The sequence below is a fragment of the Canis aureus genome, chromosome X (assembly GCF_053574225.1).
Source record: "Canis aureus isolate CA01 chromosome X, VMU_Caureus_v.1.0, whole genome shotgun sequence".
NCBI classification, from domain to species: Eukaryota; Metazoa; Chordata; class Mammalia; order Carnivora; family Canidae; genus Canis; species Canis aureus.
Genome location: NC_135649.1, coordinates 108,175,927 through 108,291,424, shown reverse-complemented (window position 1 = coordinate 108,291,424; position 115,498 = coordinate 108,175,927). Strand labels below are relative to the sequence as shown.

Here is a 115,498-nt window from a genome sequence, read left to right as displayed (position 1 = left end):
AGCATCACACTTATTATCACACTTATTATTACTTAGTTCTGATCATTCCTATTCTTATATAAGCCCCATGAGAAGGACTAAGCCTGCCTTATTTATTTTTGTGTCCCTAGGGGTTGGCACGGTGACTAGCAAAGGAAGACAACAAAAGATTTGTTGAAGCAAGTTGAAATAGAAATGGGCTTAACTCTTTATGGATATGGATAACTCTACTGCTAAATAATGAATGAGATGTCCTGGTACTCTATTTGAAATATTGATTTTTTAGTGTCACCTTGGCTGACATTGCAAGGTGCTCCCCAGTAACCATTCTCTTCATCTTTCATTGGGAACATGGCTACCCAAAATGAAGACTACATTTCCCAGTTTCCCTTGCAACTCAGTGTGGCCAATGGGGTGTTAGCAGAAATGTGTTGCAGTTTCCAAGTATCTTCCTTAAAAATGGCCAGTGTGTGCTCTTTGTTTCTAATCTTATTTTCCCTTTCTTCATCTTACTGCCAAGGCACAGGTATAATAAGTGGATCTCTAGCTACTATTTTAGATCACAAGGATGAGGGCCACACTGTAGGGTTGTAAGGAGCTTGGGTTCTTGAGGGCTTTGTGAAGGAGGGTGGCTATACCACTGCTGGGTTGCTTACTTCTTTAGTATCCCCTCCCTGTCATAAGGTTTTTATGTGAGAAAGAAATAAATTTTTACCTATTTAAGACACAGTTATTTTGGGTCTTAGCTATTTGCTACCAAATCTAATCCAAGTGATAGTTGGAAATAAGATTTTCGGATTCTACAGCTGGAAGATGGCTTGGTTGGAGCTCACCACTCTCATTTGACAGTTCATGACCAAAGTACAGGTCATAAAAGTAGAATGGAAATAAAGCCAGGTCTAAATTCCAGTTCACTTCAGATCTCTTTTTCCTACTCCATGTTGCCTAATTGATGAAACACATCTGTCAAAAATAGTTCGTAACTTCATTCCTATTTTTCCATTGACTTTAGTTATATGATTGTAAGTATTACCAGCCACAAGTAAATAATCTTTCAGGGAATTGACTTGAATATTTGGTGGAAAATGTATTATTTCTTCCACATCTACTGATCCCTTAGCTATATGTTTGAAAATCTCAGAATTTTGTCTCTGTTTATGAGGACACTAAATTAGGCTAATACAGCTGGATTATAAGATAATGTTCACAATTGGTGTAACCATATACAACATGATCTACCTTAACTTAAATATTCTTTGGACATAATTTTAGCTTGATACAAGAAAAAAAACCTAGTTATTTTACCAAGTGTTTATGCCAAGTTTATCAATAAGACATATTTTTTTATGGACTGTATAATAAAAGCTGAATAAGAATGTCCTGAAAGTTAATGTGGTTTCCAGAAGTTATTACCTTACAAAGAAGCTTAGGTATTGGGAGAAATCCTTAACTATAAAATATATTAAGAGTAATCAAGGACAGAAGCAGGGTCTTCTCTAGCTGAGGTCTGGTTCTCAGTCTTAAATAGTTCATTCTCCATTTTTTTTCTAGTATTAACCTTGAAACTATCATTGCCAGGCATTAGTCAAATATCACATATAAAATGATGTGTTTTTTTTTTCTAACTGAAGACATAATTGGTAAACTGAATAATAACATACAACTTGAAAAACAACCAAACATTGCCAAGAGATTGACTGTGGAATCTGTCTTTCTGGCATGATAAAGTTATTTTGATTCCAATAATTTAAAATTTGTGGGAATTGTATTTGTACAATCCTTTAAAAATTTTAAGTAATAGTATAATACAGAAATGTTGAGGGGAGCATATATTTATCTGCCCTAGTGAGGAGAATATTAAAGGACAGAAGTTGCACTAAGGCGTTAGTTCATAAATATTTTGAAGTCACAGTCCCTTGAGAATTTGATGGAATTGATGGGTTTATCACAAGCAAATATCTATACTCAGGGTTGCAGGCTTCATTGGGATTATCTCCCTAGCACCTTTCTTCAGGAAACCACTTTTCGATTCACTTGGTTATCCTAGGAGACCCAACGCCAGTGCAAAATGAGCTCACCCCAGCCTGCATCCCATTGGTCAGTAGGTGATCACCTGGTCCAAGTCAAGCCAATCAGAGTCTGAGCCCAAGACTTTAGAACGAAAAAGGAGAAAGATGTCTCCTTTCTGTCATCAGATACTTCAAAAAGTGAGACTTAAATCTCTGAAGTATTTGTTAATCATGTTTTTCATCACCTGGAGAAAGCCAGTTTGCAGTAAGGGAGAAGAATAAAGCCAGTAAGCAGAGAGAAGTATAATAGAGTTCATCAACTGTGTCTCTTAATCTAGTGGTTTTGAAGGTTCAGCCAATCATATTTCTGATTTTGGATTCTGTGAGAAATCTTTATCCTAACTTCCTCTTTCTTTTGGAACAAGTTTAGTTTGAGTATTTTCCACTTGCACAAAAGAGAGAGTACTACCTACAGCACAGAGATACAAGTGAAACTGTCCCTTCAATATTAGGGGATTTGCCAAGGGCTAAGAACTTCATGGTATTAGCATGAATACTCATGATCAGATGAATTTTGCTAATTAGACATCAATCATCTATTAAATTCAATATGTCTTATATTTACAAAAGTCTGTTAGCAGTTTAGATTATTGTATATATATATACATATATATTAAACAAATTTTGCTTCATTAGCAGTATCCTACAATTTATATTTTCCCCCATTTCAGACTTCTCCATCCATACTCTCAAGATTTTAAAAAAAGTTTTAAGTGCTTTCAACATTATTGTATTGATTTTCCTTTTGAATATAAAATGAGAGAAAAGAAACAACAGCATGCCACTTTATTTTCTCCTGCTCTGGGAAGCAATTGGGACCTAGCAAACCATAAAACAAAATTTATAAGAGTTCAGTTTGTGAACCAGAATGAAAATTTTATTAATTTACAGAGGGGTGTAGACTTTTCTAATGATTTGAACCACAGAGTCTTTTCTCCAAAGCACCCCCTTCATGATATACCTAGAAACCATCGTATTTATCAGAAGGTCATGCTGATGAAGATGGAATTGCAGAGAGAAGAAATCAGATGATAAGAGATATAGTATTCAGGCTTTGTTGGATCCTAATGATCTCCTCTTCTCAAAAACAGAATTGTAGTCAATTGGAAAGTTATAGATATCCTTTTCATTGCACTGACAATTATTTTTTGGCATCTGTTCTGCTAGATGGATTCTGGATATCTTCTTGAATTTTTAAAATTTTCATCAAAGACATTATCTTCTCTCTGACTTTTGACTGATTCACTATTCATGTAGTTTCTGGCTTTTGCTTCTACTTCCTGGACCAGGGGCTCTTTATTTTTGCCAGGTCCAGCAGATCTGACCAGGAGAAGATCTATAGAAAGCTGACTACTGAGAGCTTTTCCACTTTTAACCATGAGAATAAACTTGATAAAACTAAAAGAAAAATGTGGAACAACAACTTATACAAATTATAGGGTTATAGCCTGAGAATAAACTTGTAACATAATTCTGAAAGGAGAGAGTAAGCTTTTGGAGGGTGGAATAATTCTCTTTGGCTAAGTCTGCTCCCATTTCATTTACAAGAGGCCTTCCCTTTTATAAATAGGTAGATGTAATAGAGTCTCCATGATGAGAGATATTGCCTTTTATTATGTCTGTAATAGAGTAGGAGCTACACACAATATTTCATCAAAGAGAGTGTCAAAATCTAGAGGCTCTCCATATTTCCTGCTTTAAAATATTCATGCTTCCTTTCTTATGTCCTTTTGATCTCATAAATGCCATTGTATTTCCAAAAGAGAACACTTATAGGCTTTAGAAATGTACATGGGTTGTGACGTTTATAGCCAGGCTCTGACATTTAGAAAGGTTCATATTCAAAACACATCTTTCAAAATTAGCATATAAGACAGGGAAATGTAATCAGAGAAAAGTGACTATACACATACTTCAGGGTTTTACTTCAGGTATTAAGTAGGAATTGAATTGATTGAAATAAAAAATGTCTGCAGCAGGGTTCCTGTGAGTAAACCAATTTAGAAGTGGATCTTCCAGTCCCAGTCAAGCCTTCAGATGATTATAATCCCTGATGAACAGCTTGGCTGCAACCTCAAGGGAGACCAGGAGCTAGGACCTCCTGGCTAAATGATTGACAAATCCCTGACTCACAGAGATTATAAGATAATAAATGTTGATTGTGACTTTAAGTTGCTAATTTTGAGGTCATTTGTTACAAAGCAATGATAACTGATAAAGCCTATAGGATACTATGTAATCTTGCCCAAGGCTATTTTTCTGACTCTATCTTCTACCACTGTTCCTCTTATCCATTGCCTTTAACTCTAGTGATTGTTTTACTAGGTATTGACTCATTAAGCATGTCTTGGTCTCAGAGTTTGTGTTATTACTGTTGCTCCTATTTGGAATGCTATTTCCACATCTCTGTACATAATTCACTCTTTCAAATCATTCATTTGGAAATAAGAAGATGTATATTTTAAAAACAATAGTTTTTCTCTTTTCTAGCAATAAATGCCTAGAAAAGGAAATTGTAAACATCTATTCCATTCATAATACTGAAAAAAAAACCACATGAGATTTATAAAAGAAAGCTAATAAGAAAAGTTCAGAACTGCCATGAAAAGGCTTATGAACTTGAATGGAGGGCTCTAAAACAAAATCTTACCAAATAGAAAGACATTTCAAATCTTGGAGAAGGAGATAATATTTAAAAAATTGATTCTCTCCAAATTAATATATCAACTCAATTAATTCTAGTTAGAGTGCCAATAGGGGAATTTTCATATCTTAAAAAAAGCCTAATAAGATATTCTTCTTTTGTCAGGTGAAAAAAAAAATAAAGATCTGAGAAGAGTCAGGTATTTTTTCTTTTGAAATAACAGAATAGCAGGAGCAATATTTTCCAAATGAGAGAACATATAATAAGTCCTGATCAATATGGTAATATAAGAATAAACAGTTCAATGGGAAAACATGGAGTCCAGAAAAAGATTTCAACATATACAAGAATTTAGTAATGACAAATAATTGTGGGAGAGAGAGAATTATGTAAGAGAACTGAGAGTTGTAAGAGAAACAAAAGTAACGTGAGAAAGAAAAAATTGTGAGAGCGACAAAAAGCTGTGAGAGATATAAGGAATTTTGGAAAAGACAAAAAATTGTGGGAAAAACTAGAGAATCATGGGAGCCAATAGAGAAATGTGGGAAAGATAGGGATTTATGGGAATGAATGGAGGATTGAAGGAGAGAATGGGGAATTGTGGGAATGAACAGAGACCTGTGAAAGAATTGTAGGAGAGATAGAATTGTGGGAGAAAATGGAGAAATGTGAGAGCTACAGAGAACTGTGAGAGAGAATGGGGAATTGTGGGAAAAATAAGGAATTGTGTGAGAATTGTGGAGAGGGGAAGAGTTGTGGGCCACATAAGCTTTTGTGAGAGAGAATTGTGGGAGAAACCAGGGATTCATGGGAGAAAATGGAGAAATGTGGGAGAGACAGGGAATTGTTGGAGAGAATGGGGAACTGTAGGAAAGACAAAGAATTTTGGGATACATAAGTAATTGTGGGAGAATTGTGGAGAAACAAAGAATTGTGGGAGACCTAAGCAATTGTGAGACCAGCAAAGAACTGTGGTTGAAATAAAAATTCATGGAGAAAATTAAAATACATGGGAGAGAATGAGGAACTGTGGGCAAAACAAAGAATTGTGGGAAATATAAGAGATTGTGAGAAAATTATGGAGAAACAGAGTTATGGAAGCATTAGGAATTATGGGAGAACTGTGGAGACTTAAAGAATGTGAGAATCATAAGAAATTGTGGAAGCAAAGGGGAGTTGGGGGAGAGAATGGAGAATTGTGTGTGTGAGAGAATGAAGAATTTTGGGAGACACAGAAATTGTGGGAGAAACCAGAGAAGTGGGAGACATTTAGGATTGGTGGAGAGACAATGAGTTGTGGAAGAGAATGGGGAATTATAAACACAGATAATTGTGGAAGAAAAGGGGGAATTATAGTAACAACAGTTTTAAGAGACAATTTTTCTGAGAGAGAAGGAGCTATGTGAATGTGATGGGTGAATTGTAGAAGATAAAAATAATTATGGAAAAAATTGGAGAATTGAGGGAGAGAAAGGGAATTATGGGAGAAACCAGAGACTTGTTGGAGAGACAAAGAATTGTGGGAAAGACAAGGAGTTGTGGGAGAAAATGGGGGGAATTGTGAAAGACAATAGATAATTTGGGAGAGAGGGGGAATTCTGGGAGAGACAAGGGATTGTGGAAAAAGCCAGGGAAGTGTGGAAGACAGCTGAGAATTTTGGCAATGACAGAAAGCTGTAAGATAAACAGAATTGTGTGTGAGAAAAGAAGTCATGAATGAAAATGAGAATTGTGGGAAACAGTAGGAATTGTGGAAAAGACAAGGAATTGTGGGACAAACTAGAGAACTGTGGAGGAGAATGGAGAATTAGGGGAAAGACATGGACTTGTGCGATATAATGGGAAATTGTGGGAGAATCATGAAAAAATGGGATTGTGGGAGACATAGGGAATTGTGGGAGGGATTAGAAATTATAGGAGAGAATAGGAAATTGCAGGAGAAACCAGAGAAATGTGGGAGACAATTAAAAATTGTAGCAGTAACAGAAAGTTGTAAGAGAGACAGAGATATAACTGTGTGAGATATAAGGAGTTGTGTGTGAGAATTGTAGGGGAGACAAGAAATTTGTGGGAGAAATCTGAGAACTGGGGGAACAAGGAGAAAGGAATTATGAAAGAAACCAGAGAACCATGGGAAACATAAGGAATTGTCAGAGAAAGGTAACCATGGTGTAGAATGGGAAATTGTGGGAGACATAAGGAATTGTAAGAGAAACCAGGAAAGTGTGGGGGACAATTGAGAATTATGCCAAAGATGGAAAGTTCTAAGAGAGAGAGAGAGAGAGAGAGAGAGAGAGAGAGAGAGAGAATTGTGTGAGAGACACAGAATTGTGGGTGAGAATGAAAATTGTGGGAGAGGCAAGGAACTGTAGAAGAAATTAAAGAGTTAGGGGAGAGATAAGGAGTTATGGGAGAACCAGAGAACTGTGGGGGAGAAGAGGAATTGTGGGAAAAACCACAGAATTGTGATAGCAACTAAAGAATTTTGGGAGAGACGAGGAATTGAGGGAGAGAAGGGAGAATTGTAAGAGAAGGGAGAAGTGTGGAATAAAAATGGACTACTTAATACACAGGGCAGGCATAATTGACTTGCACATCTGGAAGAAAACAAGACTGGACCTTATACAGACAGATAAATTTTAGATGGATTAAATGCTTAAATGTTTAAAAAAAATGAAATAATAAGTATCCTTTGAGAAAATCGAGGAAACTACATTAGGCAGGTGTAATAGGTTAGACTTTTTAAAAAATATATTTTATTTATTTATTCATGAGAGACACACAGAGAGAGGCAGAGACACAGGTAGAGAGAGAAGCAGGCTCCATGCAGGGAGCCCAATGTGGGAGTCAATCCCAGGACCCCAGGATCACGACCCAAGCCCAAGGCAGACACTCAACCACTGAGCAACCAGGCATCCCTAGGTTAGACTTTTGTAACCAAAACTGGGCCCAGGTATATTTGACTTTATAAAATTATAAAAATCTCCATAAGTTTAATAGACAAAGAATATATTTGGAAAAACTTTAACAACAGCAGGCAGATATTATTTATTTGTTTGTTTATTTTTAAAGATTTTATTTATTTATTCATGAGAGACACAGAGAGAGAGAAAGGCAGAGGCACAGGCAAAGGGAGAAGCAGGTTCCCTGCAAGGAACCTGATGTGGGACTCCATCCCGGATCCCAGGATCATGCCCTGGGCCAAAGGCAGACACTCAACCGCTAAGCCACCCAGGTGTCCGAGACATTATATATTTAATTTTAAAAAAAGAGAACTTTTTAACTCAAGGTAAAAATGGGCAGAAGATTTAGAGAGGCAATTATTTCAAAACTCACTCTTGTAAATATTTTTCAACCTAAGTCCTCGAAGAAGAACACATTCTTATCGAACAATTCAAAAACGTTTAAAAATCTGGATCAGGAGGCCCCTGGGTGGCTCAGTTGGTGAAGTGTCGGACTCTTGGTTTCCGCTTGTGTTATGATCTCAGGCTCTGCACTCAGTGTGGAGTCTGCTTGAGATTGTTTCCCTCTCCCTCCCCCCCCCCATGCTTCTCCCCTAGCTCACGCTCTCTCACTCTAAAATACATAAATAAATAAAATCTTTAAAAAAAGAAAACTAGATCAGCTTACACTTTATATGTTTGAACAATGTTCTCTGTAGGATAGGCAATTTGAAGATAAGTATCCCCCCCCCAAAATTGTAGTTCTATGTCCTAAGCTTCCTACATTTCTATTTTATACATATAATTTTTCTGCCAAGAGAAAAAAACAGGCCAAAATGCAAATCCAGATGGTCAACAACACGTGAAAAGATGCTCTTAGCAAAGGGAAATGCAAATCACAGTAACAATAAGACATTGCCCAAGAAACAGGTACAAAATGTAAAAGGATCTGTAACTTATTGCTAGTTGGATACAGGGCAAAGGGTATTCTCATTTGTTGCTGGATAATATCTGACCTGCTACAGCTTTTTGTAAGACAATCTAGCAGCATCTATTAAAACTAAAAATCTCCAGGCCACTTGACCCAGTCATCCCTTTTCAGGATATCCAAGTCTTAGAAATTCAAAATAATTATGAACACAGACACACACACTGCTTGTAGTGACAGAAGATTATCAAAGTAAATGCCATTAGTAGGGAATAGTTAATTAAATTATGATATATCCACTGAATGGGATATTGTGCAATTAGCTAAAAAAAAAAAAGTCAGGAGAAGAATACCAGTTTACTTGGAAATTTCTAAATGATACTTCTTATTGAAAAAAGGTACAAAAAAGCACATATAGTATAATCTTATTTTTCTAAAACAATAACCCAAATAACCCCTTAACTGCATATATACAGAGGTGTGTGTGTGTGTGTGTGTGTGCGTGCATGTATGTACAAAATATGAGCTTGCAAAAAATATGTATGAATAGAGATGAAATTGCTGTCATGGATTATTTGGAAGGGGGATATATGCCAGAGAGGGAGGGAAGAACAGGAAGAGAATTTTAAAAAGATTTCACCTAAAAAATTTTTTTATATAAATAAAAAATAAAAAGATTGCACCAAAACTCCAAATGTGTATGATATAATCACATTTATGCCTTTTTGTAAAATTATATTTGTGAATAGAAATATATAAAGGAAAAATTTTTGAATGTGAATACCAGATTTTTTTTTTTAAAGTAAAGTAAGTGCTCTGGGCTCAGGGCATAATTTGAAAACATTTTTGGAAGGTGAATTCTTGCCATGAAATTCTTTTCATTTTTCTTCTTTCCTTTTCCTTTTCCACTATAAGCCAAAGGCCAGAAAAGAAGTGGTAATGCAAAAGTTTTAATTGAGTTCTGGTTATCATAAGTTTTCCCTAAAGAAAGAGAATTACATTTGCTAGTATGCCCTCAAATTTTCCATGGAGATGCCTTTTAGCAGAAAACAGTAAATTTGTATTTTGCATTTTTCTCTTTAATATATCCATGCTTGTGATAATACAAAAATATTTAAATACCTTAATCAAAGTATTTAGCATCCTGCTTGACTATCAGGTAGGGTCTTTCTTGGAAACAGAGGGCACACTCAATCCAGCTACCTGAGTAGGGTTTGACAGAGGAACAACTTACAAAAGCACGAGCAGTGGTTAGGGGAATCAGGAAGGGGTTCCAGAGTACTTACTCTGGAAGTAGTAATATTGAGAAGCTGTTACCACCTCTGGGCCTGCAGGAGCAAGGGGAAGGAGTGGCTATTGGGACCTAGCCAGCTGTGTGGAGTGGGGTCTCTGAGAGTAGCTGTGGCCTTCAACAGAGGGACACGGACAGCCTATAGATCCTGTGAAGACAGGACTGAAGGAATCAATATCTCAACCTCCTGCTCTTCCCACCCTCTGACATCTTGATGCTCCTTATTCTTCATACACAACTGGAGGCCAGAAGACAAGGCAGCCTTGATGTAGCCCAAACAAATCAGCCTCTAGGAGCACAGAAGTGGGTACAGAGGGTACAGTGCATCTGAAGGGGCAAAGATTTCATCACTCTTTTCCACAACCAGTTTCTTTAGATAACTTGATGGTTGGTAAAGATCAATCACAATATTTAATCCATGGCTTTAATTATTGCATGAACTTGGCCTTATACTAATGGAAACCCATACTTGAAAAGCTTAGCATGAAGCCATATGACACTAGCTATCATGTGACATAATTAAAGTAGTTAGATGCCACCCAAAACACAGAAGAAAAGCTCCTGAGTTTAATACCCAGAACAAATAAACTCTGATGGGAGTTGGGAAGAAGACCAGGGAATGAAAAAAATTTAAGTTTTCTCAAGGAGGAAGGAAAATCTCAGGACACAGGAGATGAGGGTCAGAAAATAAATTTCACTAATGTAACAATTTTGTCTAAAGTTGGTTATGTTCAGATGTATGTACTCTACACATAGACCAAAGATCATTTGTCCAGGAGTTAGGATATCTGGGTTTGGATCTCTGCTACCACTTAGTTCTGTCACTTTACATAAATCATTTCTCTTCTCTGAGCTTGTTTCATTTCCTGCATAAAAGGGTAGGACTAAAGATCTAAGCTTCCATTCAGTTCTACATTGTATGATGCTATTATTTCACTCAAACAGAAACAAATTTTAAGAAGTTTTAGTTTTAAGTAATCTCTACACCCATCATGGTGCTCAAACTCACAACCCCCAGATCAAGAGTTGCATGTTCCACTGACTGAGCCACCCAGATGCCCCTCAAACAGAAATCTTAAGAATGACTTGATTAAAAGCTTAAAGTTGAGTCAGAAAAATAGTTCATAGCATTTAGAACAAGAGTCTAATTAAAATGATGATTTCAAGCAACTTCTAATTTTCCCTTTAGGATACCTGACCATAGAATTCAGCAGACCACTAAGAGACAATAAACCTCCCTGTTCAAGGGATACTAAGTTCAAAGCATTATATCCACAGGGAACACTATTATTGGGCAATGACAATAGAGTACTTTAGGAAGAGACAGTAAAAAGAAGATAATCTGGTTTCAGTAGATTATAGTATAGCTGAAAACCTCTGAAGAATCTACAATAACACTTTTAAGAATGTAAAAGAAACAGAAAAAATACAAAGATGGAACTGTGGTATATCCTGGCCTCTTGTATTCCTTTCTATTTCGCAAAAGGGAGTACCTATCTCAAGGCTACCCCTGAATTATATGAATGGATATGAAAATAGTCACATTGCTGTGGTATGCCAAGAAAGTGGCAATGAAAGTTGCAGTTTGACTCTTTTTTCCTTATTTTCGTATATATCAAATGTTCTTGGAGCATTTTTATAAATTGGTTCTCTCTCACTGTCATGATTGGAGGATGAAAACACTGATAACCTATAAAGATTTTTTGATGATGGTACTTGCTACCAGAGTCTCTCTTAATTTAATTTTTAAAAAGATTTTTATTTGTTTATTTGAGAGACAGAGAGCACAAGGAAGGGGAGTGGCAGAGGGAGAAGCAGATCTTGCTGAGCAGGGAGCCCAAGGCAGGGCTCCATCCCACGACCCTGGGGTCATGACCTGAGCTGAAGGCAGACAGTTAACCAACTGAGCGACCCAGGCACCCCACAGACTCTCTTAATTTTAAAGCAACATTGGTATAGGTTTACTTGATGACTCATATTAACAATAAAAAAGAAGAGGGTTCATCAAATAGAGGAAAGGTGGAAGCAACTTATACTTTGTTAATATCTAAGTATGAATAACTTTATTTTAGAGATATAAAGCCCTGGTAGTAGGCAGTAATATCTAGAAGACTAGAAAGCCAATGTTCTATGATAATTAATCAATGTTGAGTAGAGGAAGATGTTCTATGATAGAATATGGCATAGATGGTTAGTCAGGGTTGTATGGGGAAAGGTGGAGAAAGGTTAGGGCCTGGGATGTGGCCCATCTGCCAGGGTCAGGGCAGTGGGAGTTGGGAAAAGAGGGATTGGGGTTAGCAGATAAAGTACAGCATCCACAAGGGGTGGTAAAAATCGGTTGTAATTCCAGATAAACAACACAAACTAGGAATTTAAGAGGTTCTAGGAGTTCTCATGAATAGGTTGAATGCATTGTGAAGGAACCTGAGGAGCAATGGATGAACCCATTGTTCCCGATTTCCTTCAAAATGAGAATGTGAGAACCTGGGTTCTTAAAGGCACGTCAGGGACAGGTACTTGGAGCCACCAGATAAATATAATCCATATTCCTAGAGCATCACTTTCATGTGGAGATTACAATAGAATTAGATGTAAAGTTTGTGACTTTCTATGATAAATTCTGAGACTTGAGAGAAATCCCATGCTTGTAGAGTTCAGTCAACTGTTTCGGTCCCACACTCATGTCCCCTTGACACTCATCATTCATGCACAAGCCTTTTGGTGTATCTCTGCCTGAGCTTTCTATTGGTTTGAGTAGTAGACAGCTAAATAATCCAGGAGTCTGTCCTCAGTCAATAATGAATGAAAGCTGGAATTTAAATACCCCAGCTTCCCTGACCTTGGGTGGTGTAGAAGAGTGGGGAGGAAACTTTGATCTATGTCATACTGTCTCCCAAAAGCCCCAGTGAGATTGAGCTCCATGACCACAGAGGTAAGCTGTTCATTGAAGCACCCCAGATTGATGTCCTTATCTTTTAAAAAAATATTTATTTGAGAGAGGGAGCGAGAGCCCAAGTTGGGAGAGGGGCAGAATGAGAGGAAGAGAAACAAGCAGACTCTACTGAGCAGGGAGCCGATGTGGGGCTCGATCCCAGGACCCTGAGATCATGACCTGAGCTAAAGTCAGTTACTTCACTGACTGCACCCCTGGACTTCCTTACCTTTCTGGCTCACTTCCCTCACTCTCCCGTGGTGCTTCTTGGGATTGCCACCCAAATACACCACTCAAATCTGAGTCTCCAGGTCTGCTTTTGGGGGGCAACTTGGCCAAGCCACTGCATCTGGTCTGAACCAAGCCTCCATAATCTAGGGTAGGTGGGATGATAGCGGAACTTTAAGAGTTTATATCCTCTGTCTTTAAAGTAACTTTGCTGGTTCATTAAGAAACACTGATTTAAGAGACTTAATCATATTGCAGTTCCAACTGTTAAACTAGTAGCCCTCAACCTTTTTAATTCCTCTCACTTAACTGTGAGGTACTGCATATTATCTTCAATGATTCAGATGAACTCTGACAAAAGCACTTTATTCTCTCTCTATTACCCTCCACATACAGAAGCCTAAAAAGTGGCAAAAGCCCCAAAATAACACACCAGCTCATGCTGAACCTCAGGGCCTTAGGAACAAACCATAGATTGTGGAGGAATCACCATGATTCCCCCAGAACTGGCTTCTTGCCCTCGTGTGTGATTTACCTTTTATTCAAAAGATACATATATTTAAAAAGCGCTAGTGGGTTTCTCTGTTGTTAGGAATGGTTCTTTTTCTTTGGTTCTTATTTAAAAAGGAGAATTACAAGAGAATCTCCCAGGACTCTTTATTGTTGCTTAATAAAACACGTTTAGTAGTAGTGATGTCCCTTGACTTGAGTTCAAACAACACAAAATGGTAAATGTGAATTATTCTATCATCCTTCATCCTGCTCATGCTTTATTACTTAATAATGCTGCTTTGCACAGTGTCAGCAGGCCGCTTAAGAAATGATTATAGTATCATGCTAAAGAGGTGGTACATTCAGTTGCTGTTACTTCTACAAATATTACTCCATGATCTATGCACTTAATTTTTATTTCAATCTTTTTTCATTATTTCTGTAAACAAATTTTGGTAGCAAATAAAGGAATACAATAAATAAATGAAACAATAAACAACTTGCTCTTGGGGTAAACCGAATGCTAGTAAAGGCATATTATCATTGATAATCTAACTAAAATGTTTATGGTTTACTATCATTCTTTATTAAAAAGCACAAGGGTTATTAAACTGTACCAATATAGTCTTCTTGCCCCTCGTAGGATTCCTTGAGATAAACAAGCAGGTACGTTTGAAAAAGATTTTAAATAACAGGAGCAGAATTGCTGAGAAAGATATATCCAAAGTGAATCTACTGGGATGCTGGAATTTTCTCTATTTAATTTTGTTTGCTTTTACTCGCATTTCTCTGCAAGAATGTAGAATAATAATTAAGGTACTTCTAACAAAATGAACACAATTATTGAATTGCCGTGTTATTTATGGAGAAGCCACTAGCAAGATGCGTTTATGCCTAGGGTTTACTTTTGTTCTGATTAGAAAGTAACCTCATGAAATTTATGTTATTATAAATGGATCACTCACCTCACTTTGTTTACTGAAACACTGAGTTTTTTGTGACTCTGGACCCGAAGGCAATGGTAGGGCCCTTTCCTCATTTTTCTCCAAGTTTAGAGACCTATTCCAGTTTTAAAGATATTTTATTTCCCTGCAACAATCGAGTCTCTTGGCCCTGTGCTTCCATTTTGTCCTTGGAAAAGCAATATGTATATATTATGAGGTAATTTTAGTAATACATTTATTATTTATAATCTTTAAAATATAGTTGTCTTTTCATGAGGGTTTATAGTGATTTTCTCCTGTAACTTGATCCAGGTTCTGGGATCATGCAAAATAGCTCAAATTCTCTGTATTCTGATATTACAAAAATGGCTGGTAAGACATTTGTGATAAGTAGGATGCATGTGACATTAAAATCACAGGATTATAATTGTCCTACGATGACCACTTTGATTTATTTAGAACATTTATTAAAGGCCAGACAGATGGCCACTTCTAGGTGTCAATGGAACCAAAGCTGATTTGAAATTTGAGAGAAATTTGAATGTTGCAGTGATACTGTATCCTCTCTGCAGTTAAATTGGCTTTCTTTCCTTCTTCCCACCCTGTCCTCAACATTGACTGTAAAAACAAAATTATAAAAATCTAAGAGTATTAAGAGAAAAGAAACAAAGTTCCTAGTAGGACTAGTACATTTTTATTTGTTGCCTTCTATTCTTTGCCCATAGGCATTTATATTTTTAAACATAGTAGCAATCATGTATATGCACGATATTGTATTCTGCTTTTTTATTGTCAACTCCTTTTTAAAGAGGGATCTGGAATTTTATAAGGAGATCGAGAAACAGGGCTAAGGAAGCTATGCCATTCTAGCTGGGGAAAAAAAAAAGAGGGGAAACGTGTTGATTGTGTGAGTTTCAAGCTTTTTAAAAGTGGTGTAACATTTACCTTAGATTTTCTTAACCAGAGATTTGAACCCAATCATCTTGGGTTGGAAAAGGGTATGGAATGTAATCAAACTAAAATTTGTGAATGAAAGTAGAGCAGCATTTGCTTTCTGCCAGATTGCTAATTAAATGCCATGGAAGACTTTGCGTATTTAATTTTAGTCATGTAAAGAATGTGCAATAGTTGGTAGGCAAGAGTTTTGGCCAGGAAAGAAATGACTGTATTTTTAGATCATTTTGCTACCTCTGTAAATTTATTATCCTTTGATGTAGCCAAAGTGTGGAAATGGAAAAGTTCCTCCTTTCATTTCCAGAATTAAGGTTTTGCCAGGTTAAAGGGTAAGGTACTTGAGGGTACCAGCAAAAGAATGGTTGAAATGATGTGCCATGAATTCTAGACAGAAGAGGCAAGGAGACCGAGACGGGGGAAAGCTGACAGATGAAGACAGAGTGGGAGATACGAAGGGGCTTGAGATCTCTGTAATAAGAACAGACATAATGGTAAAAATAGAGCAAGAGAACTGGAAGAGTGGAGGGTTGTGTTCAGCAGGTTTATTAAAACTGAAATAAAATCTGAAATGCAAGTGAGTTGGCCTATTTAAAAAGGTTTTGTTTGTTTGTTTGTTTTGGTTTGGTTTTCATGTTGTAAAACATTAGGCCCAGAATGGAGAACAATGCATGGGAATTGAAATCTGTTTATTAACTCATTCACACGTTAATTCAACAAATACCTGGCTAAGCCCCTCCTGTGCGCCAGGCACTATTTTAGGGGCTGGGAATACAGTAGTGAAGGAGGCAGAAAAATTTTTGATGGTTTGGAGTTTATACTCTAATGGAGGAGTCAGACACTTAAATAAATAAGATAGCAAATTGTAGTAAGATATAAATTACAGCAAGGGCATAGAGGCACAATATGGTGGTCAGAGACGTGAAGAGGGGTGATGGGAGGGGGAACATGAAAGACATGAAGGAGGAAGCCAAGCAGATATCTGGGGGAAAGACCATCTAAGCATAAGAACAGCAAGCGTGAAGGCAGGCCTGTCCCTAACACAAATGTACAGCTCAGGGCAAAAATACAGATGGGGCCCATGAACTTTATGTTCAGATGTTAAAAGTTATAAAACATATTCTTCTATCCAAACCTGAGTAATATAATTCACTACTGGCCTAGCAGGTCAGGTTTAGATTTAGTACTCTTGGACTCCTCAGGGTTTTGCAGTAGAATCTGGTGGTATAATAGGTCCCAGCCAGAGGTCAATCCCTCTTTCTCTTCCCACTCCATGATCCTCCTATCATGAGGGGTCTTGCACAGTGCGAGTGGCCACCCCTGACTGCATGTCCAAGTTCTGTCCACGCAGCCCCAAACAGCTACCCTCTGATGGCTCTTACTTTTTAAAGATTTTATTTATTTATTCATGAGACACACACACAGAGGCAGGGACATAGGCAGAGGGAGAAGCAGGCTCCCCAGAGAGACCCTGATGTGGGACTCCATCCCAGGACCCCGAGATCATGACCTGAGCCAAAGGCAGACGCTCAACCACTGAGTCACCCAGGCTACCCTGTGATGGCTCTTTGAATGAGAGATGTGTGCACTTGTGCGAGATGAACCAGGGAAGGGGCCTATGCTGGCCCTGGAAACCAGCTCTTGGCCCTTTGGGCAGTGTATTCTGGGGTTCTGTACCCAGAATGTGGTTTAGATGGGGCACAGGCTCTGGATGGGCACAGAGCCCTGACCTTACTGACTCTGCCCTGTGGGGGACGGTGTGGCTAGGGGAGGGTACAAGCAGGGTCAAGGGGCCCAGGGCAGTGGTTTTTGCCAGGACCTAAGGCTGGTACGTACCTTGGCTTGTTGTGCTTAGGGAAGAACAAGGAGGCTATTCCCTATAGACTCAGGGTTTGAACTGTGATGAAGAAGAGATAGAAAATTTTTGTTCTGTGGATGTTCTGTCAAAAGTAAAGGAAGGAAGAAGAGGAATCCTTGAAGGGAAAAGTAAGGAAGTTCTTGGCAGTTTCACTGGTGGGAACCATAGAGCCAATATGACCCTCCCATCTTACAGATAAGGAAACTGAGTTACACAGCAGTTGTGACTTGGTAGATTTTCACAGCTAAAGAATGCCAGACCAGTACCCAAACCAGGCTTTCTGATGTCCATTCTAGAATTCTCTTGACCACACCATGCAGTTACCATGCCCCTGAAAATGATCAAAGATGAAGCAAGAAAGAAGAAAATGTGATGTGCAGGCAGGAGGAAGGAAAAACTTCATAAAAACATGACAAAAATGTGGTATTTTAAGGAAGAGGTTTGCCCTTCATATGAATGATTCTTGGATTTTGGCGTATATTTTTGGTAGCAGTATGCGGTGAGTCACTAACAAAGAGCTTAAGACAGATGAGTTAACATAAATGGACCAAAATAAGCTGTGGTCTCTAGGCTGAGCAGCTGTTGGACAAACCTGCCAATATTTTATTTCCCAGAGACACTTGCAGCAGATTAAAGTGAGCAGGCGGTGAGTGCCACATTAGAAAATTGCATACCGTTCAGAGTTTCCTGTGCCTGAGCTGTGGCTCATCAGGGGAAAGGGGAACCCCCCCACCCAGCTATTTGCTAGAGCTCCACTTTGTGGAAGAGGGTAGGCAGGGCTGCAGGCCTCAGCAGGGTGACTTAGTGAAAGGATCATGCAGAGGCACGGGCATCAGAACATCCTGGGGTTTCAGCCCTGACTGTGCCACTAGCTGTATAACCAAGGGGCGGCTCTGTCAGCTTCTCTGTGGCTCTCTTTTCAACCTTCTGAAAGGGGGCCTGGATTAAATGACCTCCTAAGTACGTTCCAGTTTCAAAATGTAGAGTCCACATTCATCGAAGCACTGACCTTGTGGCAGGCACCTCGAGAAGTGCCTGACAATATGGATTTTCTCCTCCTTTCAATCTTCAACGTGGTTTCAACAGTAGACCCATTTTGCAGATTAAGAAACTGAGGCTGAAAGAGGATAAGAGACCTGCCTCGAGTCATACAGCGAGTAATGGCAGAGCCTGGACTCAAACCGGAGGCTGTCTCAGCAACCTGGCTTCTTAACCACCATTCTCCCTAAGTCGCAAGTTAGGAACACAGCGCCTTCAGATCGTTTCCCTCTCCACAGCTATGTATCTGTTTCAAATCGTTATGCTGCAATTGCACTGTGCTGGATTTTCAGGCTCTAATTGGAGCCCTTCACGGCATCTACACACTACACTGTGAGTGAATGGCATTAAAGATAGTAAATCAAATTCAGAACACACACCTCACACAGGACAGAAATAGTGTCAAGCAGGGCACAGCAGGGCCATTGATTCACAGGATCACTGGCGTCTTGAATATTTTGTATGTCTCTCCAGTGAACACTCTGTACTGCATGTTCCTGCTGATGTCACTGGGAGAGACGTCTCATGAGGAGACACCCTATTTGAAAAGCCAATTCAGTAACCTCCTCTCTCCTGATTTAATATGATACGGCCATGGCAACGGTGGTAATAGTGGCAGCTTCTTTGTTCTCTTTCATAAATTACACACAGTTTAAGCACCTTCTTGTACAGCTTCTCTGCTAGTGAAGACATTAGACATCGGAGGAGCATTCCTCTCCATTACAAAATAAAATAGGTGATTTATCTAACTTCTGCTCAAGATTGATCTCTAGTCGGTGACTGATAATCCTGTTTTTCAACTCTATAAGGATATTTATGACCAAAATCACACTTTCTGTAGTTCTTTCTCTGATGGTTACATATATAGAAATGGAGAACTAAAGCAATATCTAATAATTCCAACCGAAAAAGCACTACTGCTTATATTTATTTGGATGTCTTAAGACACAGAGACTTTAAGCTGAAAAGGGAAAGAAATAGACACTCAACCTATTGAGGACGACTTGCCTGGCCCGCAGATCTAATGGAGCCTCCTCATCTGGTGTTAAATCTCAATGTCACTTCTTTTACTATCAGATGTTTTTCTTACTTCTAAGTCAAAAGGCAAATAATAAAATGTAGTGGATTACATTAATGACCTCAGTTCTTTACCTCTTCCTAGAGCTACATCCTTTCCCATGTGACCTTGGGATTTCTTTCACTAAAAAGCCAGAGTTTATTTTCCTTCCCTTTGAGTACAAGAGCCTTGTAACTTTTAGCCAGTAGAATGTGGTGGTAGTGGTGGTGGGTCAGTTCCAAATCTAGGCTTCAAGGAACCTTGAGTGTTTTCATTTGCTTGCTCTTCTTCTGTGTCTGCCATGAGAATATGCCCTGGTTATCCTGCTGGAAAACATGATGTGAGGCACAGAGCTGAGTTTCCCCAGTCACTGCTGCCAACCTTATCTTAGATCGCTGAGCTGCAGCTGCCTGAAAGACCTGTTAGTGAGTCCAAGTGAGATCAGAAGCACTATCCAGTCTAAATTGCCAACCCCAGGTTTATGAACGAAATAAATGCTTATTGTTTAAAGACATTGAGCCTTGGGGTGTTTTGTTACCCAGCATTATGTGGCACCTGATAGCTAATACAGAAAATGAGACATCAGTTGTCAGGAAAACACCCAGGAGGTACAGAGAATCCAACTGGGATTTAACATAAATTTGAAGTCTTTCCAAATCAGTAAGGTTATGGATCCCCAAATGGTTATTCCACACACGTACTGAGTCTATTATTGGTGAGACCCCATGCTGAGTGGAATGTCCAGGGACTGGGAGCCTAAGAGAAGTGAAAGTAAATGATAAGCATGTTCTAGAGAGGCTGGCTGTGGGAATGAAGTTAGTCAAAGGGCTGATGATATTTAGGGTGGCAGAGGAGGGCCAATTCAAGGAGCTGGCGGTGGGAGCAAGGGTCAAAGAGAAAAACAATGACAACAGGATGAAGTTAAAAGCTGAGATAAAGAGAAAGGTATCGAATGTCAGTTAGGAAGGAAATACCTGTAGTAGAGGTGTCTATGTGAGATTATTTAAATAGCAAATAGGTCAAGTTAACATGAGAAAGCATAGCAATGCCTTCAGTACACCCCCATCCCAGAGCTATCCAGCTTAGCAGGTTGGGGACAGTCTTCAGCTGCCACTGTCTATCTGCTCCCCTGTATCCACAGGCTTTTTCCAGAATCGTGGAAGGTCACTTTACAGGCCAGAAGTGCTGGGAAACTATCATCGATGCCTCCCCACCCCCATGTCAGTCAGCAGCGGTCAGTGGCCAATGACTGTGGCAGTTGGTATGGAGATACCCCAGCTCTCTCGGCTTGTGGGTGGGAGAGTTTTGAAGCCTGTGTTTTACACTTTTCACATCATTTGCCCACAGAACTCAGCTCCAGTCACCTATCACGGCAGTTGGCTTACCGACGCGCTCTATGTGCTGCTTTCCTTTCCCCATCCCTTCCCCAGCTCGCTTCCCCACTCACTCCAAGGCCACTAGCCTCCCTTCTGCTTCTCTTCCTGCCCCAAAGCCCTGGCAGCTGCAGCTCTTCCTGCCTGAACTACTCCTCCCCTGACATGCGCACGACTCATTTCTTCCTGTCCTGCAGGTCTCAGGCTGACTCTCACCTCATTGAGGGCTGGCAGCAGATCTTTTTTAAATTATTTTTTATTTTTTTTATTGGAGTTCAATTTGCCAACATACAACATAACACCCAGTGCTCATCCCATCAAGTGCCCCCCTCAGTGCCTGTCACCCAGTCACCCCCAGCAGATCTAATGGAGCTTCCTCATCTGGTGTTAAATCTCAATGTCACTTTTTTTACTATCAGATATTTTTCTTACTTATTTGTTCGTTTTCATATGTTTTTGGTAAGGGTGTAAATTGGCAAAACCGTTTCAGGAAGGTCATTCAGCAGGGTGTACTAAAGCCCCCTATTGCATTCCTAGGTATGGATCTCAGGAGAATGAATGCTTCTGTCCACCAAAACGTTTATTACAGCTTTGTTCATAATAGCTCCAAACTGAAACCAAACCAAATGTCCCTCAACAGGAGGGATAAATAAATTGTGGAACAGTTCATGGAATGGTCTACAGTGGAATACTACACAACAATAAAAGGAATGAGCTTCTGCTACACATACCACATGGATGAATTTTTAAAAAAAGATTTTTATTTATTTATTCATGAGAGACACAGAGAGAGAGGCAGAGACATAGGCAGAGGGAGAAGCAAGCTCCCTATGGGGAGCCTGATGTGGGACTCGATCCCAGGACCCCAGGATCACGACCTGAGCCAAAGGCAGACGCTCAACCACTGAGCCACCCAGGCGTCCCAGGATGAATTTCATAGAAATCACGATGAACAAAAGAAGCCAGGCACAAAAGAGAATATATCATATGATTCCATTTCTATGACATTCACGAACAAGCAAAACTAACGAATCCGTGGTGGTAGGAGCTGGAACAGTGGATACCTCTGGGTGGGAGGATATTGACTGGGATGGAGCCTGATGTGCTGGAGATATTCTCTATCTTGATGTGAGTGGTAGTTATATGGGTATGTACACATGTGAAAGGTCAGTGAGGTGTGTACTTAAAGATGAGTACACATTCTATGTATGTCATACGTGAATAAAATGAAAAATAAAAAAGTGGGTTCCATGGGAGCAAGGACATTTTTTTTTTTTTTTGATTTGCACACTACTGCCTGACTCAAGATGCCATCGGGAAGTACTTCTTGACTGACCAAGTGAATAAAATGTGGATTTGCCTTTAAAAAAACAACTTTAAACTAAAAATTACGTCTTCTTTTTTAAAATTAAATTAAATTAAATTAAATTTTATTTTTTACATATTTTTTAAATTGGAGTTCAATTTGCCAACATATAGCATAACACCCAGTGCTCATCCCATCAAGTGCCCCCCTCAGTGCCCGTCACCCAGTCACGCCCCCCCCCCCCCCCCCCGCCCACCTCCCCTTCCCCCACCCCTAGTTCCTTTCCCAGGGTTAGGAGTCTCTCATGTTCTGTCTCCCTTTCTGATATTTCCCACTCATTTTTTCTCCTTTCCCCTTTATTCCCTTTCACTATTTTTTATATTCCCCAAAAGAATGAGACCATATAATGTTCGTCCTCCTCCGATTGTAAGTCAAGTCTTCTTGAATATCTATTCCACGTGCTGTAGATAGTAGAGGAATCAAAGATGAATTGGCTGAATGAGAAATATATAACTGATTATATGAAATGGCAGCATATAATAAAATGCTGTAAAAACAGATGCCAAACAAAGTATTAGCAGTGCTAGAAAGAGAGGAATTTCAATTGCAGCTTTGGGGAAATGAGATTTGATCTGGCCCGGGAAATATTTCTGCAGGTAGGGCTGAGTAGGAGAGGAAACAAAGAAGGGGGTGGGTATGAGTGGCAGGGAACAAAGACTCAGAGCCAGGAAGCCCAGGGAAATGGCGAGGCCTGAGGTGGCTGCAGTCAGAGGGGAGAGGCATGGGGGAGGGAAAGACGAACATCTGTCAAAGCTGCTTGGGGCCTGCTCAGAGAGGGCCTGGGCTACTTTGCAAGGAGTTGGGCTTTTACTCCATTCATAGGGATAAAGTTTCAAAGGTTCTAAATCAAGAGTGATGTTGAAGGGAGAATTGTTATCCTCCCTAAATTAATATTAAAAAATACATTCACTTACAGAAGAATCTGAAAAGCTAGTTTAACACAAAGGACACAAATCTGATATAATCACTGCTGCCGCTTTCACTTGGCAGCTCTGAGAGACTTCAAAAACTTGAAATATCATTCACATACCATAAGATTGACCATTTTGAAGTGTGTAGTTCAGTGGGTTTTAGTATATTCACAAGGTTGTGCCACCATAACCACTAATTCCAAAACATTTTCATCACCCCAAAAAGAAACTCCCAAACTTATCGTATCCATTCTCCCTGTTTTCCCTTTTCCCCAACCCCTGGCCACCACTTAGTCTACTTTCTGTCTCTGCGGATTTTCCTAGAGATATTTTTCTATGTGTGTATGTGTAAATATATCTTTCTTTCTTTCTTTCTTTTTCTTTTTCTTTTCTTTCTTTTCTTTTCTTTTTTTTTGCTTCTCCATTCACACAAATGGGTTTGAACATACTGCAAAGTAAGCTATGTTGTCTCTTGAACATACATCTTGACTCTTGACTCTTGAACATATCTGATTGGTTTGTAAAAAAATTCTGGGTGGCACGGCAAGGATGGATGGGAAAAAAGGCTGGGGGCACTGAGACCACTTGTCAATACCTACAGTACAGAGGGGGCTAGACATCCGGCTGGCGAGATTCAGGACTCCAACAATCTCATGGATGCTGGGGTATGCTTTCAAGATCCTCGCCTCAGGACTGGGGTGTGCTTTCAGGATCCCCACTCATTACCCCACCCAGAGGAAATGCTGGTGGCCAGTGGACCTCAGCTGAGTCTCCTGGGCCTTGCCTTCAACTGAAGAGAGCTTGTTAGCCAAACATCACACTCTTTCTCTAGGGCAGCTTATATGCAAAGATTGGTCGATGCTGGGGGTGGGGATGGTTATAAATGGCCAGACACCTTTCTCAATTTGAAAAAAATCTCTGAAGGGTCATCCCAGCTCCAGAGCTCCCTAAAAGCTGAGGTCTTTATTGTGATTGTATTGCCACCCATTTCTTCCCACTGCCCAGACCTGCTCCCTTGACTCCTCCACAGGTGCTGTTCCTACCAAACTTCCTCTACTCCTACCTCAGTCTCAGAGTCTGTTTCCCAGGAGACGGGACCTGCGGCAAACAGTGAGGATGGAAATGGAGCTGGCGTATGTCCACGTCTTTGTGGAGCAACTGAGTGGACAGACCTTGGCAATCACTTCGAGATGTGGAGCGGGAAGGGTGGGAGAGTTAAAGAGAAGGAGCAAAACAAATATTTATATATATAGTTTATACATCAAATTTATATATACATGCACACACACTGTTTATATAAATATGTAAATATATAAGACGGCCTCAGGCACTGACTCAGAGCCTACTTGGTACCAGATACAATTCTGGAAGCTGAAGGTGCAAGATGAATTATATCTGGTGCTTTTCTTCAGTGAATCCACAGTGTTTTGGGTCAGATGGAGAGTAAACAATGCATTCTAATACAATTTGTTGCACACCATGGTAAGTGGCAGGAAAAAGTGATGAGGAAACATCACGGGAATGAAGCTGCTGCCAAGGTTTGAAGCCAAGGGGTCCTGAAAGATGGTAAAGTCATCATGTGACATGCAGAATGGAGATAAAAGAGTTTGCAATTAGAAAATTTTTAAAAATATTTTATTTATTTATTTATTCATGAGAGACAGAGAGAGAGAGAGAGAGAGAGAGAGAGGCAGAGACACAGGCAGAGGGAGAAGCAGGCTCCATGCAGGGAGCCCGACATGGGACTTGATCCTGGGTCTCCAGGATCAGGCCCTGGGCTGAAGGCAGTGCTAAACCGCTGAGCCACCCGGGATGTCCCGCAATTAGAAAATTTTGAAAGAGTTAGAAATAGGGGTCTGGAACTCCTGAGAGAGGTCACTGATAGAAATCTATGTCGAGGTGGTGTCTATACAGAAATGATAGTTAATGCTTTGGGAGTAGATGAGATTGTCAAGGGAGATGATGTAAGATGGGAACCTGAGAAAGATCTGCACAGAGCTGACTCATTTCTGAACCCAGTCTGCTACTCCCTGTGCCAACACCCATGGCAGACAGAGCTAAGTTAACATACGGCCCCGAATTCTTCTTAACACATGGCTTCAGGCAGCCATTACCAATAAATCCACTTACCATTCCTAGTTTCCTCTCAAAGTCTAGGTGTGGTGACCAGGAACAATTGTGGGCCTTGGAGGAAGAGCAAGCTGCTCTGATGCTTAAGGGCTGAGAGAGCCCCTAAGAAGGCAGGAGAAGTAGAAGGGGAGTGGCTGTGGTGGGGGCCCAGAAGGAAGAAGAACGTTTCAGGAAGGAAATAAAATTTGTCATGACTGAGTAAGTTGAGGACTTGAGGAGACAACGGGATTTGAGGCCAGTGATGACCCCAAGGAGGGTGCTTTCACTAGTGGTTTGCAAGAGAAGTGAGATGAAGGAAGTTTGTGTACAGAATGGGAAGGGTTTCCAAAAGGCCTGTCTATAAATGGCCTGCCTCGGACCCCTGTGGGGAGCTGGTTGAAAAATGCATTTCTAGGACTCACTCAAGAGCCACTGCCGCTGGCTGTCCTCTGGCCTCCCAGGAGCACTTCTGTCAGGGTCATCTGTGTAGCAGAGAGAGGCTAGAAGCCACGGGTAGGTGCTCACTGTGGGACATGCTGTTGATGCAGTAGGCCTTGCCACTCAGTATACACTGTCGGTGTCACACAGAAGCATATGTGACTCTCTGCCTGAGGACTTTCTCTGGCCACTGGAGCACGCTTGCCCGCTTGCCAGAAATGCCAAACAGTGCATTTCCCAGGGAGCACCTCTCAACTGATGAAGGAAAGAAGTTGGTTGATAAATATTTCAGTTCCCTCGCCTCTCAAGGGGAGCAACTGGGGGCTTGTTTTATATGGCTTCTCAGTAGTCCTCAGTCTGACGTGCCCAGAGAGTGCTCAGTAACATACTCTGCATTTGGCTTCCTTCCTTCTGTCTCACTTCCCTACTTTTCCACTGGTATTTCAAGATCACCTTTCACCTAAACTATTAGTAGCCATTTCCTTGTCTCAGAGTCAGCTCCTGGGGAACCCCAAAGCTCACCCATCTCCTTTCTTCTTCGTGGGCACACAGAACATCTGCATATTCCAGTGGCCTTCACTGTCTGGTTAAGCCCATGTGATGAGGCTCTGACACATGGACAGAAGTGGTATATATCACCTCGGGGCCTGCGCATAAAGCTCCTGGTCAATCCGTCTCAATCTTTCCTTCCGTGGCAACTTCAGAGGCCATGCAGTTAAGATGGCAGCATCATAAGACGGAAGTGACCCGGATTCCTGAGTCATCAGTTGGAGGGAACCTACTAAGGAGAGCTGTCCCGCTTGTGCCAGACTGGGACATGAATGAATAAGAAATAGAACTTCAGTATGTTAAATCACTGAGATGTTTCTGTTACAGCAGCTAGCACGAATTACTCTGACTCACATACCTGCCTTCTCAGTCTTGCCTTACTCAATTCTCCAGAATGGCTGCTCTCCACATTTCTTTACAAATATCCATTCCCTCAGTGTGGCTGATAACATAGCTGAAAACAGCCATGTGTTAAAGGCAAGGCATACGACTATCTGGGGCACCCGAGTGGCTCAGTTGGTTGAGTGTCTGCCTTTGGCTCGGGACATGATCCCAGAGTCCTGCAGTCGAGCCCCAAGGGAGCCTGCTTCTCTCATTTCTCCTCACTTGTGCTCTCTCTCAAATAAATAAATAAAATCTTGTAAAAAGACATATAATTATCTGATTAAAGTACACTCAGTGATGAACAGTAAGAATTGAATTAGCTACCGAAGGATAGTTCTGTTTTTAAATGGATTCTTGTTTCTTAGGGTCTGCAAGGGTGATTTTCCTACATATTGGGGCCCTTTTGAGGTCTTTGCATAATCACTGGCACAGCCCACTCCTAGCTCTATCCGTGTTGTTCAGGAGAAAGACGGGTCAACCACTTCTAAGAGATTGTTGGCCTCTGGCCCCTGGGATGAACTCCAAACTCATTAACCTGGCATTTCCAGGTGTCCCTGGTGGCCCTAACCTCCATTCTTTCCCTGATCTTTGCCCTCCTTCCTATGAGACCTCTCAAATCATACCTTGTGACAGGGTGTGCTTTCACACCTTTGCTCCACTGTGCCCTCCACCTGGAGTGTCATTTCCTCTCCTTCTTTCCAGCCCCAGCCCCAGCTCATGGGCTGGACTCATATTTTGTCTCCTCTCTAAAGCCCTGAAATCCCATTTTGCCTTCCCTTGCCACTATTCACTTGGCTCTCAGTATTTGCTGCTTATTATTATTTCTTTTCATATGTTTATGTCCTCCCTTCTGCACTACAAATGAACCATTTAAGGGACAAAATATGCCTATTTCTCTTTTTAATCCCCATAACTATTAACATAGTGCCAGGAACATGATTACCAAAGATAGACAGATAGATTGCAAATTGAATTTATTAAATATCACAAATGCAAAGTCTTGTTCATACATAATTTTTCTGAAAGAGAAACAGTGGGGGGGGGGAGAGAGAGAGAGCAAGGGGAGGGACAGGGGGGAGGGAGAGAGAGAATCCCACAGTTAGCATGGGGTTCCATCCCACGACCCTGAGATCACCACCTGAGACAAAAATCAAGAGTTGGATGCTTAACTAACTGAGCCACCCAGTGGCTCTTGTTCACAGATAATTTTTTAAAACGTATTCAGGGACACCTCACTGGCTGAGTCAGTAGAGCGTGCAACTCTTGATCTCGAGGTTGTAAGTTCCAGCCCCACATTGGGTGTAGAGATTACTTAAAAATAAAATCTTAAAAAAACCCAAAAAACTGGGCAGCCCGGGTGGCTCAGCATTTTTGGGGCTGCCTTCGGCCCAGGGTGTCATCCTGGAGTCCCAGGATCAGAGTCCCACATCGGGTTCCCTCCGTGGAGCCTGCTTCTCTCTCTGCCCGTGTCTCTGCCTCTCTCTCTCTCTGTGTGTCTCTCATGAATAAATAAAATCTTAAAAAGAAACTTATTTAGAAATAATTGTGAAATTACAGAAAAGTTGCAGGAATAAAAATAGTATAAATAATATGTATAAATGCGTTTGCCTAATTTCACTTGTTCCCTTCCTATAAATATTTTACCTTATTTCCTTTATATTTTTCTATTTACCTACCTACCTTTTATGATTTTTTTCTTTATACACACACACACACACACACACATACACAGAGGCACACACACCCTATGATTTTCTGAGCCATTTGAAGGTAACTTACATACACCGTGGGCCTTTACCTTCAAATACTTCAGTGTGTGTTTCCTAAGAATACAGATAGTTTGTTACCCTAACCACAAAAAAAGTGATCAACTTCTGCCAACTTTTTTTTAAAGATTTTATTTATTTATTCATGAGAGGCACAGAGGGAGAGAGAGGCAGAGACACAGGCAGAGGGAGAAGCAGACTCCATGCAGGGAGCCCGATGTGGGTCTCCATCCCAGGTCTCCAGGATCACGTCCCCCCACCCCCGCCGGCCGAAGGCGGAGCTAAACCACTGAACCACTGGGGCTGCCCAGCTTCTGCCAACTTAATACTGATACAACACATTTGTATCAATAATTTGTTCTCATCCCAATTTTGTCAATTGACCCAATAGTGTCCTTTACAGCATTTCCCACCACTACAGGATCCAATATAGGGTTAGATACTGCATTTAGTTGCCATGTCACCTAGACTCCTTAATCTGGACCATTTCAGTAGCCTTTCTTTGTCTTTTAGGACATTGTTATTTTTCACTTTTAACCCTTCTCCCCCTTTTTAAAGAATGTCAGAATTTGAAAACATCTTCTAGGTTTGGCCAGCTATTCCAGATGCGTGGATATGGCCAGGTGTGGGCTTTCTGAGTAGTCCCAGAATCACTCCCAGCAAGACCGCAGACCTGAGCCTCCTCTTCTTCTCATTTTGAACTTACAATCAATGGCAATATTTTTCATGCTGCTGTACAGGAACCTTCGACTTGTTCTATTTACGATATCTTTCTCCTTACTTAAGTGGAGTTGGAGTGGAAGAGGAAATGGCAAATCTCTTTCTCCTCCAGCTTCTGCTGGCCTGCAGACTGCTACGGAGGAAAAGTCAATAGAGGAAGTGAAAGAGTGAACTGAGAAGTTGAATCTAAGTGGTGGGCTGCTGAGTCTCGCCTGTGGTGTATCTCTCCTCCGAAGGCAAAGCATTCTTACAGACAGCATTCAACCATAGTTAAATAAAATCCCTATGCTGTAGAAAGGGAAGGCATTAGTAATTTCCGTTGTCAATGAGTGGAAACAGACACACCGACAGGCACGATGGCTTTTTTACTCTGAGTCTTAGGGGCAGTGAGGAGTCATGGAAAGAGCTGATAAAGGAGTGAATCTGTTCAGGAGATTTGAATCTATTTATTATCGTTGCTGCCAAGTAGTTATGTAGCTCAGCAAGTCATATCCTCTCTGAGCTTTGATATCATTATATGTGAAATGAGGGTGTGGAGTAGACCTGGGTGGCTCTAAGTTGCCTTCCACGTGTCTGACGTTCCGTGATGAGGAACTCCAACATACTTCCCTGCACATCTAAGGCATGCCTACTATGTGTCGGGCATTGGCTAGGATAAATAAGGTCTTGTCTTTGTTCTCAAGGATCTCCCAGCATGGTGGGAGTGCTGGAAGGAAGGTGCATAAGCCAAGAGTTGTAGGAAGGGCCACGGCAGGCAGAGGCAAGTTGGAGGTACTGGGGTGTTACAAAGGAGACAGTAACCAACTTTCCCTGGGGAGTGGAATGCTTCATAGAAGATGTGCCAGTAGTTGTTGAACTGAGTCTTGATGGTGGGGACAGGGGCTTTCCGGGCAGAAAGCGCATGGCTGTTTGTGGACTAGACATACTTTGAATTTGCTGGAACATGATGTGCCCATGATAAAGTGAGGGCAGCGAAGCTGGAGTGGTGGTGAGGCAGAGCTTGATCTCGGGGGGCCACTTTGCCAGGCAGAGAGGGGTTTGAGGGGTAGGGTGGGACTCAAGGCAAGGTCATGGGGGATTCTCTTGCAGCAGGTAAAGGATTGAAAGATGCAAGGGACACAAAGCAGCAGAGTGACTGGAGGCATGTTTAGGAGAAAGATTGAGAAGGTTCACCAGTTGAGTGTGGAGCTGAGAGAGAGAGAGGGTGGGCTGTCTTGGGACAGTGTTTCTGATTTGGGCAAAGGACTGGACTGTGGTGCTACGTGCAGTTGGAGGTCCCGAAGGAGGAGCAGGCTTAGAGAGGTATAATGAGATCAGGTTAGAATATGTTGGTCTGAATGTGTATATGGGCCACAGGTGCTTGTCTACATGGATCTGAAGCTCAGGAGAAGTCTGGGCTGGAGGCGGATTTGATGGTGAACACGTTAGAGGTGTGAAGGATGTCACCCAGGGAAAATGTAACTTTAGGGAAGGACCATGACTGACAGGGAGGAACAGGAGTTCTGTTGTCTCCTTAGGCCTCATTCCATATCTGCTAAGATCTTCTTAGCTGTATGATAGTGGGCAAGTAACTTTGAATCTGTTTCTTCATTTTTAACAATGGCCCCAATTTGTAGACTTATGGGAATTAATTTGAGATTTAAAGAAATCCAATCTATGAAACTTCTAAGAGGAACAGGAAGATGCTCTGGGAAACACTATCACGCCGCTTCCTACAGGTGTCCAGAGGAGCCATCTGCAAAGCTCTCCTCACCCTTACTGCCTCGCTTGCCACAGCAGTTTGTAACCAAGTGCTCAATTTCTCTGAACCTTGGCTCTGTCCTCCGTGAAACAGAGACAATAACAACTCTTCTGGTATCTCCAAGAATTCTTTTGAAAACCAAGTGAGATAAAGCTTGTGTGGACACTGCCATAAAAATGTTAGTTATGATCAAAATAAAGGAAACAAAGAGACATGATCAATTTGTCAGCGTTTTCTGGGCTGTTACCACCATGGGGTGTCTGTCAGTATCAACCCTGAGGAATGTTCTAACCAGTCAGTGGCAGAACTGGAATAAAACTGAATCTCTGGCTCCTGGTCATAGTTCTACTAGCCACTATTTTACTGACCTGGGATTTCTCCCGGGGTTGTGGGGCAGAAGGGAGTAGAACTGTAGCCTGGAGAATTTGTGAGACTACCAAGGCCTTGAGGTCTCTTGTGATCGCTGCTTGTCTACTCTGCTGTGTCCTTGGCTAGGAAGTGTAAAGATGAACTCTGCTCTTAACGGTGTGATCACAACTCCTTGAACTTTCAAAAATTCTCATCTCCAGGTGGGAAAGATAACCCCACTAAACAAACAGAGGTATTACTGCAATAACACGTAAACATGCCAGCACCCAGAAGGTTCTGGATAGACTAGTTCGCTGGGCAGGCCAGATTTTCAGCACAGAAGACAGTAGTATTCACTGGGTAGGCAACCCAGGTCCAAACTAGCCCATGATTATAGAGGGCCTGGGCCAGATTCTGGTCTGGGTGGCAGGGATGGGCGAGATTGACGGCCTGAGCTCAGGTCAAGGTCGCTTTAACTTTTTTTTTTCCCCCAAAGCAGCTACAAGCCGTGCAAATGAAACATCTGAGATAAGAATGCAGGGAGGTAGTTGCAGCTCCCTGTCACTTGTCTTGCTTTTCTGAGTAATCCTGGCAGCCTGAAAACAGTGAGATGTCCCCTAGGCCAGAGGAGCCCAGAGTTGTAAACCCATTGCCATTTAAACTTCAGCCATGGAAGCATCCAGAAACTTGTACAACCATATAAGGCAGGAGTCTGGTACTCGGCAAGCCCCTTTGCTGGAGTCTGAAGCCTAGGCTTGGCCCCTGAAATTCTTGCTGGAGCACCACAGAGGCAACTGCCTCTCATCTGCGCTTAGGAGTTTTTCACTGATGGTTCATTCCAGGTTTTCTGAAGCTGGCCTTCCTGTGGCTTACATTACAGAGTTAAACCCCTGTATCTTCTCTTTCCTTTCCCTCCCTCCTTTTTTTCCTGTTCTCTCTCTGTTTTTAATAGACTATGTTTTCTAACACTTTATATTGCAGAAAAAGTGATACAGATAGTTCCCACACGCCTCCCTCCCCTGCCCCACTACCTTGCACAATTTCCCCTATTATTAACATCTCACATTAGCAAGACACATTTGTTAAGATTCGTGAGCCAAAAATGATACATTTTTATTAACTAAAGTCCATATTTTCTTAAGATTTCCTTAGTTTTCCCCGAATGTCCCTTTTTCCAGGATCCCATCCAGGACACCATATGACATTTCATTGTTGCATCTCCTTAGGCTCCTCTTGGTTGTGACGGTTTCTCAGATTCTCCTTGTTTTTTGATGACTCTGAGAGGCTTGGGGAGGACTGGCCAGGTGTTTAGTAGGAGGCCCCACTGTTGGGATTTGTCTGGTGTTTTTCTCATGATTGAACTGGGGTTGTGGGTTTGGGGAGGAAGGCCACAGAGGTGAAGTGCCTTTTTCATCACATCACATTACATCAAGGGTACATGCTGTCAACATGACTGATGACTTCTGATGTTAATCTTGGTCATCTGGTGAAAGCAGTGTTTGTCAGGTCTCTCCACTACAAGGTTACTCTCCCCTTGTCCCATACTGTCCTCTTTGCCTGGAAGTCACTCTGAGCAGCCCACGTTTAAAGAACTGGAAGCTATGTCCACTTCCTTTAGGGTGGAGTATCTACAAAATTCATTTGCACTTCTTCTGCATGGAAAATTTCTTTCTTCTCCCCGTTTATTAACTTATTCAATCATTCATTTATATCAGTATGGACTCATGGATATTTATTTTCTATTTTGAGCTATAATTCAATGCTATTTTATGTATTGTGTTGTTCACATTGTTCCAGCTTTGGCCACTGGGAGCTCTTTCAGTTCCTCCTTTCCTCCTTCCTTTTCTTTCTTTTTATTTTATTTTATTTTATTTATTTATTCATGAGAGACACAGAGAGAGGCCGAGACATCGGCAGAGGGAGAAGCAGGCTCCCCGCAGGGAGCCTGATGTGGGACTCGATCTTGGGACTCCAGGATCACGCCCTGAGCAAAAGGCAGATGCTCAACCACTGAGTCACCCAAGTGCCCCTCTTTCTTTCTCTCTTTCCTTCTCTCTTTCTTTCTTCCTTTCTTCCTCCTCTCCTCTCCTTTGCTTTTGCACTTCCTTACTCTCTGGCATTACTAATCTCTTTTGAAAAATAATTCTTGTTCAGTTAATTCACTCAACCAAAATGCAGTGTGAGCTTACTGTATACCAGGCAGAGAGAATTCAAGAATGAGCAGTTCTTAGATCTGCCTTCCAGGAACTCTCAAGGGCGGGGTGGGGAGGTGGGCAGAAGGAAGGAGAAACAGTCAAGAAAAGAGCGTGGCGAGCGCTTTGGCAGAGGGTGGAAGCTTAGGATGCTTGCCCCAGTTATGTGTATTCACTTCTCTGCCTCTCCGGAGCATTTCTGGCTGATTCTCTTAGAAGAACCGTCAGCTCCACACTCTGGGCTAGTTTTTCTTTCTTCCCTTGGTCTCTGCTCAATTGCCACCCTTTTTAAGGCAGGGGAGTATTACAGAAAGAGCATAGCAGCCACCACAGATAAATGTTAATGATAATCTACATTGATGTTTATCATGCATAAAATGGTTCCTGGCTGTAGCGAAGAAGGACTACAACTGCCCTCTGTTAGTGCTTTGCAACTTCTGTGGACATGGGTAGCTTGGTGATCATGGATAAAAGGGAAAGTGAGCGAGAACCTCAGGAGCAGGAATTTGATTTTCTTCCCTCCCAACCTGCAGCCTTGTTGAAGATCAAAGAGCAGTGTCCCAGGAACCTGCTCTCTCAGTCCCCTGGCTTCACATTTCCAAAGTCCGGCTAATGGCCAACCCTTGGTTAATCGACATCTGAGCAGTAATTATTTTTAGATTGCCCACTATATGTTCTGCTACTCAGTGTTATGTGAGCATGTAATGAAATCCATGCCCTAGTGCATTAACTAACCTTTTGAAAAAAACCTTTCAATAGCATCTCCCCCAGCTTCCCCCTTCACAAAGAGCTGGCAAAAAGCCCCTGGACTTGAATGCTAAATGTTGAACCATTAAAAACTCTGGTGAAAGCCATGAAGTCATCAAGTATTGACCTGAGAGAACATTTAGCACCATCTGATTTCTCCATCCTGACATCAACATGAAACGGACCTTACATGCCAATGAATCACTTTCTCTATTTAAGTTCACAGGGTTTGACTAAAATAGCTCCCTTGGTACAAAATGGAAATTCAGCCCAGGGATTATAATGGTGAGTGGTAGACTCAAGTTTTGTGCTTTCATCATAAGAAAAGGAAGGCTTACTAAAATTAGATTTTTTTTTTTTTTTGCTGGGGGAGGGATGTTAGGGTAGAAATATCTTACTCACAGAAGACATTAAGATATTAGAAATCCAGGCCCATGTGTACATTTTCTTAATATTCTATGTTCTCCAAATGTAGCATGAAGATCTTTTTTTAAAATGTAGATTCTAGTACCCCACACAGACATACTGATTTAGTTGGTGTAACAGATTATGTTGGGTTCCTGTCCATATTTCTTCAACCCTTACCATTTCGGTGCACCCCAACCTGACCCTCAACTCCTGGGACTTTCATCTTTTTGCCAGAGCGCTCTGATTTTGCAGGAATTAATGCAACCCAAGTGCAGCTTCAATAGATGACCAGGGGAAGTAGTGTCCAAACACAACTCCCTCTCTTCCTCAGTGACCTAATTCTGAGGTGCATGTACTATACTGTTTTCAAAGTCCCCAAGTGGTATTAAGTTTGAGTTGCTCACAGTGGTAACTGGTATGAGAATGTACCTTTTATGTCCCTTCCCTGTCTCACTTCCTCACTCTCTCCTACTTGTGTTTCCTGGGACCACCTCCCAAATCAACTTTCTGCAATTGAATCCTCATCTCAGGGTCTGCCTCTGGGGGAACTCAAACTAAGATAGTTGGTCTAGAGTTGAGCCCAGTCACCTGCACTTTTAACAAGTACCCAAGGATGATTTGGTGCACATGGTACCACATCTAACACTTTGAGAAGTTCTGTTCTGAGAATCTTATGGTAATTAAATGTAAGGTTATTACATTCTTTTTTTTATTGTTCTACCATTTTCTAAAGACTTTGCATTGCCCTCAAGTCTTATGACTATTGCTTGGGAAGAGAGAGGAAGAGCAAGAGGGAGGTTTTATCTGCTTGACTTCTTTCATTCAGGGTCCAGGCAGGGGCGGGAAGTGGGAAGCCAGATGGTGCCCAGTTAGGTCTCTCTTGGAGGTCAGGGGGGTATGAAGGGGACTTGGGGGAGTTGAAGCGGCCCATTCCTGAAAGATCTGTCTTAAGAGAGTACCACGAACAGAGAAATAAAAGCCAAGGAATGAAAGAGGATCAGCGAGTGCTAGAGCTGCAGAGCTGTTGGGTCATAAACTGAATGTGTGGAACCAAAATAAAGTCAGAGAGATGAAGGAATAGGCTGAGGGCATGATGAGAGGGGGTAATGAGGAGACCGATGGCCAGTTCAAGGTCAAGCACATGCATGCCAGTGGCTCATTCTGGAGTTTCTATCATATGTCCTTGATATTCTCTGTGGAGCTGAGGATAGGCCAGTATACATGACCCTTGAGACAGACTGAACATGAATCATGACACACGTGCACACTCGTGCGCGTGCACACACACACACACTCATTTGAAGGAATTGGACTTTGAGACAACTTTGAAGAAGAAATCATGGGTAAAGCAGAACTTCATTCTTAATACTTATTTTTCACTTTACTTACATGTATTTTTCACTTTAGTGTTGTTTTAATTCTACATTACATGACTTTTCAGAGTATAAAGCTTGTAATGGTCTTAAATTGGACTTGGAACGCACCCCTCAAAGAGCTCTGCAGGTAGCAGCCACATACTTACTGAACTGCTTCCCTTCGTTCTGAATCCAATTCAGAGTGTCCATTCTAGTCTATGAGCTAGTTGTTCCTACTACTAAAGTTCCCAGGTGAACACCAGCTCATTTGACTGAGATCTGACCCCTGTCAAGCCCCCACCATGTCCCCTTCCTTGAAGAAGTTGGACTTTGTCCCTTGTGACTCCAGCTCTTGGCTGAGATTGGATTCCTCCTAGATCTTACTGATATCAAGATGCTGCCATTCTTAGTTATCTTGCCCAGATACCTCTGCTCTTGGGTCCCTGCCCACTAGATTAACAGATAATCTTTTAGACTTTTGGAGCCAGCTGTACAAGCCTCAGAACACTGTAATAAAGATAGCTGGCCATGTTCCTCGGGACCAGCCTTATTGGACCACTTAGAATATTTAGCCAAGCTCTACTGAACCCTGCTATGTTGCTCCTAGATCCCAGCATGCTTTGCAGCTGAACCTGCATGGTTAATTGAAAAGAAGCTTTAAAAAGTCACAATTACAAATATAAGTTCCACCAACAATATCCATCTGTGTTTTCCAAGCCCTTTGAAGAGTGCCTGGCACAGTAGGCATTCAATCAAATTTTGGTGAATAGATGAATGAGACGATGTAGACAAGGAAGTAAAGGAATATGGCATGTCACATAGAGAGCTTTTCAATTAGCTCAAATATGTATGTATTATAAGTGGAAGGGGGACTAGACATAACTGTTTAATGAAGAGTTTCAACTCAGTGGGGATGAAAACATGAAAGTGTTTTATTTAGCTTTAATCTCTGCTTCCAACTGTGCTCTGTCTTATTGCCCTTCCTGTTTTCTTAATAACATCTTGGGCAAATTCCATAACTTTCTGGTCACTTCTGATTATTAGAAGTCCAGTCCAGTTTAAAATTTCAGTCTCAACTTTGATCTCAATCTCATTTCCTCTCCATGCCCAAGCCTCAGGTTGAGCTGTGTTGGAGTGGCCTGGTCTAGCTCTAAAATATAACCTCCCCTCTTTCCAAGGCCTAGCTCACCAAATATGTTGGCTGAGCAGTGGTGGGAGAGGAAAAAGAACAAGGGTCTCTTTACTAAATGCGCTGTTATTGTTGCTCTCTTGGTTGCTGTGACTCCTTCAGTACACACTGCCAGATTTCTGTACCCTCTGGTGGCAGCCTTCCAAATGCTGACATTTTATGGGGCACATGGTGAGTTCCTTAGGGCAGTGGTTCCCAGAGACCCTTTCTTTGGTTTGCAAGATCAAAACTGGTTTTCATACTAATACTGAAATGTAATCTGTCTTTTTCACTGTGTTGGCATTTGCAATGATGTTGCAAAAGCAATGGTGGGTGACACTGTCTGTGCCTTAGCATGGATCAATGCAGTGGCACCAAACCGTACTAATAGCTATGGTATTCTTCATTGCTGTCACTTTTGGTAACAAAACAAAACAGAACCCAATCTCATTTAAAACCGGCCCTGATAGGGCAGTAAAAACTACTAATTATGTTAAATCTTGATCTTTGACTATATGCCTTTTTAATACTCTGTGTGAGAGTAAGAATGCATAAAGCACTTCTGTGGCATGCTGAAATATGATGGGTGTTTTGAGAAAAATTATGTGTATGAGTTGCAAGCTGAACTAGCTGTGGAAAATTTTCATGGAAAATCATTTTCACTTGGAATAATGCCTGACAGACACACTATGTGTATTTAGCACCATTTTCTTGTGAATAATTTAAGTAAGCCTGATGTTACAACCACCTCAAAAACAAAATTGTTGTCAATGGGAAAATTTGAGGTTGCACGTGAAAATTAAAATTTTGTAAACTTGTATTCACCATTGTGAGCATGAAAGCTGAGTTTCTGAAAACTTTTCTGGTGAGTTGACTGGTGAGATCAGTGGTGATATTAAAGATGTGACTTTTTGAAATTATATCACAAAATGTGTGAACATTAGAAACATCCGCATAACAGTGAACCAACACTCTCCAATTGTCAATGCATGATTTTACAATGTTATGTATGGGTAAAGGATCCATTAAAAGTGCAAGATGGACCAATGGATTATAATGTAACAATATGAAAATCTCATTGTTATGATTTGAGATTTCATATTGAGACTAACCTTTAAGAAAATACCTATCAAGCTTTAGTGTAGTACCACGGAAGAGCATTTATAATTACCTGAAAAGGTCATTGAAAAACACAACCTTTTAAAACATTTTTTTTCATTTTTTAAATTAAATTCCATTATTTAACATATAGGAATTTATTAGTTTCAGAGGTAGAGTTTAGTGATTCATCAGATGCATACAACACCCCATGCTCATTATAGCATGTGCCCTCCATCACGCCTGTCACTCAGTTATCCCATCCCCCTACCCACCCCCCCTCCAGCAACCCTCAGTTTGTTTCCTATAGCAGCAATTGCACTACTAGGTATTTATCCAAAGGATACAAAAACTCATCCTTTCTAACTACATATCTGTGTGAGGCAACAAAGTGAATGCAGAGCAGATAGGAGGACCCAGCTCTCTTCTGTTAAGTCAGAGATTTGCAAAAACAAAAAACAACGCCACTATTTCTTTGGAAGGGATAGCTATTTTTCATTAAAAATGTGTTATTTACGCTAACATATAATGGGCTTTAACATTACTTTGCAACGAATCCACAAATAAATATTAAAAATTCTCAGTTTCAAATTTACTCCGGTACAGTAAATCTCAATACCTGTAACTCACATGAACAAAAGCTCTTTGGGATCTCAATAGTTTTTAAGAGTTGCAGAAGGATCCTGAGACCAAAGAATCTGAGAAATAGTGATTTAGAGCTTTGCCACTCCAAGATGGTCCACAATCAACATATTCCGATCACCAGGGATCCTGTTAGAAATGCAGAGCCTCACCCCAGACTCACTGAACCCGGACCTGTATACAACAAAATGCCTGAATGACCCGTGGGGGCACTGTGAGGGCTGAGAAGTATTGTTGCAGAGGACCCCAGAGGCCTCCCTACTATATAGGCTCCTGATGGAGGAGGTCTGGCTCAGCCTCTTTTCCCTTCCTATCCCTTGCCTGCTACTTGGGTGCATGCCCCACACCTCTTGCTGCTGGGGGTGCCTTTGTCTAGCAAGCAGCCCTCTTGAGTCGGATGCTGGCATGGTTGCTCAAGTCCAGATACCTTCTTTCTCAATGTCTCCTCGGCCTGGAGGAAAAATACACATTCTGGCCTTGCCAGACCTGCCAGACTGTGGTGTGCAGGCACGACCGCTGCAGCCCTCTTCACTGTCATTCTGGGTGTGCTGGGCGGCATGCACCTTGTCCTACCCCTTTCTGTCCTGCCCGGCTAGAAGCAGGCACCAGCTTCCCTGCTCACACCAGCCTCCAAAGTCCCAACCGTCCCTCACAGTGCTCTGATGTGTGCCCTAGGATGGGTTTGCAGATTCTCCCCTTTAGCAAGTATCCAGCTGGAGGAGGGGGGAGTGATCTGTGCCTCCTCCTCCTTTTCATCTTTTTTTTTTTTTTTTTTTTTTGGTAACAGCTTTGCTGAGATACCATACAGTTCACTCATTTAAAGTGTACAGTTTAGTGGCTTTTAATATGTTCACAGACTTGGGCAACCATTACCACACTCAATTTTAGAACATTTTCATCACCCTAAAAAGAAACCCTATACTGCTTAGCCATCATGCCTCCAATCCTCCCACCATTCCCTCCCCTCAGCCCCTGGCAACCGCTAATCTGTTTTCTATCTTTATGGAGTTGCCTTTTCTGGCCATTTCATGTAACTGTAATTGCACAATATGTGGTCCTTTGTGTCTGGCTTCTTGCACTTAACATCACATTGTCAAGGCGTATCCATGTTGCAGTGAGTTTCAGTACTTCATCCCTTCTTACAGCTGAACAATATTCTGTTGCGTGGATGTACCACGTTTTATTTATTCCTTCATCTGCTGATGGGCATTTCGTTTGTTTCTACTTTGGGGCTGCTATGAACAATGCTGCTGTGAACATTCACGTACAAGTTCTGTGTGAGCCCATGTTTTCATTTCTCTTGGGTGTACACCGAGGAGTGGAGTTGCTGGGTCATGTGGTGACTCGGGGTCTCACCTTTGAGGGACTGCTGGACTGTTTTCCAAAGAGGCTGTGCCATCTTACATTCCCAGTAGCAGTGTGTGAGTGTTCTAGTCGCTTCACTTCCTTGTCAATACTTGTCATCGCCTTTCTTTTGGATTAGAGCCGCCCAACGTGACATGGTGTCTCACTGTGGTTTTGCAGTCCGGGCTTCCTGCAGGCCTTCCTTCACCTTGCTCAGGTGGAAGTGATGGAGGACCCACTTACCACTCTGTGCTCCCACACAGGCTGCTTACCCCATGACTTCTGGGCTCATTCCCAGGAGTCAACTTATAGAGGCTGGAGGGCCTTGTGCCTCTCCCACCCTGGGCTGTGATGATTGACAGGAGTGGGGCCCATGCTGTGGAGGTGACCGGTCCCAGCAGTTCATGGCTCTCTTCAGAATGTGGAGCTACTTGCTACTTCTGTGTCCTCAGCCTTAGGCCCGAGGTTCCATCCCAAATCCTCTAGCTTGTAAAAGAACAAATACAACCCTGTAAAATTCGTATCACAACTGTTTTGACCTCTGATGAATGGAGGTTTGGCCAAGAATAGCGAGCTGTTGGGGGGGGGGGGCTGGTCTTCCGGTTTATCCGAGGCTCACAGAGGATGCAAATGGCCTTCGCCTGGCTGCGTGGGTCGGATGGGGTCACGTCGGCGGGCACCGAGAGGACGCAGAAAGGTCGGAACACATTTGGTTAAAAGGAATTGAAGGCAAAGATAAGTGAGGGGATCACCAGAGAGCCACGCGCTGCTATAAACGGATTGACGTCTTCTGACACAGAAAAATGACGATCTGAGAGGATTTAGACAAATGCAGACAGAATCGCTGAGCAATCGCTGGTAATTCTGAGGAATTGTGGGAAGAGGGGAGCTCAGAGCCCGGAAAGGGGACAGTGTCCGAATTTCCCAAAAACTCTGACCTCAGACTGGTAATGGAATTCACTGAAACCTTCTAGAATGAGTTATTAAGTGGAGTGGTTTCTGGGTACTCAGACGGGGAAGGCGGGGTGGCTATAGCGGGCCGCGTGGCGGGGTCAGGGAGGGCCGAGCTCCCGCCGAGGCTCTGCCCCCGGCTTGGGTCCCCGCTGCCACCGGCTTTCCAAAATCCCATTTCCTGAGGAGATGGGGGATCACCGACTGGATGAGAACCAGTTGGGGTTGGTGTGCATGTGGAAGTGGCCGAACAGCCCTCCCCGGGCAGCGCTAATTAATGGCAACTCAAAAGCAGACCTCCAGTAAAACTACCAGCGACTGGAGTAATGAGGCTGGCACGAGTGTCCGGCACTTCCTGGCTCCTTCCGATTTGCCGGGCATTGCCGGCTACGCTTTACGTATATTGACCTAGTAACCTCACAATCGCTCCACGAGATAGGAGCTGTTATTAGGCCTGGGCTTACAGATGTGGAAAGTGAGGCTTTGAGCAATTAAATCACTTGTCTAAGGCCGCACAGTAAGTGATGGAGCTGCCACTTGAACCCAGAGCCTGTCCTCTCAGCAAGCGTGCTCAGTCCTGCTGAGGATGAGGGTATGGGTTAGGAGACAGATTCAGGATTCCGCCAGAGAAATCCTGGCTCCGGGAAGTAGTATTTTACTTTTCCCATGCTACGTCGCTGTTCTTTGGGGTATGTAATTCAAAAGGGATTGGGGTGTGAGTTGGCCGGTACATGATGTAGCCACCTGGGGCCCAACCCCTGGTACCTAATGCTCAGGCACTTCAGTTCATCCCTATTTGCCCAGCTTGGGTGCTTCTTCCCCGGTAGGAGGGTAGGGGGAAAAACCTGAGTATGGAGTCAGATCAGGCAGGTTTGTGTATGAACTTAGTTCAGTGCCCCCCTTTCCCAGGAGCTGTCTTTTCTTAAAACTTATCCCTGATTGTGCAGTGAAATGTTATGACCCATATTTGAGATATCTACCTGCAAATGGCCGTATTTTGGGGGTCTTTCTCTGAGCCCACTGAATTCTCTCCACAAAGGCCCCATCACTGGTGCCCAGGTGGGAACTATTTTTCTTCAGCCTTTTATATCAGTCCTTCTCAGACTTTATGTCTTTTAAAGATTTATTTTTTTTTTAGAGAGAGACAGAGAGAGAATGCACAAGCCAGGGGGAGGGGAAGGGAGAGAGGGAAAGAGAGAAGAGTCTTTCAAGCAGACTCCCCACTGAGTAAGCAGCCCAACCCGGGGCTTGATCCCACAACCCATGAGATCATGACCTGAGCCAAAACCAAGAGTCAGGCACTTAACCCAGTGAGCCACCCAGGGGCCTCAGTGCTTCTGAGACTTTAATGCGCATGGGAATTCCTGGGAATCTTAAAATTCAGGTTCCAATTCAGTAGGTCTGGGAGGGGCCTGACTCTGCATTCCTAACAAGCACCTGGTGGATGCTGATACCTCGAGTCAGTGGACCCACTTCAGGGAGCAAGATTCCACATCACTCTTGAGAGCACTGAGCCTATTAGCAGCTCAAAAATGCTTAGTAACTTGTAAATTTATCTGGATATGTCTCCAATTTAAGAACATTAGTCATCAGTTACCAGGTTATGGAAAGCACTATAAAATATAAGATGGATTTTTGTGGGGGATTATTTAGGGGAAAATAATACTTTATTTGCAATTCAGAGCAAGATTTAACTGACCTTCTGCCTTTAGTCATTTGAGGGTTCAAAGATGACTGGGCTCGTTTGAAGAATCAAAATGTTACCATTACATAGATGGCCAACCCAGGACTTAATTCTCATGACAAAGATGGAAAGACAAGCATGGCAGAAATTGACTATTCACATGATGAGTCAGTGGTGAGGGAAACCCACAAGGATGATGTCGTCAACTCTTCTCAGTTTATATTTACTACAGAATGTATAGTTTTTTCTTTCCAATACTATCTTCCATCTTAAAAAAATGAATCTTTTATCAAGACTTTCCTTCCCTCTTTGTCACTCTGGAGGTTATGAAAAATATTCTTGCTTTTTAACTAAAAATCTTTACAACACAAGATCTAAATTTGGTTTTTCAGATTTTTTTCTGTTAGAAAAGTTATAAATATTCTCATTTTCTACATTTTGCACAACATTTTTATCCCTTCTAAAATTAGTCTACCTCTCTACCCCCCCCCCTTAGAGTAAGAAAAATGAAATGAGCCATGTCAACATTCTAAAGCCTGGGGAAACATGCCAGAAATGAAGGTCTGTGGAGACTGATGGAAGAGAAAAATGCACAGAGACAGCACCCAGTGTAAGTCAATTCTCCATTTCTAGATTTTTAAAAAAGCAAACCCATTTTAGAGCGAGGATAGGAGGGGGAATTAAGAATGTATAGCCAATGATTAGGTTTGAAGCTCTCTCTTGTTGATATTTTATTTTTATGTTTGGACACTATGTGTAGTGTGCCAAGAGGATATGTCTAGCTTTTCATTGACCTCACTGACTTGTATTTCCTATCAGTGGCCCCAGTGAGTTCACATCTGAACATTAATTATAACTTTAGGAAGGCAGGAACATCCACAAGCAGCAAAATGCTAGACCTGGATGCAGTAGTACATCCCTGACAAGCTCTGTTATTTAATATCCCTTTGCCTTATGAGATCAAATTTCTGCTCTGGTGTAGAGATTTCTGTAAAAGGTCAGTTCTGATATTGGAAGGGAACATTTAATCAAAAATAGTATGTAAAAAGATAATGCAGAGATTATATCAAATAATAACCTTTATTCTCTCTGACATAAACCAACTATTACCAAGAATATTGAAACTCAAAGCTTCTGTGTGTTGAGTCATATTTAGAGAATTAATATTAGCTATAAAGTAGCTATTACACAGAATATTACAATGCAAAACCATTGTGTTATATTTATAGAATTAGTATCATCCATGGAAAAAATAACTTTTTTGTATTATTAAAGTTAGCAGATGCTCTTGTTTCATTCAAGGCAATGCATCATTTAGTTATTATTCATGCTGTTGGTAAAACTGTCACTGAATTTTTAAATATATCTCATTTAAGTTCAGCTGCATTATGTTTTTATTTTAGAAGAAAAAAAGAAACACAAAAGTACAGTAAACATTTTATCTTAAATGATAAAATTCTCAAGTATTGTTAACATAAAACCATGCAAAAATTAGTTGTCTATGTCGTTTTTCAACAACTTATTAGGATATAGAGAATTAATAATATAGAATAATCTGGAAAAATTGAAGGAATCATAATGATTTTAGTAAGAACTAATAGGCACCAGTGTTGTGTGATATTTTGCAGGATAACAATTGGGTAATTCACACTTGAGTATGTTGTTGTTACGCACAAGGTAGTCCATGGCAATCAATCCCAATCCCCACACCATGCTTCTTCCTTGCAGTTAACTGCCTCAAGACCCCTCCTGCCTCAGCTTTTCCAATCAGCCCTCTTTCTTTGTACACTCCCATCTGGTCCTTTCCCAGGTAGATGCAGAAGCCTGCTTGAATCCCATAGTAGCCAGAGTGGTTACAGGCATGTGCTTTGATGGTAGCTACTCTGGGTTCAAATCCCAGCTCTGCCACTTTCCAGATGTGTTCTCCATACCTGGGCTAACAGTACCTGATTGTCAGGGTGGTTGTGCGAATCAAATGAGATAAGGTATGGAGAGTGCTTGTGGGTGCGCAGTATGCCTACATTCAGCAATGCCACTTCCTGTTTCTCTTCTCATTTGCTGTAGTCCCGTACATTCTCCCCATCTGGCACTACCCACATCTTCTGCACCCTCTTGGTTTCACAACAGTTTCCATCAGTGGGTGCGTAATCAGAGCCTTGAAATGGCCTCTACAAAATCCTGCAGTTAGGCCTATAATGGGACATGTGGGTGGTTCAAGGGGTCGCAAGTTCTGGAAGCTTCACAGTGAGTTCTACTAGGGAAGGGGCCATGTATTCTTCATCCCCAACACAATCCCTGTGCCTGGAATGCAGCCAGCAGGTGCTGAATAAATGTTCATGGAATAAATCCAGTGCTGCCTCCTGCCATCAGGGGTTCCAGACTGGGCTGGAGGAGGGAATAGAGGAGGGCATTCAGTTGTGTAAATGAGTACTTCTAGGGGAATTTACCTCAGGACTCAAAAATATTTCACTTGCTAATCATCTCCGCAGTTTACATTGTGCTTTCACATTCGGTACTTAAGATTTTACTCCAATCTACTCTCCACAGAGCCTTCAGAGTAATTTTTCTTAGATGAACCTAAACTTGGCATTTTCCTGCTTGAAATCTTTTAGAGCTGGCTGGCTGACTTCGGATAGAATTTCAACTTCTTCCCAGGGTAGGCTCAGTCCTTTTTTTTTTTTTTAAGATTTATTTATTTGGGGGAGAGAGAGAGAGAAAGTGGGGAAGAGGAGCAGAGGGAGAGAAGCTCAAGCAGGCCCCTCACTGAGTGCAGAGCCTGCCAAGGAGCTCTGTCTTCTGACTCTGAGATCATGATCTGAGCCAAAATCAAGAGTCCAGTGCTTAATTGACCGAGCCATGCAGGCGCCCCAAGCTCAGTCCTTCTATACATAATTTCTGCTCTTCCTTTTGTTGTCCCCTGCCCTCTCTTCTTCTTAGACATAGGGAACCCTCCAAACATATAGACCCCCTTGCTAGCCCTGCTTTCACATGGGCATCTCTGCCTTCTGTTTATGATGTTCCCTCTGTCTAGAATATACCCTCATCTACCTAGGCCACAATGTCCATCTATCAGTCAAACTCAAAATAATTTATTGGGCTATGGTATTGGTGATGGAAGTGTGAGGCACAATTGGCTGAGGCTATAGGGACAGGAGATGTGTTTAGAACATCTGTATCCCGGACATGGGAAAGCCATGGAAATGGTTGGACTTAGGGTTAACTAGGAACTTGGTAGTCAAGGTGGAAGCAGTTTGAGGCTTAGGGAATGTTTTTTCTCTTTTCTTTTTTTTAAAGATTTATTTATTTGAGACACAGAGAGAGAGAGAGAGAGCAAGCGAGCAGTGGGGAGGGGCAGAGAGAGTCTTAAGCAGACCCCACTGAGCACAGAGCCTGACACTGGGCTCCATCTCATGACCCTGAGATCACGACCTGAGCCGAAGCCAAGAGTCAGATGCTTAACCCCTTAACCAATTGTGCCACCCAGGTACACCCAAGGGAATGTTTTGGATAGGCCTGCTTCTTTATACCCAAGGCTAGCAGTCCCAATGTGGAAGTCAAGTTGGTATGAGGGGCAATACATACATGTTACCTTAGTTTGGATTCCCTCAGAAACTGACCTTGAGACAAGGATTTGAGTACAATTAGTTTGTGTGGGAGGTGATCCCAGGAAGCGCTGGTAGGGAAGTACTAAGAGGGGCAGTGAAGGAAAAGAAGCCTGTAGAGGAGATGTTATTGAACAGCATACTGCTGTGGGGCTCAGTGTACATGGTAGTCAAATTGTACATGGTGACCAGAGATGAGACAGGTAGAACCAAGGAGACACCAGTCTCAAAGACAGCAGGCCCTAGAAAGTGCAGATAAACAGCAATGAGGAGGCACTGGGGTGGTTCCTTATGAAGATTATGGCTGAGAAGCAGGGGAATAAGTGTCAGAGCACTGAGTCAGGTAGGTCATGGGAGTTCTGGGCCTGACTCCCTTCTCTACGGTGTTCTATCTGTGAGTGCCTGGCTATACTATTGGACCCTTCAGTATCTCAGTTTCCTCACAAGGAAAATCTATCTTACCTGCTTACAGATGATAGGAACAAGTGAAATGATTTATAAGAAGCTCTTTGAAACCTGCGTGGCATCATAGAATTGTCAAAGGGATCAAGATGGTGAGGAACAAATTGGGAAGAAGTTTAATTCTAAAACAATTTTTTAGTCTCCAGCTAAGGGGCTTCACATGACTTCCATGAAGGCAAAAGCCAAGGTCAGGTGACCAACCGAGCTTGAACACTGAGTTATAAACATCTGGCTCTGGTAGGAGGTGTGTAGAGAGGGCACAGAATTTGCTTCTGGCAGCAAGGAACAGAGTGTTGGTACTGCCATTGAGACCAGCAAAGGCTACTGTGAACGACACTGTGTGACAGGTGACCCCAGTCTCCTGGAGTAAGGGTGCTGGGGTGAAGTGGGAGATGAGGATCTCAGATTTTTTTAATGAGGACTTGTATCCTGAAAGGAGTGCGTATAATCCAAACTCTATTACTTTTCTTTCTTTTTTTTTTTTAAATTTATTTGTTTGTTTATTTATTTTATTTATTTTTTTATTTTTTTATGATAGTCACAGAGAGAGAGAGAGAGAGGCAGAGACATAGGCAGAGGGAGAAGCAGGCTCCATGCACCGGGAGCCTGATGTGGGATTCGATCCCGGGTCTCCAGGATCGCGCCCTGGGCCAAAGGCAGGCGCCAAACCACTGCGCCACCCAGGGATCCCTATTACTTTTCATTTACATCCTGCAAATCAGTCATCCCAATTACACTTCTCTCGCAAGGCATCGACTAGATACGAAATTTCCCCTGAAGCACTGCAAGGCTGCTGAGGTCATCCTTGCAGTGGCTCTTGCTGAGTATACTTGCTCCTGGTGTCATTGTGAACTGTCACAAAGGGAGGTAAGAGAGTGGCTGCCATTTCCCTTAGGATATCTATTATCCTTTTCCTCAAGGGATCTTGATAACGGTGTAGTTTTTGGTGAACACTGTTTAATGGAAGGCATTTTGTGAGAGCCTTGAAAAATATAAAGGCTTGACTGGATGGTTTAGCCCCTACACTGGAATTTTCCAAATGTGGAGCAAGAGTACTGGTAAGAAAACCAATGAATGAGCTAATAAGGGAAGATGTTGCCTGTGATAACAGAGAATGTAAGAATGCCATTTTATTAGAGTCAAGTGAGATAAAAAACATCAAAGTGGGTCTATCTGGGAAGCCCCCCATTCTTGGAATAGGAAGGACGTAGCTAGTGTTTTACAAATAATCTCTCTCTCTCTCTCTCTCTCTCTCTCTCTTTAAGAGCTTTTAAGGGAACCCAAACTAAGACAGTGGTGGACATATGTTCTTTCGGGCATCTTTTATTAAACGAGTCTCCTGTATTTGGGGAATTCTCACGTTAGGTTCCCATGCCCCACATTGCTTTCTCAGCTGCCCTTGTCACTTGGGCACAGGTGTTTGTCCTAAACTCTGCCAATCAGATGCACCCACATGAGACTCTGATTCAGGAGACAGCAGGGTGAGAAAGGTATTACACAAAATTATTGTTCAGGTGAGGGTGGCAGAGGACGATGGAAAGGCATTGAGCCGTGAAGGCCATAGCATCCCATCCAGCATAGCCATGGTATGAGCCCCGGATGACTGTACCCCGCCGTGATGGCAGCAGCAATATAGCAAGATCTTTACCAGAGCAATCCAGTAGTATGATTTGGGTGTTGTTCCTGGACATATAGCCTCCAAGCTGATCCTCCCAATGTTCTCTGAGCCACCAAATACTGTATAATACATGTTCATGGGCCTAAACTAGCTCAAGTGCCAGGGCAGAAGCCAGCTCCTCAGCAGACCCCTTCTTCCCAGCAGAATGGGCACTACATTTCCCAGCCTCCTTTGCTGTTGGGTGTGCCATATATCTGAGTTCTGGCAATGGACACGAGTGGAGGTGATGTACCACTTTCAGGTCCCACCCATAAAAACCTCCCAGGCATGGTCCGGCAGCTTTTTTCATCTCTGCCAGCTGGATGCAGAGCATGATGTGGCACAAAACCCCAAGGGAAAAGGAACCTGGGTCCTGAATAAGCACTCAGAAGACCACCTATCACTGGAGAGCACCCACTTCAGGATTCCCGGGAGTGATATATAGGTTTCTATTGTGTTATTCTCCTGAGAGGCTGGAGGTTCTCTGTTCCAGCAGCCAGCATTGCCCTAATGATACAATTGGCTTCTCTTGTTTGCAACAGAACCGAAACACGCGATGGCAAATTCAGGACACCCAAGGCCTTCAGTAAGCTGGAGAACAGAGAACAAAGGGAGGTGGAGCAGCAGATGAGACTGGGGAGAGAGGCAGAGGCCAGGGGAAGGGACAAAGCCTGATGGGTTTGCTTTAGTAACTGCGAACTCCCACACCACCAACCTCCAGAGAGAGCCCTAGGAAAGGCGCAGAACACGCTTAGTGTATCCAGAGCGATTATTCCTCCTCAACTATTGATTATGCTTCTTGGCCGAATACATTAGGATAGCCTTGGAGGAGTGGATGTCGCTTCAGGGAGAAGCCCCAGAAACAAATAATGAATGGGTGGCTAAGATAAGCGAAGTAAGGATACATTTTAATGTGAAGAAAAAGAAACCTCCAAGGAAACTTCTCCGGCCTTGTGAGGGAAGGCCTAAGTTAATGACATAAAGGGATGCCAGAGGGGCCCTCCCACATAGTTAGGGACGGACAGGGAGGAGAGGCGCCAAGTGGGTTTGCTAAATGCAGGCATTCCTATAGGTACCCAACTGTGAAATTAGACGAGGATAGTGCTTAAAATAAGCTAGAATTGCATGACAGGGAGTTAGGAAATCTGGGTACGTCAACCCAGTCTTACTTCCCTGCGCTCTGGGAGATGTATAGGCAGTACTAAAGAACAGAAAAGGCTAGTATTCACCAAATAAAATCATGCTGTTTGGAGGCTCTGACTTAGAAGCCCAGCATAGATACCTAGAGTTCCAACTTTCGATTGCCGTGAGCTACTGCATTTTCATTTGGCAAAATCCAATACCTTCTGCTTGTCTCAGAAAATAATAGGCACAGCTATATGTCTTGTGTTTTCCCTTTTACAGAATTCATCATTTTCGTAATTCTTTCCTTAATGTCTATATTTCCTGACAGAGTGAGAGCTTTCTGAGGACATTGGTCTACAGAGTTGTTTTATTTATAGTCATCCCTGGCACATGCCACCTAGCACATAGGAGACATTCAATAAATGTTGCCTAAATGAACAAACAAAAGGTACAAAACACAAATAACATATGTATAACAAGAAAGGTGTAGTTAAAGGATAATGGATAAATAGGAAAAGGGGAAGTTATATTCAATCAGGAAGGCTATCAAGGGGGTACATTTAAATTGTCGGAAGGGTGAGGAGGATTTAAAGCTCTGAAGATGAGAGTGCAGAAAAGGAGTGGTGGCAGCAGTACAAGGAAATTCTTTCAAGTGAAGGAGCAGCAAAAGCAGAAATGGAGTTTGGGTGGCTCAGTGGTTGAGCGTCTGCCTTTGGCTCAAGTCGTGATCCTGGGGTCCTGGATGGAGTCCTGCATCGCGCTCCACTTGAGGAGCCTGCTTCTCCCTCTGCCTGTGTTTCTGCATCTCTCTCTCTGTGTCTCTCACGAATAAGCAAATCAAATCTTAAAAAAAAAAAAAAAAAGCAGACCCTGGAAACATGGAATCAGGTACAGGCAGCTTATTTAGGAGATGGTCCCAGGAAGCAGGAAGAACCAGTTGCATGATTTTTTTTTTTTTTTTAACAAAGCAAACCAGCAGGGTCACTTTTTTCTTTTTTTTTTATTTATTTATGATAGTCACAGAGAGAGAGAGAGAGAGAGGCAGAGACACAGGCAGAGGGAGAAGCAGGCTCCATGCACCGGGATCCTGATGTGGGATTCGATCCCGGGTCTCCAGGATCGCGCCCTGGGCCAAAGGCAGGCGCTAAACCGCTGCGCCACCCAGGGATCCCGAACCAGTTGCATGATTATCCCTGTGGGCAACTGGGACCCAATGCCTCTGAGGACCCTTTTGTCTCAGAAATGTCTTCCCAGTGTTGGGGGATGCTGGAACATTTATCCCCTCTCATTCCCCATTGGCTGAGAGGTTTTCTTGAGGACAGTAACTGCATCCGCCCCACCCCAGTTGTGCTTCTGGACTGCCCTGGGAGTCCTGGAAAATGTTTTGGAAAAAGCTTCGGGAAAAGTCCCAAGACAAACAAAGCAGAGGGGCATGGAAGCTCATGAGGTGGCATGCTCGTAGCATGCACGGTAACTGTCTACACAGCTGAAGCGGACATCAGAGGTGGGCTGAGGAGACATGGAGCAGAGCACAAAAAGTGTCTGCCACAGTCACCTCTTCTTGGCCTCTGGGTGTTTGCATATTGTTGCCTGCTATGTACCAGACCCTGCAACAGGCCCTGCACACATAATACAGAACAAAACTGTGTAGTCCTACCTCTCATGAAACTTAGAGCCAGTGAAGGAGAGAAATGTTAAATACATAACACATTAATTACAAATTATATTATTGCCACAAGCAAACGGAATGCTGTGGTGGGGAGTGAGGGCAATATGATAAAGATGGGCCAATTATGCAGGGCTTTGCAGAAAGTATTAAAAATTTTGCTTTTTTCCCCTAAGCAGTATTGGCAACCACTGAAAGAGTTTTAATTGAGGGAACGGCACGCTGTCAATCCTCATTATTCATAGGTTCCATGTTTTCTACTTCCAATGGGGCCCAACATTTATTCGTAACCCCCAAATCAATACTCTCAGCACTTCATTGGTCCTTTGTGCATATGCGCAGAGTGGCAAAAAGTGTGAGCTGCCTGCTGTGTTCCCGGTGAAGGTCACATAAGGCAACACTCTGCCTTCTTGTTCCAGCCCTCATACTGCAAACAATGACTTTTTTTTTCAGTATATTTAGTGCTGTGTTTTTAATATTTCTGTGATTTGGGGGCTGTTGGTGATTTTGTTGTTTAAAATAGCTCCCAAGCCAGTGCTGAGGTATTGTCCAGTGTCCCTAAGTGCAAAAGGCTATGATATGCTTTATGATGAAACTATGTGTGCCAGATAAGCTTCACTCAGGCACGAGTTATAGTGCTATTGGCTGTGAGACTAATGTTAATGAATCAACAATCAATAAGATATCTTATTGATTATCTTATATCAATAAGATAAGATGTCTTTCAACATAAACACACATAAAACAAGGTTATGTATTGATTGGTTGATGAAAATGTGACCAGGGGCTCACAGGAACCTAAGTCTGGATTTCCCCTAGGAGCAATGCTTCAGTATTTGCCAACCCAGGGTTCACAGTAACTTTGAGAACATAACCACTGTGTGGGGCACCTGGGTGGTTCAGCTGGTTAAGCCCCTGACTCTTGATTTCAGCTCAGGTCATGATCTCAGGGCACGTGCGATTGAGCTCCGTGTTGGGCTCCGCACTGGGCATGGAAACTGCTTAGATTCTCTCTCTCCCTCTGCCTCTCCCCATCTTCCCCTCGCCTCTCTCCCTCTCTTAAAAAAAGATTCTCTCTCTCTCTCTCTGCTCTCTCTGTCTCTAGATTAAAAAAAAAAAGAACATAACCACTGTGAAGTACAAGAATCGACTGTATCTGGTTATGCTGTGAAGGAGGTTCCTCTGGTTGCTCTGCGGAGGACAGATGGGAAACCAGCAAGAGTGTAAAAGCAGAAGTAAGTTGTAAGTTCACTGCAATCATCCAGGTGGAAGATGATGGTCATGTGGGCCAAAATGGTGGCAGGGGAAATGGAGAGTGGTGAATTCTTTCTAGGTACATCATGAAGGTAGACGAGTCATGACTTGGTGATGGACTGAATTGAGAGGAGGACAGGAAGTGGATGGAGGTAAGCAGAGAGATGTGTTAGTTATGAATGATTTTCAGGTTTTCAGCTTGAGCCAGGAGCTCTCTGCTAAAAGAGCAAAGTTTGAGAAAGTTTGGAATTACACTAGATTTGGAAGGAAAGATTCAGGTGTCCTTTTTGGTGATGCCGTCAACTTCTAGGCCCTTAGAGTGTGAAGAGAAACTAAAGTTTATGGAAGGGGCCATCAAATAAATTGATACTTTCAGTATAAGTGTTACAAGCTAACATAGAGGAATGCGCCGGAATGTCCGACGGCAGAGAGAACAGGCACCTGACCCAGGCAGTGTTCAGAGACAGCTTCCCGGGTGATCTGGCACCTGAGCTGAGACTTAGAGGATGAATTCTAGTTGTTCAGCTGAGTGTGGGAAAGATGTTCCAGAGGTAGCATGTTTATATGTATTGCTGTAAGGCCTCTCAACTGTTCTTCTTGGATTTCTCCTCTTAATTAATTCCACACCCCACTAGCTGATAAATGCACAGCTACTACCCCTCTGTTTGGAAACTTTGGAAATCCATTCCTGACATTCATAGTCCTCTCAGGCCCAGTGTCACAGACCATTCTAGCCCTCTCGCCTGTGATCAGCATATGAAGGTGCAGCATGGCACTCCTAAGGATTGGTGATATTCATAAAGCAAACAAGAAAGGCAGTGGTGTTGCAGAAATCTGATCAGAAGGCTGGTGTCAGGAAGGGGCACCTGCCATGGATGCGTCAGGCTAGCACACCTTGATGAGACCACCTGTCGGATCATCTCCCAGACTGCCTTTCTCTGGAAGAATAAATCAAAAACTCCGGATGACTTAAGTGGGAACTGGTGTAATAAAAAGACCTGGGGCAGCTCACAATATGTCTCCAGGACGCTGGACTCTAGTTCTGTGGACCCTGGGTGCCACGTCTGGGGCTGTCAGACAGTGGTCACTGCCTCCTCTGCCCTGGAACCCGGATTGCAGCTGCCACTGTCCTTGCTGCTGCCGCCACCACCACCAAAATGGATTCCCACTGTCCCTGCTTCTTTGTTTTAGCTGTCTCTCAACTGCAAGTCTGGGAAGAGCGCATGCAATTGTTAAAGTAGTCTCAGACGGGCAAGTAATGTGAAAGAATAAGTGTAATAAGACATTATCCACCTTGAGGCATCTTTTCTCCATAGCCAAACCTATTTCCTTCAAAAAATAAATGGCACAGCTTGGTCTACATACTGTCACATGATCTCTAAGGCCCTTTTTGCCTCTGAGACCTATGATTTGCTCATGTTCTATAGCTAACTACTTTTTCAGTGGGGGATTTATTCTCCAGGGCAAGGCCATTACAAAATATATGGACATCTTTCTTGGTTCATTTACTTCTCAATTTTATGCCACCAATTTTTGTTTCAAACTGGAATGGAAGGGCAAAATCCACATTTCTTCAGAGCAGCAGACTGCATTAACTTAATGTCTCAGTATTATGAGACAGCCAAAGGGCTGTGTCAAAGATATTTAGTTGTTTTTACTCTCATAATTACACTGGTTTTAGCAAGATGGGTGTGATTTCCCAGGCACTCTATTACAGTTGGGAATATGAAACTGCCTTTCAAAATTGCTAAAAGCACCTCAGTGTATCTGCAATATGATAATGCTAATCCTAGCTTGACATAAATGCTAGTTTTATGGCTGCATACTCTGTAAAAAGTGTATTTTAGCCTGAAGAAAATGCCAGTGTTCAGATAGTTTTGACTTTATTTTGTCTCTCTTGGTCTGTAATAATCATGTTTAATTTTGACACGTTTAGTTAGACATCTTGAAACCCTAAATGCTCTGTTACAGTAAAAGAACTTGGAGCTGAACTGAAATTTCAGTAATTTGTTGAAGAATTGTGTAACCTACGGGGAAAATTTAGTCCTATGCACACTGTCACTTAATTATATCAAAATGTAAAAATCACTGTCACATTTCTATTTAGACCTTCAGTGGAGGATGAAGTAATAGAATTCTAAAATCTCTGCTTTGGTAAGGATTGTTCATGTTCATCTTTTGCAGTGTTGCATTGAATTATTATTAGATTTTCTGTGAAAAAAGGGTGGTTGTGAGGTCAAAGAAGTCTGAGCAATTCTACATTCTGTCTCTCTTGGGGGGATTCATAGTGCATGTTAATACTTTAAGGGACCAATAAGGTTTTTTTTTTCATTTTTTAAAGATTTTATTTATTTATTTATTCATGAGAGACAGAGAGAGAGAGGGGCAGAGAGCGAAGCAGGCTCCATGCAGGGAACCCGTCGTGGGACTCGATCCCTGGTCTCCAGTATCACACCCTGGACTGAAGGCGGCACTAAACCGCTGAGCCACCGGGGCTGCCTGGAACCAATAAGTTTTGTGGTAAAGAAAGCTGTTTAACTTTGTAGTGTGCTTCTTAAATTTGATCATAAAATTTGTCTTTTTGCAAAATCATTTTGACATAATGAGATAATCAAAGGTTCCACACAGTTTGGGATGCCTAGGTGGCTCAGTTGGTTAAGTGACTGACTGGATTTCAGCTCAGGTCATGATCTCAGGGTTGTAAGATTGAGCCCTGCATCAGGTTCCATGCCTAGCATGGTCTGCTTGGGATTCTCTCTTTCTCTCACCCTCTCCCCGTCCCTGCCCTTGGTTCCTGCTCTCTCTATCTCTATTTAAAAAAAAAAAAGTTCCATACGGTTTGGGAAACACATCTATCATAGCCTCCTACCCCATTCGTAACATTCTATTTTTTTTAAGATTTTACTTATTACTTATTTACTCATGAGAGGCACAGAGAGAGAGACAGAGACAAAGGCAGAGGGAGAAGCAGGCTCCCTGTGGGGAGCCCGATGTGGGACTCAACCCCAGGACCCCAGGATCACAACCTGAGCCAAAGGCAGACGCTCAACCATTGAGCCACCCAGGTGACCGCCCCCCTCTTCATACATTCTTGTCATATATATGGTCATCCATGCTTTGTCTGGTGGCTACCTCGGCAAATTCAAATGAAGCATTAAACGAATAGATCTTGGTACCGAGGTGAGCACAGTGACTCATTATTACATTGGGGCCTCCAAAGAGAGAACTCAGCTGAACTGCTAAGTTACAAAGGAATAACTTGATGAGCTTTAAAACATAAAGTGAGCAGCTTATCCATACAACTTTCATCAGACTATCTTACAGTCAAACATCATTAGTCAAGAATGCCTTGAGAAATCCTTGAGTATTGAATACTGCCCTTAACTTGTCATCTCATATTGTTAGAACTTTCCTTTCTTCTGGAACTACTACTGTACTGCCCATAGTTAGAGTGGATATACATCAGTCATGTGCTACAATACTGTGCTTCTTTCAATATCAGTCAAGAGGCATTTTCATAGGTTTGTAGCCACGGGGTGATGGTTGCCATCATCTGTCATATTTGGAAATGGAAGGTGTGGCGCTACTCTATGATTTTTGCATTGTGACCAATCCCTCTCAGTTCTGGGAAATGACTCAGGCCTGGCCAGTCAATGCAATCCTTCCCTCTTACCACAGTGATTGATTCAGCAAGGAGCAAGTGACTCAAGGCAAGCCAATGAAACTTGACTCTGGATTTTGTGTTTGGGGAGATAATTCTCCATAGATCTTTCACTTTTCTGCACATCTTGCAAGTGAGTCACTGAATGCCCTTTATGCCTATCTTTTCAAAGAGTTTTTTTTTGGTAATGTTTTTATTTAAATTTCAGTTAGTGTAATACAATGTAGTATTAGTTTCAGGTGTTTCCTTTTCGTTTAGGCCTTTTTAATGAAAACATTAAATAAATATTAAATGATTTTCCAGTAATTATTTTTTTATATGCACTAAAGAGTAATCTTCAAAGAGGGACAAATCTTAGGTTCAAATGGCACATTTTTCTAATAGTAAACTGCAGCCATTATGTGCCCCACCAAAGCCTGTGCTTTTCCCCCACCCTAGAACCCTTAGGCTCAGCAGCGCAAAGACTTTGAACAATCAATTAACTTTTGTGTGCTTTAGTTGCCTGGCTGACACAGTGAGGATTAATAAGAGTAGCCACCTCACAGGCTTGTGGTGATCAAATGAGTTGCTACATGGGAAGTGTTTAGGGGGTGGGAAGGGGTAAAGGGAGGGAGCAGAGGGCAGAAGGGGCAGAGTGAAGGATTTCAGAGAACCGTGTTCACTGGGAGACGATCCCTCCCACCTACCAGCTTCCTTTTTCTTCTTCTCACTCCCACTCAACAGAGAAAAACAAGCAGAAAATAACTTTATCCATCCTTTTGATCATTTCTCTCAGATCACCATCCTGGGTCCCCGGCTCTAGGTTTCTCTTTTCTTTGTCGTTAATATTCACAACTTTGTTCTGGTCTTTAGTTTTCTTTTCTGTTTAGATATCAGCTTATTGTTGTTGTTGTTGTTTTTTAATGGAGGCTTTACCTCTCCTCCATTCCTGACTTCCAAGACTCACAAGAACACAACAGTCTAAAACATATTTCCACATGGCTTCCTCCCACATAATTTTGACCCTTTAGTGAAAAAAAAGAAAGAAAAGAAAAAAAAATCGTCTGAAGCTTAAACAACATTGAAACAGATACTTCTTTAGACTTAAAAAAAATCAACCCTTAAAATACGCAAATGCGTATTTTGCCCTCCTTAATTTATTTCTTAATAGTTTAATATCAATCTTATTAGCAGCCACTGATTTGAATGAAAATCTTGCTCAAGTCACTGTTCCCTTGGCGTCGTACCCCTTGGGTTTGGCTTTTTTTTTTTTTTTTTTGGTCTCAGCTTTGGACTCTTCTTCAAGAGGGTAGGGGCAGATTGAGGGGGGAAAGGGCAAGGGGATGGGGATGGGAGGGGCATTCCTGTGGCTCATTCTCATTGCTTGCTGCTCCGCTTCCTGGAAAGATGTTCATTTTGCTAATCTACCAGTGAGACAACAGAGCTCTTGTTCTCCTGTTCACGCCAGTTTCATTCTATGAGGGATTTGAGATGATTGTCTCCTTAATGCTGCCGCAGACACTCTGGGAACAATGGGAGAATCTGGGCTGGAACCAGTCTTTCTTATCTAGTGATGAGTATATGTCAAAAACAAGAATGAAAACAAAGGTGAGCGACGCTGTCATGAACACTTAATAACATGGCTTGGCCGGACTCCAGCTCTTTCATCTCAGGACCCCTTCACACAATGGAGGACCCCAAAGAGCTATTGTTTATGTGAGCTATAACTATCAGTATGTACCATATAAAATATTAAAACAGATATTTAAAATTAATTCATTCTGAGATAATATTAATAAACTATTACACGTTATGATAAATAACATTTTTAAAAATATAAATTACTTTTTCAAAACAAAAAGCATTCCCTGAGAAAGTAGCATTGTTTTTACAATTTTGCAAATCTTTTTAATGTCTGGCTTAAGAGAAGATGCATGGATTATCATATCTGCTTCTGTGATATCATATCATACATCATGTAGCTTCTGGCAAAACTCCACTGCACATTTGGAGGGAATGAAAGGGGAAAAGATAATGTCTTAGTGTTATTGTGAAAATAATTTTGGCCTTACAGGCCCCCTGAAATGGTCTTGGGGACCCTCAGGGATCTCTGGGCTCCACTGTGAGAATGGCTAATGCAGATGAACTTAATTTTATTTATTTTATTTTATTTTAAAGATTTTATTTATTTATTCATGAGAGACACAGAGAGGGAGGCAGAGACATAGGCAGAAGGAGAAGAAGGCTCCCCATAGGGAGCCTGATGCGGGACTAGATCCCAGGCCCCCAGGATCACGACCTGAGCCAAAGGCAGATGCTCAACCACTGAGCCACCCAGGTGCCCGACAGACTTATTTTTAAAGTGACCTCAGGCAGTTAAAAGTCACAAAGGAACAAAAGGATGGTACAAAAGGCAAAACCAGATTCTGTATGATTAAGAAGGAAATGATTTTCTTTTCTAGGTGACTTTGAGAAATAAGATTTTGAGTAAATCAAATATAGGGAAAGCTAGATCATCACTGTCCCATAGAACTTTCTGCAATGCTGGGAGTGTTCGCATCTGTGTTGTGCGATACCGCAGCCACAGCCACAAGTGGCTAGTGAGCACTTGAAATGAGGTTAGTGAGGTAGAGAAATGGCATTTAAAATCCTACTGTTTGACTTAAATTTAATCTGAAATGGCACTAGGCCACGTGGCTAGTGGCTACCATACTGGACGGCACAGTTCTAGACAGAGGGACTGCCTGGAGGAAGCCACTTCTTCAAAGGAGCGAGAATTTTCCTGTTGGAAAGAGACACCATTTCGTTTTGGAAGAAAGAAGCCTCCACTCCCAAGTGACCTTAAGGAAAGGGTCAGGGAGATGAAAATGAGGTTACAGATGGCTTTCCGGGTGGTGGTTGCCACTCTGCTTTTCACAAGGGAGTTTGTGATTGCTGGAACATGGGGTAATTTTTAACTACTATTGCAGGACACTGTCACTTCCCAGGGTATGCTCTTCCGTCGCAATCGCCTGCACAATGTTACTTGAGATGATTTGAGTCCTTCAGGGACACCAGGATCGGGCCATCTCCAGAGGGTGCTTGCTCCCACCCTGAAGGTGGTGATCCTGATTGGAAGGAGGTACTCTTCTTGCTTCACCCTGGTCCTGACATTGGCCTTGGAGAGATGTGTAAGGGAGATCAAGGGGTAGGACACTGAACAGGCCCGGGGGTGTTGTCTTGAACACACAAGGGGCTCAGTAAGGGTTAGCTTTGTTGTTTCTCAGGGATGAGGAGCCTGGAAAGCAGGAGGTGGAGCTGGAGTTGGTGCACTGGCTGCTGGTGAAGTTTTTGGGCTGTGAAAGGCCCCAGGCTGCAGTCCTCCTTCTGGATCCCAGAACAGGACATTCCCGGGACAAGGGGGTGTGCAGCAAGCTAAGGCGTGTGCCTGCGAGTGGGGTCTCGGGTTCCTCATCTACGAAATGAAAGGCTTTGGAGATCAGTGACCCACCCACATCCAGGTGCGAAAAGATGTTCCTCTGCGCCACAGTGCCACCACCCATGAAAACCACTGAACTAGATGAACACTGTAAGTCCTTCTAGAAAAGAACAGGGTTAGCGTGTGGATCGTTGGCAAAGAACTGCAGCAGTTCTTTTGCCGTTTGAACACACTTGTGGGCGATTAAAGTGAGCTGGAATAATTACCGTGTGGTTTTAATCCGTGTAGACACAGCCAATAAAGGTAAATCACAAAATGACCTGCCCTTTTTCGTCGGGGTAACAATTACCCTTAATCTAGGTCTTGATAGAATAAGGACCTGCACGGGAATGTCAGCAAGGGGAATGGAGAGGAAGTGCGTTGGAGAGGATCCAGAGAAGAGCAGAGGGTATGGAGATCCGCTGCAGAGGGAAAGGAGAGGCAGGAGGCAAAGGTGAGGGAGGGCCGTGGCTCTCCAACTGTGGCTTCCTGGACTGGCAGCAGAGTATCACCTGGCACCTTGTGAGAAATCATTGAGCCCTTCTCTATTTACTGAATCAGAAACTCTAGGGCTGGGGCCCAGAGATCTGTTTTAAAAAGCTTCCCATGTGATTCTGATGTACACTGAAGGTTGGCAATCCCTGGTGATGTGGGTGCTGTCGGTGCCCCACCCATACCCCCGTTCCCAGGCTGTGCACCCCTCTGCCAGCTGCCAGGAATACTGGCTGCAGATGCACCTGTTGCTGAATGGGAGCCACTGTCCTGAGAGGTTACAACCCTCTGCCCCTTGCCCCAGAGCCCAGAATCTGATTTTGGGGTACAAAAAGCTGGCCCCTTAGTCTTGAGAAGGGACAATTTGTGGTGTGATTTATGCTCTGAATTTCACCTGAGGCCCCATCTTTGCTTCTCTCCTTTCCCTGCCCTATTCTGCGTCCCCCACTTCCTAACAGGCCTAGAGCAGTTTTTCACTCAACCATAAGCATCTGAATCCCTGTCTCAGGCTCTGCTTCTAGGCAAAGCAGATGGCTCTAATGTTGGGAAGCTGAGAAAAGGCTCCCATGATGGCAATGAATATGTAGAGAATACATGACTTATAATCACACAGTCTGATGTTGAGTTTAAAAAAATTGTTTTTTTTACAGTAATACATTTACATGTTTCAAAAATCAAAAGGCATAAAATGGTATGTGGTAAAAAAAAAGTCTCTCTCTTAAGCCATTCCCTGTCTGCCCATTTACAGGTCACCACAGTGGTTAGTTAATCAGTATTATTTCAGGGACTTAAAATGCATATACAAGCAAATACAGATTTATATTTTTTCTCCTGTCCCTTTGCCACAAAGGATAGATTTCTATATATGGTGCTCTGTATTTTGCCTCTCTCCCCTTTACACTATATTTTGAAAGACTTCCCATACATGTACATAGAGAGCATTCTCATTTGGTTTTTATAGGATTCCATTGTAGGGACATACCATGGTTTTATAACCAGCACCCCTGTTCATAGCCATTTAGGTTATTTTCAATCTTTGGCTTCCATCTGAATTTTGAAAACTACTGAGCCACACAAAGTTGCCTGTACAAGTGTGATTCTCTACATTGTGGGTGTCCTACATTTTTAGTAGTCAGGTGTTCAGGAGGGACAACACTCCTTTTCTAGGGGTCATGTTAAAAATATGAGGGTTGTATTATGGAGGGATTTCCCCTTTACAAAAACTCTATGTATGAAATGATATTTGGAAAAATAGCACATAACTTAAGAGGTGATGATTTCCTTTTAAAAATGCTTCATTTAATAAGTTTACCCAACTGCTCCTTTAAATGGAGAGTTGCTAAGTCTTAAAAATATGATTTAATCCTACAAAAATTTAAATTACCTTCATCTTTGTAGAAACACATCTAGTGTATTAAATAAAGCAAGCTGCTCCTATGTTGTTTTATATTTATCACATACTGTATATGGAATTCACAAAGACCATTGGGGCATTAATATTCTTGCGCTGAAATTTTGTTACGGTGAATGGGTATTGGTTAGGGTTTGGCAGTCCCCCTGTTGAGTAAACATTTTTGTCAAAATGGCACTTATTTTTATGAAATTCAATCTGAAATGATCCTTGGGGATCTTGAAAGATGTAGCTCACTTCTTAGAACCTAGCTTTGGAAAATTTTTGCTTGGCATTGTAGATATTTTATTTTTAATCTGAAAAATCTTTTTAACTCTCTTTACCAGTTTTCTCCTTCATTTATTAGAATCCTATAGGTAAGATAATAATTAACATTGTCTCCAAGAAAAAAAAAGGAGGAATTCTGAATTTTCAAAAAACAGATTTCCTAGAAATCAAACTTTTGTTTCTCCAGTGGTTGAGGGATGCCTAATTAAATTAAAGCTACTCTTGTGACAAGTAATTTTCTATGTGTTTTCTCTGTTTTGATATATCAGACCTATATGGCATAAATTACCATTTCATGTTCAAAATTTGTTGTTTTCGTTCACTTAAAGTAACACTTTACTGTTAATTCCACCAATGTTACACCTAAACAGATTGCAAATACAGAGAAGTGTTACCAATACTGTTTCCACAGAGCAGGGAAGTTGCAAAATGTTAATTGAATGGAAGGATTTGGTTTTTATACATGAGTGGGTATTATCTCAGTTATCTCAAAGATCGGGATTTAAAAATCCTCAGCCCTAAGGACGCACTATTATCCTCTGAAGATGCAAACTAAAAATAGTAGTTGTTGCCACTTGGGTATATACAGGTAAGCAAGGCGAAGAGGTGGGAGAGCGGAGAGAGCGATCCAGCCGATTGAGCGAGTGAGCTCTTATTACGCTGGGAAGGAATTTGAACTGAAAGGGCACTTTCTCAATTTCCGGATGAGCCCACAGAAATGACAGACAGTGAAGAGTCAAAGACATTTTTGAGCAGGATTTTGTGGCCAAACATGGAAAACAGGGAAAGCATTTCATGTTTTATCCATGTGCTTGGTTGTGCCAATATTGGCTGAATGTTGCATAACAACACAGTAGCTGTGCTTACCGCAGCTGTCGTTTAAGGAATGTGGCAGATTTGCCTGACTTAAAAAATCTTCCAGCAAAAATTCCATTTTTACTTTAGGAATTTTACTTAGGAATTGAGAAGAAGGCTCAGAAGAATGCAGAGTGGAATGCTTGCTGCTATTTACTTGTCCTGTCCATCCTCCCTGATATTTGGGCTAGGGGAGGGCACACCGCGGAGAAATCACCAGGGGCTTGACAGGGGTCATGGGGGGGGTGTGGGGGTGTGGGCTGGGGGGTGGGGTATTCCTGTTCCACCACAGGGTTACGGTGTGTGAGGCCGATGGGCGAATAGAATCAACTCTGCGGGAGCTGGGGAGGGAGGCTCTTGCCCCAAAACAAGACGAAGTACAGAAACAAGGCCATCTACCTAATAAGGAGTTAGGAAGCCAGTGGCGGGAAAGCCAGACAACAGGAATCTGGGAGCCTGAGTGTACTTTTTATGCAGTTTCCTTGTGGGTTTTCTCCTTTCTCTCCCTTCCTTGACGGCCTCCTTTCACCAGATGACCTGGTGTGGAACTCTGAAAATCTAAGAGCTCACCCATCTGGAATGTTAAGAGGCAGCATCTAGATAAGAGGGTTTGGATTACACGAGAGAAACAGGGCTGCTTTTTCTTTTTTTCTTTCTTTTTTTTTTTTAACCTTTTATCATTTTGGGTTTTAAAAAGAAATTGTAAAATACACATAATGTCAATCTACCATTTTAACCATTTTTAAGTAGACGGTTCTGTGCTTTTAAGAACATTCGCATGGCTGTGTAACCATGACCACCATGCATTTCCAGAACTTTTTCAAATCTTCCCAAACTGTAACTCTGTCCCCATTAAACCCTCACTGCCCATTCCCCCTGCCCCCAGCCCCTGCTGGCCACCTGGCACTTTGTGTCTCCAGGTACTTCATGTAAGTGGCCTCTTTTTGAGAGCATCAAGGTCCTACGTGGCCCTCTTTGCTGGGTGCTTGCCTGCTGGGGCCTCTCATTTGAATGAGACACTACTGCATACTACTAGTGACTGGGACAGACAGGAGGGTGTCTTTCTAGTCAGGCACATGCTCAGTGAGGACTCAGGGCACAGTGACATGTGCACGCATGCCCATGCACATGGCCAGGGGCGGGGACAGGAGGAAGCTGCCATTTTATTTATTTATTTAATTTTATTTTTTAAAGATTTCATTTATTTATTCATGAGAGACACAGAGAGAGAGAGAGAGGCAGAGACACAGGCAGAGGGAGAAGCAGGCTCCTTCCAGGGAGCCCGATGCGGAACTCGATCCCAAGACCCCAGCATCACGACTTGAGCTGAAGGCAGGCGCTCAACCACTGAGCCATCCAGGTGCCCCGGATGCTGCCATTTTAGACTGAACTTTGGGAGGAGAGTCTCTGTACTTCATTTGTCCACTGGTAGACAGAGGAAGTTGAATTTTAAAAGCTGTTTAATGAGGGAATGGTGAGGGCTGGGCAAACATGATTAGTCACAGAGCTCCGGGCCTAGGTTATTTATTCTCTGGAGAAGCCCAGGGCTTGTGAGTGGAATGGATTGCTGACTGGGAAGCTGAGTAAATTTGACCAAGAGGCCTAAACCTAGGGGGAGACTGGTCTCTTTCTGAGCTCTATTGACACTGAATAGAAATGTGGGCTTAATTCCAATTTGTTTCCTAGCAAAATAAATACACAAATATCAAGGGAACTTCCTTGTTTTCAGAAAGAGGAAAGAGTCGAAGTTATTATAAGTATGAAAGGCAAATGAAAAGGAGATGAGTGGTTTTGAGGATACGATAAAAATATCTTGGTAGGCAGTTCCACGTAAGTGTAAAAGGATACTCTGAAATCTTTCCTGGCTGCAAGGGCAAGCAGCAGTGGATTACATTCCCCAGAAAGGTTGTGGGTGTGATTATATTCAGGGATATGCTGGGCTTGGACACCAGACCGAATCACAACATAAACATTAGAAATAACGCCTTTGTTTTTGCAAAAATCACGACAAATTCGTCTCTCTTAAAATGCCAACATTATGTTAAAATCTAGATCCAAATATGCATGTAAATATTTATGGAGTAGATGAGTGAACAGTATATATCCTCAAGAACTATAAAGAGTTCCCCGTTTAAAGACACCCTATGCATCTTAAGACACAGCCACAAATTCCCGGGTCCTACACTATTTAGCTCCCGGCCCTCACCGCTGCATTTGCTTTAATTTGGGGCTTACGATGGTGGACCCCTTCTCATTAGGAGCTGAACTGTTAGATCCAACGTTGTGCTCTTTCAAGCAGAGAACAGTCTGCCCGTGGGCAGTGTCTATCCGTCACTTCGTTTGTTTTTTTTTTTAATTTATTTTTTATTGGTGTTCAATTTACTAACATACAGAATAACCCCCAGTGCCCGTCACCTGTCACTTCGTATAACAAACCAGACATTTTAAAAGTGAACTGAAAACTCAAGGTAGGCCCTTTGAAACTTCCCATTTCTTGTAGCAGTTTTGATCATTTAGTATTTATTTAATGGTTTCATGTCCCAATTCTAAAAAAATAACACATGTGTATTGTAGAAATTGTAGGTATACAGAGAGGTGTAACAACAGCAACAAAATCACAGGACTGGTGATCTACTCTTCAGAGATAAAATATTGTTCTATTCTGATGGTTCTTCTCCAGTCTAGTTTGCTATATATATATATATATATATATATATATATATATAATGGAGATAGGCAGTTTTTCATCTTCCTTTTTCATGTAACATTTCATCATAAGCATTTTTCTCAGCCATTAAAGATTTTTTCAAACATGGTTATGATAATGGCTGCATGAATTCATCCAGTGGCCACACCGTACTTTAACTATTCCCCTTGGTGTCAGACATTTAGGTTCTTTCAAGCTTTTGTTATCAGAGATGGCTCTTTGATGAGCTTTTGTTTTCTACTGATCTTTGACCTTCTAGGGTCAGAATCCCAAGGACTGGGAATGAAGACTTTTTAAAGTTCTTAAACATTGTACTACATTCCATTCCCTCAGTTACACTGTTCGCCAGCAGAGCAGGAGAGTGGCTGTTAGTTTTGTCTTTAACATAGAGTAAGCACAAGAATGTGAAAACAAACTTTTCCGCTTGGGTAGGTGTAAAATGATTATCTTAGGGTTGTTTGAATTTGTATTTCTTTGATTGCTTAGCCTGAAACACTTGAATATGCTAATTGGTTATTTGTGTTTCTCTTGAAAATTGTTCGTGTCCTTTGCCCAGTTTTTTTCTATTTGTTTGTTTGCCTTTTTTATGCTTGATAAGAGGTTTTTTTTTTTGATGCTAAAAATAGTTTTTTTGTCACCAGTAGAACCAATAGAAAACTCCAAAGGAAAACAGATGTTCATAACAGCAGTACAAATTCGAAAGCTCCTGGGAGGATTTTATGAAGAAAAGTTTTAAACTTTATTGAAGGACCTGAATACATGGAAAGTTTGCTACATTTATACTTAGGAGGCCTCAGTAGTCTATAGTTGCAAATTTTCCCCTTAGTAAGTTATAAATTCAGTATAATTAACAAAAATCTCCACAGGATTATTCTGAGAACTCAACAACTGGTTCTTAAATTAATATGAAACAATGACAGCACACATAAATCTTAAATAATTTTGAAGAGAACAAAAGATGGCAGTGGGGGAGGGAGAGACCCATTCTACCAGCAATCAAGGCATATTTCAAAATTCCAACAATCGGAAACAAATGGTATTTTGAAACAGGAAGGGACAAACTAATATAAGAAACAGAGGAGAGACCCCGCCCCCTCTAAAAAGAGTCAGTGATGTATAAACTGGCTTGCTTCACAAATGAATTGGGAAAAGACCAACCATATTCGATAAACAGTTGGGACAATTGGTTCTCCATATGGGAAAATGGGAAAATTAGATCCCTACATCATATCCCAAAATAAACTTTGCTACATTGAAGTCCTAAAAGTTAAAACAACACCACCAACAACAAAACAAATGTGCCCTAAAAGAGAAGAAAATTTAAGAAGAGCATCTTAATGACCTCAGCACATGCAGTTATTAGCTCTTCCCAGGACGCGGCTGTCCCTTCCAACTTATCTCCCTGGTTTCCCTTAGGCCTCCCTCCACCTGTTCTCTGCACCGCAGAACACAGTGACCCTTCTAAATTGTAGCTAAGCTCAGGTTCCTCCTGCCTCTCTGCAAAGGCCCCCAGGTGGCCCCTTCCCTGCTCACCTCTCTCTCGCTTTGTTTCCTATGTCTTGCCCCATTTCCTACATCTTGCCCCAGGCTGCCAAATTCTGACTTTCGGCCCCACTGATCTGCTGATTGTTCCACAAACACTTCAAACATCCTTACCATCCCAGAGTCTCTTCTCTGGCTTTTCCCTTGGTCTGCAATGCTTTTGCCCCTGATATGTGCAAAGCTCATTCCGTCACCCTCCCAGGTCTCTGGTTAGAGTGGCATCCCCTGATCACCCTAGGTAAAGTAGCTCCCTTGTCCCTCTCCAACCACTTAGGATTGTTTACTTTTCTTCATGGCACCTTCACTCCCTGACAGTAAATTCCATATTTATGTAAGCTCCACAAGAGCAGAAGCCGGGACGCCTGGATGGCTCAGCGGTTGAGTGTCTGCTTTGGCTCAGGACGTGATCCTGGAGTCCCAGGATCGAGTCCCACACTGGGCTTCCTGCATGGAACCTGCTTCTGTCTCTGCCTCTCTGTCTCTCTGTGTCTTTCATGAATAAATAATTAAAATATTTTTTTAAAAAACAAACAAGAGCAGAAGCCTTGTCTAATTCATTACTATAAGTAATAATAGAACAAAGCAGACATTCAATAAACATTTGTTCAATGAGTGAATGGTCTTAGGTTAGGTTCCCTTCCTTCCTTCCTCCCTCCCTCCGTCCCTCCCTCTCTCTTCTTCTACTTTCCCTCCCTCCCTCTCCTTCTACTTTCCCTCCCTTCCTTTATCTCTTTTTTTCTTTCAACAAGACATAGGGACGCCTGAGTGGTTCAGCTTTAGAGTGTCTGCCTTTGGCCCAGGGCATGGTCCTAGAGTCCTGAGATCAAGGCCCATGTTAGGTTCCCTGCATGGAACCTGCTTCTCCCTCTGCCTATGTCTCTGCTTCTCTCTCTCTCTGTGTCTTTCATGAATAAATAAATAAAATCTTAAAAAAAACAAGACATAAAAAGCACAAATCATAAAGTAAGAGATTAATAAATTTGTGTATCAAAATGAAGTACCTGGGGGTGCCTGGGTGGCTCATGTGGTTAAGCATCCAACTCTTAATTCCGCTCAAGTCATGATCTCAGGGTGGTGGGATCAAGCCCCTGTTGGGCTCCTTGCTCAGTGCGAAGTCTGCTTGAGATTCTCTCTCACCCTCTGACTTCCTCCCCTGCCCCCCACCCCTCTCTCTTTCAAAATAAATAAAACAAACAAATAAATAAAATCTTCAAAATGTAAAGTATCTGTTTGGCACATGACATCATAAAGATGTTAAAAGCCATATGATGAATAGTAGGCATTCAAAACAGACTAGAAAGCCCAGAAATAAACCCATGATTATATGGTCAATTAATCTTCAACAAAGCAGGAAGGAATATACAATGGGGGAAAGATAGTCTCCAACAAATGGTGCTGGGAAAATGGACAGCTACATGCAAAAGAATGAAACTGGACCACTTTCTTACATCATACATAAAAATAAATTCAAAATGGATTAAGGGCCTAAGTGAGAGACCTGAAACCATAAAGATCTTAGAAGACAGCACAAGCAGTAATTTTTCTAACATCAGCCATAGCAAGAACTTTCTAGATATGTCTCCTAAAGCAAGGGAAACAAAAGCAAAAATAAACTATTGGGACCACATCAAAATAAAAAGCTTCTGCACAACAAAGGAAACAATCAACAAAACTAAAAGACTACCTACTGAATGAGAGAAGATATTTGTAAATGACCTATCTGATAAAGGGTTAGTATCCAAAATTTATAAAGAACTTATAAAACTCAACACCCCAAACCCCCAACTAATTCAATTAAAAAAATGGGCTGAAGACATTTCCCCAAAGAAGTCATACAGACATTTCCCCAAAGAAGTCATACAGATGGCCAACAAACACATGAAAAGATGCTCAACATTACTCATCATCAGGGAAATGCAAATCAAAACCACATTAAGATATCACCTCATATCTGTCAAAATGGCTAAAATAAAAAAACATAAGAAATGACAAGTGTTGACGAGGATGTGGAGAAAAGGGAACCCTCGTGCACCGTTGGTGGGAATGCAAACTGGTACGGCCCCTGTGGAAAACGGTATGGAGGTTCCACAGAAAATTAAAAATAGAACTGCCCTATGATCCAGTAATTATACTACTGGGTATTTACCCGAAGAATATGAAAACACTAATTCAAAGGGATATATACACTCCAATGTTTATTGCAGCATTATTTGCAATAGCTAAATTATAGGAGCAGCCCAAGTGTCCATCAACAGATGACTGGGTAAAAAAAAAGTGGTGTGTAGATAGATAGATAGATAGATAGATATACACATACATACATATACAATGGAATATTAATCATAAAAAAGAATGAAATGTTGCCATTTGCAACAACATGGATGGATCTAGACAGTATAATGCTAAGCAGAATGAGCCAGTCATAGAAAGACAGATACCACATGATTTCACTTATATGTGGAATTTAGGAAACAAAGCAAAAGAACAAAGGGAAAAAAAGAGATAAGTAAAAAATAAAAGACTCTCAACTATAGAGAACAAACAGATGTTTACCAGAAGGGTGGTGGGTGGGGAAATGGGTGAAATAGGATTAAGAGTGCACTTATCTTGATGAGCATTGAGTAATACATGGAATCGTTGAATGCCTATATGGTACACATGAAATTAATGTAACACTGTATATTAACTACACTGGAATTAAAATTAAAAAAAAGCAAAACTGACAAAGATTAGTATCCAGAATATACAAAGAGCTCTTATAAGTCAATAAGAAAAAAGACAAATAATGCAACAGTAATGAATAAAAAATATGGTGATTTAATTAATTTACAGAGGAGGAAACCTTGAGAGCTACCACCCCTAAGGATGAAATAACAAAAGGAAAAAGGTTGAAACTTTTAAAACTTAATGGCTTGGAGGAGAGACCCCATGGGGTGTGGACTTATACTTCTGAGGAGGTGGGAGCTTATTATAGGCTGATACTGGTGTTTTGGAGCTCAAAGGGAACCTGATAAGCTTGTTCTGGGAGTGTTGGAAAAATTGCAATCTAGAATCTACCACCACCACCACCACTACTACTACTGGCATGAATCACCACTGCTGCGGTGAAGAAGCATTACTAGATTAATGCTGACAGGCACAGGATGTAAATAGGAAGAAGCAGTGACTTTTGTTTCTTCCCCAGACTTCTAGTTTTATCCTAGAGTCCTGTACTGGCAGGGCCAATATAGGGAGCAGCTGGCAAAAGGAGAAACTTGGTTTACAGAGTCTCAGCTTCCACATCATAAAGTGGTACAGGAAACAGGGTTTGAAGCTGAGAACAAAATAGCTTAATAACTGACATTCCTTTATTGTGTGTCTTTTTTTTGGATGACGGGGTCTTGCGTCTGCAAGGGGGTCAGATATACCCTCTCCTCAATCTTGGCAGCTGGAGTGTGACCCAGGCCATTTGAATGGACTATGAATCTTGAGAGAGTGATGTCAAGATTGAGGAAGAGTTGAATAATTACTTAGGGTTGAAACTGCCATCTCAGGAGTCCAACGCTGGGGGTACCTGATGTACAGAAGTAGAAGGCCAGCAGTGGCCTTAATAAGACTGTTCTTGTGCCATAACTAGGCTGTGTTCTCTACTGTCTGGTTACCCTGTTCTTGCCTGTCTTATGAGACAGTCTCCAGATGTTCCTTCTATGCTTTAATGACCCAATAACCAGAATATACTCTTTCTGCTTACTTGCATTCAAGTACTCAAAGTGATAAAAACATCACGCATGTGAATTTTCAACCAGTGACTGGAAGCAAACATTATAAAATATCAAGAGTTGTTCTTCTGGGTGATGGGGCTATAGAAGTTTGTTATAGTTTTACTTGTCTTTTTTTTTAAGATTTTATTTATTTATTCATAAGAGACACAGAGAGAAAGGCAGAGACACAGGCAGAGGGAGAAGCAGGCTCCCTGTGGGGAGGACCCTGGGATCACGACTTGAGCCAAAGGCAGGCACTCAACTGCTGAGCCACCCAGGTGCCCCTTTGTCTTTTTGTATCTTTTAAGTTTCTTAAAAATATACAAAATTAAAATTTGTTTTATTATTTTATTTTTTTTTGAAGATTTATTTATCTATTCACGAGAGACACACAGAGAGAGGCAGAGACACAGGCAGAGGGAGAAGCAGGCTCCCCACAGGAGCCTGATGTGGGACTTGATCCCAGGACCCTGGGATCACGACCTGAGCCAAAGGCAGCCGCCCAACCGCTGAGCCACCCAGGTGCCCCACAAAATTAGAATTTAAAAATCGTGTGAAAATTGATCAAAAAATTCATAAAAGGCAGAAACCGGCTAGTCACCCATCTATTTTCCCATATTTTAAAAAAGACGCATTTAATTGTCAAATGTACCTGAAAGTTAACTGGTAGATAAAGGAAGCGAAGCCTATATCTGGAAATGCTTTTTTCCAAGTTGTCAATTTTCCCAGTTCCTAATTTCCTAGGCCCATTTGCCAAGTAATACTAACTGGAGTTAGTTTTTTAAAGTCTTCATACATTTTAGGGGTATTTTTCTGGTGTTCTAGAAATCCTTTAGTAATAGATTTGGACAAGCTGTATTAGTCCCAGCCAGAGCTAATCACTATTTTCAACTCCGAATTGCAACTATTCATTTTTTCCCATACTTTCCTATTGTAGGTTGGATTGTCCGGGAAGCAGGCTCTGAGACCGGTTAGTGGGCAGGATGTTTATTAACTGTGTCCTTGGAGTCAACGCCTGTGGAAGGGAAAGGAAGGAAGCAGGAGTGGACAGAGGGAGAAGTCGGCCTGCGAAGCAGGCCCAGTGACAGCTTAGGGCAGCCCCCACGGGGAGCTGTGTGACTAAATGGCCCATCAAAGTTGTTCTATGCTGGGCCCAAATGGCCAGGCCTTTCTACCCCTGGCTTTGCAGGGTGTGGGTGTCTGCAGCCCCCCCTGGTCCCTGGAGAGGCCAATGGTGCTCCCTGAGGTGGGGGCCATCAGCTCTTCACCGGAGGGGCCTCTGGGCAGTGTGGCTCCAGGTCTACCACAGGCTCTGACATTCGAGAAGCACTTTCTCTGTGTCAGGCCTGTGCTGGGTCGTGTTCGTGTTTGTTATATCACACAATGCTCACGGCACTCTGAAGTACAGGTTGTGTTTTACATTTTACACATGAGGAAACTTGGCTTGTGTTTGTTTTTCCTGATGAAAACCCAGCATGGGGCAATGTTTCACAGGTGGCCAACCGCTCGGAGCAGCCTGCCTGCTTACGTAGAGGAAGAAAGCCAGCTCTTTACTGGGGAGTGTCAAAAATCTGGACTTGACGTTCTGCTTTCAACTTCCTTTTATACTCTCAGGTAATCACTCTTCTCTCCTTGCCCTCATTCCTTCTTCCATTTTAGTTTATAATTTTGGAAAGATGTGTAAGTCGAAACAAGACTGGTGAGAGCTAGACGCAGTTCTCGTTTCTTCTTTCCTCGTAAGGTGTTTGCAACTGGGCGGGTTGTGTTGACCTGATAAGTATAAGCACGACTGTACCAAAGAATCCTCTGACTTGTTGCTCCGAAATTGCCTCCCTGCCCTTCATTGAATTTCTCATTAGTCAGCAACTGGGTGTCCCAGCCACATGGAACACAGAGGTGACTCAATTTGTTATCTGATGATCTGGAAAGTTAACACCAGTAGGGCGGTGCTTTAGTATCATGAAGAGAAGCAAATCAGTACCTATGAGAACTCTGGAGGACATTTCTGCCAGGGAAATGGCGAACACGGCTTTCCACGCGAGCACGTTGACAGGGAGACTAAACAAAGCCAGATACCAGGAGCAAACTGGTGGGGATGAGGCAAAGCCAAGGAGGCCCAGAGCAAGAGAGAGGACTGGCATGAACTGCAGGACTGGCTCTCACATCCACTTGTGACACCAAAGACAGCTCTGGGGGCTTTGGCTTCTTTCTCTGTCAAGGTTCCTCAGAGCTCTTTGTTTCTATGGAGAGTCACTTGGAGAGGGAAGCATGGTAATGATGAAGACAGGAAATTTTAAAAATTGTCATGGGGATAAAGGGCCCAACAGAAGGAATATAGTCCATGAAAACCACACTGTAGGGTGACAGGTGGTAGCTACCCTGGAGGTGAGCACAGCATAAAATAGAGACATTTGCCAAAACACTATGTTGTACACCTGAAACTAATGTGATGTTGTATGTCAACTGTGCTCAAAACACTTTTTTAACAATTTAAATAAAAATTGTATAAAAGCACAAGAGATGAGGCAAAGGGATTGAACTAGATGTTCCTATCACTTTGATTCTTTAAGTCAGATGAAACTGTCCAAACAGTCAACTTCTTTCATGGTGAGATTTGATGACCATGTGAACTGATGGGGGACCAGGATTGCTTAGTACTTCAGCAAATGAAGACTCCATCAATTTTCTTTTAGTGGGTTATAAAGTTCGGTCTTGGGATGACCATCTTTATACTTGGAAAGGGTAAAACCAACACTTTCACAATGAAAGGAAGATTCTGAAGAACTTGGCACATCACAGAGAAAATTATAAATTCTTGGATCTAGCAGATTGTGGCTCATATTTACTAAAAATACTTTGTTGGCCCAGAGAAAATGACGAGAGAATAATAATACAGATGAATAAAGGCCCAAGAGGTGGAATTAATTTTGAAAGTATACAGAGATAAAGCCTTAGTAGAGACTCTGCTACAACAATGTAAGGGAAATGCGGGCCTCTACTTTTTATTTAGTAAAAGTAGTGTCACTGAGCTCAAGGACATTAGTGTGGCACGCCGACTCCTGATTTATTAGCTTTGTCTCTTGGGAAATCGACCGAAACATCTCTGAGCCTTAGTTTGTTCAGCTGTAAAATGGAGATGGTATTAGTGCCCATCCTTGTTGAGAATTAAAGTACCTGCCCAGTACTTGACATGAAACGGAAGCTCAAAAATATTAGAAGAGTATAGATCTGAAATGAATGTCTTCATTTTTACAAAGTTCTCCTGAAAATAGCACCAATTATGGAACGGATAGAGATGCAAACTGGGGACGTCTGTCTAATGTAACGAAAGTCATCTACAAACTCAATCGTGGAGATTTTAGCACAGGGAAGAGAAGCCAAGACTTGAAATTTTATATTCTAGTCATTATGCTGTTTTTACGCCAGAACTCCAAAGCTTCATTACTATTTCCTGTCGCTTTAAATATTGCACTAATTACTATGTCCTCTGAGAATGAATTAACAAAATTACGTCTAGACTCATGAGTGCAGAAATCATCTTATTTCTTATATAAAGATTTTTAAATGGTTATATTGTGAGTAGGTACACATGCAGCAGGATATTCATGTAATTGATTCTCTTATCTCAGATAAAAAGGTTAATCAAATGCTCTGTTTGAGAAAGAGATAGAAAACAGCCGGCTTGTGCTTCTTCGACATGCTTTCCTGGCATTATCAGTTGGTTGCCTCAAAATGTGACCTTATGCTGTGGGCAATGAACCAATTCCTTTCTAGCTAACTTGAGAACCATATATATATATTTTTTAATACATATATATATTAAAAATTCACATATGTGTATAAAATACATATAATTTTTCCCCTTAGGGACATTTTGGCTATTTAACTCTGGAGTATTCTATGCTGTACCTGTTCTGAATTATCTAGAATGGAATGTTGCTTTTCGCTCCTTTCTTTCTCCTCATTGCTTAAGTAGTTTGTTGTGTGTGATATGCATGTATTAGTATGTGTATGAACAAAATACTATGATAACACTTCACCTCAAATGAATGCAGTAATGTAGCAACCCAACCTTTCAGGAACTTGGTCAAGAACGAATAAGTTGGTGCAACAGGACTCTGAGTGGCTAAACTAGATATCACTCAATCGGTACGCAAAAGCTCATGCATTCTAGCCTAGGAGAGCTTCCCAGCTCCTCAGTCAGGAGCTTTTTGGTTTGGACTTCACACACAATTCTTGTCCGTGTGATTATCTGCCCTCACTCCTACCCCCCATAGTCAATGAAAACCACACTGTAGGGTGACAGGTGGTAGCTACACTGGAGGTGTTGTTTTGGGAAGAGCACATTCATTCACCGGGGGTGGGAGTGGAGTGGGGGTGGCAAGGTGTGCCCCACTGATAATGCGGAGGAAGGGGAGCACAGAGGAAAATTATGAAGCAGTCACAGGACTCAAAGGGCCCAGCAATTAGGGGCCGCTTAGAGTTGGGCTAATAGACTCGGAGGGCATTCATTTTATAAAGAAGAGAACAACTGGAAGAAGTCACAATTCTTCCCAAGTCCCAAATCAATAAAGAAAGATCGGCTTATGTTTAGAGGTAGAAAATGCAAGCCAGTAGGTAGTAAGATCTCAAAGTATTTTAAGCTCAAGTGATGAAACAAGTTTCGGCAGAATTCCCATTGGGGTTGGCATCTCTTTCAGGAGTGCAGTGCTATGAATTCTGAGGAGCGTGTGCAGCTGTGTCACTGCAGCACCGAGCCCTTCAAGTCCGGCTCCTTCTGCTTGTCAGGAGGCTTGAGACGCATCTGTGTGAACTGGTTAAAATGTAAAAAATGGTTTGTGCTTAAAACTGGAAGAACTTGCTCATCACCTAAGGTTTTCTGGTAACTGAGATTTGCTCTACAGATAATATAAAAATCCTGAGTCCTCAAAGAAGATCCCAAGCTGTGGGGAAACAAGCAGCCGCACTCACCGTTGGTGGGGAGAAAAAAATCAATATAAACTTTCTCATTCTTTTCTCAGTTTTTCCTTCTCTCCTCTTCTTGTCAAACCAATAATACCGGAGAACTTGTGATAAGTGCCCAGCACACCGTCTGGCACAGAATAGCCATTCAACAATTAGTCCTCTCCTTCCCATTACCTTTTCTATTCTTCTCCCTTTATATCCCCCTTTCTCTTTTATCCGCACCCCCCCACACACACCCCCATCAATACTCTCTCTTCAAGCTGCTTTCCATGTCAGCCAAGGTGAGTCATTACATTAAGAATTGCTCATTATTGCCCCAATTTCCTTGCCTTCAAGAGGTGCTGTACAAATGTTACTCCTTTTTCCAAGTCTCTGGGACTTAGTCACCTGCTGAAAAGTCATCCAAAGAAAATAGGGCTTATAGTTTTGGCCTTTCGTTCTGTATTTATTTACAGGTATGTGACAGGCCCATTTTAGGGCGCCAACTGAACTCTCTCTTCTCTGAAACTGCCCTCATGGAAGGGGAAGGCCAGCACAGCCACATTAGTACTGTGTGACCTTTGGCCTCAGCTGACGAGGCTGGGAGCAGACAACTGAACAGAGGGACAACGAGTCCTAAGTTGGGCTGGCGTAATCAGACCATCTCTCTTGAGAACTGACACAGAACAATCCAGAGGGAGACTGTGGTGGGCTCTTGAATTGAAAAGTTATGTAGAGCTGGCTCTCAAATGTGGTGGCTGACAGAAACTGGAGCATTAATCAGACATTCTGAGAGAACTATGAGGCCCATGAGAAGCCCCAGAATTAGTCTCCGTCACTGACATGCCAGTCATTGGCTCCTTGTGGCCTGACAAAATTATACTTCCTCCTTTTTTTTCCTTTTAGAAATTCCTTTTTGTGTGTTTATTTACATATGGCTGAATAAGACATGTAATAATATAAACATACAGATGGATGTAAACAACAGAGCTGTGAATCACTTAGTAAGCATTTATATTCATGAAGCTCCATCAGGTAAAATGCTTATCAGGTTGATATGAACACTGCCTTCTACATGCTTTTCAATGAAAGCCTCACAATTGAGTGGAAAAAAATGTATGATTTGTTTACAGATAAACACTAAATATATGTGGATTTTTAGAACTGTTTATTTAGAGAAGAAAGAGGAAAAATAGAGATAGTTTAGAAATACTCACAATTAGAACGTTCCCATGTATGAGCATTTATTGGTGCTGGAACACATGACACTTAAATATGCTCATTATCCAAATGTGTGATCTATTCTGAAAAAAACTAAATTTGATAGCAAAGTTACATTCCTGAATATGGAGCACTTTTAAGTTTGAAAAACTTCTGATGCCTAGGGATATATTAATTTTGGATACAGTGTTTGATTAAGGGAATAACGTATACAAATAATTGCATGTTTAGAACATTTTACTTTACCTCACATAAGACCTATCTTTATGAAAGCTGACTGAAAAGTAAAACTTGATAGGTACAGATGCCAAATAGGGGTTTTTTAGAGTCCACTCGTGGAAGGTGGCTGAAAATGAACTATTATCAAAATCATGACATGCTAATTAAACAGATAACAATACAGGCTTACAATCCATATTGAAATTCAGAAAAGCCAAGGACTGCAGTATACAGTATCTAATAAATCACGTAGGCCTCTGCCATCCTTTGTCTCTACCTATATTAAAACTAAAGAAGTCCTGTTGGTATTATTGCTAGTGTTATAGATGAGAAAAATTTGGTTGTTGTAAGAAAGCAAGGTAGATAAATGAATAAGGCCACTGGCAACTTTATCATAAAAACAGAAATACCATATAATAAATATTTTTAAAGTTTTGAGTTTTATTTTCCTGAGGACACTGGTGTACTATATCTAAACCAGAATTGTTGAGTCATGTAGGTTCAAAACAGAATTAACAATCTTGTATATACTTCCTCCTTGAATGTCTGCTAGCCTGTTGTACCCTTACAGTCACCACTTCTCTTACTCCTGAGAATGTGAATGGCTTCCAGTTCACGGCATCCAATGTCTATTAGAACAAATCGCCTTGCAGTTAAGATTTGGTTTTAGGTCTTCTGATAGAAACGTGCTTATACATCATAGCAGCTTCATGGAATATTTCAAAATTGCAGTGTAATGAGTATATTAATATTGGGTTGCTGTTGTAACAAAAGGCAACACAAATTAATTTTCTTATAGCTCTGGAGGTCAGAAGTCCATAGTCCGTTTCATTGACCTAAAGTCAAGGTGTTGTTTAGGATCACATTCCTTCTAGAGACTTCAGGAGAGAATCTCTGTCCTGGCCTTTCTCACTTTTTAGAGGTCACCTGCATTTCTTGGCTGTGGCCTCCTTCCTCACATCCCTCTAACCTCTTGCTTCTGTCATCTCCTTTAGCCTTCTTGTCTGCCTCTTACAAGGAACCCTGTAATTATAGTTAGGGCCCACTCAGATCATCCAGGATAATCTCATCATCTCAAAATCCTTAGCTTAATCGCATCTGTAAAGTCCCTCATCATGTAAGGTAATATTCATAGGTCCCAGGGATTAGGGTGGAGATATCTTTAGGGACCATTATTCAGCCTCACACAGTGAGGATTTTTTTAATCTCACAAGGTCAGAGTATATCAGGAGGAAGGATGTATTATTGGAGTGTGTGAAGCTGAGTGAAGAATGGAGGAGGAATTAACAGATAAGCAGACACAGCATTTTATAGATTCCGAGTTGGAAAGGCCACATGGTGGGGGGGTGGGGGTGGAGAATGGAAGTATATTCTTGTAAGGTTCTTATGCTATATGTGAAGTGGCATATTACTTGAAAGCAGACTGTGATAGGTTAAAGATAAGCATTATAAACCCCAAAGCAAACACTGAAATAACACAGTGAAGAGTTTTATCTAATGAGCAAACAAAAAAGAATGGAATCATAAGAAAACTCAATCCAAAAGAAGGGAGAAAAGAGTAAGAAAGGAACAAAGAACAGATGGGACAGATAGAAAACGAATAGCAGGATGGTAGATTTAAAAACAACTATATCAATAATAAGATTAAATGCAAATGGTCGGGGATCCCTGGGTGGCGCAGAGGTTTGGCGCCTGCCTTTGGCCCAGGGCGCGATCCTGGAGGCCCCGGATCGAATCCCACATCGGGCTCCCTGCATGGAGCCTGCTTCTCCCTCTGCCTGTGTCTCTGCCTCTCTCTCTCTCTCTCTCTCTCTATCATAAAAAAAAAAAAAAAATAAATAAATAAATAAATAAATAAATAAATAAATAAATGCAAATGGTCTAACTACCCCAATCGAAAGGCAGAATTGATCAGATTAGATAAAAGAACAAAGCAAGACCCAGCCATATCAGAAATATGAAGAAGGCATATTAGTCATATTTACTTTTTGATTATTTTCATTCAAATACAGTTAAGTATACTGGATATAACTTGAAATGAACATCTTATGTGTGTTTTGTATTGAAATTTTACTCAGTGAAGTTCAGAAATCTATTTCTTATTACAAGACTGTAAGATCTGTTAGTTTTAGGTAAATGATTAAGAACTCTAAGAAAGCTAAAAAAGGAATAAACGTACAGTTAATAGGAATATTAGAAGAGTGTCTTAGCTTTGTAACTGTAGGGACCTCATTATATCCTTTCTGAGTCAACAAATGTTTACAAAAATCTAAATAATAATATAAGGAGAAACTCCCAAATCACATACAATAATATTCATGAGATATCATCCTAATCCCTACATAATGAAGAATATAAAGAGCATGAAAATAAGAGGAGATTGCATTAGAGAAAAATGAGTTACCTGAAAATATCTCATTTTTCCACCAACCTCAGCCAAAAGAGAGCATTTATTGATTACCCCAAATTACCATGCCATCCCATAATGGCAACTTAAAATTTCTGACTACAAAAATTTTTATAACAAAATTGTAATTGCAATTAAATTTTGGATTTATTCTTGTATCTCAGAAGTTCATTCTGTGATGGTGAGATTCATTTTCAGCCAAATATCAGTTTTAATACTCAGCCATTTGACATTCAGCCAAAACATGCATTCTGAGTGACTGTTCCGTTTGCCATGTGTCCATATCCTATTTTTTAAACTAAACATTATAATAGGAATATTAAATGCCCCACATCTCCAATATACTTTTATAAAATGACTTAACTACAAAATGATATCATGATTTGATTATTCCTTTGTTGGCCATTCAGTTTTTCCAAATTTATAAGTGATTAAAATTATTCGCAATGTCTGGTACAATATATCTTGAACTTCATCTCTGAATTTTTTTCTCAGAAACCCTGTGATAGTTTCCACTCCTATATCTAATGTATAAGAGTGCCATTTTCCTAAAGCCTTGCCAATGCTGCCTATTACTTGTTTTATAATTTCTGACAACTTGATAGGCAAAATAGTCATCTCCTTATTAATTTAATTTGTGGTCTCTTTGGTTACTTAGTCCAGTTTCTTCTTTTGTGACATTCTTATTTATGTCCTTTCCTTTTTTTTTCAATTGATGATAGTATTTTCCATGTTTATTTACAAGAATTCCCTGTTTATATAGTAAGGATATTAACAGTTACTTATTTAAAATGAAGAATATTGACTTAGGAATGCCTTCCATATCCTCATACGCTCACTACTTTGATAGGCTTGGATGGAGTGAACGGAGAGGGAATGCGAGGATGTTTACTGGGCATATTATTGGTGGGAAGCATGTGAGCAGGAGCGGAAATTCAGTTCATCCTCTATACACCTCCAGACTGGTTCTCCTTGAATAATACTATCAATATGTCTTCTTCAGCTCAAAATCTCCCCATTTATCTTCATCAGCCATCTAGCAAAACATAATTCCATCAGCCAGCCATTGACATTTCTCCATATTTTGGCTCTAAATATTTATTTTCAAATTGTGTCCAGCCCAACACAACTCCATCTAGACTAATGTAATGTATGAGTGCTGAAGATGTAGAGATGACAAGGTATCTGTCTTCAGGGTCCTCACAGATGAGGTGGAAGGGACAGATAAACAGAAAGTTTCCAAGGGGTGATGTAAACCTCATGTGCAAAGTGCATAATGGGGGAACAGGGGATGGATGGCCTGACTGGAAGAGGTCAGGGAATATTACCCAAATAGCGGATGGCTAAAAATGCACCTTGAGAGATGGATAATTGTGAGGCAGCCAAAGAAACATCATGGGGGAGGGAAGGATGCTCTAAGAAGAGGGGAAATCAGGTGAGACTCAATTCAGGTCCAGTAGAGGGATGTAGGCAGAGGTGATCAAAGTTGAAGTGGGCAAACTCCAGATAGCCTGTTGCATCAAGGGGTTCAGATTTGAACCCCAGGGTAGTGGAGAATACTGGAAAAGCTATAAACAGAAGTCTGACCTGACCAGGGTTATGTTTTAGGAAGACCACTCTGGCTGCAACCTGGAGAATCATCAGAGGAGGAATATTTAGAATGACTCTAAGTGCCAATTGGCTTGAGACAGCCTCGATCTACACCTGTTGTCCCGGTATTCTGCCCAGGTTAGCATTAGTCCTAGGTTTTTCATTTTTAAATTAACTATTAAAATTGCAAAGCATGAAAATAAGTCTGAGTGAAGTCAGTAGATCTCCCTCCCTCTTGGACTTCCAGCTCTGTCATGGTCTTGTCTGGTAGTGAGATGCATCCTACAGAGGTCTCACTGGATCATGCAGTTACATCTGGAATAAGACCAGTGAGACCTCTCTTTCCCCACCCCTTTCTAGATATAAGCTGGCTAACACTTGTCTTTCAATGAAGGGGAGCATGCAGGCTGCTCCCTGATAAGATCAAGTGGGTTCAGACATCAGCAGCTGGGGGGATCCAAGCCCTTCCGGTCTCAGGTGGTGGTGGTATGGGGGGGGGGGTGGAATATTTGAAGCTCCTGTCCTTGCCAACCTCTTTGTGTGCCAGGCGGCTGCAGTGACTCATGCTGAGAAGCCACTTCTTGGCAGTGTCAGTGGGAAATGCGGGACAGCATAGGTTAGGTATATGTGGTATATGTACAGGAAATAGGAGGCTGAGCTGTGGCATATAGAGAGAGTAGGCTCAGTGCTTTTGCTACAGGGGCTTTGTCGCTTATTGTACAGTGAGAACCTATGTCTATTCCCTTGTTTGTTGTATTACTTGCTAATGCTTATTTATTTATTTATTTTTTGGTGTTGTTGCAATAAACCCTTTCGGTATCTGTGAGCTTAAGGGAATGCTAAATGAAATAGTAAGTACTGAATTTTCATCTCTCCAGTACGCTGAGGTTGAGTGCACAATCTGCAGTGTCTATGCACTTTAACACCTGCCACGGAGGCCATAGCGGTGTTGCTGGCCATGTGGAAAACAGGAGACCCAAAGCTGCTGAAGAAGCACGATCATCCACTTCAGAAGGGAATTGTCCCTGTGAGGAGACTGCCTGGAGATGGTGATTTACCATCTGCAGCTGCAGACAGTGTGCTCTGGCTGCCCCTGACATTTGTGGGCCTCAGGCAAGAGGACAAGCGAAGGCCCACATTCCATTAGGTTTAAATATTTACAAGGTATAAATCAAGCCAGCAAAGTGTTAAATAAAATATGTTCTATGCTTCTACCTTGACAAAATACCTTCATTATGACAAAGAAATGTGTAAAGCTATGGTTTTTATATGGAGTTGGCAAGAACTCAAAGATGACTAAACTTAAATATTGAGCATGTCTGAATGTTGTCTTGATGGGCTAGCAAAGTCTAGATGAACAGTAAAAGTAAAGTACTATGTAATTCACGAATTATTCTATATTGATTCCACAATTTTTTTTCTTCATTTCAGCAAAATCAGTTTTTTTATTTGAGATCTTCCCACAATTTCTATTTCTAAAGATCTAAAGGATTTAAAAAATGAAATCCAATTATACTAAAAATGTATAAAAATTGAATATATGTTTATCTAAATATGTAAATAAAAGTGAACTTAAAATATAGAAAATTGGGGCACCTTGGTGGCTCAGTCAGTTAAGTCTGACTCTTGATTTTGGCTCGGGTCATGATGTCAGGGTCGCAAGATCAGGCTCTGTGCTGTGTGTGGAACTTGCTTAAGATTCTCTCTCTCCCTCTCCCTCTGGCCCATCCCTCACAAGTGAACATGCACGTGCTCTCTAAAAAAATCAATTAAAAAATTTAAAAGTAAAAATAATTAAAAATCAAGTTACTTTTCATGTTTTCAAAAATGGTTATCTCCCGAAATTGTCAAAACCATCAATTAAAATTAAAGGAAAAATATGTTATAATTAATGAATATCATCAACTTTTTAAATCAAAATTAAATGAAGGTCAACATTCAACTAAAGTCTGAAATTGAAAGTGAAATCCAACTGTATTAAGGAGTTTTATAAAAACAGAACTATTCACAATTCTAGGGTTCATTGTCCATCTAGTTGTAATTTAAAGACTGCAGCATGCTCCACTTATGGTTTAGCTAGATCTATATTTGTTTACATGTAAATAGAGAAAACTATAAGACATATATGTATGGATATATGTATGTACACACACCAATTTTAGTATGAGTTTAGTATTAGAAGATATTACAGGTACATACTAAATCACTAGTACTTTTGAAAGCAAGAAGCAGAACAAAAAGAAAAGCAAGTCAGTGGATGCTCAGCACTAATTGGAAATAATACTTGCTTCTGCACCAATCTACTGCTTTCTTGTTAGCTGCAGGGAGATAGTTGACAAGTTAATCAATTTGTCTTTTCTCTTATGTAAGTCTCTCTACCACTCAGGTCCTCCTTGCATTCTGTAACAGCTTCTGTCTCTGATTTCAGCAACAGCATTTGGATGCAGTTGCTTTCTGTTTCTGGAACACTGGGAAGGAGTTGTGGGGAAGAGATTCCTGAGCTGTGAGAGGTGTTAGTTGGGTGTGGATATGGAGAGTTTTCTTCTCCAGTCGACCAGCACTGGGTTTGGATCTTGAGTGAGAGAGCTGTCTGCGAGCTTTTAAATGGACTTACTTTTTTTGTGTTTGTGATAAGCAGGGCCCTTAAGATTCAGAGCCCAGGGCAGGGGTCCTTCCTGACTACATCTGAGGGTGTTTACATCTCTCTTTGTGCTGAGCTTAATTCAGCCAAACTTAATTCCGAGGTTTCTTGTACATGTACACAAAGTGACGCTGTTCTTGTCAATGTGTTGGTTCCAGCACATGAAGAAGTTCACAAAGAGTTAAATGGTACGCTTTATATTGGTGTCTTTGGCTGCCTCAAGTAGAAAATTAATTCATTCCAATTAAGGTTTGATATTTGTATTCAATTCATGGAATGAAATAAAGCTTTTGAAGGTTCATTCAAAAGTGAAAGGTGAGACACCTGCCACTATTGTTAGTAAAGTCATAGTAAATTGATTTAAAAAGTTCGGCAACTGCAGATAAAATGACTTGTCTTGAGGGTAATGGATAAAATATAAATTTGGGGCCAGCACAACATCATGGTGAAAACAATGTTCTTGCTAAAATTAAGAAGTTCATGGAACTGAAATATACTTGGAATTAGGCAAGGCGCGTGCGTAAATGATAATTGTGTATATGCGAGCTGCAGTTTTTTACCAATGAAAACAGAAGACGAGGTTGTCAAAATTTACAAATGTTTCTATTTATATGATGCTACAGTAACTGAAATACAAAGTTTTTATGACAAAACTGCTGTTGAATTAAAAATACTTAACATGGCAGTATGTGTTTTCTCTTTTTCCTGGTGGTCAACAAGCGGATTTTTGAAATGTTTGAGCCTTTGAAGAGCTACTTTGTAAATCAGTCTAAGGGTCTTACATTGCCATTGAACATTTTTGTGAGTGAGTCCTCTAAATTTTATTTCACTGTTTTCTCAAAACCATTCGGAAATCGTTAATCAAAGCATTCAAAGAATGTTCACATTTGAAGATTCTAGAAAAATAAAGTCATTGCAAACAAAGCTTGCAAAGAGAAAAACAGTGAGATTAAGCTATTCAAAACAAAAGACCAACTAAACAAACGTGTGGAATTTAAGACGCCTGCTTACAACTCTTCCATGATTTCCCAACGGGCTTACCATTATCCTCAGAATTAAAACTGAAATCCTTCAAATCCCAAATAGCTGACTTATAAACAGACTTGGAAGAAACCCATTCTCAAGTTAGGACAAAGAGTTGGGTATTTACTTTTTAGGAGATGTTGATACAAGGCTGAGATGTGGTCACCAAGGAGGCATAAGATAGGAATGTGGGTGCTGGGATTAGATTGGAATGCAGGGCCAGCAACAACAGTTCATCCAAGGTCAGCAAACACGTAACCCACTGTTCTATTGGGATGGTTTGGAGAGCCACCCTGGGAGTGAGTGAGGTGGGATGGGGAATCAGGCAGAACAGGGGCTCCTGTCTACACTTGCACTTTTTCTGAGTGCTGAAAACCAGGGTTAGGATCAGGCAAGAGAGCTATGAAGGACACAGAATTCAAGGTGGCGTTCACTCTCAGATGTGTGCAAGTACGCCCGATACCCTGGGAGTGAGAGGCTCCTTAAATGCTGCACTGTAGGTGCTTCTCCCTCCTCACTCTATCTAGTCCAGGAGTTGCTGAAAATGCTTTCTCTCTATACCCTAACAAGGGCTTTCAAATCTAATTCAATGTCATTGTGCCCTAGGTAATTACTCTTTTTTAGGATTTATTTATTTATTTGAGAGAGAGAGAGAATGGTGAGGTGGGAGGTAGAGGGAGAGAGAATCTTAAGCAGATGCTTAAGCACACGGAGCCCCATGCTGGGGGGCTCACCACCCTGAGATTATGACCTGAGCTGGTCCCATGCTTAATAGGCTGCACCAATGAGGCATCCCCATAAGGAATTATTCTTGAGTACTTTTTAAATATAGATCCTAAAATGTAGACTCCTTTATCTCCACTTCAAATATACTGAATTAGAATCTCTGAGGATAGAATTCAAGGGCCTATATTTTACTTTATTTTATTTTTCTCAGAGATCTGAATTTTAAAAAAAGTACTTAGGTGATTCTGATGCATGAGGTATATAGGATCCACTGGACTTCAGTGCTTAGATGTTTTCCATCATGCCTAACTTCACAGTTTGATCCTGGTTTGTACCTGGGTGGAGGATCTTAATTATACACGCCTCTTTGTCATATGCATTCTGAATTAGCTGAGAAATAGAGGCAGGATCCATGAGTGATTTAAAGAATAGCCTTACCAGTCAAAGAAGATACCACAAAACAAATGAGACAATACTTAGAGCGGATTGTATCAAAAATTGTGGGATGCACATACACAGCCCCTAGATGAAAATGCATAGCATTAAAGGCTTATATTTGAAATACAAGGGGGGTGAGCTTGCTTCTCCCTCTCCCTCTGCCTGCCACTCCTCCTGCTTGTACACTCTCTGTCAAATAAATAAATAAATTCTTTATAAAAGAAGTGGAAAGAAGGACACAATAAAAGTAAGAGGTGAAATCAATGGAACAGAAAATGGAAAAAAAAATTAGAGGAAATCAAACTAGAAGCTGGTTTTTTGAAACGATCAATAAAATTCATAAACCTCTAGTCAGACTGATAAGAAAAGAGAGATAAAATGCAAAGTACCAATACCAAGAATGAAAGAGGAGACATCATTAAAGATCATACAGACATTAAGAAGATAATAAGGGAATATTATGAACAGCTTTATGCCAATACGTTTGATAAATTGGAAGGAAAATTTTGAAAGACCCAAATTACTAAGAGCTCACTGAAGAAGATACAGATAGTCAAAATAACTTCATAGCTATGAAGGACACTGCTTTCATAGTGAACCTTCTTTCTCCCAAAAAACTCCAGATAAATTCTACTAAGCACTCAAGGAAGCAATAATACCATTGCTATACAGACTCCTCAAAATAAAAGAGGAGCAAAATTTTCTCAACACATTTTATGAAGCCAGCATTATCCTGATACTAAAACCACACAAAGATATAACAAGAAAACTATAGACTAATATCTCTCATTAACATAGATGCAAAAATCTTTGACAAACGGTGGCACATCGAATCCAGTAACATATGAACATGACATTACACAATGAAGAAGTGGGGTTTATTCAAGGCTGTTTTAACATTTGACAACCAATCCATGTAATTTACCATATTAACAGATTTAAAAAGAAAAAAAAAGATCATTTCAATAGTTGCAAACAGTTTTTTGACAAAATTCGACACCAGTTTTTAACAAAATCTATCAGAAAACTAGGAATAGAAGGGAATTTCCTTTACAGCTAAACATAATGGCGGAAGACTGAATGCCTTCCCCCTCAGACCAAGAACAGCACAAGTATGTTTTCTCTGATTATTTCTATTCAACATTGTACTGGAGGTCCCAGCTTCTAGCAGGAAGGCAAGAAAAATTAATAAAAGGCATACTGATTGGATAGGAAGAAACAAAACTGTCTTTATGAGATTGAAATGCTCATCTACGTAGAAAATCCAAAGAACCTACCAAAAAGCTACTAAAACAAAGTGAGTTTAGAAAGGTTGCATGCTTGAAAAAGCAACATGCCAGCAACGCAGGACTGAAAATTGAAGTAAATGATATTATTTACAGTATCACAAAATGCGAAATACTTAGATATAAATTTAACAAAATATGTGCAAGATTTTTTTTTGTGCAAGATTTTAAAGCTGAAAATTATAAAACATTGCTGAGAAAAAATGAAATAAGACCTACTAAATGGAGAGATCTATCATATTTATGGAATGGAATACTCAGTATCAAGATGCCCTTTCTCTCTGCCTTGATCTATAGATTTGATGCAATCCCAATCAAAATCCCTGCAGGATTTTTTGATGGAAGTTTGCAAGTTGATTCTAACACTTGCATTTATGTGCAGAATATTTCATCAGCTTTTTATTGCTAGATAAAATGCTGGAAAACATTGATTGAATATTTACCACGTTCCAGGTATTGTTTCAGATACTTTGAATGTATTAAGAAGTCAAATTGTCACAAAACTCTCTAAGGGAGGTACAATAGCGTTATCCCCATTTCATGGATATGCAGACACAAAGCAGGCAAATAACTCATCTGGGGTTATCAGCTTTTGGGTTGGAGGGTTTGCCATGGAATCCAGGCGATTGGAATCCAGAGTCTGGTTTTTTAATTACTTATAAACACCAGTTTCTGTACCGATTAGCTATTGCTACAAACAACTGCGAAATCTCAGTGGCAAAAAATAATAAGCATGTTGTTTCCATATGTCTGCAGGTTGGCTGGCATGGCTTTGCTGCTTTTGGCTGGGCTCAGATGGGCAGCTCCAACATAGGCAGAGTTCATGTCTGTTCCTTATGTTTCCCATCCTCCCTGAATTACTGGCTTAGTCATGGCCTGTTGTTCACACGGCAATGACAGAAAGCAAGAAAGAGGGCCTCCCTTTAGAACCAAGGCCCATATCACTCTTTTACTGTTTCTACCTTTGAATTGCCCAAGCAAAGGAGCAAGTGGAAACTGCAGGTCTCTCCTGCAGGGCAAGGAAGCCCCACCCTGGTGCTTATCATGGGGAAGAGATGTAAGCCCCAGGGATTCCTCCCATAGGCAGGATTGTCTCCAGAAAGTCAAATACAAGAGGAGGGACCACTGGGGTCAGTGACATTTATACCACCTGATAGAAGATTAATGGATTATTTTTAAGTGTCTCACAAAGAGAGGAGTGAAGGGTGAAAGCTTCTGTCCACCACTTCTCTAAGGGCATAGAAGCATTAGGAGAATTTTCTATTTAAGGGGCCAGGAGGAAAGGAGAGAAGAGCTGTTGCTCACATGGAAGGTGAGGACTGGGTTTCTATTCTCCACAGCATTCCTCTTCTAGTACTGAACACAGAACCATTAACAAAGGAGGATCTCAAGAAATATTTGCAGTTGAACAATAAGAGAAACTGTTGCGTCTTTTGCTCTTGAAGAAACTCCAAAATTTCCCTCTCTCGAACCTCACTCCTGGGGGCTCATCTTGGCTTGGCAACACAAACAGTTGTTTGCCGTCTGAGGAGTATTTTGGTCAATTGTTTTCAGTTGCCCTGAGTCCCCCAATATGGCACAAAAGAAGCTTGTCCTGCTGGAGTTTGGAACTGATGGCAAAACTAACGCTGGCTAGCAGAACTGGCAAATTCCATTTAGTGTGTGTGCATTTTTGTTGTATTTGTGTCTGTGATTTGTATGCGCGCATGTGCACGCTCTCTGAACAGAGTTTCCATAGGAAAAAGAAAGGCAAGATGTTGCCCAGCTGCATTGTTCTGGCAAGACTTTTTCATGTAATTCTCCATGTAAGTTTCTGTGGTGCTCCTCTCTCTTCCTGGTTTCCTGTTTCTACAGGATGGCGAAGATTTGCTGAGTTTCTCCAGCTGTAGCCTAAAGCCATCGCTGAAACAACTTTGCACTGACCACTGTGAGGTGGAGGGTGGAGGATGGGAGGTAAGCAGGCCTGTGCCCTCATTATATAAACCAGTCATTAGCGGGAGGAATTTGGGGTAGGCAACTAGTAGTGTCTGCTCCAGATGTTTTATTTCCAGCAATAGCTTCCAGCCCGAGTTTTCTAAGAAATCATAGCAGAAGTGCTCATTTTTAAGGATAGAAATATAGTTCCCACTCTTTTCGTTTTTATTCAATGATCTATAGAAGCTCATTATGCCTCAGACCCAGCTTATCCTTCTCCAGACCCTTTCAACCTCACTTGTCTCCTGACCCTCTGAGCGCTCCCCTCTGTCTCAGCATCCGTCGTTCTCCAGCCCCAGGACCACTGCCTTAGATGAAGCCCTCACTGTCTTTTGCCTGGATTCCTTTCCCTGACTCCAGTCTTACTTCTTTCTGATCAGTTCTCTATGCAATGGCAAGAATTCTTTCAAAATCCTGAATCCTTCAAAGCTTCCCCATAGCCATTAAGATGTAATCCAAGCTCCATACTTTGAAAACAAGGCCCTTTGCCTAGGGCCAGAAGTAAGGTAAGGCAAGCAAGACACCTTGGGTGCAAAATTTAAGGAGACACTTATTCTCAAGGATTAGGCAAATACACGGGTGGCACTTCAGAGGGAATGTCACCTTAATTTTTACTTCCTTGGTGGTTCACTTGCCCCAGCCTTGTTGCTCTGCCTTTGCACAGGCCTTGTTGCTCTCTGGTCTCATCTTTCATCACATACCCCACTCAAGTCCTCATTTCTAAAGTGGACTGCTTGCAGTGCCCTGAACTCACCTTATTCTCTTAAAAAATCTATTTGTTTGCTTGTTTATTTCAGATAGAGAGAAAGGGAGAGAGAGTGCGCGCGCATGCGTGTGAGAGATCATAAGCAGGGGGGAAGAGCAGAGGGAGAAGTAGACTCCCCGATGAGTAGTGGGCCCAAGACCCTGAGATCATGATCTGAGCCCAAGGCATATGCTTCACTGACTGAGCCACTCAGGCATCCAACTCATCTTATTCTTTTTTTTTTTTTTTTTTTGAACTCATCTTATTCTTACCATGGCTACCATAACACCTGTCTGAGCAGTGAATTCTTCCTGAGGCCTCAGGTAATGATAGAGGGACAGAAACCCAGGAGATATTGGTCTCATGATGAATCTCAAACAGCAAAAAGGCAGAAAAATGTGATTATTTTTCAAAATTAAAAAAAAATTTTAGTTATTTATTCATGAGAGACACAGAGAGAAAGGCAGAGACAGAGGCAGAGGGAGAAGCAGGCTCCATGCAGGGAGCCGCATGTGGGGACTCGATCCCAGGACCCCGGGATCACGACCTGAGCCAAAGGCAGACGCTCAACCACAGAGCCACCCAGGTGCCCCTATTTTTCAAAATTATATTGTGATAAAATACACATAAGGTAGAACTTACAATAAAGTGTACCCTTGAATACATTCATGTTCTTGTATAATCATCACCATCCATTTCCAGAACTGTTTTCATCTTGCAAAACTAAGACTCCATAGCTATTAAACAATACTACCTCATATTCCCCCATCCCCTAGCCACTGGCAACCACCATTCTACTCTGTCTTTATGATTTTGACTATTGTTAAGTACCTCATATAAGTAGAGTCATACAATATTTGTCTTTTTGTGATTGACTTATTAAACTTAGCATAATGTCCTCAAGATTCAACCATGTTACATATCAGAATTTTCTTCTTTCCTTAAGGCTGAATAATATTACATTGTATGTATATATCACATTTTAAAATCCATTCATCTGTCTATGGACACTTGGGTTGCTTCCATGTTTTAGCATTGTAAATAATACTGCTATGAGCAAATATCTCTTTGAGACCTTTCTTTCAATTCTTTCAAGTATATACCCTGAAGGAGAACTGCTGGATCATATGGCAAGTCTGGAAAACATGTTTTAATCCTAGCTCAAAGGCATTCATTTTGTCAGAAGCTTTTACATGTAAAACAAACAAAATATTGAAATCCATCTTTTATTACAATCATTGCCATAACAACATCGTATCTCATAGCATATGGTCACTGTGGTGTAATTTACTTTAAAATACTTCAGCAAAGATAGTATGATATATACTTGTGCATATTTTAATCTATACCCTAGGGCAATGGTTAACATTCAAAGTTTTCTAATTGAGGATATTCATTCCAGGGATTATTCTCCCTTGAAAGACTCTAATCAGACACCAACATTCCCAAAGCAACTACTATAAGCTTGCAAATATCTTTATCTCAGATCAATATCATAGGATTTTTTAGCCTAATGGATGCAAGAAATGATTTCTCATTGGTGAAGTGCATGGTATTCCAGCAGTGTGCATTAGCTAGAAATATTGTTTAGGAAGTCCTGTTCCTTGCATGATGGGAGTCTAAGAATATGGTGAAGTCAATAGGCCAGAGCCTTTTAGAATGGTACTTCAGGCTTAGGATTCCAGATTGGTCCCTTCTCTAGCCACTTATGGAGGGGAGGACTCAGTTGTCTGAATCTGACTAGTTTTAGTAAATTCGTCAGCTCCAGTGCTGCATGGATCTCATGTGAAACTTTCATGCAAGAGGCAGTGGGAGCAGTCACCAAATTGGGATTGCACTCAACTTCCAGGACAGATTGTAGGCCATCTGGGTGTCTTCTTGCTATGAATGTTTGTATAAGTGTCAGAATTTGGTCTGACACTTGCTTTTATTATAACACACTACCTAACAGCGAGATTGTTGGAGAGGAGACCTCTTGCCCTCACTTATTTGTAACTATTGAAGACCACTCCTAACCATCCAAAAGAAAAATCCTAGTCTGTGACTCACCAATCTTCTCAGGTTAATTTGTGGTAGGTGATTTTTTGGAAGCAAATGGGAAGGTAAACCTGCCTAGGCAGTCTTTGTCCCAATCTGAATATACTTGCCTGCTTGTCAAGGAGATCTCACCCAGTGATTCTATCATCCTTTGGCTCTTAGCATCTAGTAAATATAGCCCTTGCCCAAAAGAACTGGGTAGAAATTGTCTCCACGGAACTAGGTATTCCAACACCTTGATAACTTGTTCCCATATATTGTCTCCCCAATGTCCAGCAATAAAGCACACATAAATTTAAAAATTACATATAGATGACAGGCGAAGGTAGAACCTTCTACTACATTTTCCTTTCATGGCTCTGGCCCTAGAGAATATAAGATGCTAGCTGTACTAAGCACAACTGAAGAGAAACACTGCATATTAAAAGTGTCTGAAAGAAAAAAAACAAATGTTTCACGGTGCCACGGTCAAGGATCATTGAATTATTTAAATGCAAAACCATAGAGTTTTTATAAAAAATTATGTGGACAAAAAGTAACATATGATTTGAGTAATAGTTAACATTCTCTTTAATTGTTTAAGCTGTGACCATATTTTATGAGCAGCAAATTACAAAGACTGAAAATTCATGATATAATTATAAAGTGTGAAGACTGATTTTCATATATTGCTTACAGAGCAAGTCTCATGGATTACTGTCATAATCAAATATAACTTGAAACCATATCAACAGGACACATTTTAATGATATGCACATAATTGCTAGTGTGCTGAGTAGTGATTTAGCCTGAATAGTAAATAGATCACTTAAAGGATATAATTAGTATTATATTTACAGAGTTGAATTAATTTTTGTGCTTTTCTCTTCTTACTCTGATGCAGATTATAGATCTTGGAGAATTAAGGCTGACAGTTTGCTCTCATTTTTAAATTGTCTCATGCACACACAGAAAATGGCACCCACGTAAAGCTGAAGCTGGGTGCAAACACATCAACACGTGGGGTTCTATTGTCTCTCGTTCATCAACACTCTGGGCCCCAAGGGAGAGGCTCCTATGCTGCCACTCCCCACCTTGGGGTCCTTATATCAGCTATCAGCCTGGGTTGTAGCACTGACCCAGTGAGTGTGGTGGTGTCATGAGAGGGAGGTACCCCCGGGGTACAGGGGAGATTACTAAGAGAAGAGAGAACTTGAAATGTGAGGAATAGTGGGCCCAAGAGTGACTCGAGTAGGCCCTTGCTTCTCTCTCTCATTCTTTGTTCAATCTCTCCCCAAATCATCTTGGCGCCCAGTGTAGGAAAAACACAAAATGAAATTGAACATTCAGTGTACTTGTTTGGCATCAGACTGCTATAAAAAGCTGTTGAAGTCAAATTTTTATGTCAGTATGCTTTAACAGTTACTTGTGGGTATCTTAAATCTCTGATTAAGTTTTGGGGATGTCAACTAATAAAAAACCCCCACAGCTTCCCTGATGGCTCTCTTTGGACTTCTACTCATGGTACCCTGACATGCCTTCCCTCTCCTTCTGGGACTGCCAGGCTTATCACCTTCAGCTCAGTGTCTCAGAATCCACAGCCTCAAGACCTCCTTGATGCTACCACCTGAGCTGAAAGCTGATACAAATACCCCAAAGTGAGGAATGGCAGTGCAGTATACCTTTGAGGAATATGGACGGCCTTCACCTTGGGCTAAGGTGGGTTGGGAAATCAGGGACAAGGTAAGCCCAAGTATGGACGTGTTTGAGCCCAGCCTTACCTGTTAAATGGGTGCTTTTGTGGGTGTAGCAGTGAGTATATCATTAATTTTGTGCCTGGAGAAAACCAGATGGGAATTACCTTTGGAATCTGAGTTGTTGGAAGTCCTGGAGTAGATGATGATAGTATTGGGGTAGAGGCTAAAGAGGAGAGAAGGGGCGATGAAAGCATGTATTGTTTTGCACCTCTACCAGAGACCGCCCAATGAATATGTTTCCAGGAACTGAATGTAACTGTGCATTTCAAAGGTAGTATGGTTAGTGGATCGAACACTGCCTTTGGATTCAAATCTATCTGGGTAACTTTGGAATAGTTTTTTTTTTCTTGGAATAGTTTCATAATATCTATAAACCTGTTTCATTATCTAAAAATGAGGATGCATCTGTATTTTTTTTAGCAAAAGAATATACTAAAGTACCCAGAACTATAGTATAGGGAGCTGTGGTTGTCCATTACAACCATAGGCCCCATGTCTCCCTATACTCCTGCCCTTGTGTAGTTTCCATCCCTTGAATCTGGGCTGGCTTTGTGACTCACTTTAATTAATTGAGTGTGTCCAGTGCCTAAGCCTTAGGAAGACCTGGTAGTTTCTGCATTGGTGTTCTTGGAAGTTCTGAGGCACCATATAAGAATCTGGCTATCTGAAATGGAAAGAGCATGTGAAGAGGCTATGTGGAGAGAAAGAGAGAGAAAGAGAGATCTAAGCATCCTAGTGTCCTGGCCAAACTCAGCCCACAATCAACCTGCCTGCTGAATACAGACATATGAGTGATGGCTGGTAAGATCATCAGAAGAATTGCCTAGCTGAGTCTAGCTTGAATTGTGGAATTGTGAGTAATGAAAAAATTTGTTGCTTTGAGACATTAAGCTTTGGGGTAGTTTGTTATGTAAGGATAGATAACTGAGACAGGGATCATGAATGCTATACAAATTTTTAAAAATATAGTAAGCCCATGTCATTCATAAGGTGTGTGCCCTAGGTTCTTCTTGAATATATTATGGCATTTAAACTCACTCATAATACGCAGTCAGGTAAGACTAAAATATTTGAGTAGCCTTTTCAGACTTAAGATGATTTTCAAACCTAGTGTATTTGTAATCCATTTATAAAAGATCTTGTCACTTCTTCACTTGAGCATTAATATCCATAGTTGCCGTCATCTGAGGGAAGCTTTCACTGAGGAACAAAGTTTGCCTCTTATTAAGGCTTTCTGTATAGATGCAGGAGAGAAGAACAAAGCCACCTGGAGATGTGGTTGACAGGTGGTCAGCCAGGCTTATTCACTAGCTAAGCACCTTTTCACTGCTCTCTGGCCTTGTAGCAAGGGCGATGCAATTTTGTACCTTGGTGAAATTACAAGTTATAAATGTCATAGATATTCAGAGTGATTCAGGAATAGCTGGAATCATGAGTATTAAATCCACAAATGGAAACTGTAATAAAGGGGTAGTTATAGTTATTGTCTACCTAATATTCTGTCCTTCCCTGTCCAACTTTCTTCTTGTAGCAGAATTTATTTTGCTTACAGAAAATCCACTTTGGATGTACTGGATCTAGATGACCCTTCCCCCTTGCCATAGAGTTGGGCACGTGATCCAACCTGGCCATTCAGCAAACATTGGATTACTTGGGAAATGTTGGGAGCCTCTGGTGGTTAGCAGTCTATATGACTTTTTCCTTTCAGGTTCTGCTGATTCTTTCTTGTATCCCTTTGGGTCTAGGGATGGAAGAGCCCTGTTGTTACTAGCTGCTGCATAGGATAGGATAGATCCTATCCACACTTCTATAAATCATACTTTTATTAAACTCTCCTTGAATTATCCTAATTTGAGTGAGCTTTCCCCTGCTGGGAACTTGAGAAGACACTGATTCGTGATTAGAGTATTTCTATGCTTGTTAGTTACTCCTGGAGTGTTGATTCCTGATTAGAGGATTTCAAATGCTAACTACTCCTAAGGTAGAGATCAGACTTGATTTATACATATTTCATATTGTTCATACTGGAACATTTGAAAAATAATTTGTCACATAGACAGTTGACACAAAACTTCTTGGCAACAATGACTGATTAAAAAACAGACCTATAACCCTAGATGGACCAAATGGAGCTTTCCCAGGAATTTTTGCTAGGAGAAATAGTAAAGAGGCAACTTTGTTGTTGTTGTTGCTGTGACTGCTAGTTATAAGAGTAAGTCTTGAACTCCTAACGGCTGTATCTTCCACCCAGAGAAGAAAGCTTACCAGACATCAAAAGTCAACAAGAAGAAGTCAGAACTGGGAGATGGATAGAAAGGGACAGATTCCTGGTTGTATCATAATACTCCTGGATCCAGCTATGCCTGAATCTGAAGCCTTCTCTTGGAACATCCCAGGTATGAGAGGAAATAAATTTCTTTTTGATTTGTGTATCTAAGCCAGTTTGAGTTAAAGTTTATTTCACTTGCAACTGAATAAGTCTTGACAAATACATCAAGGGCCTATTTTCATAATGTTCTTCTATCTTTGAGAGAAAAGGCTGCACCTATACTGGTACATGGAATGAGTTCAACCGATGCAGACAACTGCTATATTTTGACAGAGGAGATGGAGATGTTATGAAGGGAAAGATGGCCAGGTGCCCAAGCTGGGGGGTCAATAGGCTGATGACATCATCATAAATTTGCAAATTGAGACTTCAACATTGCAGGTCTAGAAAATTGATTCTGTTAGTGTGAAGGAGGCTCACCAAGTTTGGGGCAGTTGGTTTCCACCAGCTAGTCTCACAGAGACTAAGGCAAAAATCTAAAGTAAATTCACAAAAGAAAATCTAACTGCTGCACAGACCAAAAAGTCTATCTCTGGTTGGTGTGGTCTCTCTCTTCTGGCAAATCTATAAAAAGAAAGCCAAATTATTATCCAGAAGGCTAATTGGAGAGCAAGGAATTAGAGCCAGACTACAGACAGGGCAGGCCTGGGGTGGAGGGGGGGAAGGGAAGAGAGGGTCCTTTGCTGGAGCATAACAGCAAGTGTCTCCAAGCTGCGGTTGCCTGAGGGAGGTATCCCTCCTGAGGTGGGGGTTGTATGGCTCCCTGTGGCCACTGTGACAAATCACCACAAACTCGGTGGCTTAAAACAAGAGAAACTCTCTCACAGTTCTGGAAGGCAGTAGTCCAAAGTCGGTTTCACTGGGCCAAAGTCAAGATGTTGGCAGGGCCACACTCCCTCTGGAGGCTCCAGGGGAGAATCTATTCCTTGCCTTTCCCAGCCTCTAGGGGCTCCAGCACTCCTCAACTGGTGGTCACATCACTCTAATCTCTGTCTCCACCTTCACACCACCTTCTTCAAATCTCTGCTTCCTTCTTATCGAGATACATGCGATGGTATTTGCAGCCCACTTGAATAGTCCAAGATAATCTGCCCATTTCAAGAGCCATAATTTAAACACATCTACAAAGTCAATTTTTGTTATACAAGGCAACATTAGTAGCTTCCAAGGATTAGGACTTGGATATCTCTCGGGGGTGTGGGGGGGGGGCATTTTCCAGCCTCCCACAGGAGTAGATCTGATGAGTAAGGTGGAATGGCCATTTTGGCTATTAGGGGTCCCTTCACCCCTGGATGGTCATAGAGACCCTGACAGATTCTTTTTTTTCTGATTTTTCTTTGTCTAGCTCCAATATGAGGATCCTTCTTCTGTCATTAAAATCTTAAAAAAAAAGTCTAATCCAATCAGCTTTTTAAAGTTCTAGTCATATTCCAATTATATTCCTTGAGACCATTCTCAAAATCTTTTTGATGGGATGTGAGTGACCTCAAATATTTCAGTCTCAAATTTACAGGGCACATATAGGTTATTTTGTTGAATGCTACTCATATCTGTTACTTAACCTCATTCCTTTCTGGATGCACCTAAATGTCATCCCTCCATGGATGCATGCATGCTCTCGCTCTCTCTCTCTCTCTCTCTCACTTGCTCTCTCTCTCTCTCTCTCTCTCACACACACACACACACACACACACACAATTTCTTACATTTCTGGAACCTTCTGGATGCTTCTCCCACTTCTGTAACTCTTTTGGCTTGTTTAGATTTAGGCAGAAATGAATCTTTGCCTTTTATCAAATGTCAGTACAAGTAGGATTTAGCTTGTTTAACACCCCCAGACAGCTTTAAATAAGGTAGGACTACAAGTGTATACAACAAGCACACTTGTTATGTTCTGATTTTTTTCTTACTTAGCAGAAAACATTTAAAACACCTATGATGCTGGGCAGCTTTCAGAAAAATATAAACCATTCCTTCAACCATGGCAGGCATGATGGCCATGAGTAAAACTGTCAGCATCTGCTTGAAAATTTAAAGGGTAGAAAATGGAACCCATAAATTGAACAAGCTCTTTTTGCTCCACATATAAAGGTTGATGATAAACGCATCTTGATTAAAGGCTTATTTGTACTATTATTGGCTTTCAGAAGAAGAAAACATTTAATTCCATTCTGATTGTAGACTACGCTTCTTGGGACTCATGTCTCCCTTTATCGACACAGGGTAGATTTGATTCAATATTTAATGTGCAAACACATGGTTCGGTCTCATGGGTGACTACTTCTGGTCACCAGGCCCCACTTGAGTGCAGCATGTTCATTCAACAGAGGTCTTTGTATTCGTTTACAAAGGTTGAGGGACTTGTGCAATTTTTTCTCTCTCTTTTGCTGCGTACTATTTTCTCTATTAAGTAGATGACTTGAATCATTCAGGTCACCTTGTAATACATAGTATAATAGTGTTTTGGCTGTTGGCAAAAAAAGTTTCCAGAGAAAGCTTAACTGATGCTACCTTCTTGCTTAAAATATTAATCTGTGATGCCGTATGACTTACAGAATAAAGAGTGAACTCATTTTGGTATATTCTGTCTCTTTCTCACCTGACCCCAGGAAACCTCTCCCATCTCATCATCATTTACTATTATGAAACAATCCCTGAATATTAATTTTTACCTCCTTTCCTTTCCTCCCCTCCTCTCTTTTTTCCTCTCTTTTTTCCTTTCTTCCCTCCCTCCCCCCGCCCCGTCCCCCTTGCATCTTTCCAGACAATACTCATAGGGTACCCCTATAGTATGATGGACTCTGTGCTCGGCATGGTAGGAAAGATGCAATCATCAGTGCAGCTCCTAGCGCCGTGGGACAGATGGACAGAAACAGCAACACTTAAGGTATTTCCACTGGTGGATGAATCACCCAACTTTGCTTGAGGAAATCAGTGAAATACTCAGGGAAATGGTGATTTGTACCCTGAGTTTGAAGGGCTCACCAGGAAGACAAAGCCAAGGTGTTTGTTGTTGTCAGGGGCAGGTGCACAAATGGAAGGCAGGGGGTAAGAAGCATCTTTCCTCCTTCCCTCCTTCCTTCCACATATATTTACCCAGCGCCCATGACAGGGCAAGCACTGCCCTAGGCTCCAGAGATACAGCACCAAGCAAGAAAGATAATCTCCCTGCCCTGGGGCAACTGATTTGCCAGTGGTGGAATGGCGTGTGATTTGCTGAGATTAGCCTGTCTCGGATATGCCCGGGGGCACCTTTGTCCCATGAGAAACCTCACACAATGTTCAGGAAATGTTGCATTCTGAATACTCCCTGCTGGAGATTCACAATGTACAATTTCACAGTCAAGGCCCTGGGAAGCCCTACATCAAGAAACCTGTTATCTTCATTTACTTAGCATTTCCCAAATGTGTTTAACCAGGGGAGTCCTGTTTTAAGTAGTAGTTATTAATATCACACAAAGCTAGTTTTCTAAACGAGTCTCTGCAGGAAATACTCAAGTGTTCCATTCTTCCAACCTCTTTACCTATTATATCAGTTACCTATTTTCATAATAATGCTGCATAAAAACAGTCACAAAACCACAGTGGCATATAGTAATAAGCGTGTCATGCTTGCATATCTGAGGTGGTTAGCTAGGTGGCTCTGGTGATCCTGGCTGACCTGGCTCAGATGTCTAGGGTCTGGCTGGTTCTTGGCTGGGACAGCTGGGGCAAACTGGCTTTGCTCTGCTTGTCCCTCAATCTCTAGCAGACCAGCCTGGGCATAGGTCCCCGGTATTGACTGAAGAGTAAAAGGCAAGTGGAACTATGTAGGTACATTTTCAGATCCCTTCTTTGTCAAGTCTTTTAATATCCCAGTGTCCAAAGCAAGCCTCATGGCTGAGGTCAGAATCAAAATGGCCAGGGCAGGCGGGGTGGTGGGATGCGGGTGTGAAGGGAAAGGGGGTGCGAAGTTACATGCCAAAGGGTGAGGCTACAAGGAGGGGGAAGAGTTGGGGCCACCTGAGTAGTAGACCACATCTTCCTAGGGCCCCAGGTCAGCTTTTACTTCTTTCATGAATCCTTTTCTGACTTCTTCAGACTCATACCTTCTGAGATTTTCTACTGCACATCCAGTCCCTATTTCAAAGCTGAGTGTTCTCTGGAACTCTCATGAACTCTCTCAGCTTGCTTCATACTGGCTCCCCCAATCAAATGACACGTCCCTCAAGAGTAGACACTTGGTATTTGAGACTTCATTTGTATGTCCCAGACCACCTGGCACAGTGCCAGGCACACGGAGGACATTTACTAAAGACTAATTGAGGTCAGAAATCTCATTAGATGCATGGGAACCAGGGCCTCAGGTCAGGCTGTACCCTGGGGGCACCCAAGTGCTACCGCCTAGGTTTGTGCCCAACTATGGGGCCCAGACCAGCTCCAGGAGGGTTGGCTCTTGCGTCAGAGAAATGCCAGAAAAGCTCCTGTGTGCGCACTTCTTTGCTCTTGTGTTCTCAACCCTTGCAAGGACTCTAACCACTTCCCCTGAACTTTGGGCCATACATGAACCTCATCTGTCTTGTGGTAGTGATCCTCCTAACTTCGGGCCACTCAGCTCATTCCTTCCTGTCTCACTGTGGTCTTCCTGTCTCTTCTGACTGTAGGGGCCCGAAAGCCTGGCGTTGGGCTCCCTCCCCGGCCATACTGTATTTTTGATTCCACAGTTGCATGGCTGGAGAGGAGAGTGCTGGTGTGAGCAAAGTAATCTGGATCCGTGCACCTCAAAGTGCCAATGGTAGCTGCGGGCTACCCGGCAACAGCCTGACCTGGGGGCCCTGGTTCCCTAAGTGGTGGTTAAAAATGCAGATTCTCCTGAGCCAGACTCTGCATTTTAACCAGACCCCTGGAGGCAGAGCCAAGTCTGAGCAGCAAGATAGAGAAGAGCCAGCCTCTGCTCACAGTTCCCCAACCCCCAGCTCTGTGGCTGGGGCAAGTCACTTCATTTCTTTGCTTTCTCACCTGTAAAGCGAGGGCTTTAGACAAACTGATCTCTCTGATGTTCCATCAGACACATTTAATTAGGTGTAGAGTAATTCAGATTGCTTTGTTTCTTTGTCAGATAAGGGCAAAGGTGTGGAGAGGGGCAGGATATTCTATTCTGCACAGAATCAAGAACTTTTAGAGCTAGAAGGAACTTCATAGAACATCTCCTCTAGCTCCCTCTTACTTTACCGAAAAGGAAACAGGTTGCACAGCCATTTAGAGTCAAGCCTTTGCTTGGAAGAACGTCCATCTGCTGTCTGGACCCTCGCTGCCTAAAGCGTGGTCCCTGGACCGGCAGCATCAATGTCAACTGGGCATGTGTGAGAAATGCAGGTTTTTGGGCTCCAGCCCAGAACTTTAGAGGCAGAATCTGCATTTACCAAGCCCCTCAGGTGATCTGTATGCACAGCCAGGTTTGGGAAGGTCGGGCTCCCGGCCACGGCCCCTGGGAAGCCTTGAAGACAAACGAAGCCGCAACAGAAGCGTCATTTCACAGGCGCTGAGAGTGCTGGCCCCAGAGGCGAAGAAACCCCGATTTGAGTATCAACATGCTGCTTCCAGCCTTGTGGCTTTCAGGAAGTCACTTAAGCCTCTCTGAGCTTCAGCTTCCTCTTCTGTAAAATGTGTCAAGCACTCAGCATGCTGTCCAGCACTCGGAAGTGCTTAGTAAATGTTAGCACAGCAGAGCTCAGGGATTAAAGGCCCAGATTCTGCACCCAGACTGCCTGGGTTTATAATTCTTCCTAGCCGTGTGACCTTCAGCAAGTCACTTAACCTCCCTGCCAGATTCCTCATCTGCAGAGTGGGAATAACAAGAGGGTTGTGAGGACAATTTCACGGGTTCCTATTTGTAAAGCATTTAGACAGCGGCTGGCGTACCGGAACGGCCACAGTCTGTTAAAAAGTTATCCTGTTGTTATTTTATAGGCTTGGTGAAAGGAGGAAATCCAGGCATACATAAATTTTTAAAGCATCAACAAGTGAGGAGTGTATTTCTCTCTCACAGAAGGGAAGTCAGGAACTATGCGCCCTGTGTTGGCTTTCTGGTATCATTAGGACGCAGACGCCTATCTTTTTGCATTGCCATCCTCATCGTGTAGGTTCTGCTCGTGGGCCAGGAGGGCTCCTGTGGCTCTAGCTCACATACCCCTATCTCCGTATTAGTTCCGTATTGCTGCATGAGAAGTTGCCCTAAAACTTGGGAGCTGGAGATAACAAACATTTATTATCTCAGAATCTCTGTGGGCCACACTGGGGAGAAGCTTAGCTGTGTGGTTGTGGCTCAGGAGCTCAGAGGCTGCAACTAAGGCCTCAGCTGGGGTGGCAGTCGTCTCTAGGCTCAACTCAGGAGGACTTCCTTCTGAGCCCACTCACGGGGTTGTTGGTAGGGTTTGGAAGGTCCCGGTCCAAGCTGCCTCATGACTCGGAGGCTGGCTTCTCCCATTAGAAGTCCGGCCCACACTCTAAAGACCAGGAGGTAGCTCATCGCTGGGCCATCTGAGAAGCTGCCCACTACAGGCCTCTTCCCTGGGGACCCAGCTTCCTTCAGGCTACCTGCCTGGAGCTCCCACATACCACTTTTTCTTAGAGCTCATCAGCTAAGACTTGGTCATGTAGCCACATCAAGTTGCAAGAGAGACTAAGAAATATAATCAGCTCCATGCATCCCCCCCCCGCCTCCGCAATTAAAATCAGTTTCATTCCTAAAGAAGAAATGGGGAATGATTAGTTCATTTTCTATAGCCTTTCTACAGAGGGCCGAGTCTCAAAGTCTGGCCTCCTGACCATCAGCATCAGCAACGCCTGGGAACTGGTTATAAAGGCAAATGTTCGGGTCCCACTCCAGACTCGCTGGCTCAGAAACTCTGGGAGTAGAGCTTGGTGATGTGTTTGAGCACGCTTTCCAGGGGATTCTGATGCAAGTTCCAGTATGAGAACCACTGCTATGGAGGACAAGTTACCTGCCATTCATATGGATGCTTTAATAAAACCTAGTTTGCTTACAAGAAGCAACAACTTGTCTTGAGGGTCAATCATGACATAGGAGGCTTTTAAAAGTGAGGTGGGGACCGTCTAACTAATTACAGTTCACTTTGTTGTTTTCATCTTGAGATCACATAGAACTTTATCAGGTGATAAGCTCCATTGTACAGATAAAGCAAAGGAGATTATGGATGAAGTTTCCTCTATGATAAGAACAGAGCTATAGATTCTCGGTGGCTAGAAATTCCACATCTAAATGCTAGAACCATAGTAGAGATATGTAACAGACCACTTAAGTAACTGAATGCAGCAAAGTTGAATGTTTTCATCAAAACTCAAGGAGCAATGAAGGCAGGCAATAAAAAAAATGGGTGCTATGATCTGAATGTTTGTGCCCCCCTCCACCAAATTCATATATTGAAACATAACCCCCAAGGTGGTGGGGCCTTTGGGGGGTGATGAGGTCATGAAGGCAGAGCTCTCATGAATGGGATTAATGCCCTTCTAGAACAAGCCTGAGGGAGTTCCCTTGCTCTTTACACCAAGTGAGGTTATAGCTCGAAGGTGCCATCTATGAACCAGGAAGCGGGTTTTTACCAGACACCAAATCTGCTGGTGCCTTGATCTTGGATTTCCCAGTGGAACTGCAGAAAATAAATTTGTGTCATTTACAAGCTATCCGGTCTCTAGTGTTTTGTTATTGCAGCCCAAATGTACTGAGACAAGGAGAGACTTCAATAGTCTGCAAGTGGATTGTTGGGAGGGACCCCCATGGTAGGGAAGATAGAACATGGAGCCTGTTTCCCAATTCCACTTGTCTCAGCACCCAGATTTCAGTAAGATTTGGGACCCCTGAGCTCCATTTCTCTCCTAAAATGGGCAGTCAGAGCTACAGGTTTATTTGACAGATGAGAGAAAATTCTCTGACGTGCTCCAAACAAAGCACTGAACTCAATTCCTGGCATGTAATAGAGGTGTGACAATATGACATGGTCTCTTCCTTCCCTTTAAATAATGTACAGCGAGATGATTCATACTCATAATACTTTTAAGTAGTTTCAGAACTTATGAGGAAATATTCTAAACTTTGGTTCTGATTCCCTTATAAGTGTGCATTTTCTTTTGTTTTATTCCATTTCTCCTCATTATGCCAGTTTACGGCAAGTTGTAGGATTCTTCCTCCATTTGGTGTTTATTGTCAATTGTTATTTTTTATTTATTGTTGGTACACTCTGTTTTTGCAATGGATTTTGCCATTTAAACACTCTGGTTCTTCTTTGCTTTGTTTTGTTTTGGTTTTTTGGCTCTCCTTTTAATGAAATATTCCCAACAATGTCTTGCTTTTGAAGAACTGAGGGGAGTGAGACAAATCTATCATTTCAGGTGTGCCTCTACCATAGGAAGGAACTGTGGCCTCATGCTGAGGTGACACACCGCTGAAGACACCCCCAGGTCTTCCTCTCCCTGTGTATGTGTGTGTGTGTGTGTGTGTGCGTGCGCGCATGTGTCGCAGGAAGCCCCTCAACTCCATCCCAAGAAGGGAACTTTTCTTTTTGCTGAAGGCAAGGCCTCTTTTCTCAGAGTGAGACTTGATGGTGGCACAGAAATGCTGAGGAAGATGCTCAACAGTGAAAACTGAGGGCACTGGGCCCCAGTGGGGTGACAACCCAGAAGCCTCGGTCTTTGGTCCTCTTCTCTGCCCTGGTTGCTTGCTTGGTGTTAGCTTTGGCATTCAAGCAGAGTTGGCACATCCTCTGGAGAAGAGAGGGCCTTTCCTTTGGGGCCGTGGGGCCTGGTGGTATTTTTTAGGTTGTCCTTGTGGTGAGGAGGGTGGACTAGCAAGTTGTCCGGTTGCCCCATGGGAGCAGCCTGTCCTTGGACCAGCGCTGTGCATCACCTCAGGCTCTGCTATCAGGCAGGGCCTGGCCAGGGGGCAGAAGTCATACCAGTTACTTGAACGGTGAGGGTTTCTTATGAGGACACTGTTAGCTGGGTGTAAGGTTGTAATCTAGGTAACCAAAAGGGGAAAAGGGAGCTCTCAGGTGTCACAAGGGTAGCAGCTGCAGGAAGCGGCTCCCACCCCTGAGGCTGAAGGGAACAGGACAGCCAGAGGAGGGCCCCATATGCTGCAAGCCAGAGGAGGGGCACTGCTCGGCGGGGCCCTCTCGGAGCTAAGGACGGGCTGGTGGGGCTCGACCCACACCCCGCAGGGGCCGTGGCGGCGGGGCTGCCTGCACAGCTGAAGGGCCGGACCCTCGCAAAGCGCAAAGGCGTTCGTGGCGCCGCGGCCCGGGCTGGCGGAGCTGCGCGCGGAGGGGCGGGCTCGGGGGGCGAGAGAAGTGAGGAACTGGGCGGCGTCCCCAGACCCACGGTCTCACCTTCAATGTGCACATGAGCCACCTGGGGAGCTTTGGTTTTTATTTTTATTTTTTTTTAAGGTTTTATTTATTCATGGGGGGAGGGTGGGGGACAGAGACACAGGCAGAGGGAGGAGCAGGCTCCACGCAGGGAGCCCGATGCGGGACTTGATCCCAGGACTCCAGGATCACGCCCTGGGCCGAAGGCGGCGCTCAACCGCTGAGCCCCCCAGATGCCCCACCTGGGGAGCTTTAAAGGGCGGCGGGTCCGGGGCAGGGCCTGAGAGTCCGCACCTCTCACAAGCTCCCGCGGATGTTGGGCTGCTGGTGTTGGAGCAGCCAGCTCCCGGGAGGCCTCGTGGCCTCCTGTCAGGTGCAGGTGCAGGTGCAGGTGCAGGTGCAGGCGCAGGTGCAGGCGGGGAGAGCGGCCCAAGCCGGGGCCCTATGCGCGGGGTCTGCGGGTCCTCGTGCCGCCCCTCGCGGGGGCAGGTGGCGCCCTCCTTCGGCCGTCCTGGCCTGGGGCCAGCTCCTTTCTCTCCTCTGCATCAGACAGGAAACCAGGAAGGGGCCCCTCTGGGCCCAGCTCACAAGCTTCTTTCTGCCTATTCACCCAAAGGTGGTGCTCTATCGATGACTGCCAGTTGGTGACCACTATTTATTCTCCAATTTTCTGTTTGACAGGGAAGGAAGAAGCCCCAACACACACGGTCTCTACACAGCCCCTCAGTTCCATACCCACGGTTTTCTAGAGAGATCATCTTGCCAAATTGGTTTGAGGAGAAAGCAGATTGCCCTTGAACAGCTTGAATTACAAGGCCACGCTTCATAAATCGAAGGTATGACGAACAGGGTGGCCGCCTCAGGCAAAACAAATGGGACTCTGGGAACATCCTGAGAAAACAGGAGCCAAAGGATGAACTCCACGCAGCCAGGCCAATACCAGCTCTTGGCAGCCTGCCCCGGGATCTCGGCTTGGTGTTGAGTTAGTGGCTCCACAGGACGACCCGGCTCCCAAACTGCCTCTGTGGTGGGTATTTGAAGCTGCCCTTTTGCTTCCTTATCACAAATGAGCTTTCACAGGAGAGTGGATACAAAGGTGAGTGGGCAGTTGAAGCTAAAAACTGCGATTCAGACACCTCAAGCTGCAAAAGAGAAGCTATTTCTCACACAGGTCATTTATGCTCTTGACCACGGTGTCCCCAGGAAAACCTGCATCCCGGCATCTGAAGTTATGGGGCTTCCCTACCTTTCCCCATGCATATCTCAGCAGCGTGATTTCATGGATGAGCACCGCAGCCTTCTGAAATAGGAGCAGAGGGACTTTTCGTGGGACTGATTTTGCAGAGAGGACTGGCAGGGAGATGTCAAATGACTTTCCAGGGTCCCAAGGTAGCAAAAAAAAATTGCAGTACAGTTCCCCTGGCCTGGAGAGATAAGTACTCCACTCCAAAGACCAGAGATATAGGACCGCTCGATGCTGGAGCCTATACTTTATACTCACGGTCAGTAAACTTGTTCTCTAAAGGGAATATTAGTAAATATTTTTGCCTTCGTGGGCCACATGGTCTCAGCTACAACCCCTCAACTCTGCCACTGTGGCACGAGGGCAGCCGTGGACAGTGTGCAAACACGTACATTTGGCCGTGTTCCAACAGACCTTTATTTACAAAAGCAGGCAGAGGGTTAGACGTTGCCGACTCCTGCTTTGTGCCAATGGCAAAAGTGGAAAACATGATACATGTACCCGATTTAACTCTTACAGGAATAAAGAAGGTAGAGAGTATGAAACAGAAAGGAAGGGGGGGGGTTTGCTGGGGAGACATAGGCTGGTGGGAATAGGAGAGCTGGTGCGAAGGAGAAATGGGAGACAGATGGATAAAGTCGATGGAAGGACACAACAGAAAAGAAAGAGAAAGAGAAAGAAAGGAAAGAAAAAAGAAGGGATAGCCATTAAAACAACTTCCGTTTTTGGAGACCAATACGATAAAAGAAAAAAGTGAGTTTTGAGCCTCACCTGGAGCTGTGGGAAAGCCAATGAAATTTTATCATGGTTGTATCATGGTATGTAAGATGAATTTACTTCCCTCAAACCATTTTATTTTCAATTGACAACCTTAAGCAAAGCAGGCAGAATGAAGTTTGCAATATTAAATCACTGTCAACTTACGCCTCTGTAAAAAGGATTGTCCAACTGACTGTTAGCTGGCGAACAACAATTTAGAAATCCATAATTTATGACCAGGCATGATGAGATCTAGAAAATATTTCCTAGGAAAGAAATATGTTTTAGCTGCCCCAGAGCAAAACAAGTCCTTTGTTATTAATACGCTGATGTTGTGACGTCTTTACTATTTCAGAGATAAAAGAGGGTTTTTTTTTGCAGATGTCAAGTGCCCAGTATTGCCGAAGCTATCAGAAAGTCTTGGAGACAGTTCTTATTGTTTTGCAAACATAGCCTCCTTCTACATACTTTGAAAGCTGATTTCAGATCTCTTTAGAGAAGCTTTCTTCTTCATAGTTTCCTTATTGGCTTTATTGCTTTCCTGTGCCAGCAAGAAAGCTATCTGAGCCAGCAGCACAAAGACTCAAAAACATTTGAAGCAGCAATTCGTGTTGTTACTTTAGAGAGTGTGTTTTTCTAAAAACACAGGAACCTGGGGGCTGGGAAGCTGCATGACTATGGACAGTGAGGCGAGTCGAATAGGACTTTATGATGGTTGCACTGTTTTCACTCCTCGGCATTAGAATTCTGGAGCACACCACGTGCCCAGAAGTCCTGTGGCCGTTGATGCCTCCTTTCACTGGGGGTAGTGAGGCTCGGGGGTTACAGACAGTGGCTTTGGATGGAGACAGGCCACCGGGGTGTGACTCACAGCTCTGCCAACTTACGGGGTGAGCAATATTAAAAGAGTTTGTGGTTCACCTTTCTCATCTGTAAAATGAACATGATGATATCAATATCTACCTTAAAGAATCTTTTCAAAGATTGAATGAATTAAAATTATATGTGAACCCTTAGGAAGATGCCTACAGAAAGCACACAATATATGTTACTATTAATGAGGGATAGAGAAAAAACAGTAATGAGTCGGATTTTCTTTTGAAAATTTGTCATCTGTGGAATGGTGTGTATGGTTTTCTTTTTCTTTTTTTCAACCAGGCTGTTAAATAATGGCAATGAATAGCTTTATAATGTACAAATGTAATGCAAAATTGTCCTGACAATTTTTGTGCTGAGGCAATATTGCAGTTAATGAGATTTTAATCAAAGCACAATTACTGCTGATTGAAAGTTGCCATGACAGTAACGTATTGGTGAGACTGATTATATTTAAATGCTGAACTTTAGCCCAGATATCTCCTCCCAGATCCAGACCCCTTTTGGATATTAAAGGTACCTCAAACTCAACATATCCCAAACTCATCTCAAACTTGGTCTGATTCCAGCACAGCCCAATTCAGTGGATGCATCATCACCTGTCCAGTTTTGCAAACCAGAAACTTGGAGTCATCCTTGACCCTTTGCTATCTCTCACCATATCCAACCGACCATCTTGCCAATTTTATTTAAATCTCTCAAATGTGGGCATATCTCTCCATTACCATTATAGAGAACCAAACTACAAATCGAAGCTACAAATACCTCACATAGACTATTGCTAGCCTAATTGGCCTACAATCATCTATTCTTCGCTCCATTAAATCCATTCTTCATAAAATCCAGATTCATCTTTTTTTTTTAAGGATTTTATTTATTTATTCATGAGAGGCAGAGAGAGAGAGGCAGAGAGAGAAGCAGGCTCCCTGTGGGGAGCCGGATGTGGGACTCAATCCCAGGACCTCAGGATTATGACCTGAGCCAAAGGTCAGGTCAGTTCAACCACTGAGTCATCCAGGCACCCCCAGATTCATTTTATTCTTGTAACTCACATCCATTTAATCAACCTTCTGGAATCACCAGTGCTCCCCATTTATGCTCTCTGTAAAAATACAATCCATGACCAAGGCACACTGATTGCTCGTTGCTAGTAGACTACTCTCCAGGATGCTCACATATTTCTGCTCCTACCAGTTGAGCCGTATGTTTACTAAGAGCCTCAAACCTGTTTTTGTCAGTTTTTGAAATAATTACCCAATTTAATGAAGTATTATGCAAGTTGATGAAACATGAACACAGTCATATTTCAGAGAATGTTTTTCTCTGAAAACCAGGTTGAATGCTTTGGAAAGGCTCACTAAAGGCAGATCATTATAAAGAGTATTGTTCAATTAAGTATGCATCAGAAATCTGCAGAAGGCCTCATGAAATAAAGCCCTAGAAGGATTCCACACTCAGAATGCTTTGCAATTATCTTTGAGTTCTTTCTTAGAAGAAACTGAAATGGAAAGCCTAGACAACACCTTAAAGATAAGAAAGAGGCCACAGAAAGACACTAATCTAACCCATACTTAAAGTCAAAGTCTTGAATCTGCGCGGAGAGAATGGAGCATGAAGGCACATTTCAAATAAAATGTTAAAGGTATCCATGTGTCATTTTTAGTGATTCTCATTTTCTGGAGCTTTTTTCAACCAACTGCCTAATTTTCTATATGGATTACATACCATACTTGAACTTAATATATGTGGATTCTTCTCTGTTGATCCTACATAATACACCAAAGTCCTTGAAATGGCCAGTAAGGTCTGATGGGGTGAATTGGCCTGACCTCATCTTGAACCCTTGAGGTCATCTTGAAAGTCGCTTCCCTGCCCCTCCCTGGACCCGGTACCAGCCAGCACCGCCTTTTCTCCCAGAGACTTCCCATGTGCTGTTCCCTCTATTCTTTATCCCTCAGAATATTCCCTCCCCAGGGAGGTCAAATCCCTGTGGTGAGTGCTTTTGGTACATCACTTAATTTTTCATCAGAGCTTTTAGCACCATTGCAATTTTATATTTATTTTGTGGTTACTTGACTAGAGAGTCTGCTGTATTAGTTTCCTAGGACTGCTGAACAAATTACCACAATTTTGGTCCCTTAAAACAGCGGAATTGTGTTCTCTCACAGTTCTGGAGGCCAGAAGTCTCAAAGCAAGGTGTTGGCAGGACTGCACTCTCTCAGGAGGCTGTAAGGGAGAGCCCTTCCTTGCCTCTTCCAGCTTCTGGTGGTTCCTCGCCTCCACTGGCCTGTGGCTGCATCTGCCTCTCAGAGTCTTCCTCTGGTCTCTCAGGAGGACACTGATTGGATTTAGGACCCACCCTAATCCAGGACAATCTTATCTCAAGAACCTTAATTATATCTGCAATGACACTTTTTCCAAATAAGGTCATATTCACAAGTTTCAGGTGGGCATAGCTTTTGGGGACCTCTATTCAACCCACTGGATCTACCTGCTACACTAGACTCGAAGTTTCACAATGGCAGAAATTGTATCAGTCTTTGCCTATTGCAATGCCAGACTTCTAGTGGGTCCCCAATAAATATTTATGCTCTGAAAGAATAAATAGATCTTCTGTGTGGTCTCTAATGGTGGTGTTGGATTACTGACAGGCTGATGTAGATATGCTGATGACATTTTAAGTAAGCAGAATTCATCTCTAGAAAAACCTCTTTCGCTCTGCAAAGTAAGTACCTGCTATTTTGTAAATGTACCAAGCCCTCTTTTTAGATCACCTGGCCATCTATTTCATAATTGTTTCTTTAAAAACAATTATTTAAGTAATCTCTACACCCAACCTGGGGCTCGAACTCACCACCGTGAGATGAAGAGTCACACGGTCCTCTGACTGAGCCAGCAAGATGTCCCCATAATTCTTTAAAATAAAGCTTTAAGATCTAAGATCCAATTCCTTCTGGTTTCTTATCACTCATTTCAAATTTAAAACAGGGTCTGTTTACACTAGCCCAGTTAGCATTCAGTGAAGAGAGAAGCCTGGGGACAGCAAGAGGAGAAAAGGAGTGACAGGAGGCGATGCTAACAGCTAGGAACCACACTGTCTCACAAATGCAAATACCCTACAGCAAATGTCCTTTAAATAGAGTATTTTAGACTTCTCCATTTCTTGACGGTGATACTGCTTATTACGACTATTAGAGCTTCTAATAATACATGGAAGTTTCACTTAGGGACAGAGGGAAATCAACATCAGTGACCCCAGAGGACACCTCCCTCCTGAAAATCTGAAGCTCAGGCCACCCATTTTATGAATTTTTTGTCTTGAGTTAAATGTGGCACAGCCAGGGTGATTTCAGCATTGGATTTGTACATCCTACAATTATAGAAAAATGTATTTATACTATAAGTTACTGGGCAGAAGCTGTGTCTAGATTTCCAGACGTTATTTAGTGCTGTGGGATTTAAGAGAATGAGAGAGGCAGCACGCATGGTAGAGGTGTCACTGGTGACCCCCTCTTGTGAAGCAGGTCCCTGGCGGGTGAGGTGAAGGCTGACTACAAGTCAGTCACTGGATCAAGGAATCCTATCCTCTTCCTGATGAGAAGCAACAATTAATTTCTCTCAGTTTTTCTTCTAGCTGATGGATATGGGAGTGGGCTAATAACTTCTCTTCATTCCCAAGAGCTACAGAGAGGAGGCCCTTGAAAACCAACCATGAAAGGCTGTAATGCCCATTAGCAGATCATGACACCAGAAATTTAGTATTTAGTAAGCATCTAGGTGACCCCAAGCACTTAACCTGTATTATAGCAAATCCTCATAACAACCTGGTATGTTAGAGATTCCTAGGTTTGATTTATAAACAGGGAGAGGCTCAGAGAAGTTAAGACACTGGCTCTAAGTCACACAGCTAGCAGATGACCCTTAGGTCTGGAATCCAGCCTGCCTGCTTCCAAGGCCATGTTCTTCACTTTGCCAAGCTGCCTCCCAAGGTTTGCTCTCTAAGGACAGGCGCTAGTGCTTTGGTGACCTACTGCTAAGAGAGTTTCAGATGGCCCCTGGGTTTCTTGCTTTTCAAACTGAGATATTTGCACAAGGCGTATGCGGTGATGCGCCAGGGTAAGCCGAACCACATGATAAGCATGATGCATCTTTAATGTCAAGTCATTCACGATGCAGATTTTTATAAAAATAAAAATTTTAACACGAAACAAGATACTGAAAATATATCTCCTGCCTGAGGCTAAACCATCAGATGTCAGGTACGCAGAGAAAAGAAATCACATTCATCCTTCTCTACCTTTAGAAGGGCTTCTGTAAGAAGGCTTAAGAAATACTGCAGGAGTGTGGGAAAACCTAGTTGTGTGGGTGTATCAGTCGGGAAGGCAGAGCCACTCTAGGTCTTTCAGAGGGAGTTTAATGCAGGAAATGGTTTATAAGAGTGTGGGCCATGCCCAGGGAGCTTGAGGGGAAGGGAGGAGACTCCAAGAGTAGTAACTGGCAGGAAGCTACCCCAGAGATGGGAGAAACCACTGCTAGGACTGGATGAGCCAAAGGGAAGAGGCGCTGTTACCACAGCTCAGGAGTTTGCTCTTCCCTGAAAGTGTTCCCACACTGCGGATGCTCTGAGAATCCTGTCACTCCTGAAAACCTCCAAGGCCATCGGAGCCCGTAGCCGCACCTGATGTCAGATCTGCTACTGTCCCTGTAGCCCTCACGTGCTGGCAGCTATGGCAACTGTCCATCACCACAAGTGCTGAAAGGCAGAGGGCCATCTGCTGTGCCACAGACACCACCAGCAGCTGGAGAAAAATGTCTTTTCCCTTTCTTCCACCTTCCGATCTCCTGGCATTCTTTCCCATTGGCAGAACCCAACCAGAAGCCAACAGGCAAGGGAGTCTGAGAAAGGTTGTTTGCAGGTATCCAGTCCTACAACAAAGAGATGGGTAAAGAAGGGTGGGAATGGTACACTCGGGCAATTGGGGGGCCTGTTATGTTATTATTTAAGATTTTATTTATTTATTCATGAGAGACACACAGAGAGGCAGAGGGAGAAGCAGGCTCCCTGCAGGGAGCCTGATACAGGACTCGATCCCCAGACCCCAGGATCATGACCTGAGCCAAAAGACAGACGGCCAACCACTGAGCCACCCAGTTACCCCTGTTATGTTATTATTAACATAAGGTATTTCCATGAAGGTTTATCTTGTATTTCTTCCCGAAGGAAGTTAGGGCCTATGTGTCTCATCTGAGAAAAAATAAATATAAGTATTCCTTACTTCCTCATTATCTATTTGGGTACTGAGTTCAGATAGTGAAAGTTTGGATAACAAGCCCAGATAGTGAGGGGGATACTTATTATTTTTTTAGTGACCAGCCTTTATTAAATGTTCCAGTATCAAGCCTCACCCCTAGAAGCATGGAAGTGCCAAAGACATCCATTGGATCCACTTCTAGATCCAGCAAGGCATCCAATGAGGACCCTATTGAGAATAATTTCCTTAGGAAAGCTTCACATACTTACTCTACAGTTAATGTGTGTCCTACAAAAACAAACAAACTTTCCATGGTCAATACTTTCTTTTTGGTAAATGATGTATACCACAGCTTCCTTATTCCTGGCGTTTGCATTGGTTCTGTTTTCTACAGTTTACTGAGATGTAATTGATACCGAACATTGTATGAGTGTAAGGTATCTATACAATATAATGATGTGGTACACATGCATATTGCAAACTGCTTACCATTTTTTTATGGTGAGAAATTTTAAGATTTTCTGTCTTAGCAACTTTCAAGTTTATGATACAGGATCATTAATTGTAGCCACCATGCTATACAGTCACTGTTTGATAGGTTTGCAGTGCACACATACGTTAGCGTTTTTGAAAAGTTCTGCAGGAGACAACCCAGGTTAACCCAATCTTCTCTGATCCTGGGAGCCTCTCTTCACTAACAGCTATGAGTCCCGTGGTGCCATGGGAAGTCATCATGAGAGCCAGCCCAGTCAAGTTTTCCAAATTTTCTTTCAGGGAAGCATAATGTTAGCTCTGAACTTGATTCCTTGGCTCCAACTTTCCTCGCTTTCTAACTTTGGCAAGTTCTTTTTCACCCACTGAGGCTTCATTTCTTCGTCTACAAAATGGGGCAAGTAATAGCTACTTCACAGACTTACTCTATTTTGTGTGTGTGTGTGTGTGTGTGTGTGTTACCTAAGTAGAATTTATTTTTTTATAAATTTATTTTTTATTGGTGTTAAATAAGTCAATCGGAGAAGGACAAACATTACATGGTCTCATTCATTTGGGAATATAAAAAATAGTGAAAGGAAATAAAGGAGAAAGGAGAAAAAAATGAGTGGGAAATATCAGAAAGGGAGACAGAACATGAGAGACACAGACTTATTCTAAAGACCAAATGAGATTGCATGAAAACTCTTTGGCAAAGTGTAAAGTACCATACAGATGTAAGGATCTTGGGCTTCTCAAAGGTCTGTTTGAGGTCCCCAACTCATAAGGCTGTTCTGGATGCTTCTCCATAGCAGGCCCTCTTGGGCAGAGTCCCATTCATGGAACCCTTTCCTCACCTTCCTGTGATTCAACACTTACCTGGGCTTATCACACTTGTCTGGCTCTGGCTCTTAGGTGAATCCTGACAGCCGTAACTGATTCACCTGCCTCTCTTCTCCATTCCTTCCAGACCATCCTGGATGCTGCTGCTACAGATATCATTCTAAAACAGAGCTTTGATTTTTTTCATTCCCATACTTAAAATAAAACTTTCATTAATTCCCCTTTGGTACCACATCAAGTCCAACTATTCTTAGGTAGACATTCAAGAGCTTTTCCTAACCTCATCTGTCCTTCACCTCTACCACCAGAGTTCTAGTCATATAGCCCATTCCTTGCTCTTTACTAGAGCTCTAAGAAACCTAGGTTCAAATTCTGACAGAGCCGCTTTTTAGTTATGTGACCTTGGACATGTTACTTTACCTTCTGTGCCTCAGTTTCTCTCCTCTGTAAAAGGGGACAATGATAATACTTACTTTATGGGATTGCTCATTAGGATTACATGAGATAATGTATACTGAGCTCTTGGGACTGTGTCTGGCAGTATTAAGTAGTCAAGAAATGTCAGCTATTTACTATTAATATTTCTGTGATGATTAGAATCTTCTAATTTCCTTTCTCTTTTCCTGCTGCTTCTCTATCTGGGGATGCTCTTCATCTTAGTTCCACCGTTTAAAATCTAACTCATTTGTTTTTAATATAACTTTGGCAAATTACATTAGCTCTCTCAGCCTTTCATCATCAGCCTTCTTCATCCACAAAATGGAGAAAGTCATATATACTTCACAGGATTGTTCCGGTTCTATAGAAGACATGAGATTATATGAGAGCTCTATGGCAAAGTATAAAGTATCT

General features: G+C 42.0%; 1 long non-coding RNA gene and 1 pseudogene across 1 annotated transcript; both read left to right on the top strand.

Moving 5' to 3' along the window:
* Nucleotides 1-41,449: 41,449 nt before the first annotated feature.
* Nucleotides 41,450-107,002, top strand: LOC144308120 (uncharacterized). The gene is made up of 6 exons (XR_013374751.1): nt 41,450-41,652; nt 43,144-43,257; nt 72,019-72,138; nt 95,763-95,907; nt 98,605-98,727; nt 105,884-107,002. It is a non-coding gene; the product is annotated as an uncharacterized LOC144308120 (long non-coding RNA).
* Nucleotides 107,003-108,426: 1,424 nt separating this feature from the next.
* On the top strand, nt 108,427-108,551 carry LOC144309362 (U4 spliceosomal RNA; annotated as a pseudogene).
* Nucleotides 108,552-115,498: the final 6,947 nt, after the last annotated feature.